Consider the following 144179-nt stretch of genomic DNA (forward strand, 5'->3'; position numbering starts at 1 on the left):
TTGGCTGGCGTCCAATTCTAGTATTTATCAGTGTATTTATCAATGTTGTGGAGGGGTAAGAGGTATAGAAAGTAATCTATCCACAACGTAAATCTTAGTATACAGTAAAGCAGGAAATGTTAGTTCAATACAACCTGACAAATAAATAGCACTGATGGAATGAGACAGACTTCTCAATTTGTCTCCAACAAAGAAGGGAAGTCGAAAAATAACAACATAGTGTTATTCTCCATATAATGGGTGAAGATCACAAGAGTGGACATAATAAGAAGGAACAGTATAAATGGAACAGAAGACATGGGAGAAAACTAGTAGACTTCATCTCTACAGGCCCGTCATCCACACAAATTTCCTCTATTGAGACTGGATTTATACAATTTCAGAAGAACAATGCGGTCAACCGACCAGCCATATTTTAGAAATGGTTCAGTTGGTTGTTGGACCATATTGATCCCTATCGGGGGTTTATACACAGGTAGAAAGAGGAGCAGATTCTGACCTATTAACCCCTTTACAGCTTTTTGTGAGTTTGTGAATGAGGGTGAGCGACAAATAGTTTTGTTTCCATTGAAACAAAATAAGAATTTCATCCCAAAATGAACAGACCAAAAACTAAACAAAAACATTTGCCTGGTAGGTGTCATTTTCTGTATTTGATTTCTTATTTTTAAACATGCTAGCTGGCTTTCCGCCTGGTATCATGCAGATGGACCGGTGCCATAGAAACGGAAACGGCTTCAGTATTGTTTTTATGTGATTATCTTCTCCAGCTACTCCCACCGCGGGGATCGCTTGTTTCAACGTACAAATAATTCTTTACTGATCGTATTATACATCATTAATTTAGTCTTGCTAAAAATGAGACAACATGCACTGGTGAATGATTTTATTGCCATAGCAGGACAAAAAAAAATGTTTTGTTTTTTTTTTCTCTCAACTGGAGTAGAGCACTCCGTGTTTCATCTAGAACCTATAATATACACGTCATTTTGTTTTTTTTTCAGCCCATTCTTTCCAGCTCTGAAGACTCTGCTGGGAGGCTGTTCTTCATGTCTTCCACCCTCTCCGTAAAGTAGATTTTCCTCCCCATATATTTAGACCTCCGATCCTCTAGTTTTAGATCATGACCTCTTGTTCTAACATTTCTCCTCCTTTAAAATAAACTTCCCTCCTGCACTTTGCTAAGCACAGAAATGTCTCACACATTTCATGCAAGATCAGCAAGGCTTAAATCAGAAGACTGTAAAGCAGTACCTCCTACCCAGAAACTGATGACACAAAGTTCTGCCCCATACCAGTAAATGTTTTCTCTGTGGCTCCAGTTTTAATATACGATGTCCATTATCTATCTCTCGTCTGCCTTTTTTCCCCACAGTCGGTTAAGGCAGAACTCTTTCAGAAGAACCGGATAGCAGAAGTTCTAGTAATTGTTTGGCTGAGAAGACTATAACATCTGTCAATGCACATAGGATAAAAAATATAACGCAAATAAAGAGGAACAATAAAATGTGGGGGAATATGGCGTATTCACTATAGCAAGACCGTGAGGAAATTTGAAGGAGAGTTAAGGGGGCACTATGAATCTGAGTTTCCCATTCAAATGATCAGTTTTGTCCCCTTGTAATTGCATTGAGGGATTCAGCAGAACCCCCATGCCTTCTGCCCTGCCTAACAGCTCTGTCTTGCATGAGACACCACATCAGCCATGTTTTCCCATAAAGTGCTGCCCTGCAGTATGGATAATGTAGAACAGGCTAATTGGTTCCCTTCCGTGAGTCTACACATCCCACATAAAGCAGGGCAGAATTTTATCTGGGCTGGTCATCAAACATAGACATTTCCTGGAAAACATGGCTGATGCGGTCACCCTGGCTCGGTGCGATCCTACAGGTAAGGAGTGTGGATTAAAATAAAAGTATTTTAATAAACATTATTTGGTGGTGAGGGACAGTAAACTCTCCTTTAACCCCTTAATGACAAAGCCTGTACATGTACAGGTTCAAAATGCATTGTTTTCAATGGGTTTAGGCACCGCCCATTGTCCTTAAGGGGTTAAATAGTTCAACTACCTGATATTATATCTGAATATATATATGAAAGGCAACCCCAGGGAGTTTCTCTAACAAGAAAGGCCGAGCTGGCCCTTTAATGTGAGAAGATGTTTTGATGTAAGTATGCATTATGCAGGGCCTGCTAAGCTCTTGTTAGAGACGCTCACCGGGGTTCTTTTTGGCCAGTGAAACACTGAATAGTCATGACTGGTGCAATGTCAACGTGGTCATGTTATTGAACATTGTGACAAACTTACTTTAAGCCAAATGGTAATTAAATATATGAATAAACCTAAAACTTAGATGAAACCTTTATTCTGACCTGACACACTGACCTGAACCCTGGGCACTGTATAGACTTGTGTTGAGCCGGACACATCTCCTGCATGGTTGGTGGCATTCCAAAAGCTCAGTAACACAGGTCACCGCATCTCGATATGAGTTACATTAAACACTTTAAAAGGCATACCTTTCCAAAAGCTCACTTTACCGAAGGCATCAATCTCGCTCTGATTTGCATTATCCGTATCCAGTAATGTATGCACGGAACCGTGATGGAAGCAGACAGATCCAAGAGCGAGTGCCAGGGAGGTGAGCTCAGGACAGGTGAGTGAAAGATTAAGCAAAGGAACACACAAGGAATGGCTATTCAGAGGTAAAACTCATACTATTAATACCCTAACCGTCAGGTTATGTATGTGAGAGAAGCTACTTCTGTGCGGTCTTCTTCTAAAGGTGGGTAAGCCAACTTTTTTGTGTCCTAAGCCAAGCTGTCGCCTGAGTCCTGACTTTCGTATCCAGACATGGACTGGCCATCTGGCTGATAATTGTCCATTCTTATCCTTATTACCCTTCCAGGGGCAGAGCTTGAGTGTGGGCACCAGCTAGATACACACAGCCACACACTAGGCGAGTATGAAACCTAACGTGCGGCCAAACTAGTCGGTTGGTGGCAACTGAGGGCCACGTTTCATCCAAAGTCTGGGCCTGCTTCTATCCTAGAAAAATATCAGTTCATGATTATCAATGCAAATTGACTTGGCGGTGCCAAGGTTTGCTTTAGGTTTCAGCGTGTGAGTGTTTCCTTTTCTGCTGTAATTAAGTACGTGATTTACCTTTTGCATCACATAGACTGACAGATCAACAAACGTGATATATTTCTGACACGCTCGCTTGACATTGATTGGTAATTTGGTAATTACCATTTCAGGTTATTTTGATTTAGCGCTGATTTTGAAATGGGCTGTTAATAAATAGCCGAAGTCATTGTCGGCACTAAATTTAGCATTCTATGGTGATTGCTCCAAATGCGCTTATCTAAGATGATGCTGTCAGTTAGGTTAAAGGGTTAATGCGACTGGTTCAGCTCAGCCTAACTGACAGGCAACTTAAATGTATCTCAAGTTGTCACAAATTTACATTTTGGAGTTTGAGTCAACTTTATCAAAAGTGTCTGGTATGTGGCTTTTTTTAAAATAAAAGCTGAATTATTTTTTCGCACGTTCAGCCTTCTAATGTAGCCTAGCTACATGGTTCAGGGTTGTGAACCCTGCTACTTCCTAAAAACTGTCCTGTTATAAGTGTGACAGTCCTGATATCCCATTGCTTATCGGGTTCCGTAGGCAATGGTCATCATGAGCATACCTGGGAACTCTCCGGGTTTGACCCGGAGATTGCCGGGTGAGCGAGGCTCCTCCAGTTCTCCGGGTCAAGACCCGAATCCTCTTGGTCGCGGGGTCTTGACATGCCCGCTCCCCGCCCATTTCCCCTTTAAATGGAGGTGCCGACGTCAGCGAGACGGCCCACCAACATCAGCGGGACCGCCCACCAACGTCAGCGGGACCGCCCACCAATGTCAGTGTGCAGTCCTGGCCGTGTCCCGCAAGGGAAGGCTCCGGGTAGCCGGAGCCAAGAAGTTCCCAGGTATGATCATGAGTGAGTTAGCAAGATCAGCAGATCTCTCCCATCAAGCCAACTGAGCTGTACAATCGATCAAGGTCTGAGCTGAGAAAGCAATCACAGTTCCCAAGCAGTCACCTCATGATCTATTCAAGTGGAGCTCCGAGTTATGATGTCATATTCCATAACTTTTCTTCAAAAGGTTCCGAGGTGGCTGCAAATGCAAAGCTTCAAGTGCTCCCCCTCTGACTCAATGTCACAAAATATTACCAATAGGTCATATACACAACATCGACAACTATATATATATATATATATATATATATATATATATATATATATATAGTATATAAAACATATTGAATAAAAGGTGTCATTTTAAAAATAATAAATGTCAATTTGTTTACCATTTAAAAGCGTAATCCGTACATCACAGTCACTATGTCTCGCCTTAGAATCCATTAGCTGTAAGGAAGATTATATAAAGCTCAGAGAATTTTTTAATCAAATTTGCATGAAAATGATGTTATGGTGGGAGGATGTTTAATTGGAAGTTTCTCCATAAAATCAAATTAGTTTCACTTGATACAACTAACACAGGAATGATTGAGCCCAGTTTGATTCTGTAACTGCCAGCGCCAACCGACTGATAATGGTATCGTTTGCATATGCCTTTTTTTCTGATGCCACACTGAGATACTTAGTTATTTAATCATTTTTACAAAAAAATTGCAAGACTTATAGGGACTTGAGTATATTTTGCATACCCCCCCTATATTTCAGGTATCCGTCATTTGGTAGGCATAGCTAAAGGTGGGGGCCGAAGTAGAATCATTGAGAGAAGTGATGCAGAACAATGCGATATTGTATTATATCGATCTATACAGCTTGGGTGGCCACACGATTCCCACTGTCAGCTAAAATGGGACAATGTCTGAAAATCTGCACTGTTTCATGTAAAATGAGACTTTGGGAGGTAATTATTTTGTGATGATATTTTGTAGAAGAACTTGGCCAGTCAGCTTGGCTCGTTGGTCCAGGAGCATGTTTCATGATTCGCATGGTTTAAATTCCACACAAGGAAAAGGAATTCAATATATATAACTTGGAGGAAAGAAAAGACAAGATCAAGGATTGAGTCTTAGATCAGGAAAAATGGCGACTAGATGGTCTGAGTGGTTCTTTTACGATCCTTATTCAGTCTTTATCCTTTCTTTCGGGCGATGTCTCCCCATCCTGGATAACTACCATGTGGGCAGTGGGGATCATGGATCGGTTGGGAAGATTCTGTGCGGCTGCACAGGGCGCCATGGCAGCAGGGGCGCCTGCCCGGGACTTAAATTAAAACATCTTTTTTTGTTTGTTTTTTTAAACTTTATTTAACATCCTTCATGTTAAATAAAGTTTTAAAAAAACAAAAAACGATGCTTTAATTTAAGTCCCGGGCAGGGGCGCCGAGCGGTTGCTCGTGAAGTTTTCAGCAACCACTCGGCGCCCCTCACTCTCCGTGACTCCGTCACTGTGCCGGCATTTCATGTTGAGCACCAGAATATGACGTCAACATGATGAAATGCCAGCACCGCGGCAGAGCGGGAAGACGGATGCCTCCCGCTCCCACCTCAGGACTCCGACAACAAGGTAAGTGAGGATAATGAGAAGTAGGGAGAGGGAGTAGATAGTTAGAAGGGGCAGGGAGGGGGTAGTGAGAAGGGGTGGGGGGTAGTGAGAAGGGGCGGGGGTAGTGAGAAGGGGGCACCAGAGGAGTAGTCCGCACAGGGCGCCAGAACATTTAAGACCAGCTCTGGGCCCAGGGAGCTGTAAAATCAATGTTGGTCATTACCGAAAAAATATACACATAACCCAACATATACCCAATCAAAACATCCACACATAATGTTACGGTTTGGAAAAAAAATAAATTACATCAATTTGTATAATATACCCAATTTTTCCTTAAATTATAATTTTTCTTGCGGTTACTTTTTTTTTAATCTTTTCTAAAAATTAGGCTCCTTTCTACTAGAAAGGTATATGCGCCATTAAGGAAAAGTACATTTGGGAATATTTGCTGAACAAACAGAAACTCTACTTGATTTGAATAAATCTCTAATGTAGCAGATTTTTTTTATTTTTTTCTGATGATAAAATATAACACATTTTGATAAAAATGACACATTATTCAGCAGTTGTGAAGAAAGTGATAATAAAGTACTTTGAGCGCTGGATTTTCAATTTCAAGGGCAGAAGCTCCCTTATTTCATATGAAAATTACCTCCATTCTGTTCTAATATTCTCAGTGTCTATCCCATGTTATTTACAATGCAAATAAGGCTAAGATCAGTCTGCCGTCAATGCCTTTGTCAGCATCAGTGATCCTGGAATATTATGGAGAAAAAAAACATCTCCATGTGAAGGTAAATTTTAGATATTCCCAAAGACCTTGAAAATCAATCCAGTGTCCTATGTGCATATAGAGGGATATGCATATTAAATAGAACACATATCTACACATTTACATATATCCACATTATCCAAATGATCTTAGTTTTAATTACATTCATGTCTGGTTAGGATCCTTGATGTCGCCTCCAATGATGTAAATGGAGTCTGATTTTTACATAAAGATAAAATATATAAGTGGGCTTCTTATCTTGATATTTTCCTCAGGAACTGGGCATGCATACAAATATATTTACAGGATCAACGATAGACAATTCACCGAATAGGGCAGTATAGCAGAATATGATTTTTTTTTATTATTAATTATTATTATAAATTAATAACGAGTGATTTGAGACCGAGTCCGTCTTAGTGTAAGCCGAGGTGAGGTCTAAAATGAGGCTGTGATGGAAGTGTGAATTGCTACATGCGGAGTAGATGTATAACAGGGTCTGGGAAATATATTGTAGGAATATATTTAGATATATTTAGATGTTAAGCCATCCAAAACATGTGAATAGAAGATATAATAGACGCTAATAGACCAATACAGAGAATGGATGTTCCACATTGCTCTTGGAACAGTATTCTGTGGACAGGTGAGTCCACACTTGAGTCGTTAAGGAACACATAATGCTAAGTGTGGAGAAGAAAAAGGTACACCAACTTCGAAAGCTCATCCCAACTGTAAAGTATAGCGGAGAAGGCATCATGGTTTGGGAAGTCCTGTACAGCTGGTTATTATGAAAGAAAGAAATGAAATCCCAAGTTCAAGACATTAGAAGACTTTAAGGTCATCTGTCCGCCAACTGAAGCTCAACAGAATGATTTCACAAGAAGAAAATACGTCTTCTGGAGTGGCCCAGTGACGACTTCAACCCAGTTGAGATGCTGTGGCATGACCTCAAAAGAGTAAACAAAGAATGTTGTTGAACATTCTTCTGACTGTTGTGCAGGTCTGATCCATAACTACTAAAAACCTTTGGTTGAGTGTTTTGTGTGCCAAAGGGTCAACCAGTTATTAAATCCAAGGGTTAACATACTTTTTCCACCCTGCACTATGTTAACAAACATATAATTGTTTGTGTGTTATTATTTGAAGACCATCTATTGTTATGACTTAGATGATCAGATCAAATTTAGTGACCATTATATGCAGAAATACAGGTAATTCCATGATGTTCAAATACTTTCTCCAGCAGCTGTGGAATGGTGGCCAAGTATCTCAGCGTTGCTCTGTGTTATATCTGGGCATAATGGAATGTATTTGCAGGTGAGGTGAACATTTCAACTGTCTGACTCTACTAATTCTTTTATTACAAAAGAATAACCCCAATGACCTTCTGCTTCAAGATGTGAGGTACTGCTGCATAATGCATACAAAGTATGACATTTCCAAGTGCAACTTTCCCTTATAAAATAAAAAGTTATCTGAACAACAACAAATGAAATAACGAGATACGGCAACATTTTCCAATATGGCTGCCAAGTGGGCAGCATAAGCATGTTCATGCACTGTTCTATAACGCAATGTGCTTGACTCGTGTGCTAGAATGGGAAGCATCATAGATAAAACTGCGTATACTGCCTGAAGTTATGCGTGTCATCTGCATCTTGATTTAAAAGCGAAGATGTGTGTTGATGAGGCTGGAGAGGCACTGCTATGCTGGTATTTTTTGCCACATGGAATAAACAATCCTAGATTTCCCTTTTCGTGCATGTTTTACTGGAAATTTAATGTTCCTTAAGATCAGCCCGAGAACGCTAATAAACTACGTCAATGATTGTACCGGCTTCACAGAGAAGAAACAAGCTTCCAGTATATATCATTTTCATGCTTTGGGTGGCTTTTATCTGCTTTCTCAATTTTTTCCTCTTGCCTTTTGTGCGTCTAATGACCCATATTCTTTCTTACCTAGCCTGCTTTACTCAGTTTTTCAGGCTGCCATCGTTAGAGCTCGGTTATAATATCAGACCAGAATACAGACTTATAATTGTTCGTCCTTTATAATATTCCAAAGCCTTTTTGGCTTTGTGTTTAACCCTTAATGTAGGGCTCAAAATGCATTGTTTTCAATGGGTTTAGGGACCGCCCATTGTCCTTAAGGGGTTAAAGAAAAATGTACATGTTTAAACCGGGAGGCTGAACGAGGATATTCCGTATATTTGATCATTTTATAAAGACTGGTTAGTAGAGGACTGCACTGGGAGGCGGGTCCCGCCAAAAAACTTGCGGGCGCGGGCGGTCTTGCTGGGGCTGCGGGTGGGAGCGGGCGGTCAGGCACTGTACCTGTGGGTCCCGGTAATCCCGCGCAGTCCCGCAAGGCTGCCTTCTTGCTGCTCCCTTACAGTGTCTCCTAGCTTGCTCCGCCCAGGAACAAAACAGAGTCACGTGATGTGACGTCACTTCCCGTGACTCCGCCTTGTTCCTGGGCGGAGGAAGAGAAGAGACGCCGTGAGGGAACAACTCGAGGGCAGCCGCGCGGGACTGCGCGGGAAATCAGGTAAGGAGGCGGGCATGATTGGCCACAAATGTGGCGGGAGCGGGCGGGATTGGCCACAAAAGTGGCGGGAGCGGGCGGGAGCGGAACACCCACATTGCGGGAGCGGGATTAAAAACCGCGGGAGCGGGATTAAAAAACTAGTCCCACGCAGGGCTCTACTGGTTAGCATCAATGTGTTGAGTTGCTATATTAGTTTATCGGTGCTAATGTAGTCTAGGACACTTGATAAAGTCTAGACATTCCCGGATTGAGGCTTCTCAAGCTTCAAGTGCTATTTTTGCCCTGGAAATGTCCCTTAAAACCATGTTAAGCCAAAAAAGTTAATTATATTTTTGTATCATATATTTACGTGATACGCGGTTGGCGGCAAACATACACTATACGGACAAAAGTATTGGGACACCTGACCACTACACCAACAGGGACTTTTATGACATCACATTCTATATACATAGACATTAATATGTTGTTGGTTCCCCTTTGCAGATATAAGAGCTTCCACTCTTCTGGGAAGACTTTCCACAAGATTTTGGAGTGTATTTGTGGAATTTTTGCCCATTCATCCAGTAGAGCATTTGTGAGGTCAGACATTGATGTTGGATGAGAAAGTCTCACAATCTCCTTTCCAGTTCATCCCGAAGGTGTTGGATGGGGTTGAGGTCAGGGCTCTGTGCTACTGGTCAAGTTCTTCCACGCCAAACACATCCAACAATGTGTTAATGGAGCTTGCTTTGTGTGCTGGGGACAGTCATGCTGGAATAGAAAAGGGTCTTCCCCAAACTGTCCCCACAAAGCCGGAAGCATAGCATTGTCCAAAATGTCTTGGTATGCCAAAGCATTAAATCTTTCCTTCGCTGAAAGTAAAGGGCCTGGCCCCAACCCTGACATGCAAACTTTTTATTATTTTCTTTTAAAATACAGTCACATAGTAAACCACAGAGACTTTTAAGTTTTTTCAGATGCTATGTCAACGGTCAATTCCTGGCAAAATTATGAACGTGGTCAAATGTTACATGAATAAAAAAGTTTGGATATTCAACAGTGCAAGGAATGATATTTCTAATGGACTATTTAGTTAGTGTAGGTGGAACGGTACCTTTAAAATATTATATATTTTACTGTAAAATACAATTTATGTATTAAGGATATTTTACATTTTCTATTTATATGTTATTTCTGGTTAGTAGCATTAGACAGCATGCAATGGCTTGATGAGTAATGTGAGGAAAGGTTAACATTTTTAAGGTAAATAATGCATTGTCCAGTAAGGGTTAAACTGTTACTTTACCGCTTAGTTATTTGGTTTAGTAAATTATTATTCACCCGAGTCTACCTTACACTTCATTGTTATAATGTGTTAATATTTTCATTTCTTGGCCACTCCTGTCATCATAATGAATGTGACTTCACTGGTCTGTGTAATACAAGTTACCATGGTAACGGGTAAAAAAAAAAAAAAAAAAAAAAAAAAAAAGTAAGCTTTCTGCGTATACTCCCTCGGACCTTATTTTTTTTTTTTTTAATTTTCACACATATTTTGAGAACTTCAACCAGAAAAGTCCATGTTTTTTTCTGCCTCTCCCATTGAGCTACTTGATGATGATGATTACGACAGGAAGAGCTACAGTAGGTTTTTAGGGTTCCTAGACAAACAACCATAAATAACTTTAGAATTCTTGTGGTAAGACATTTAGTCTAATCAAAGGAAGAAGAAGATGTCTTTGACCGGTCTTGTCTTCTAGCCTTTGATGGGTCCCATTGACCAGTTTGCTTATATGTAGTGCCATGAACGTAGTCTAGAACGTAGTCTAGAACGTAGCAAACAGCAGCCATGTCCCATCTCCCCCGCCGAGATGGTCACATCATGTCCTATAAGCCCACTATAAGTACGCAGCAGGCAGCCACTCTGCCAACCTCAAACACATACACACTGCCAACGTGCATGACTCTTCCTCTTACAAAGATGTTGCGTTGTCATGGAAACAACTGTTATTTTGGAAGTTACTCTTAAGCAATACATGATTGCAGTTTATCATAGATACTATATTTGGATTTATGGATTTAGTCAGGCTTTTATTCAGATTTATCCATGTGCACGGATATATGCATAATGGAACAATGGAAGACTTAAACGGAGCCTCTGCTTAAATACAAAAATAAATAAAAATCATGAAATTCATATCCATATAAGATGAGATTAAAGTCAAGTCACAGGAAAAAAAAAATAAGGATAGAGAAATAGGGGAATAGGGAGTTGATGGCGTAAAGATATTAAGATAAAAGAGAGAAGAGAAAGGTTCAAAGGTAAAAGGAAGGGATGGACGTAGGGAAAGGAAGGTTGATAAAGGAATACAACTTAACCTAGTGGGACTTGGCTTTTCTATGTGAGGAATGGGAAGACGGGGCTTAAGAAGAGATGGTTGAGGCATTCAAGAAAATGGGTGAGAAAACGAGGAAAGAGGGGAATTAAAGAATAAGTGTTACTGGACATGAATATACCAGAGGAGATAGGACGGGGTTAAGAAAGAATGGGTGAGATATTCAAGAAAGTGGGTTAAGGATAGTCAAGGCAAGAAAGACGAGGGAGTGGAATCCCAATCTGGTTTGGAAAGGGGAGGGGTAGAAAGGGAAAGAAAAGGGAGCGAGAAGAAACATGGGAAAACAAAAATTGAGAAATTAGAAAAGAGGAGAAGATTTGATGGAGGTGGAGGTGGGGAGAGGCACAGACAGAGTAGAGATGCATACAGGCTGCTGTGAGAGAAAGAAGTAGAGTGGAAGGTAGAGAGAGAGACAGAGGACTAAAGAGAAGAAAGGAAAACGGGGAGGGAAACGAAGACTGAGGAATCAAGGGTGGAGAGATAGAATAAAGGGGTGGGAGGGAGAGAGGAAGGGACAAAAAACAGAGACAGGAGGGCGGGAGGGAGCAGGAAAGAGGCGGATGTGGAGGGAGTCAGTAGATGAGGGTAGGATCAGCCCTGGGGGTCTGTATAGAGGTGCCAGTAGCCCCCATGTACCCCTCAGTATGCACCTCTTCAGCATGATCTTCCTGCTGTTCATGTTACAGGCCAGGACGGCTCAGGTAAGCACCGGCTCTCTGCTTGCTCTATGGCTGTTCATACACAGTGGTGCTGATGCTGGCCTGTGGGAAGTGGGGGGGGGGGAGAGTGTCTGCTGCTGACATTGACAAAAGAGCCTGGCCAAGGAGAGGATGGACAGGGAGGTGTGTGTGTGTCTGTGTGTGTGTGTGTGTGTGCGCTGCTTTAAAATGTGTGTGTATGGATGCACAGCATGTTCACGTACTGAATATTAAAGGCTGCACATGAAGTTGATATCTGCCATATATATATATATCACAGAAAGTACACGATGTGGATGTGATATATATATATATATGTGTGTGTTTTATGTACATGTATTAATTTTAATTCGTATTTATGATGCATATACTGTAGCGATGCACCTATCTTGCAACCCTTTTGTTTCCAATGTAAATGACACGTATATTCATATTGCATTGTGTAAAAAACCTTAATACATCCCGATGTGCAGAACAATGAGAGATTATTTCGCCCCGGTGTATACATTGTTGGTCTGTGCGTACTGTTTTTTGCATATTGTGTAACGTGTACTGGATGGCTACACTCTGACTTTATTGTATGTATACGTTGCCTGTCCGTGAGGATAAATTTGTCATTGGTTACATACATGCCACGGCGTGTCAGCCAGTGTGCTTGCGTGTATACCCAACACATGTTCTTCTGTACATGACGTCTGGAGTATGTAGAGTACCCCTCCTGTGGGTGTGTGTGTGTTATATCTATACACGGGAACGATACACAACGTGTCAAGGTTGAGCACGCAAGGCACTTGTTAGGGTGTGCATCTTACATACGCGTAATATTGTATGTAATTAACATGCTGATATGCATACTAATAATCACACACATTGTTATTACTGTTAATCCCTTCCCCCCCCCTTTGGTTATTTTTGAACTGGCGATTAAAATTGCAAATTGTATAATGGTGATGGGTATCTGATTAGTGACAATGGACATGCTACATTATGCTATGTTAAGGTGATTGTTATTAATGCAATAATTGACGTTAACTGCTCTTCACCATTTAAAAAAATATATATTTATATATATTTTTATATACATTTTTATAGAAAAATAAGAACACAGCAATTTATATATATATATATATAAATAACTATATATATATATATATATATATATACCGTATATAGATATGCCATATATATATACCGTATATATATACACACACACACACACATATATATATATATATATATATATATATATATATATATATAGTATATTTTCCAGATCTGTTCCCATAGTATAACTGAGGACCCTTAAACCAGATGACCTAAATATTGCACGGTATATGTCATGAGTATCCATACCAAAGCAGCTCAGCATACATCTTGATGGCCGGCCGGGGCTGATGGGAGTTGCAGTCCAGCAGCAGCTGGCGAGAAGCAGATCTCTCAACCCTGAGCAATTTTCAGTTGATGAAATATTGAATAATGATTACTAATAACCGGCAGGAGTAAAACTGCTTATTTGCCTCTTGCATAGACATTAACCTAAATCATAGAGCGTATATGAGATAGATTTTATAGAAGTTATGGTTCTGGCGCCCTGTTTCGTCTGCCTTAGTGTGGTTTTACTACTAAAACTTATTGAGTTCCATTTTATGAGAAATATTATAAAAATCTAGAAATACTTGCCAGCGTTTGATGTTTAAGTACCTGCCGAGTGTTATGACCACAGTGTGGTCAAAGTGCAATGTTACTTGGGCAGGATAATTAACTCCACTGAGAGGGGGGTGGATAAGTGGAACAACCTCCCAGCAGAAGCGGTAGAGGTTAATACAGCGAGAGAATGTAAACATGTATGGGATAGACATACGGCTCCTGAATCTAAGAAGAGACCAACGAGTGATTACGGTCTGAGTCTACTTCTCTTATATAATGATGTATGGATCACAATCGAACACTTTATTACAGCATATGTTTGCTTCCGACATATTCCTTTGAACTTAGACATGTATATATTTACATATAAAACACGCCAGAATACTCAGATCCTAATCAGCCGTTGGTCTCATCTTAGATTCAGAAGCCGTACGCCCATCCCATACATGTTTGAATTCTCTCACTGTATTTGCCCACTTCTGCTGGGAGGCTCTTCCACTTATCCACCACCCTCTCAGTAAAGTAACCCTTCCTTATATCACATGTAAACCTCTGACGCTCTGTTTTGGATCCCTTAAAATGTTTCTATCATATCTCCCCCTCTTTCTTCTTCCTTCCAAGCTACATATATATAGAGAGCGGCTTTACACGTTCCTGATGCAATTAGTAACAGAACGTGATGAATGTGGTACGGATGAGTCCCGGTGCACACGCAGCCGTCTGTGGGTAGCATTCCCGGCTGTGCACTTATAACCCGCGGCCCACGATGTACTTAAGGTCGTGCTGCACAGAAGACAGAAGCCAAGGGGGGCACGTGATCTGTGAGCTTGCGGGCAATTAAAAATAAATCTGAAACAATAATTTGTAAGTATTATTCCAAATGCTGTTCAGATTTCTTTTTAGTTGAACCCGAATTACCTCAAAGGGTCTTACGTTTCTTGGTAAGAAGTTGTAGCCGGAGTCAGATGTTGAGCATCCAAGGTGATAGTTCCCGGGTTCTTCAAACTCATCCCTTAGTGAATAGACATCTATGTTGAGATGAGTGATTGATAATCTCACCTGGTGATCAGGTCTCCCAAAAGTGGCTGTTGCAATCAAGTGAGGCCTCCAAATGATTGACGAGTAGCACCTAACAGTCCAATATTTACCAGGACAGTCCCAAAAACCGGGCTTCTGTGCTGGGCTTGCCAACGGCAAGTTCGGTGTCAGTATTTGCATGCAGGGCCGGCCCTACAATGGAGCCGACTGGGGCAATTGCCCCAGGCGGCACTTTAGAAGGGGCGGCCGTTTTTTTTTTGTTTGTTTTGAAGCGGAGGAGAGAGAGAGGGGCGCCGAGTGGTTTTCGCTTACCCGCTCGGCGCCCCTCTCTCTTTCCTCTGCGGCGAGTCTCCCTGTTCGGTCCCGGTGCCGGCTTGTAATGATGAGCGCCGGAAGTGGCGTCAATTTCCGGCGCTCAGCATTACAAGCCGGCACCGTGGCAGAGCAGGGAGACTCGCCGCAGGACTCTTTAAAGGTAAGCACCGGGGGAGGGGGGGTAAATAATAGCGTCAGCGAAGTTTAAAATGCCGCCCCCTTGCCGCGTCGGCGTCGGCGGTGCGGCATTTTAAACTTCGCCCCAGGCGGCGTTAAGTCTTCGGCCGGCCCTGTTTGCATGCACGCTTTCCAAGCGGGAGAGTGGGTACAGGTGATGTCAGATTGATGATGTGACATCATGACACAGTCCACATATAATGAGTGGAGCTATGCATGACATCACATGCCCTCCAGAGTCCCAAGAGATTATACCGGAAACATGGTAGGCATGTAGATGGAAACATAGGGCTATAAGAAAGGGATACTCTATCACTGTCGCCAACAAGGACAGACATTTTCTTTTTTTCACGATGCTAATTTCTTGCTTCAGTCCACTAAAAGTCAAATTGTAACAAAAACATTTTAATTAAAAAAGCAGTAAAGACAAACTATAAAGTGGTCTATTAAACAGCCCATTGTAAATGTAAGAGGACATTGTCTATAAAATGCGATATACTGGCAGCTACGTGAAGTTTCTATTAACGGCTCCTTTCTTCTTCTAAGTCAGGGCCATTTGGCTGCATTTTATAAAGAAAGGATGACATCAAATCTTAAATCAGGAGAAATGAGCAAGAACATCCCAGTGGTTTTTAAGGTCGTTGCTCCGAATGTATCACTTTGACCGAGAGAAGCTCCAGTTTTGTCCACAAAGCTTCTTGGTTCCTCTTAAAAGCTTTCTAAAAGACTTGTTCGAACCGGAGAGCCTGTTTTCTGGGACACTGTAGCTACTCATCTAACTAGACCAAGTTCTCTAGACCGAGATATCTCACAATATTTTATCGCCCATATGATTTTTCTTTCACCCTGATGAAGTCCTTGCATTGCCTGGAAGTTGGTACATTCCACCATGAAAATGTGACCTTCTTCTTATTGGAGTGTGAATGGTATGGCCCATATATATATGTATTTGCCAGTTGGCCAGAAGATGTGTATTGGGTTCAGTGATAACCCTACGACCATGTCCAGCATTCGCACACGGAAATGTGTGTCTCATGTCTGTAACAAAGTGATCAATATCATAATGTTCATGATCGTGGTAAAGCCATGCCCCGTAGCCATGTTTCTAGCCTTACCCCGTCAAAACCATCCTTACATTTATATAAGCAGCATAGAAAATGTAAGGATGTTTTAGTTTACTGAGAGGAAAGTAGATACGTGGAAAAGCCTTCCAGGAGAAGTGGTAGCGGCTAATGCAGCGAGGTGACTTAAACATGCATGGAATAGACAAATGGCTCCTGAATCTAAGGTGAGACCAACGGCTGATTAAAGTACATCAGGCAAAACGGGCAGACGCCATGGGCCGAATGGGGCCGATTACATTGCATGAGTATCCTAACCTGCCATTGTAGGTTTTTTTAACTACGCTCTCCATCAAGTCATTGTTTAAAGCTGAAAAGACAGCGTTGATGCGGTTCAGACGCATTTCTCGCCGTCCGTTAACCTCTTAAGTCAGCGCTTTCTATAAACCTCAGAGTGCAAAACACGGAGAAAAACTGTCTGCTCGAGAAAATGTCGAAACATCTCTCCTTGACGCTCGCCGAAAGAAACTGGAGAATAATACAGGGCGCCCAAAAGGGCAATTGACTTGTATATTTCCTTTCTCCAATTTAGCTCTAAAAGTCCCGTTCATTATAGTGAAATTCTAGGCTCTTGACAGCTCACTTCGGTGAGGTTACCCAGAATCCTTTGCTGCATCGTTCCGCGACCAGGATACAATGTGTAACGTTCGGATTCTAATCTCTGCTTATCACATTATTTCTTTCTTTATACATTTAACTCGGAGTTTGCCCCTGAATCTCAGGGTTTTTGCCTCAATCTCAGGGTGAAGGGGCAGATTCTCACGGTCAAATAGTCTAGAACTGACTTTTTTTTTCCTATTCTACCCCGCTGTGATCAGATAAAAAAAAGTTGATATCCCTGCTTGAATGCAGGTGACTCAATAAAGTGTATCTTTGAATAATGACAGGTCAAGCCGTTTAGGGAGTCACACATTTGGGCATAGAATCTTCACGCTGGGCTATTAAAGGGTTAATATTCTCAGGGTGGGCTCCTTTAGAAAGTCCCCGGGGGTGCTGTAACTGCCCCGAGGGTCACACTTTATGGTCAATATTACTTCTGATTTAAATTTCTTCTGCTTCTGGTCTTTAGGATGGACGCACGTAGATACCGCCCAACTTCCACCCCGGCGAATCAGGATACGGAGGGGCGGGGCTTGGGAGGTAGAGTGTTTGCGTACGCACACAATTCTGCACATGCTCAGTATGCATTCTCCCAGACAGCAGAGGATAAAATCGGGACTGGCGAAAAGCATATAGGCAGAGCATGGCGGCACTGTGGGATATCGTGGCAAAATCAGGACTGTCATGCACAAAGCAGGACAGTTGGAAGGCATGCATGCGTTCCAGTCCTGCGTTTGCGGGCAGTGGGGATCATGGGCTGGTTGGGGAGATCGTCTGACCTCTCCTGACCTGCCCAGGTAGCTGTAAGATCGATGGAGGTCTGTGCTGTTTCTCAAGTCCTGCAGCTGATGGCCACTAGGTGGCTCTTGGGGTATGTTGGGCTCCCCACCTATAAATGTTGGGGGTATGCATGTATGTGGGGTAAATAAACTCACAGACGTTGCGCTCCAAGCTGGTGGGCGATGGTGGTGCCTCCATCCCGTTCACAGGCAGTTGGGTATTCTGCGGAGCCGAGCGGCATGGCGGGACTATCCGGTTCTGTCTACCTATCCGTCAAGTTGAACGTCCCATCAATCAGTCTAGATAATAGCATCGCGAAGGGGTTGTATGACTGAGCGCTTTGTCGCGTGTGTCCGCGAAGCAGGATTAAGGCTTTAAAGTGTCAGCGCAGCACCGGCTTTAATTAAAGTACCTGCTTAAGTTAAATTGCCCTTGAAAGAAAACATTTGCATGCAGGTCAAAAAAATGAGTCGGAGCGCCGCCGAGCTTCAGTATGCGTGGATCGGCTTGGCTCGTATTTGAACATTCATTGTATAAACCTGTCATGTCCTGCTCGTTTAAAGCATGTCTCTGGGTGGGATGGTGGGTAATTAGCACTTAACTCATTTAAGGCATCAGCGATATATATAAAAAAGGCATATATTAATTAAGCCAAAATTCATTATTTCCACCCGTATTAGTATAGAAGATGATAAATATATGTACGGAAATCCTAAGTGACATCCGTGTCCCTCTAATGTGACCCTTAATAGGGAATGTGTCTTTAAATTTCGTGTTATTATAATGCCATAGCTGACAACTGTTCCCATTTTGCTGGGGCAGTCCCAGCTGCTGAGCTGTTGTACTGGCACACTTCCTGTTTGCTAGGATTGCCAGCGTTAAGGAATCGGGGTGGAAATGGAGGCGTTCCAAGACTTTTCGTGCCGGCGATGTAGTTGGCCGAACACATCTCCTGACACATCACATACTCACTGGAGCTGCAGCTTCTACCTAAGGATTTTTCAAAATAAACCTTTTCAATAATGTATATTAAAGTACTTTGATATGCATTACTCTTTGGAATAGCGCCCTGCGACATCAAACTATCCTTTTAATCATCTCATAACAGTAGACACACAGAATTTGACGGCAGATATGAACCATTTGGCCCATCTAGTCTGCCCATTTTCCTGATGGAAGGGATTCAAACCCCTATCAGTTATTTGTCTGGTCCCACAATGAGGATAGCTTTACGTCTGTCTCATGCCTGTCTGAATCCCCTAACTGTATAAGCGTCCACCACTTCTGCTGGGAGACTGTTCCATTCATCTACTACCCTTCAGTTAAATGACACATCCTAACATTGCAAAGACGAGAAGGGAGAAACTTGCTTCGATTGATTTAACCCACTTTGATAAAGGTCCCTCACCCGTCCGACCAAACGGGAACATCAAAGCGTGAAACAGATAGGACCGGACAGCGTGCAATTTTAGATACCAAGAGGCAAGAACCAAAATCTTTGTGTGGGTATAAAGCTTGGCCTTTTTTAAATCGACGTCCCTAAGCATAAATCAGCAAAAAGCATCTCAATCCGCCTGACGTGTTTCATGATAATTCCTATTTTTCAAACGACTTACCATGTTTGTAGATCTCCTCTGATCTTTCTCCAATGTGTCAATATCCTTCTGGACATGGGGTCTCCAGAACTGTCCCCAGTACTCTAGGTGAGGTCTGACCAGAGATCTGTCTCGGCGTGGGATTGTGTAAAGTATGTAATGCTGTAAGACTTGGCCAGAAAAGAAAAAAATATATTTGAAAATGAAAGGAATTGGTGATTGCTTTTTTTTTTAAGACTACTTTATTCAGAAGTAATCCGACAAACTGTCCCCAAGTGTGTTTCGGTTATTAAAGTGTCTAAACATTAATCTGTACCCGTTTCCACGGCAGCTTTATGTTAATCAATAGAAAATAAACGCAGCCATAAGCTGTTGACACGTTTAACAATGGCTGAGAAGTTTTGAAGGTATTTTTAGGCACACACTTCATCTTACCCATACCGTCAAATATTTAAAATGGCTAAAAATGGGGATTCTGACAAATTAAACGCATTAGTTAGAATTACAAAATATAACATGATCCCCACAAGCCCAACTGCTACAACTAGGAACAGACAAGATTCCCGACAGCAGGTGCCATCTTGCATCTTCAGCTCTACACTGCCCTTGAGATTGAGGGGCAAATTTTGATGGGCATACAGCAGAGAGGGCTAATACCTTTTGGCAGGTATAGTTTAGTGGCCCCCTGGTCTGTTGCCCCCCCTTGTAACTAACATGCACACTTTCACACACTTACAAGCTCACCACAACATACACACACATTAACACACTCACTCACATAACACACGCTTACACTAAAACATACCTACTCCATCACACCTCACACTCTTCACACCCCTCACACCCCTAACTGCCAGGGGCCTTGCCTTATGGCTGCAGGCAAACTGTGCTTTTACCACGGGGTCACGTAACTTCACATTATGACACCCCACTGCCCTCCTGCCTCTGCGAGTGGGGCGTTCCAAGCATGACCTTAGTATCGTCAACTTCGGCCCCATTCCCCAATAAGACAAATAGACAACGTGTGTAATTAAAATTGTTTTATTATTCGATTTTGGATAAATTTGGCCACGGTCAAAATTCCAGTATTATCCCTAACCGTGACACTCATTAACATATTTCTTAAACATATAAATCATAATTATAAATCATAATTAACCACAAACAAAGAACCAAAATAAAAAAAGAGAGAGGGAAGGGAGGGTGGGAATTTCGCCTACTTAAAAAACCTACAAGCTCATCTGTGAGTAGGTTCCCAAATTTATTTAGTTGATGCCACCCAGTGCCCTCCCCTTCTTCCTGTTCCTGAACATTCAGAGTGTGGGGGCAAAAGTTCACACAGGGGCCAAGCAGTCACAGAGGATGTATGTATCTAACAAACATTTAACCCCTTGTTAGGTCATGGGGTGCTCCTTGTTCCTTCCCCGGTCATGGTGCCCCTACACCTATTTCTTGCTCCGGGGCTGGTCTAAAGCATCCCTTTTTGAAGAATTTTGGACTGGCCCAGGGGCCAATTGCCCCCTGAATCCATCCTTGGCAAACGCTCATATTGTGCATGCACGCCTTCATACAACTGATGTCAGGCGTCTCTGAAATGACCAAGATGGAAGGCTTAGCCAGAGGCTTCGAGAGAAGAGTCTTATCATTTCTCACCTGCCATGCGCTGCCACTTCTGGTTGGAACACAAGATGAAGTAATCAGTCGCTTTCCCTTTATGTTGATTTCCGTAAAGCCATTTGATTCCAGTTTTACCGTTACATGTGACGTGGGGCATGTTGATATATGTTTATAACTTTGCAATTCAATTTGAAAGTGAACATTTTTTAACATTTTACAATCATTTATAATCACACGTTTTACAGCACATTACTCTAATAATAAATCTGTAAAAATGTGTTTGCAGAATAAAGTCAACAATACTTATGTATCACATACCTACATTATGTTTCTGCAATGGAGGCAGCCATCTTACCTTCCTGTTCACAGTTGTTGCATCATTATTCCTCCCCCATTAATGCTAATTATGTAAATCTTTTTTTTTTTGTGTCCCACTTTAGAGAACCGACAGCATGGGGCAAACATTATCAGTATTTTTAATGTTATTGGGTTTCTGTTCATGTTACCTGACAACTGATCCATGCTCCAGCCATACAGGGGAGGGGCTTGGTGAGGGGTGGTGCTAACCATCTACAAGGGCGGGGCTAGCCCACAAAGTTTGAATCAGTATGGAAGGGGGCGGGGAGCAGGCATGCCTAAATATCGCTCTCACGACTCAGAGGCATAACTGGGAACCTTGCGGGACACGGCCAGGACTGCACATTGACGTTGGTGGGCGGTCCTGCTGACGTTGGTGGGCGGTCCCACTGATGTTGGTGGGCGGTCCCACTGAGGGCAGTGGGAAACACCCCCATTTAAAGGAAAAATGGGCGGGAAGCGGGGCGTGTCAAGACCCTGCTCCCATGACCCGGAGGATTCTGGTCTTGACCCGGAGAACCAGAGGAGCACCGCTCACCCGGCAATCTCCAGGTCAAACCCCAGGTATGCTCAGGGGCAGGACATGTGACCCAGAGAAGTAAAGCAGTGCTTCACCCGGTGAAACCTGAAGAGCTCCCAGGTGTCTCCAGGCCTGTCCACAGGAGCTCTCCACCTACTGCTCTACATGGTCAGGAGGTTGATCTGGCCACACGGGGACAGGCATAACCATATCCCCTAATATTTGAAAAAAGGGGCAGGCATGGAATTAAGCCATGCCAAATGCAGACCCCCTCACCCAGAGATCAAAAGCTGCCCTGGAGGTGGATATTAAGGCACCCAAACCTCTTGGGCATATGCCACGGAATGGGAAAGGGCAATAGGGCAATCTGCACAAAATTAATTGTGAAACTTAATAACAGCGCTTCTGTTTATTCATTTCATAATCCCATTAGATACACAGCGTCTTGGCATTCTGTGAGTATTTGTCAAGCTGCTAACGGATCCCTTGTGCCAATTTAAAGGGGCAGTTATGCCAATTTTTATTTTTTCAAGGATCAATGATTTGTTTGTGGCCATAAGAGCCATTTACCGAACTATAGATCATTTTATGTTAAGGTGCTTATTTAGCAAAATAATAAGGATACAAAGTATTAAGTACAGAGATAACGGTTTCATAATTTCAGCCAATAAGAACCCCCTGAGCTGTGCCAGCGGTGACATACACTACGTACGTCTGTGCTGTTTATACTAAAGGCAGGACTTGTGGGAGCACCAGCCTTTCAATTAGTAAGTGTTTTAATTAGAGTAATCCTATTCCCTTATGTTCCAAATCAATTAAAACAATTCTAATTCTGTTGTGTGGATCTGTTACTTCTAGCCAGAGGAAATATGTAGAAAAAGAGACGTCACAGTAACGATTTTCGGAGTAATAAGAGGTGGAATTGGGTGCAGTTGTATGGGGCAACAGGAGGGCTTGTAGAGAGGGTTATATGGCGTAATAAGAGGACTTATTCGGAGCTATAGAAGAAATTACAAAATGGCACCCCGGGCAAGAATACTAATTGGCGCTCCCATTTTTTTTCTTTTTAGGTTGTCATGTTTTGACTCAATTATCCTCTAGTTACACAAATTGATTCATAGACTCGTTTTAGGGTTTGTCTTGCTGTATTATCTTAAGTTTGTAGTGACTTTTGTTTGCTGTAGAACAATGTGAGACAATCATAACCCACAAACATTCCAAGCTCTCAAAAAGTGGGAACATAGGTGGAGGAAAGAAGGACCGATGGATTAGAACAGCCCCGTAGGGAAAGAATTGGACGGAGGGGCCCCATGAATGAAGTGCCGGACGAGGTACCCCGTGGAAAGCCTAGTGTTAAGGGTTAAGGCATGACTAGGCAAAATTTTAGCACCTAAAGTGTTAAGCCTTTCAGGCACGTGCAAGACCAGACGGGAGGGGGTAATTGCCCTCCCTGAGGGGGTATATAAAGGGGGGGTTTATGCTATAGGGTCAGCATTTTAAAAAATATTTTCCCGCCCATCCCTCCCTGATTTTTGCATTAGCCGGGGGCTCAGGTTTTTACGCTGGTACGGTGCAGGAGTTAACCATCTAGGTGTGGTTACTTGTGGTGCACAGAGGTATAAGTGCAGAACACTCCAGGGGCAGCTGCCCCTGTGAATCGTATGGTCGTGTGACTGCCGCGCTGGGGGACGCCGGCAGTTCCAGCAGGGATACAGGTGGATACGCCCATACCAGCAGGTTACTTCATGGTTATGATTGGTTAGCATTGTGGTTGTTATTTTGACGGTGAAATGTTTATATACTTGGCCAAAATATATTTGGCTATAAAGTTATCAATGTTGTAAACATTTAATAAAGGTTGAGTGTCGCGGTGCTGTGTTATATGCGGTCCGCACCGCGGACAAATAAAATCCATAGTTGACAATTAATAAAGTTTTGAAATAAAGAATTGTCTCTTGTTTTATTTAGAAGGTGGGGGGGGACCGAAACTGGACGCTACTTCATTCATGGGTCCCCATAGGGAGATCTAACTTCCTAAAGCTTCCCATGGACACCAGTGGCATATTCTTCTTAGAGAGACAGATCCGAACTGGTGACAGCCGTTGGGAAGCTTGACAAGGGGCAGATCTACCTATTGAGACCCAATTTCTAATGCCCTTTTTTCCCTGTGCAGGCCTGAGGCCTAGCATGCCTGCTGCAAACACCAACCTTGATTAGGACTAGCATCAGACCCCTCTTGGCCATCTGGCACATATGGCGGATATGCCGCATGCTACGTGATCATAAAATGTGTTGTGTGTATCCAGCTGTAGGCTGCGCTTACATCATTATCAAGGCGCCGCTGGCCTTAAAGTGCCAGGGCCTCCTCGTCGTGTCCAGTCTGGCCCCCCGACTGGCAGCATTAGATACTAAAGCGCTGTATACATCACTAGTCCATGGCTGATAGATGTTGGAATGAAGAATAAAACAGGAGAGCAGTTACCGACGAAATAAAGAAGTTCAGGTGATTTTATGGGAAGCAGTTACACATGAAAAGTAAGGTGGAAGTACATCATACATAAAAAAGAAAATAATCATTACTGGTTACTTTCTTTCTCCTCATTTTTATTGTGTAGAAATCTATATTATTTTTAATAGTCTGCCTCCATTACCCTTATATAAAACCAAATTAAAGTGAAGTATCCTCATCCTTCTTGCTGCTTCCTCCCTCATCTCGGGCCCCAGAGTTATTTAAGCAGGTCTCTAATAAATCAGCGTCAGGATTACACTACTCCACTCGGCAGAACAATTAGGCTGTTATTTCCCTCGCCCGTCAGCTGGAGCCTGTTATTATCCACAAAGTCTGATTCAACCTCTGGACACTATGCAGTGTAATTATAGCTGCACTGTGAAATCAATGCCGGCCGTGGGAAGATGAATGGGATGTGAGGCTTGGTGACACGGACACGCCGTTCAAAGCCTTCAGCATCCTCCTCAAGCTGACACCTGGTACTCAGGCAGTGTCGCAGACACAGACTCTCACTGATGTGCTCTTGTCTTATTGTTAACGTCATGACACATACATGTTAATGAAGACAGAAATGGGTGACGCTCCGTCAACTCCACCTTTTATCTCCTCTTCCACTCCGTAGAACCGATTAGCTTTTTTTCCCCTGTTGCTAGATGTTCTTTATAGCTTTGCACGGGACAGTCACGACTTGTCAAGCTTGGCGGGACAGGAGTTTTGGGGGCTACTATCCAGGGGTCCAGTAGTGCTGTTACCCGATGTTCTGATTCGCCGGGAGTAGAAGTTGGAAGTTATGTGTTACTCTCTTAGTTATTCTCCCTCGGCCAGTCAAGGGCAGATCAAAGGATCTCCCCAACTGCCCCTGATCTCAAGTGCACACTAAAGTGGGACAGTGCCCAAAAATCAGGACTGTCCCAAAGAAAACAGGGCACTTGCAAGGTGTACCATAACGCCTCCTATTACTCAATATAAGCTCTCCCTATAACTCCTTTTATTGCCCATGTAAACTCTCCTTATAAATCCTCCTATTACTCCTATGTATCCCCTCTCTATAATTTCTTATATCACTTTATAGAGAACCCATCCCTATACCTCCAAGTATTATTCAATATAACATCTTTCTTTAACTCCTACTGCTTCCCATTCCTTGTAATCTTCCCCTTTTATCCATATGCAAGTAGGTAGAGTTCCTAATTATGAATGTACAATTGAAACTATCTTTTGATCTATACATATGCTAGGAATGATGGCCAGCGCAAGAATAGAACTCAGTACAAATCAGACCTGTCACCTTTTTTGGCAGACATTACTAATATGCAGTATTCTTTTTTTTTATGACACGCAAGCTCAGTGTCTCACACTTTTTATTATTGCAATATTTCTTCTCTCCAGCCATTCGGAATTGTCTTTTGTACAGAAAATGTTTTATTTCAAGATTAATTGGCTTGATTTGCATTGAGTTTGCTCTGTGAATGTAAAAATATGTCAAACATACCGAAAATAAACTTTTTTTTGGAGAACTGTTTGGAGAGGATATGAGGGGTTGGATTGCTCCCTTTCCATATTTGTTATACCTCGTTGACGTTTCAACCCTCAATTTCCCCATCATTTTTCATTAGCACCCTGATGTATGTGTGGCTCCTGGTAATCATTCATAGCCGAAGCAGAGCTGGCACTGTTTATAGACAATACATGTGTTTGGGTAGAGTAGTGGTAGCTAAAAGGTACATTTCTAGCTTTTGTTGAACTATAACCCTATGATCCTCAGCTAACCTTATTTTGGGGAAGAATTAAAAAAGACACAGGTCCTGGACAAAGCAGTCATAAATGACAAACTTCCCAAGTGTCCTTGTTTAGTATGAACAGTCCTTCTTTGGAACCCAGTCCTTCTGTCTCCCTTCTCCCTCCCATGGTTGCTAGGTATGAGGGTATCACATGGTCCTACACCCCCCCAAAAAACACAATAATGTGTATGGAAACAGGACAATTTTAAATATATATATTTTTGATATTTCGGGGGGACATGTCTAGTAAAGCTGTCTCTACAAGTATATGGCATTTTTGACCTTGGAGGTGCTTCTAGTCTCCCTGATGTGTCACAGGCCCATGCATTGAATGGGGTCCAGATGGTCCCTTTGTGGAGATTTGGTGCTGGTGGCCCCTCTCAGGACTCCCAATGGCCAGCATTGCAAGCATGTAATTAGCAAAATGTAGTTACTCTAGGTTCTCCAGGTCAAAACTTGGTGGGAGGAGGATGTGGTGGGACAGGGCAGGCAGGCCCTTCTTTAGGATGGACCGGTGCCAAGATTTCTGATGGAGGCCCTGGATACATTCATGTAGGATATTTTAGGTCTGTTAGGTTTTATGTTTTAGGCCATAGAGTTATCCTACAGGTAGGTCCCTAGTGAGCTTTAATTTATAGTCCATGGCTATCCATTAGTCTGCACGTAGATTTTGTCAGCATGTCTTTATTTGTGCAGAACAACCACTAATGTGTTTGGTTCTTAGTCTACAAAACTGTATATTTATCTAATGGCTATAGAACTAAATAGATTTATCTACTGGAGAACCTCATGATTCAATCTCTATGGTCTTAACCTTTTGAAGCTGTGTCGTCACATGCATTTTCTTACAATCATTTTTAAATGTCAGTCTAAATCATTAAACTCTGCAAACACCTTGAAATCCAAGTAAATGAATCAAAATTGGTTCGGTTTTGAAAATTAGCATTCTGGGATTCCAAAAATCAGCTAAAGCCTTTTCGACTATTTTTACTTCAATAATACAAAAGTTGAAATCCTTCATTAGCCTTATTTTTGATTTAACGATTATTGGTACTTTTATGTTGCTACGGACAGGCTTTAGGAAGACTTTCTATGTGTCCTCAGTGATCTATTGATAATTATCAATGCGGTTGAGTAACACGATGAAAAGGGAAAATGTATTTTACTTAGTGATAGCAGAAAAGAAATTGGCTTCATTATTTAGAGAAGAAGGGCATGAAGGAGGGAATGACAGGGTGATTTGGGTGCTAAAGGAGGACAGTCTCCTCTAAAAAAGGACACTTGGGAGCTATGTTATGTATATAGCTGGATAGATACTCCACTTATCAACCACACTTGAAGAAGTACTGTACTTTTAATATCACAACTAAACCTTCAATTCTCTTGTTCATTCTTGAATACTTCTTCTCTTTTTAAATATAGTTCCTTTGTATTCTTCTTGGAATCCCTTTATGTTTTAAAGGTTTTTTTACAAAATGTTTGTGGAGTCTGGTAAGGTGGGTGTTACGGACACAGTACATGCTTAGAATTAACTTCTATTTACTTAGTACTTGTGTAATTTGTTTGATAATAATGCCAGTGTTGCATGACGGATAGGAGGTGTCTGAAGATATGACATCATACACCAACATGTGGGTTTTAGGGATGTGTGGCACCAAGATTGCTATGGAGGCTGGGCCAGCTAGGTACAATCCGCCATGCTGTATATTACATTAGAGATTTCTGATCCCTCTAACCAGCCAGTTGAGCAGTGGCCCCGCCCATTTCCCCTTCAAATGGGGATGTTTCCTCCCTGATGTCAGCAGGAACTCCCCCTATGTCGACAGCCAGCACACTGACATCAGCGGGACCCCCCCACCGGCGTCAGCAGGACCGCCCACCGACATCAGCGGGACCACCTACCACAGTCCTGGCCGGAACCCAGAAGTTCCCAGATATGATTATGGTTCAAGAAAGCTTACTAATGCGCCAAGGGGCTTTTAGGGCCCTGGGATTTGTAGGACCCACCGCACTCTGGGTCTGCATTATGCCCCTTGCTATATACATAATGCAAACCCAAACAGCTTGTTGTGAATAAATTGCTCCAGGTGTTTGACGTGCCACCACGTGAATCCACAATTGCCAAGGGAGTCGCATTAATCTTCCATTTTCCTTTCTAATGCAGATTTCCCAGCAGATCTTTAATGTCATTTACGTGCTGTTTATAATATAGTAAATCAGCTGCTTTTAGTTTTCTCCAGCACCAGGTACATAAACTGTCAAGTGCATTAAAACTATGACAACACTATCAATAACAGAGCAGTGAATAATCTTGTTATTTCTTAGCGAGAGGGCAATAAAATGCACAACAACAGGATTTGTCACCTTAAGTAAAGATTGGGCAGAGAAACTATTACTTATCTTTTAAGGCATGGCAAACTCTAGGAGGGAACCCGCTAAACTTGATTTTTTTTAACAAAAATAAAAACATCCGAGCAGCAAAGACCTTAACCCCTTAATGACAAAGCCCGTACATGTACAGGCTCAAAATGCATTGTTTTCAATGGGTTTAGGGACCGCCCATTGTCCTTAAGGGGTTAAACCTTGCTCTCGTCTTAGATTTAGGGTGGGCACATATCGACTAATAAATCCTTAATTATTTTTGATCTTTAGAGATTCTTTGAGTTCGGGTATAGTGCCAATAGACTGGCGGAATGCAGATGTGCCCATATTTAAGAATGGGTTAAAAAATCTCACCAGGCAACTACAAGCAAGGGTTGCTAGAGGCATACATTCAAGAACACATCTTCAATCAGAATATAGTTTGTAGAAGCCAGCGTGGTTTTGTGAAAGACAGTAAAAATATAGAGCTATGTGTGGCAGTCGATGTGATCTTTTGGATTTTGCTAAGGCATTTGTTTTACGGTTTCACCCCAAAAGGTTGCTGTACAAAACTTCAGACATAGGCTTAGGGGCAAATGTTTGTACTTGGATTGAACATTTGCTAAAAGTTAGAATGCAAAGAGTTGTTGGACCAATGTATTAATTTAGAGGTCCGCCCCTGGTCCTGTTCTTTTTAATTTGTCTATTTATGATCTCCCATATTGCATCGAGAGCCATGTCTCAGTGTTTGCTGATGACACAGCATCATCAACTGGACAGGCAAGTAGCAAATGAAGACAAATGTACAGTTATGCATCATGGGAAAATTATAACAACCCAAGGGAAAAACTACTAAGGAGAAGGACTTAAGAATAATTGTAGACAACAGACTTATCAGTAGTGCTCAATGCCAGTCAGCAGCTGCAAAAGCCAATAAGGTATTGGCATGTATAAAATGGGGTATTGATTCACCGGAAGAGGATATCATCTTGCCTCTTTATTCAATGGTAAGACCTCACCTTGAATATGCAGTGCAGTTATTGTCACCGGTCTTTAAAAAGGACATTATGGAACAAGAAAAATTGCAAAGGAGGGCCACAAAAATGAATAAGGGGATTGGAAGAACAGAGACTAAAAGTTGTATCTATGTAAATGACATCTCAGAGGGATATTGTAACATTGCATAAATATTTGTGAGACTGATATAAAGATTCCTCCAGATACCTGTTCATTAACAGAAATGTACAAGGAACTCAGTCCTCTGAGACTGGAAGAGTGGACATTAAAGTTAAAGAATTCACTGCAGAGAGAGGTGGTTCTATCAAATACAATGAATGCCTTCAGAAAGGATATGGATATGGGTTTTTTGTTTATTTTTTAGAAAAGCAGAACATACAGGGCTATAAATAACAGAATTAATATTTTAGAGCAGATTTCAGAAGAAATTTTACTGTTTAGAGCCATGAAGGATCCCCCCCCTACGTGGCAGAATAAAAAAAACAATAGCTTAATTGAGAATTGTTATGCCTTCTTTTAGATCAAAACCAGAATGGGTAGGTAGAAGGATCACACTTGATGGGCGTAGGTCTTTTTTCAACCTAAATTACTATGTTAGTATGTATTAATATCTACCACTTCTACTGGAAAGTGTTTTCACTTATCTACCACTCGTTCAGTAAAGTAATACTTCCTTACATTACATCTAAGCTTTTCACTTTCTACTTTCAGACTATGACCTCTTGTCCCCTGTGGTTGAACAAAACTGTGAATTGTTGTCTAGCTGTACCAACCAAGTATTCCATTGAGGAGACCCTCTGATGTTCCCTTACTGGTCCATTGAGCTGTGAAATAGTTCAAGTTCTGTGATGTTGCATGATGCCATGCCTTGGCTTCAGTAGATCCCTACATGCCTCTTGTAGTGCCCTGTAGCCCGGTAACCCCCTTAAGGTGTAAAAAATAGCTCTGGTCCAGAAGGTTTAAACACTTAAAGGGAAACAAACATACCATTAAAGGGGCTGCTCAACACAAAAGTACGACGGTGGCAAATGCTTTAGTTCCCAGGCAAGCTGTAAGCATTTACATTTTTGGAGGATGAGCAAACATTACTGAAAAGGTTCCCGTTGAGAGCAGAATGTTCTAACATATAACCCATTGCTGCTTGGGAAAGGATAATTTAATTGTAGCGAGGGCGATGTGGAGAAGTCAGTGGCCTGGAGATCTCTTCCTGATGAAAAGTACTCTCGAGAAATCTTTTCACTGATCTTGATTACATTAGTGTATGTATCTCTTAAAGATGTCTTGCCTCTTTAAAAATGGGATATATATATATATATTTAGTAAAAAAGAAAGGAGAAGGTGGCGATCTGTCCATCTATTTCCTAAAATATTTCCATCATATAAAAACCATAGAATTGTATTTAGCAACCCTTTAGCCTTCTCATTCTTGTCCCCTGGCAAAAATTATTGTGAATGCTCAGTAACTTTGAGACACAGATTCTTCCCAAAAGAGTTGAATAAGCAGATTTTATTGCTCGTGCACACGAGGGAGTGTCATCAGCCAGACTACTCTCTCTCCATGAAAACAACACATGTCTTATATACCTTTACAAACAAGACCGCTACGTGCTAAGATCTGTCTACGTAGCAAGTGTCCTGAAATATACATACAGAAAGATACAGAAAACCATTCATCCTATTATGGTCAGTTTATGGCAAAGACCATGTTTGCAGCTGAGATGATCAATCACTTCTGACCCCCCTCATTGTGGTCCTTGAATAGACTTGGTCAGTTTCTTTTAACTTACTTGGAGCAAGAAATAGCCAAACAGCTGTCCACTCTTAACCTTTCATTGCACATAGAGTCACACAGAAAAGGACACTCAGGGTTAACATAAAAATGTCTGCTGAGAAGCTGAAGGCACATATTCAATATTCACAGTCCTCCCTTTTTATTCTTAACAGATCCTGTTAAGTAATCAATAATTTGTTTTTGGACGAGATGGAGCTCGTTGCATAGCGAACCATGCGTCCATTAATTCCATTTCATGTGGATCATCATACAATGTGTCATCCAGAGTTTCCAGATCTTTAAAATTGGGGGAATTCTTCACCTTCCAACAAAGGCATTGCGTGGCTAGTGCCAGTACACTTTACACTCAGCGACTTAATTAGTAGAAAGAAAACATACGCACATACAATAACAAACAAAGCCACAATCATACCAGTCACCAGTTTTGCTCCAAGTGAACCGAGCCATTTTTCAAGGCCAAATGGATCCCATTCCTCATTGGTTTATAAAACTAAACCCATTACCTAGTTCCCGTGAAACCCCTGACCTGCCACAGGGACACCCAACACAGGGAGCACCCGCAGCATGTGGAACAAACCCACACACCCAACATGACTGATCACACCCGAAGCTCCACAAAACATTCTGCCTATGTCAATATACAAACCATCCCTCTCCTATGGTACTCTAATATCCTCCCTTTGTATCTGACAATAGAGTTGACCATTTCTTATTAGACTGATAAAGAGAATTCTACCAACATGCACAATCCCATAAAAATCTAACAAGACATGCAAAAAAAAACATTTAGATCTTTCTTTCGGCTTTTCCAATATTTTGCTGCATGGTTTCACGAGTGGCCTCTTGGCCTTTCTCGGCTTTCCCACGTAGGTTAGTCAGCTAGGGTTATTGTGCCTGTTGGAGGACTAACGTGTTGATTTCCTTGGAGTTGGAAAAAGCTTTATATGGCTGCAATGAATACAAGAAGCAATCTCAGCTACCTTTACAGCTCTGTTAGTTACAAGCAGACATGATATGGGAATTTCCAGCAAAGTTGAAGAACTTTCTTTCTTTTAAAAACTCTTGACCAATACGTATTCTCCTGGTTGGATTTGGTGAATTGGTTTGTCGTCCTGTGTCCGTGCGCACTGCTTGCACCTGTGATTTGAGAGACTTAAAGGACTTCATTAGAGTCTTACAATACACGCTAATTGTGTCATCTATCATAGCATGATCATGCACTAATACTTCTAGTGAATTAGCTGCTAGCATAGGACGTCCCATTATGAGCTCGTGAGGTGTAACCTTTATGGCTGCATGAACTGAGTTTCGCATAGACATTAATGCTAAGGGTAAAGCTTCTGGCCAGAGCATATGGGTTTCTGCGCATATCTTGCTAATCTTATTTTTTTAAGACTCCATTAGGTCTTTCTACTTTTCCTGCACTCTGAGGGTGATATGGACAATGGAGATGGTACACAATACCTAAAACTTTAGCAAGATCCTGTACTATATTAGCAGTAAAGAGCATTCCTTGATCTAAAAAGATGTGCAGAGGTATACCATATCTAAGAATAAATTCCTGTAGTAATTTCTTTTCTACTGTTCTTGCCTCTGCACGTTGGCATGGGTAGGCTTCTATCCAGCGGGAATATGTACATACTATAACAAGGACATATTTATAATGCAAAGATCTTGGCATTTCAATAAAGTCAATTTGCAAACTTCTAAAGGGTCCCATGGGACACGGAGTCTTCCCATGCTCTTGTATGTGTACTCGCTTACCCACATTGTGATGTTGACAAATAACACATTGTAAACAATATTCTTTAACAAGGGGCCGTACACCTGTGGCCCACCAATCAGCTAGTATAGCTTTAATCATTGCTTCACTAGACACATGACTCAGGCCATGCGCTAGTCTGATAATATAGGGAGCCAAATCAGGAGGTAAAACTGGTAAAAAAAATTTGAAGGCCATGCCAAAAACCAAAAAAACATTTTCTTCCACTCCTCCCTTTTGTTCCCAATATTGCTGAGTTTTCTCATCAATTTGGGAATAAAATTTCTTTAAATCAAATGGGAATTGTTAGTGAGGTGGGGTCTGCATTAGCAGCTCCTTGAAAAAGTTATGTGAAGGCAAGCCTGCCGCTTCTTTAGCAGATTTATCAGCTAACTCATTGCCTTTTGATTCTGCATCAGTGCCCTTGGTATGAGCTGCAATTTTAATTACAGCTATTGCACTAAGCATCATGAGAGCATCTAACAATGCTTTTACATGTGTATGGTTAAAAATAGGAGAACCTGATGAAGTAAGGTAACCTCGAAATCGCCAGATGGCACCAACATCAAAGGCATATCCAGAATCACTATATATGTTCACTTTCTTTCCTGTAGCTAATATACATGCTCTAGTGAGAGCCACCAACTCTGCCACCTGTGCTGAAAAATTAGCAAGTAAAGGTCCTAACTCAATCACCGGAAAACAGTCAACAACAGCGTAGCCAGTCCTTCTTTTGTCCTTTTGGGTCAATGAAGGATGAGCCATCTACAAACAAAATTTATATCAGCATCTGTAAAAGATATCCACTGTCTACAGTATCCTGCCATTCCCAGAAAAGCACGTAACTGTTTCTTTGTACGGGGCACTGGACAATTGATAATAGGGGTCAACCTATCAGGATAGATCTATAACCATGGGAAATAAGCTGTCCTAAGTATTTAACTTCAGGGAGACACCACTGCAATTTCAGTTTGTTCACTTTAAGTCCTTTCCTAGCCAGCTCCTGCAACAGATGAAAGGAATCTGCAACACACACTTCTTCAGTAGGGGATGTGACAAGTAAATCATCCACATTATAAATGCAAATAGTTACTGACTGTCTTTATGCAAAGGTATGCTAAAGAAAGCAGAACTTAGATCAATTACAGTGAAATATTTGGCCTCTGAAGGGATAGAGGACAGGATAGTAGTAGGGTTAGGAACAACAGGAAAAATGGGCTGAACAACTGCATTTCTTAAATCATAGGGGTGTTTAACATCAATAGAAGGAGGAGGGGAAATTGGATGCAGAGCAGGAGGGGAAGCAGTAGATTGGGATAAGGTTGATAGAGATGAAAAGGGTGTCGGGACAGAATGGGGAGGGGTGTGAACAGGTTCAGGAATGAGAACAGGAGCATCAGCTCCAGGGGCAACATGATTATAAGGGGGAGGATTAAATATCAAATCATCAATAGTCATATCATTGTTAGTAAGCAATGGAGGATATAACTTATCAACAAGTACAACATTCTGAGATTCTTTCTGCAGTTTTTTATCAGTTTCCTCCTTCCTAACAGGATAAAGGGAACTGGCGGCCGCCTGAGGGTGTTGGGAGTTTTCAAGTGGAGCAGACTCATTATGCTTTCTCCAGATTTTGAAACCTTCCCTAAACCACATACAAAACACTCTCCATTCATTTTTGGAGACATGTGACATGTCTTTCTTTAAAGTCATACGGAGTCCTTTTAAGGATTCCATATTTAAAGATCCCTGTGAGGACCAACAATAAAAATTATCCTCATCTGATTCTGAGGCCAATTTCCATTTATACATATATTTCCCATCTCTTTGCCATGCTTCTTAATCATGGTTTCTAGAGGGGACCCCGGGGTAACTCTGGAGAAAAGATTTCCCATCTTATTCTCCTCTACACAAAACACAAATCTACAATAGCGGGTTAGGCTATGTACTTCTACAATAGCGGGTTAGGCTATGTACTTCTACAATAGCGGGTTAGGCTATGTACTTCTACAACAGCGGGTTAGGCTTTGCACTTCTACAACAGCGGGTTAGGCTATGCACTTCTACAATAGCGGGTTAGGCTATGCACTTCTACAATACCATACAATACAATAACTTACTTCTTATAAACATACAAAATAGAATAACATGCATGCATCTTACTTACTCAACTCTTATGGATCCCGTCATTCAGATAGGTACCCAGTGGCCGACCCCCGTATCCTCTACCCAATACTTTACACTAAAGGCTTTCTTTTAAAAGAGGTGCCTCTTACCTTTTTTTAGATGAGCTCAATGTTGGGTAAAGGATCGTGAGTCTGCACCGTCTGGATCCTGAGTCCGAAATGTGGGATCCCGGACGAGCCCCCAACTGTGAATGCTCAGTAACTTTGAGACACAGATTCTTCCCAAAAGAGTTGAATAAGCAGATTTTATTGCTCGTGCACACGAGGGAGTGTCATCAGCCAGACTACTCTCTCTCCATGAAAACAACACATGTCTTATATACCTTTACAAACAAGACCGCTACGTGCTAAGATCTGTCTACGTAGCAAGTGTCCTGAAATATACATACAGAAAGATACAGAAAACCATTCATCCTATTATGGTCAGTTTATGGCAAAGACCATGTTTGCAGCTGAGATGATCAATCACTTCTGACCCCCCTCATTGTGGTCCTTGAATAGACTTGGTCAGTTTCTTTTAACTTACTTGGAGCAAGAAATAGCCAAACAGCTGTCCACTCTTAACCTTTCATTGCACATAGAGTCACACAGAAAAGGACACTCAGGGTTAACATAAAAATGTCTGCTGAGAAGCTGAAGGCACATATTCAATATTCACATTATGAATGAAGCAAAATTTTAATTGAGATAATACAATTTTAATACAAGAATGATTTCTTGTATGAGTTTGGGTATTCAATAGCATTGGGAAAGTTCTTACTAATGCCTTTGGTGTTAGCAAGGCACGCCACCCAGGGCCGGACTGGGGACAAAAAGGCCCTGGCACTTGACAAATTGACATTAGTGCGGCTGACGTATGGATATGAGCGGTCGTACGTTATGTTTCTCTCCTCGTGCTGCTCAACATTTGGGCTTCAGGAGAAAAAAAATGAAGACAGAGTGGATCTGTAGAAAACTCTAATTATATAACTAAATTGATGAAAGCCAATGTGGTTTTCATTTGTCAGAATTGATATAAATCATCCACAACTTTAAAAACCACCGGAAAATAAAGTAAAACCTCTATGGCATTTGCAGTCCATGACTTAATCCATTACCATCTTAAAGCATTAGCATAACCCATACTATTTATCCTGCAATCCGATCATAATTAAGCTCCTCCAATGTGAACCATCTTAAAAACCTAATACATATCAAGCCACAAAATATTGAGACTGTCCTTTCAACCAAAATCTACCCCCTTAATGTGCCGAAGTGATACATTACAAAAAAATTTATAATGGTACCAGGACGGAATTTCACCGGTTTCTAATCTCATAAAACCAACCAACGGATACATGTTAATGAGTTTGCTGAATCCATTTATAGTAAGTCTATATGTGTCTGAGCTCTGAACAGCTATTGACCCAAAAAGTGTACTTTTCCGTGGCAGGGAGAGATATCATAGCTGCCAACATTCCTGAATGTACTGGGGAAAGCCTGACAACAAGCATGATGTCACAAATGTTGGACTTATGATAGTTCAAACTAGTTTGCAAAGTGCAACAAGGGCCAGCAGCCCCATGAACTTTTTTTTGTAATAGCCCTTTTGTCCTATTACTTTAAATTCTAAGTCCTCAAAGCATTTAACATAACCAAAAACTATTCGGACAAATCTTAAGTATTGTTTTTGGTCCAAACTTATTTTGTTCCCTGCCCTTTCGGTTCGGACGAAATTCTGAGGGCTTTCTTGTACGGTGATGACATTCATTGTCACCCAGTCTCGTTCGCACATTCTCGCTCTCTTTCATCTCTCAATGTCTCCATATGTTATCTGACAACTACGTCTGTGTCTCTGTTTCTATGTCTCCTTATCTACAGCTCCTCTTCTTGTTCTCCTCCTTTTTCTTCTCCTGGCTCTTCGCTGCTACCGGCTCTCCCCTGTATTATCCTGGCCTTTTCCACGTACCTCCACAATGGGGCAGAGCCTCCGCGCATACCATCTCCCCCAACTAGAGGTATGTGGGAGCCGTTGTCCCCATGGTGCGGAGGCTCCATCTTCTTGCGGAAGTAGTCTAAGAGGCTAGATTGATCCAGGGAAAAAAGAGAAGTGTTTATGAAGAGGAGAAGAACAAGTGGCGGAGCTGAACAAGAAGTGAAGACATGGAAGCGTTTGTCGGACCAGGGAGGTAGACCTTGAAAGAGAGAGTAAGAGAGAGTGGAAGAGGAAACAAAAAGAAATTCAATAAAAATTCTGAGCTTTTTCCTTAATTTTCGTTTGTTTCGCTGGGGCTCATTTTCACACATTTGTATGAATGAATGAAATTGGCAAATTTTGGTAACTTTAAATGGTTGGTTTGAATCTGAATACAAAAGTCTAACTATTGGTTCTTGTATGGACAAATGAGAACAAATATATAACGAATATCCAGAGTCTACTAAATACCTACTCAGGGGATATGTGTCATTCAATGGAAACCACTGTGATTCCTCCAATTAATTGTAGATGTATTTTTATCAAAACCTAATTCAGAAACATTAGGACATCTCTATGCCCTTCAATTTGCCCCGCATATAAATCAGCATTTAATTATTCAAATAATACTGAAGGCTGCAGATAAACTAAAAATAAATCACGAGAGGATGTTTGGAGAAATAATGAATATTTTAAATATTAAAAGCATTACACTGTGAAGTAGATTGTTTTTGTTGGTTTTAGAAGATCGGGTAAGAGGTTGGAAATTTTATGAAGGTTAATCATCCCCATGTGACGATCCATTTTATTTTAAAGATTGTCCCATTTTGGTTTTACTTTGCATTTCAAAGTTAATTTAGTGCCCTTTGTTAGGCTCCCTGATTCCTTCCATACCTCCTGGATCAGACAATCAGACTATAGTAAAAGGATGAGTGGACCAGGGACAGACAGAGGATGACTAAGTGGGCCTGGCAGCCAGGAACCCTCAATATGAAAAAGACCCAGTAGCAACATATGATGTTATTCTGTATTGATTAGAGCGTAATAGCCATGACTGTGGTAGCCTCGATTTTCCAGGCTAGGCCTAACCCCCCATTAACCTCAATAATGACACCACACACCATTGAATATGGATAAGAAAAGGCCACAGCCAATTTTATTTATTAGAGTCATTGTCAGGCCAAAACCTGAAACCATAAACATAGGTGCGTTAACAAGGACAATGACTCAAAACACAAACATGTAAATATATACAATAAACACAATGGACACACCAAGCTTGCCAAGTAATCCAGGTACCATAACCAAATACCACTTAAGGAAGGGACTTACCCGGATGGACAGCCAAGAACCTCCCACCAGTTGTTACCAACAATTCATTAACCACCACATTAACCCCCTGGATACCTGGCAAGCTGCCGCCCCACAGACTGTGACAAAAGAACACACACCAAAAATACAAATATAAAGGGAGGGAGGGTGGGACACGCAACCAGGTAAGATGACCACAAGAATGCAGCCACTTAAATAATCTACCCCTAACTCCACCCCCAAATTTCCCGCCAAAAAGCCTACCCCTCCTCTGCACAACAGTCAGGGCCCACTATAGCCCATGTTGGCCCCCCTGTGGGCATCTGATCACCCACTAGAATGCACCATCTTTCCTTTTGGTCTGTCTTTGTATTTGATAAATAGGGCATAATCCTGTCTTTACCGACCAGAGTAAGACACCACTAACAACTGGTTTTCCTGTTTACTAAATAAGACAGCTTTTTAATGTTTCTTTTCAGCAAACCTAAAATCAACCCATACCATAGAGTAACAGAAAACAGAATTCATTTGTGTTTTCAAGACCCTTGAATTTTATGTTGTAGAAATCAAAATCCATACTTTTAAGCTTGACATTGCTGCTTAGCAATACCATCCATATTAATAGTTTCAATTTTTATATTGTATGTGTCAATCATTCTTAATTTTATTCAGTGTTGTTACTTCTAACAACCTGTCTCTATGTGTAACTTAAGGAAGGAACCATCTGTATTTTATCGTGTTATTTTATTCTCTGATACATTTTGTGACAGGTCTTGCTGCTACAGTTTAGCAGATAAACCCCCTTTTGTACTGCTGCTTCCTGTATTATGCAAAGCTGAAGGTATAACAGCCCCCCGCTGGGCAGAAAAAATTCTTGGCAAAAAATCATATAGATTTATCTATGGAGGCCGACAGTGCATCTCTATGGGTTTTCTTTTATGTTTTCTGACTGTGACTGCAGGAAAGTAAGACTACTTTCCAACTTCCTGAAGCGGAACAAAATTAACAAAGCAAAGTACTGCTTTGTTAACCCCTTGATGACAGATGACATGCCAGACACGTCGCGAAAACGTTAAGTTAACGAGAATTGACGTGCCTGGGTGAAGAAATCAATCTACAATTGATTTCTTCACCCAAGCAGTGTTACTGTAATGCCTCGATGTCGAGGCATTAAGCAACACCGAGATCGGCGGCAGGGGCCCCATGAGGCCCCTCCTCCAAACGTCAAAGTCCACCATATATTGTATGGCAGCGGACACCTGGTTTAAAAGAGCTTAGGAGGCGATGAATCACAAGTGAAGGTACAGGGTGAGGTGAGAGGACGAGAGAATCTCAGAAACGTTGAAGCACCGTTGTCACAAAGGGTACAAAAAATAAAATCAGCCATTATTACGATAGGGTAAAGAAAATAATGACATGATTTCCCCTTTAAATAACCAAATAAGCAGTCACATATTCAGGCTTGGGCGACTAGGGCTGGGCCTAGGAGGTGCAGGTCCGGGGGGGGGGCTTCAGCAGTCCCCCTGCTGCAAAACCTTGAGGTAGATCGCCCAATAATCTGGGCCGGCACAGCCTTCGTAGACTGTTTATATCCATTCCCGTACAATTATTGAGTTTATGAAAGTAAATGATGATAACAATTTACACGAAGAACCCAATTATTGTTTTTTTGTTCCTGTGCCAGGGATATCCCAAAACTGTGAAGTAAAATACACGCAACAAATGAGCACATTCCCAAATGTTGTGATTTATTGAAAATAAATAAGAACAAGAAGAAAGCGTCGGAATTGAAAATCAGAAATTACAATTAGTCTCCCTCTTAGTAACACATTTGAAACATGTGGTAAACGCTTCCAATATGTGCACACCCCATTAGCAAACATCTGTTAAAATAAAAATAACCTTGGAATGGGAATCCAAACACAAAACACAATCTGGACAGATTAGGATGGGTGTTAACGCTGCCTCACTGCCCGTCAGTTTAGCTTGTGGATCGGAAAAGAATGAAACATATTTGTATACTCAAACGGTTATGGTCTCTGGTTTTAACGCAGTCTGCATTTGATTCCCTCTGTGAATGGGTTATATGAGCAAGGAGACAGCATGAGGAACGGACATGCCTAATGGTCCATAAAGACTTTTCAAAGTCCTTCAGACTCGGAAACAAAGTATTTATGGTAACATTGGTGGGAAAAAAAAGTTAATATTAGAGATTCTGAAATGCTGGTATAATTACAGTACTTGGCCATCCACAAAGTCCAATCCCAGAAATACGGTGAGGAACAATAGCAAGGGAGGTTCCAACCAAACTTCCATATCTTGAAGTACGTATTTGGTGGCAGAGAGCGTAAACTGGAGAGGCTACCCTACGGGAGAAGCTGCCCTCAATCTGTAAAGTACCATCTGATAAGAATCTGGAATGATACAGTTCCAAGTCCCAACCATGATGTCCTCTCTTTAAACCGGCCTGCCTGCACTATTATGAGTTTTGTCTCCACCAGTTAACCGTCTTCTGAAAACAGCAAGCGCGTCGTCGATTTCCTTTGGCAATTGAGCACTCAAGTTTAGATCGAAAAAAATGTGAAGCCACTTTCAATGGACTTTTTCATTTTGAAGAGCACTTGCTTGCCTAACCCTTTAAACTGTCCACTTGTATACGGCAGTAGAAGTGATTAGAATTTGCATGGCTCCTTTGAGAGGTCATTAAGTATACTCTGTTTCCAATGACACGCGCAATCAGTGCCTCTTTAAGGAGCCTGTCATTTTGAAATCATTATGTTTCTCCTACATCTCCTACGGGAAGTCTATGTCCCTGTCTCGGTGACACAAACACCTTGTTACTGGTTATTCCATTCCGTTGGAACTTGGCTCTCTCAACTATCATCAAATAATACATTTTTCCACAAAATAATGTCAGGTTACATTGATTGAATATCCACGTTTCTTCATCCTACATTCTTCCTTACATCTTTACTGCATAGTACAATCCCAACAAATTTAACTCTTTCAGAGTATATTGACCCTACAATGGAGCCGACTGGGGCGTTTTTTTTGGTTGTTTGTTTTGAAGCGGAGGAGAGAGAGAGGGGCACCGAGTGGTTTTCGCTTACCCGCTCGGCGCCCCTCTCTCTCTCCTCTGCGGCGCGTCTCCCTGTTCAGTCTCGGTGCTGGCTTGTAATGATGAGCGCCGGAAGTGGCGTCAATTTCCGGCGCTCAGCATTACAAACCGGCACCGTGGCAGAGCAGGGAGACTCGCCGGAGGGACTCTTTAAAGGTAAGTACCGGGGGGGGGAATAATGGCGTCAGCGAAGTTTAAAATGCCGCCGGCGCCCGCGTCGGCGGGGGGGGGCGGCATTTTAAACTTCGCCCCAGGCGGCGTTAAGTCTTCGGCCGGCCCTGCTGACACCCCTTCAATGGGGAGTTAGCCTGACTAGCTGATCGCCTATGTATTTTTTTTTTACTACTTACCTCCTAAATAACACCCCCGGTGATGGGGTTTTAGGAGAGGGTGTCCTTACATTTTAAGAAAAATAAACCATAACAATTCTGTCCTTTTATTCTTTCCGCTGAAAATGTAATCGCATAAAAAAATAACGCAGGAGACATTTAAGAAGCCTTTTCAGTTTCTTTGGCAACAACATATCGGGGCTGCTTTTGTCACATGCCATTTAAGCGTTCCCTAAAGAAGACACATTTTTACATGATTAGATTATCATCAAAAACAACTCAGCAATAGGGAAAAGATAACTTAATGGGGAGAAATAATCATGCAGATCTTGAAAACAGGATGTCAACACATAAATATCACTTAGTTTAATCTGTAACCCGTCACATAGGTTTATTTAGTAAATGCATGTAAAATTTTGTGTAATTACAGTTTTTATGATTTATTGATCACATTTTTTTTCAGATGATAGGTCTGTTTTAAGACAAATATATTAAAATCTCTCTCTCTATATATATTTCTTATATATGGGTTAGTGGCTAATTTTCTATCCCTTTAAAAGTCTTCCATCTGCCTTTATCGTAAGTAAAGACAATTGAGCTTTTTTTGTTTTAGGAAAGTTGGCTTAAAATCGTAGTATTTTTCTTTTTATTGTTGTATTCTTGGAATCAATTTATCAGTTGTTTGCCACTTGATGTGTTACTTTCCTTGGTACGATAATAAATCTCTCGTTACCATTGTTTTTTTTTTTGGTTCCGAGACAGAAGATGTGGTTGTTGTGAAATCCGTGAATTCTCTTCTAGTTGTTAAATTTTAGGATTCAAAGAAAAAAAAATACAGCTAGAATAAAAAAGATTTCTGTATACAAATGGAATGGTTTATAACCATTTCTAATTATACATATCAAAGTTATTATACCTTGACAGAATGTAAAATATTTCCAATGTCGAGTCGAGAGGAGCATATTAGTGCGTGTTTCATTATTTGGTATTCTTGTATGCATTCTGCTGTTTAAGACCGTGGGGGGGAGGGGAATTTGCTCCCCTAGCTACAGAACAAGAAAATGCAAAATGACCGATGTTTAAAGCTATAGCCAAGCTATAAAAATGTGTTTCAAAATGCATATTAAAGCATTTCCCTGATGTAGAAGCTGCAGCTCTGCAGCTGTAGCTACACTCTTACTCCATGGTCCAAGGATTCTTGCCACCGATTGACTGCTTGAAGCAGCCATTCAACGGCTGGAAATTACTCTCATTGAAATCAATGGGAATGCTTTCCAGACATGCACATGGGGGTCTGAATAGACCTCCGCCCACAGCGGCCCCTGAGCCGGTACTGGAGCTGACTAGCAGTAGGTATATGTTGTACATTGAGATTTGTTCAGACGAACGAATAGCTGGGGGGCAGAGAAGGGGACAAATGTGTGTTGGGGGATTCTGCAGAATCCCCCCATGCATTTGCAAGGGGGGGTCACATAAATTTAAAGAGACCTCTCAGCTTTCATATGTATTAAAGTGCATATGATAGCTGGAGTGTCCCTTTAACTGCTCGGTATAGCTTATATGTAGAAAATATATAGCGGAGCCCAGTACTTCCCATCATATTTAGTAGGTGCGTACCATAGTTCACTCTCAGGCTGGACCATATTCTTTATTATTTATTGATTTATATAGCACCACCATATTCTGCAGTGTTGTATATTGAGTAAACAGGCCACAACAAGCAGTGCATCACATAATCATTTGGATTTAGAGAAAGAAAAGATAAAGAGACCTCTGCTCAATAATTTTATAATCCAGATAAAACCAAATCTGTATTAAACTATTAAAACCACCCGTGGCAATCCATATCCCACAGAATCCTTAATCTGCAAATGACCGAGGACATATATATATGACGGCGCGTTTTGACATATTAACTAAACTAATGATTAAATCCTGTATAATGTATAGAATATTCAGTCGCTGAACCATTGAAACAGCATATTTCAGAAAACATCAGTGAACTAGTTGTCTCCTGTAGTTAACATGACTTCAACTTGACGGCCAAGTCATTAAGGGGTTATTGAAGGGTTAATTTGCTAATGTAGAGTCGCAGTTTTAACACACTGGCTTGAATATGCAGTATGGAGGGACAGATATAGACAGCTTCTTCTGCAAGAGAAGAGTTGTTGTAAAGTTAAATCGGGGATATGTTTTGATTCTCATTCTCATCTATGCAGTATGCAGGGTCTGCTAACCCCTTATTATAAAGGAGTAGGTTTCCAGAGGTCGACACATAGAAGTTAAAATGCAGATCAGACCTATTCAGCCCATTTAGTCTCCTCGTTTGTCCCGATGTAAACACTCAGGCCCCTTAATCGTTGGTCTCATCTTAGAATGAGGAGTCATATGCCTATCCCATGCATGTTTATCTCGGATTTCTGGGTGTAATTGTCACATTCCAGAAAATTCATTCACAAAATCTTTTATACATTGCCTCAATCAGTTATTTGTATTTAATCTCAGTTTTTGCTCCTGTGATACCTTTATAAATCTCCAGTATCTAATATTTGCCTGTGTGTCTATATGTTAATCTATGGCGGTATAAAGGTGTTGGAATGGGTTTATACATGTGAACTAAATCAGGCAGAGAAGAAGCTTCATTCCCACCGATTTGTACTCTCATAATTTGGCCTTTTGTCCATAGTACAGCCAACTGTAGATTATGGTAGAGATCTGAAATCTGATAAACACACCTACAAACTGTCCTTTTTCTGGGGGGAGCAGCTTTATAAAAGGGTAAGGCTAGCCAGAGATTACACCTAGGGCGGCAGGTCCAGGGGGCAGCAGTCCCCCTGCCTCAAAACCAGGAGGCAGATAGCCTTCTTGGATGACCTGCTCCTCCGCTGTGCCGCTGCTCAATGGGATCTCTGCAACCAGCCCAATAACTAAGCACAGCCTAAATAGACTGCTTTAAAAGGCGAGGCTTTGCTTTAAGTCACAAAGGCCCAGGGTATGACATCACAACCCGGTGCTCTGCTCTGAGGATGGTGGTGGCTGGGGGCGCTGCCCTGGGTCAGGCCTAGTACCAAAGGTAAATACACCTCACCAGCAAGCCGCACTTTGTGGCAAAGCTGGCTGCATTTTGGGGTAGGAGTAGCTCCATACAGCATTAAGTGGATGGGGTGTGGGAAGGAAGTGGGCGGGGCTTATACAGGAAGTATAAGTTAGTGGGTGTGGCTAAACACTGCCTTGCTGCCAGGAGAAACTGCCAGGAGGACTTCACCCGTAGACCCCTGGGTATGACAATACCAAAAGGGGGATCCAAAAACCGCTACATATTTGCATTTTTATAAACATAGTCTGTAACAGATTTCTTAAATAAATATGGCCGCTGTTTTATTATGGCACAAAAATAATTATTCTTTCTAATGTTCTCATTTTAGGTGCAAACAGCAATCGTGTCCAAATTCACTTCGTTAATAAGTGAGACAATTATTTGCGAGTGATGCATTGATATAACAGAATATCGGGGTTATGTCTAAAAAGTAACCTTATCACTATAGCAACCAACTGAACTATCCACCCGGCAGATGCAGTCCATTGGTTACTATGGTGATCACAGCACCTTTTAAACTTTGAACCAGAGTAATTTTTCATCCATTGTGTGTTCGGCATCCTAAAACTGCTATGGCTAATTACTGCATCCTTTATCATTTTGTATTTTTTTTTTGCATTCAAACTTTAATTTTGGGTGATGCATTTTGGGGGGGTGTTTAGTTGCTAGGCTGTGTTGTATTTGTTGTGTTTTAAACCACGTGACGGATCATTTAACCTGTTGCAGGGACTGTCGCATCCCTGCCCGCTACGAGTATTTAGCCTCTCAGGATATGCTCCGTTTGGTTAGTAAGTGGATGCTTTTATGTCTAATGGAAAGCCTATTTCCAGACAAGGTGTAAGCACTTTACTGCACCACAGCACAGCTATTTCTCGATAGCTTAAGTACCGGCCGCAATCAGCGTCTCTTAATCACCAATGCCTTGCAGAGCTGGTTTAATCCCGAGAGAACCGATAACCGCCACTTGGTCAGTAAAGAAGAATCGAATTAGACTACTGATGAGAACGTGCTGTAGGCATCTATTGAGCTTCCTTAATGACACAATGCAGAATGCGTCTTACCAGCTCCTATAGCTCCCCTTCCTGTTTTTTTCCTACATTGTGTATTCCGACTGCTGTAGTATAATATCTAACACCTATGTAGGGATGTCATTCCCTAAAAACTTATCAGTTTTGGCAGTCTTGTACTTTTTTAGATGAAATGTTAATTCCATCCTAAACGACTGATAAATAGAATGCAAATCGATGTTGATGTTGGTCAAATATGTCTCAGCAAAGATGCCAGATTCCATAAAATTGTAATTTATTTAGTTCTCTTTCCTTTACAAGTTTTGTGTGTTTAGAACTATTTACAACAGAAGGATTCTAATGCTTGAAGATGTTAAACAAAGTACAGGAGGAAAGTTTGTCTGGGAAGAAGAAGGATTGTAAGTCAAGAGGTTGTAGTCTAGCCGGTTTGCCCACCTTTATTACCTTTCACGAAAACGGTACGTTGCGGTACGGGGGGCTTTGAAATTAAGGTTAAGCATGTTGGGAGGTATGGTGCCAAACCATACATTCTTATTATTTTTTTCCACCGTTGCAATAAAGTAATACAAAAAATAAAAACTTGATGTCAGCGGGAAACACCCCCATTTAAAAGTAAAATGGGCAGAGGAGCGGGGCGTGTCAAGACCCCACTCCCGTGACCCGGAGAATTCTGGTCTTGACCGGAGACTCTGAGAAGCGGTGCTTCACCCGGGCAAACCCGGAGAGTTCCCAGGAACCAGGATAGTGACATAAGGACACCAATGAGTATTGAGATAGTAATTTGGAATCTCTCTGTGTCTATGCAAATACCCTTGCTGCAAGAGAGTAACTCAATGCACTAGGTGGGCCACCACATCACCCAACACATCAAACAAAGCGGTTCATATTGTGTAGTGGAGGCAAAGCTATAAATGACACAGCAGTAAGTAATGCCAGCAGTGGCCCTGGGCAAATGGGTCCCCTTCAGCCTCATTTTTAATATTCCCCCATTCTACCAGTTAGGTTCCAAAACCACCTTTACATTGTGTTATATTGGCCAGCTGGGCAGCCACAAAATTATCAGTAATCGGTGCAATGGCTTATCGGCCAGTGGTCCATTGGGTATTTGCATGGTGTGCCCGAAGGACAGTTAACTTGAAAAAGACCTCATTGTGAGGTCGAAACGTTGTTTCTCGTCTCAATAAATCTGCCTGACGTTGGAACTCTTGAGTGCCTGGAGCCTTTATTTATCCGAAGGACAGTCAGGGCCTGTCTTGGGTCCACCCAGGTCACAAAACTTTCCCCTTTTCTGTATCTGGGGATAAATCTACAAAATCTTCTGTATTTTTTTTAGCAGTTTTAAGTTTCTGCATTGTGTTCCACTTTGTTTATTTTCCTCTGATGGGATTTTGACCACAAACAACCTATTGTACAATTCTGTAATATGCCACTTTTCCACATTGTGATAGTTCATTGTACCTTTCTGTGTGGCTAAATAAAACTGTAATTTTAGTACCTTAAGCCTGAATGCGTCTGCACACTGCTCTTCTATTTCTTTCAGTTCTGTTGTTTGGTTCAGCCACCAATGAATGATTTTTGAGTCTATGGTTAACAATTGTTGTTTTTTAGATTTCTGATTTCTTCTTCTTTGAACCCCCCCTCAGCATACCTTCGCTCCTTTATATGAGATATACACACTTTGTATAGTCATGTCTTACATAGTCAAAATATACCCCACCCAACGGAAAAGATTATCGCAAAAGGGTAAAGCAGATTTATCAATTTTGTAAATCTTGCTTTTTACAGTTCATCCCAGCTTCCATTAGATAAAGTAGTCCTTTACTCTGAAGCAAAATACCTTAAAAACAAAACTGATTATATTTGCTAATCAAAAAGCACAAACCAGGTACAAGGGCATTTTGATTCATGAATACTATACTACTATACTATATGAATATTTATATATATATATATATATATATATATATATATATATATATATATATATATATATATACGGTATATATGAATATTTACTGGTTTATAGTTCCCAATATATTGCATATAATTGCTAAAACAGCTGGAATCATCTTATATGACACCAATATTATATATAGTTCTTAGTTCTTGTTCTGGGATTTATTAATATCAGGGCTACAAAGACGTATTAACCACTTACTAAGACAAGCATAAGGAAAGGCAAAGTTTCTAAGGCTGGTTGGGGTGATGGTTTACATGAACACTAAAATTACGTTGTGTCTAGACTAGAGCACAAATATCTCTTGAGTCAGGCCTGTAAAAATTCTCTTGACAAACTAATTGTTTTCCGCCTTTAACATATGTTTTCAGTGGAAGAACATATGCTAGACTGCAGTGGGGATACTCCATTGACGTATGATCATAAATAGTGCGTGAGATCCATACCTGGGGTCTCTCTGGGTTTGGCCCGGATTCTCTGGGTGAATTCCTGCTTCTTTGGGTCCATTTCTTCTTTCTCACAGGAGTGATGTTTGGCCATGCCCATGTTCCAGAAACCTGTTCATTAACAGAAATGTACAAAGAACAAAATGTCTTCCTCTGAGACTGGAAGAGTGAAGATTTCCGAGACAACAAAGAAAGAGATTCTTCGCAGTAAGGATAATAATTGTATAAAAAAGTCACTGCCAAGAGAGCTGGTACCATCAAATACAACAGATGCCTTCAAAAATTCTGTATATTTTTTTAACAAAAGGGCTATAAATAATAGAATAAACATTAATGTTTTAGAGCTTCTTGATCCATGGAGAAATCCAATTGCATTTTGAAGTCATAAAGGAATTTTTCCCAATAAGTGGCTAAAGCAGAAAGGATGGGAAGAAGGGTTGAACTTGATGGACTTAGGTCTTTTTTTCACTTAAATTACTATGTTAACATGGTTACTAGGTTGCTACCCATAGCTCCCTCTCTCCTATTCTTCATAGAAAGTAGGGAGGGTTATGGCTGTGTTGGGGGTGGAGTTCGACTCCTATAGGTGCAGGCCTAGCTCCAGTTATACAGTGAGGGTCAGGAAGTGGGTGCACCCCAGCCCAGACAATAAAGACTTTTATCCGGAGCCCCAGGGAGGCAGGATATTTTTGATTTGTGTGTCAATCACACAATTTGAGATAGTCATACTTAAGTAAGCTGTAATCAATGTATCCTCGAAAGTGGAAGTGAATGAAGTGAAAAAGAAGTAAGAAGAAGAAGACGAGAAAAGAACAAGCAGAGGAAGAAGGTGCTAAAGGTGAAGCAGCGCTGCAAAACACTAAAACGGAAGTTAGGGAGACTTTCAGAAAACATGTGAGGGAGAGAAATAGAGAAAGAGGGGGAGAGAGAGAGGGAATGAGGGCGTGAGAAAGCGCATGAGAGTACAAGAGAGTGAGTGATAGTGAATGTGGGTGCCACAACAAATTTCATTTCATGAATAGGCCAAAAACAAACCTAAAAATCTTTCTAATCATTTTTGGCCAATTTGTACATGTCTATCATTCATATCATTATACTTGTATTGAAATCTATATTCGTCATTCATTTTATGTAGTATTTCACCTTTGTGGTTTATTTCTAAAGGAAAGAGGCTTAAGGAAAAAACTATTTGTAAAACACAGGAACCTGGTTGAAATGCAAGTTTGTTTGTGTACGTTGTGTAAGCACATCATTATGTGATTAATGTGAAGTGTTCTTGTGTAGTAAAAGCTGGAGAAAAAAAAATATAACTGGAATCATAAAAAAAACCTTTAATTATGGCTCTTATACGAAACAGACCTGGACACGGACAGAAGAGCAACAGGATATCTAACGCTAGAAATTAACCCATTCATGACAAAACCTGTACATGTACGGGCTAACAATACATTGTTTTTAATGGCATTAAGGACAACCCGTTGTCCTTAAGGGGTTAAATAAAAGACTCCATAAAATCTTTGCAGGGCTCTCGAATGAAAGCCCGGAGCAGTAAAACGATGAAACATCTATTGTGATCTTAATGTAATACAGACAGAGCCAATGAATATATCTTCTATTTTTGTACTTTTTTTTAACTCTAGATAAATGTGGATAAAAAGGAGCATGAGCCCATGAATTGTAATGAAACGAAGATTATCCAACAGATAAAAGAAGTACTTTACTGTTAGTCATTTTTAAGTTTACAAATGATCTCGTTTTTCAGGATTAGAAATTGCTCCTCCAAGACAACAGGCGCTCTGTGATTTTTGGATTTTTATTATTCATTGCAATTGTATGCTTATACGAAAAGAAAAATATATATATACATGTTACTGTTCTATAGCAACTCGCTTGTTCTCCGTTCTTATTTTATGTTTTCTTATGTTTCCTATGTTTCAGTATTAGGCAAGGGAGGATTAACGATAGCGCAAAGGGGGCAGTTGTTCTGGGTCATGTGACTTTGTTACTCCGATGTAGGCACTTGGCAGACACCCTAAACATTGTGGCCAGTTAAACGGCTTATTCTGTGTCCCAGCCAGCCTCAACAACAAATAACACCAATTAAAGTACTTTTTTAAAAAAAAAAAAAATATTTAATACGCATTTACTAAAGCTGTGAAGCTGCAGCTCCAGAGCTGATGTTTAATGGCACTTATTGGCTACCTGAAGCAACCAAACAATGGCAGGGAAGCGTTCCCGTTGAAGAACATGGGATGCGCATTGCAGGTTCTCGCAATGGAGCAGAAGGGCGGTTAGTATATGGCGTGGCCAAACACATCTCCTGTGAAAGGGGTAAATGTTTGGGGGGGTTTCCAGAATCCCTCCATACAGCTGCAAAAGAGTGTGCAAAAGAATAGGGTTGCCATATCAGCCAATTTTCCCACGACACATAAATATTCACAAAGCGCTGCCCTGCAATATGCGGGAGACATAGTTGAGTAGTAAATACCCTTCTTTTGGTTTATAATGTATGAAATTGTATAGATGCCCTGGAAAAAAACGCCAATATTGTGAGCCGGGCAAAGACACATTCACTTACTGGAGAGTGCCACCTGTACCTATCACAACGGTCCAGGAGAAATCAATTTGCTTCTACGGTTGTTGGGCTATGACTCAGACATACAATTAGTATGCATGATTTATGCAAAATTATTCTGACCTTCCCCACAAATCGTTGCATGGATTTTCTATAGCAGCTGGGTGCATAGCATGGGGAAATAAACAGTTAATGGTTATGGCTTATGGCATCAGTGCATTCAGATGTATAAAGAAGAAGCCTAGCTTTCTGCTAGAATCTGCTGTGCGGGGATCATTACTGTGTAACCGCTCAAACGGCAGGGAGATAAAAATGTGCAGTCTGCGTAATGAATGGTTATGGAACTTGTACCCCTCAAAATCCTCTATCTTCTCCATTAAGCTTTATAAGAAGCCACCATAATACAAAGCAAGAAAAATATGTCCCGAGTTTCTTTTGATGCTAACATAACCGTAACCGACTTTTTTCCGCTACTGCAACCCATAATGTATTTTGTGTATGTCTTAAAATGCGCCGGCAAAAAAACTGAAGGGCTTAAAGGGATACTCCATTATCCCACGCATCTCCACCAAAGGAGAAAGCATTTTAAAGCACTTGTTAGTAACAACATTCATATACATGCTTCAACATGTTAAAAAACTAAAATAAAAATATAGAGCTTATCTTTAGGAGAAGCTGCAGCTTCAGAGCTGCTGCACAATGCCCCCTGTCTGAAGACCCCCAGACGTTACTTGCTGGTTTACTGCAGTGGTCATCAAGGTGTTCATGCATGGACACCTGTGTCCACCACAAAAGGGTTCCTGTGTCGGCCACAAAGAATTCTGGTGGAGTAGGACCCTGGATGACCCAGGAGGCTGCAAGTGCCGATGGTGGGTTTTTCTGGGGAGAGGGTGGTCTTGTTAGTTAAAGGAAGAAAAGTGTTAATATTTAATTAAAACTTAACTTTTTAATCATTTCCCCTTTTTGACTTTTTGATTTCTGTAGGTAGAACAATGCAAAAAAAGTGGCAAGGACGAGCAACCCTATAGAATAATCAGATTCTCTTCCTTGACACATTTTGCATTTTTCTACTTACAGAATTCATAACACTCTTATGTAAAATAATTAAAAGTTAGGTTTTAATGAAATATTAACGATTTCCTTTAACTAACCCCACTCTCTTCCGAGAAACACCTACCATCTGTACTTACGCCCTTTTTTTCGGTTGCTAGAATTTATTTTTTGATAGGATTTGGTTCCAAATTAATTGGTGGTTCATCTGCCTTATACTCATGCAAGATCAAGGGGAAAAAGAGACAGCAAACATTTCTTTGCAGTCCGTTTTCCCTTTGATCTCCCCTTTTCTGTCTCTTTTAATGACTTATGTCCCTCTCCCCCTTTTCTCTATATTTTTTTCTTGCCTACTTCTTGCAGTCCCTTTTCCCTTTGATCTCACTTTCCGTCTCTTTGATTCCTGTACAAGAATAAGGCCAAAAAAAGAGGACAACAGGAGAAAAACTCAGAAAAAAAGAGGAAAATAAGTCAGCCGCAGAAATAGAGACTAAGCAAAAGAAATTATACAAGAGTCAAAGAGACAGAAAGAGAGATCAAATTGAAAAGGGACTGCAAGAAACGCCCTAAAGAGACACTAAAGGGAGAGAAAGATGTTAGAAAAAGGAGGGAGAAGATTTTGTAAAACACAGAAAAGCTCCTTATATTGGCACTTTTTCAAGCATGAGAAATTTCCTAATTCCAAGGAGGAGGCGTTTGTTGAGCGGGGTCACCATGTGTTGCGTGTCCTTTGCAGTAGTAGTAGTGCGGCAGCTCGCACGGCAAACTGCATTAAGGACAGGCTGAAGCTTCATAGTTTTTATTAGTTGTGTCTGTCATACTTGGGAACTCTCCTGGTTTGGCCAACAATTGAATTCCCTTGGGTTGCGGGGTCCTGACACGCCCACTCCCCACCCATTTCCCCTTTAAATGGGAGTGTTCTCTGCGATGTTAGTGGGTGACACCACCCACTGACATCAGTGGGCAGCCCTGGTTATGTTGCCAGTGTCTTGGTGGGTATGTGTTAGTGTGAGCGTCTGTGTGTCTGGGCATGTCAGTGTGTATCTGGATATGTTAGTGTGTGTATGTTAGCGTTGAGTGCCTGGTTGAGTTGGTGTGAGTGAGTGGTTGTGTTAGTGTGAGTCTCTGGATGAGTGTGTTAGTGTGAATATGTGTGTACATGTTAGCGTGAGTCTGGGTGTATGCATTAAAGGCTACTGATGCCTTTATATTAAAAAATATATATTTAAAAAGGTTAATATATAAGGCTTGATTGTCCTTCCTTTTGTTGCTGTAAAGAACCCTTGTATTTTATAGAAATAGAATTAATATAGCAGAAAGGCAATATAAAGACTAAACATAATCTTTTATTTAAGGGCGCTGTTCTGTGCTGCGGAATTTAACACTTCTGGTACTGTGCAACGTTCAAACCCTTCCCAGAAATTCTTCTTCAATCGTCTTTATTTCCTTCAACGTAAGCAGGTCACAAGGGCAAGCTTTTAAAACACTGATGACCTATTTGGCTACCATTTTGCCCTTAAAGATGACCCTGCTAGACAAACTGCTAGATAAATAGAATTTTGATACACATTGTTTGATGTGCATCTTGTTGAAACTTACACCTGGGACTGAGCCGTGTGGCAAAAAGTTTGAAATTGGCTGCAACTTTCCCCTGAGCTCAGTTGCAATGGGAGTTAAAGCGCTTACTAGCGAGTATGGTTTGAGCAATCGTATAGAAGTCAGTAGCCCGGAGATCTCGATGGTGGGGAGAACAGATGGTTTCCTTTCATAAAGCACGTTGTGGGCATTCGGCGGATAGATTGTATGATTCTCTGAATGGGTGAGTTTTTTGTGAGCGTTTAAAGTTAACATACAATAGTGATGTAAAACAATATACCAAGGGTTGAGGACGGAATACATATAAGGTAGGAAAGGCAGATGAATGGACCTCTTCTTCACACAGTGTTTGCAGCGCAGGCATCAGAAATACATATGGGAGAGAAAAATATACAGAAAAATAGTAAAAAAACAAAATAAAAAATAAAAAAGATCGACCCTTGCCTGGTGTGGAAGCAACACTTTGCTCCTAAAGTTGTGAAGAGTCAGCCTACAATCAATGTAAATAACAATGCGCAGGAGAGCATAAAGAGGAGAGAGGGAGAAGGACAAAAGGTTAAAATATAATAAATAAAACAACAGTATCCGCTTACATGTATAATAAATAGCTCAGTCTCTGGAGTTCAGTACTTGTCTTCATCCAGTGGTAGTGTCTGCATGCATGCTTGTTCCAGGGTCTTCCTTTTTTAAACGGAATTGTTCTTATACAACAAAGTAAAATAAAAACCTCTTATGTAAATATTTCTAATAATATTGATTGTGTGAAAGTAAAATCCTTACAGTATAAAATGTACTCCATTAGGTATATTTTATGATTAAATCTCCTACACTATCCCACACAAACACTTACACGTCTATGCTCACACATATGCTTATACATACACATCCATGCTCACGGACACGTACACATACACAGTTATACATAGACATTCATGCTCTCACACACTTACACATAAACATCCATGCTTATATATACTTATACATAGACACCCATGCCCAGATAGCCTTGTACGTAGACATTCATGCTCACATACACTTATACACACACATATTGTTTAGAAAGGTTCAAAATAGTTTGGAAATGGCCCTTTCTGAACAGTTTTGAAACGGCACAGGTGGACATGAACAAGCGGTCGCAGAGGTCGCTCAGACCCCTGTAGTTATGCCACTGCGGATTCACACATGTTGCATCTCTCATAAAGATTTTTTTAACATATTTTTGGTACAAAATATCTCTTTTGGATATATACCATGTGTGCACACCTTTTTAGGAGAAGCATATGGAAACAATTTCACTTTCCTTTAAAAGTTTAGAGACACGGGGTAGCGTGCAACTGTTTGTATGAGGGATATTATTCCATTTATTTTGGGTTATAATTTCCCTGTGAAAGTTTTCAGATTACAGTTTTTTGCCAGCAGCCTCGAGGAAGCAATTTACCTTTGCGACATCATTTGTCCTAATATATCCTCAGAAAATTCTTCAAAATGGAGGAAAAGGGAAACTATTTTTATTCTCAATATCTCAATTATTCGCATACTTGAACAACTTATTTTCAAGCTACAATTTACTTTTGTACTTTCCATAGGGACTTTGTGCATGTCAAATTATTTTGTTTCCTGGCAACATTACTAGGGTATGGGTGAGGTCCTTCCATCTGTCCAGTGACCCCCTTTCCAGCCAATTGACATCTTTATTCAAATACCCAAGAAAAAAAACAGAACACCGTTATTTGGATAGCAATGGCCACAGCTTTATTAATACCATGTAAAGTGCAGAGTTCTTATTGGCTTTCATATTAATGAATTTACATTAGACAGCTGGGCCTTTGCAGAGTCAACGCCCTTTACCTACAGACTGTATTACTGGTGACTGGCGCATCGCCACCATTAACATTTTCACTAGAACCAACTGGGATTGCTTACAGACCCCCGTGACCCATCCCTAAAACTATAACATGAAGCATTTGCCAAACTAAAAATGGGAAAAGTGCCTCATCATGATTGGGAAAGGAGGAAACCCCATCTCACTGATCTTTAACCAGCCCTTAATCTCACCTTTCCAGCTAGCTAATGCGTCCACCCCTACCTAAACGTAACCCTTAGTGGCTTCCCCCTCCCAACCAAGTCACGCAGCCCTGTCTTGAAAGTGCCTGCAATTCCCCATTTTTCACCCGTATCCCATTCTGGGAGATTTAGCAATGGCTTAACAGATCAAAGTGCAGACAATACTGATAATTCACTTCTCTTTGGTAGGGTCAGGGCCTACATGGTCTTCTGTGCTTGCTTTAAAAATATAGTAAAAGGTTTTGTAAGTGGTCAATTCTTAAAATGGATGAGGTATAAAGGAAAAAAAGAGCAAAGCATAACAAATGCTTAATCTGCCTGAAGACAAATGCTTAATCTGCCTCACAATAAATCTGACCCTGGCTGGCACACCTGGGAACTCTCTGGGTTTGACCCGGAGTCTCTGAGTGAAGTTCTGCTTCCTTGGGTCTCAGGCCCACTTTCCTCTCTCTCCAGGGAGAGGAGAAGCGGTTGGCCATGCCCACTACCCCCGTCCTATTCAAGGCTAACTGGTGCTAGCCACATCTCCAAGTGGCTAGCCCTACCTCTGTTTATGACTAGCCCTTCCCATCATGCGATTAGCCCTGGCTCCACACGAAGCACATGAAGAGCTTTGTATAGTCTAGCTTGGAAAGTTCTGGTTGGGATGATAGCTACTGTTTCCGGGTGCGTGTCCCTTTTCACATAACCACCATACAGGAGGCTCAAATACCTCTTGCATTGTTGTCTAACCTTCAGAAAGACATAGAATAATTTTACAAAACAAATCGCAAGTGAATGAAGGACAATATTGTCTTAAAAATGCATTTTCGTAGCTACTCTTTGCGTTTTCCATTAATTGTAACTAGTGCTCATTAAGAAAAGAGTGGCGGTTTCTCTGTGTGGGCAGATAATGTCAATTACGTATTACTAAGGCCTACTGGTTATTTTTTGTATATCCTCAGCTTGGATTTCCATCCAGGTAATTCGTTCTTCTTTGCTTGTTAAAATTGGGATTAAGTAGACATATTGGGCTAGATGCAATAAAGGGTGAGAATGTTAAAACCGTGTGGTGACTGATATGCTCAGTGTTACAAAGGCCAATCAATACCGTATTCATGATATCAATACACGGGGTGGCTGAAAGTCACCCCATAATAACCCCCGATCAGCATGTATAGGCTCTTATTTTAATTAAAATGCCTAGAGATTGTGGTAGAGTCTCGTTATTATTCCGTTGGGTATTTTACCTTTCTACAATGCGTAGAATTTGTTTTGATGTGTCTAAAGATTTAAAGTATTTGAAGGTCTAGAGTGAACGTGTGAGAATGAATCGATTTTATACACGCTAATAATGCCCCTCTCCTTCTCGATGATGGAACCCCTCCTGTATAACACCACGTTTTACCCAGCATGGTTTGTAAAATGTGCCCATTATCCTCTGCCCCTTACTGTTTAATGTCGTTTAGCAAACCATTCCATTCCTCCGCTCGTTAGCATTCGATTACCTGTGTATGCATACATAATTGGCTCATTTGTACTTCAGATTGCTTGTTTTCATATGCTAATTGGAGGCTTGAATCACGCTTGGAGTTATGACGGAGAATGTTGGGAGCTATGGCGATATGGCCAGTGATGTATTTACCTTTGGGGCCACCGTAGGCCTGACTTAGGGCAGCGCCCTGAGCCTTCACCCTCTGCGGTCACCAATGGCGTCTATGGAGGATGTGCTGAGCTTGCACAGGTTCCGTAGCATGCATTTACTGGTTGGGGAGAGCTCCCTTGTGACCGGTCCATTAAGGGTCTAGTCGGCCTAGACCAGGATGCCTCGCTGGTGGTGACCCGGAGAAGTAAGAGCTTCCAGGTATGGGGATGATGGAGGCTCTGGACCTTATTTTTGTATACATGTTAAGGGGAATGGGGGACAGACTTGTCACCTTGCATCCTGAATCTGTTGCTTGCTTGTTTCAGCTCAGCTCTTGTGCAGTTGAGTTTAGGGAATGGTGTGTGATTTTTTATTTTTTGAGATTGTGTTTTTTTTGTTTTTTTTTGTGTAGGACTTTTGTCCGACTTGTGCTAGTTTGCTGTAAACCTTAGCCGAATCACACGCAATCTCCATTTAGTGAATAGATCCCTGTTCAGCACAAAACGTAAATATCGTTCATGGTCATTGTCATCTGTTTACCACATCCGGAAGCATTCCCTCTCTGGACGAGTTGAATTCTGCAAACATCAGAGTCATATGTTGACATAAATAAAGTATAAAAAAGAAAACCTCATAAAAAGTCAATGTATAATACTAAGGAGTGTTTTCATAACCTCATAAAAATGAAAACCAAAGAGAATCTATGTTGAGTCTAAACACAATATGTTCTGTGATGCAACAAATCAAACCTCATTTCAAACGATGCCAAACCTGTATAATACATATAGTTATGATTTTTATGTATATAGTCATTGTGTCTTTCATGGCATTTGATGTACAAACTCTTTTCACTAATCCTCCGCGTTTACAACCTCAATTAACCAACATCATTCAGTGACTTAAATACCCATAAATATTGTGTAGTAGATGTGGAACAATAGCTCCCTCTGGTGTCTATATGATGAAACTGCATTGTGAATTTTAGTATGTTACATTACATTATGGTGCATATTAACCCTGTGCATTCGCTTAAATCTGAGATTAATAAACAAACTCATTAGGACCAAAATACGTAAATATAAAAACATAACATAGGATCCTTATGTCCGATGGATCATATATGAACATAAAATCATCTTCATTATGTTTTAAATAATGTAGGATTAGACCTGTAATCCCCATGCTCAGCATAGAATTGAGCAGCTGTCTGGCCACCGAGATGTGGTAAACGCTCATTCAGGACCATGGGAATACCATGATTTTGTTGCCCCCTCTCCTGCATGCCTTTGTTTTCTTGTATAGGAGAGAATTTGTTGGATGCGCCACCGTCAGATTAACAGCCCAAGTCTGTTAGTGAGCGGATCCGCACCTATTTAAAGGTTAAGGAGATCATTTCTTTAGTTTTGTTTTGTTTGTCGTTGACACTCTGTGGAAATGTTTTGTCTGGCGCTGTCGTTGTGAAGGAAGGTAGACAAAAAAAAGGAGAAGGATAAGACATGTCACAGAGATTGATGAAAGAAGCATGATCGGATTAGAGACCTCTGGAGTGGGTAGGAATATTGTAAAAATCAATCATATATTAAACTCTGTTTTATGGGTGTACACGTTGCAATCGTGGATCAGGTTCCAGTGTCAGCGTGCGTTGTCGTGTTATAGCCGGGATCAGACTGTGTCACCCTGATCTGTTCTGTTATGAGGCGGTAGAGAACAAATTAACCCAGTCCATGCTGTTATATCACCTCTGGGATCTGATTATAGAGGCAGCCTGCCCCGTTCTGTTATAACGCAGTTGAGATTAAAGTGTTATCTTGATCTAACCGTATCTCCAGAAGAATATAGATACTTTGGAGAAAGTTCAGAGAAGGGCTACTAACCAGGTTCATGGATTACAGGATAAAATGTATCAGGAAAGGTTAAAGTGTCCTAACATAAATAGCCTGAATAAAAAAAGCCAACAGAGGGGAGATATGATAGAAACATTTCAATAGATAAAGGGACTCAACCTGATAAAGGAAGAGAGTTTATTAAAAAAACAAATACTACCACAACAAGAGGACATATCCTTAAGCTAGAGGGGCAAATGTTTAAAAGCAACATCAGGAAACATGACTCTACTGAAAGGGTAGTGGATGCATGGAATAGCCTTCCAGCAGAAGTGGTAGAGATTAATACAGTGAAGGCGTTTCAGCAAGCATGGGATAGACATATCGCTAAGATAAGGCCAGGGACTAAAGAAAGTATTCAAAGGTTGGGCAGACTAGATGGGGCGAATGGCTCTTATCTGCCATTACTTTTATACATTTCTATTTTATCGCCAATGGGATCTGATTATTGTGTCAACCTTCTATGTTATGTTTTAGTTCTGCAGGGATCAGATTAGAGTGTCGATCTGCCATCTTATCTGCCATATCAGACCTTTAAAATCCTGGCACCAAAGTCGGTGCTGCGGTTTTTTACCGTGTTAACCCCTTATTAACCCCTGCTAAAAAAAACGACAAAAAAATGAAAAGAAAGAAAAAAAACGAACACGAAGGACGGACACGAATATTCGCCAGAAAAGAACGGGCGAATATTCATGGAATTCGAAGGTTTTTTTTTTTTACACGAAGACTTGGCTGGCACCCAAGTCTTGTTATTAGTAAGATGGGATAAGATAAGACTGGTCAGTTCAGAAAAGCCCGGCCCTTCTGTTATAGCGCCACTAGGATCTGATGAAACCATCATCCTGCTCTGTTCTAACGCAGATGACAAGGTCAGGCTTGTTCATTCTGTGATAGCGCGACTGAGATCAGATTACAGCTTCAGTCAGCGGAGATCGATACTCTTATAACACTGCCGGAGATCCATTGTCATTTTTATTACATTCCATTCAAATGTGTTGGAAGCCTGCTGAGATCCTGCAACAATGTGAGGGCATCAGTCATAACCACGCAGGATATCAGACTGCATTATCTGTATTCTGGTTTTCTGATTCCGGTTCCAAAATAAAATGCCAAAAAAAATGGGTTTGTTGCTTTATGAAGAGAACTATGTGCTGAATGTGGGTACGTAGGATATATTTCTATGTTTCTCTAGAGCGGTGACCTACTCCGAGCAGGAGGAAATCTCTGGCGTAAAGTGAGTTAGCATATCCTTCCTTTTAGGATTCAACAGGTCAGAGAGAAAAAAAAGATGATTATTACTATCCTTGTGTTGTTTTTCAGAGAATCGATTCATATCCACAATTCTCGAATTCCTTCCTGAGCGCTGTCGATCAGTTCCTGTTTTTCTGCTTTTTTTCTGTGTTTGGGGAAGGTGCCAGCCTTGGCCATTATTAATAACCCCAATTAGTTAGGATCTTCTCCTTGTCTGTTACATGGAATTAAAAGTCCGGGCATCACAAACGGCCATTTTACGAATGTTTCACAGTTGCTTTCTACAATTCTAGAATTTGTTATTCACACTATAGAGACAATCAGGAAGGGATTCTTTACAGTGAGGACAATAAAGGTACGGAATTCACTGCCAAGGGAGGTGGTGTTATCCAATATATATGCCTTCAAAAGGGGTCTGGATATGTTTTTTGAAAGGCATGACATACAGGGATATAAATAGAATAACATTAATATTTTAGACCTTCTTGATCCAAGGAGAAATCCGATGGCCTCTTGGGGTCAAGAAGGATTTTTTTTCCCCTGATGGCAGAATCCGAAGTAGCTTAATTAGGGTTTTTTTTGCCTTCTTTTGGATCAAGAATAGGAATGTTAGGTAGAAGGGTTGAACTTGATGGACTTAGGTCTTTTTTCAACCTTATTTACTATGTAACTATGTAACTGCACCATCTGGCTTGGGATTGAAAAGCCCACCCCCAGAAAATCATATGTAAGGGGACAGGAAAGGGACACAAGCCTGTATAGAAGTTAAAACAGCTAACTGAATGTCCAAGCGCAACCAAGTGTCCATGACCATGGAAGCAGAGATGCTGCTTCCTTCGGTGGGTGCTATACACCTGTGCATAGACACAGTGGTGGATTTTGGCTTGGCTTTGCCCTATGCTCGACCCAGGGCAGCGCCCCCCAGCTGGCCCCATCAAACACCAGCAGAATAAAGAAACTTTCCCAGAGACCCAGGGAAGCCGGACATCACCAGGAGACCCCGGGTCAAACCCAGAGAGTTCCTAGGTATGCCAATCACTGGAGCTGTTACTGAATGGCCCCCGTTGTGTTTGAGACGTTTAGAATGAAAGCCTGGACTTAAATCAACTCTGCTTGACTGTTGTGAGCTTAATGCTGATTAATTGTTTATTATTTCATGAATCTTAGTCTTTCATGTGTCTCGGAAGGAAGGTTGAATTTATTCTTGGGGACGGTGTAATTGCTGGTCTATTTTCAGCTGCACATCCTTTTGATACATTTTTAGCCTCTGTCTGATAACGTTTCCCCAGCTCGGTTTCTCAGCATTGTAATTATTGTGCATGCCGAACAACCTTGAGTCTGGTGTAATTATTTTCGGGAACTTTTGGGATTAGAGTCTTGTGTTTCTGTTCATTCCTTTTCATGCTCATGCATTTATGAGTGAATATCGCATCTTGTCGAACTAAAACACTGCCATAGGAACCTCTTAAGCGCGGGGTGATCACTGGAAACTGGGTTCATTATGGCTCCGAAATGGGGCAGTGTTCAGGCGGCCAGTGGAATGATTCATACATATAAAATATAACTAAAAATAATATAAATAAATTGTAATAAATAATATAAAATATTCATTCATATTTCTGCATTTAGCATAAAAAATACATTAAATTGCATGCAAGTTGGTGTTTACATATTGACATTAGAAAATAAGATTAATCTCATTAAGTGAAACCAGGAAACATACTTAAAATGCTTTCTGCGCATGTCCTGTAGTAGCAGCAGCCAATCGCATGCATGCTTGATTCTTCCATTGAATTAAATTGGACCACATTTTTTTTAATTACAACTGGACAGCAACCTTCATTAAAAAAAACCAAGACAGGTCATCTTGTGTAAAATTACACACATGGTTTAAAAAAATAACCCCCCCTCCCCCCCGATAAGAGCATCATGGAACATCTTCTTGTCTGGCTCCCCTCTTAACAGCAACATAAAAATTGACTATAATATTGACACATGTTGAGAACTACTGGTACAGAAGGAGAAGAGGACCCTGCCCTTGGGACCATCCAATCTATTGGGAGGTTGAGGGTAAATTAGAAGAAAGAAGGTGCTGGGGAAAGGATGATTTGATTGTCGTGAGACAATGTCGTGTCATTATTTCCCTCCTTGGCCTCCAGTAGATTGGATCCAAAAGAGGGACTCTTGGGAGGAAAGTACACACAATTCTGTGTACTTACCTCCCACTTAAAATGCTGAACCCGTTTGTCGGGAAATCCTATTTAGTAGACCAACGTGGAGATCTGTATAATGGGGATGAAAGACTGTGTACCGGGGAAATGGATGTGGACTTTGACTGCTGATGTCACCAGGTTCTCAGAAGGTCTTCATCCAATGACTGTTTGACGTAGATTGGAGCCACAAAATAATGCGTTTCTCATGGAAATGTTGCTAGAAACATCAGACATTAAACCGAAGCAAATCATGATCACAAAGAAGAATAGGGTTTTTCTGCCAACATTCTACTCGTTCCCAAGTTGTTCCCCGACACAAATGTGTAATTCAGCGCTTGCATTAGGTGTTTGTAAAAGCTCATCACTGCTGTTTTGAGAATTTGCATTAATAAGATAGTGTAAGATTTTTTTTTTATTACCTCCCATACAAGTCGTATCTTAGAAACAGAACGTTACCTGCCTGCATGGGCAAAAATACTGAGATTTCCGATTACTCTGGAGAAAGAACCGTTACTGGATCCGCTTTTCTAGAGGTTAAGGCAAGATGAAGCTGTTTTACATGCAAGGAGTAGAGGACGGAGCAAAAGGGAAGATAACTTTCTGGCAAGACATTTTAGTAACAAGATTAAAAGAGAAAAAAGTTTGGGCTAGAGGTGACATTGAACAGGAGACAGGGAACTCTTACAAAGCTGAACACGAAATAAGGGACAATAGGCACATATTGGAAAATCAATTTGGTAACAGAGTAATAGACCAGGTGTGGAGACGCATTAACGTGGAGTATCAGTTGAGCCGGAACCAGAATAGGTTAGCGGTTTGGAAGGAAATTGAAAGACATATGTGGTCAGAAAACTAGATATAGCTCGTATTGAAATCGCCCCTAAATTGTCCAGTGAAACTTACGTCGAGCATTTTCATCGTAATTGTCATAGAAGTCTTACGTTTTCTAGCAATTTGAGCTATATAAAAACATAGAAAAATTATTTGATGGCAGATAAGTACCATTGAGACCTTTTAGTCCATATGCCCTGTTTGGCTATATTGTTTTAGGGTTCCTTTTGTACATTTTTGTATGTGTAAATACTATAATATGGTATTTCTATTCTTTTGGTCTCTCATCTGTATTTGGTAACAAACCCCAACACTCTAGGAATCCCAGAAATTAATTTCTGTGAATTCATTCTGTTTGTCATTCATTAGTCATGGGAAAGTAATTAATTATTCATTAGTTTTAATGACCCATTATTTCTAATTACCAAATTTCAGATTGCCTACAAAAAAAATCTTCTTTGTTCAGACAAAAGTGCAGATATGCAGAGTTACCACTAGATGGCAGCAGACCCCCACACACAGTCAGCTCTCTGTGGTTGCCTGTCTAGGTCTTCTAGTTGCTCAGCCATAAAGTTTTTAGGTGTCTTCTACAAAAGGTAGACCTCCCAAGTGTCCCTCTTTTGGGCAATCCCTTTGTCATATTACAACACATGGATTTCCATCATGGATTTAGGTTTTATTACTAGGCTTTAATTGGATAGTTTAAAGCTGGATACTTAAATATGTAATATTGAAGAAAAATCTAGTAACAAGAAATTAGAATACTGTTTTAAATTGGAAACAATTACCGTATTAAAATAAGGCTTCCTGATGACGAATATATAGAATATTACTTAATTCATTTTAATTTAAAATGATGCCACCCAACCACTTAGCACTATGTTTGTTCGGGGAAATGAACCAAGAGATATTCTATATTTTGTTTGAACAGTTAAAAATTACACAAAATGTGTTGGTTTTTTTTACAAGTTCATTAAGTATTTTCTGTTACATCCCAGTGTTACGTACTATATATCAATAGAGGCAAAATAAAATGGTTGTGATAACCTGCGGGGTAATCTGGCCTAGGCCGACTAAGCCTAGGGCAGCAGGTCAGGTGAGGTGGCAGCCCATCTGCAGCATCATAGCCATTCAATTGGGCAATCAGGCTCCCTGTAGAGTCACCGATCTCCCCAACCAGACCATTAACGCTATGGATTTATGGACTCATCAAAGTCCTCCATAGCTTCCTTCCTCTCATGCCGTCCTTAAAAAGTGGAGTGCTGGGATATCCTGACACCCAGCAGTGATGATGGCGGCATGGAGGAGGCAGTTGATGGCTCTTCCTTGAGTTAGACTGATGGGTTAGGAAAAGAGGGCCCTGCTCTCAAGCTTACATTAGAATCCCCTCACTTTCCATAACCCAACCGTCCAGCGATGTGCATTGAAGGAGATGTGTTTGGTCCAACTTATCTCCTGGGCTGCTTCAAGCTAGAGTTCCAGGAGGTTTAATGAGAACTCCCATGCTCATGCGCAGCAAGCTCTCCCATTGATTTCAGTGCCTTAAGCAGCTGGAACTGGCTTGAAATGCAGACACCAGGGGGGGGTATTTCACCAGAGCTCTCGGGCTGCAACATCTTCACCGTGTAATGTTTTATTATGTTTATTATATTTTTTACAGGTAAAGAATGCCTACAATGCATTTTAGTATGAATTCTTCGTTGGTAGAGCTATATGAGGCATCAGACGGCCCCTTTAAAAAAAGACTAGTCGTAAAAAAAAGGGCGAAAATAAATAAAACGGGGATATTATACATGATTTAATTACCACCTAGGAAATTTTCAATTGCCCTGCGGCGAGTGTCCAATAATAGACAAAAGATGGGTGCCACAGCTGGTAACTCTTCCACATCTCCTGACAGCTGCTCTGGGTAATTTAATATTTCTTTATTAAAACTGGCTTTTTTTTTATAGTTGTGTTTGCGGATCATATTGATAAACAGAAAAAAAAATGGGAGAAATGGGATGTAAGAGACGGGGAGAGCAGAAAGGGAGAACATAAAGGACAGACAGAAATAAGCAGATATATTATTATATTATATATTATTCTATATTATTATTATTATTATTATTATGTTACAGGTGGATAATAAAAATTGAAAGTCAGGACCAAACTCATACATATTTCATAATGCTCTATCTCGTTCTCTCTCTATATATATATATATTTATGGCTATTGCCCCTTTTAACTGAGTTACTCTCAAAGGATCCGTGTATAAAGTGGATATAGAGGCAGAAGGTGATCATTTGTATTTATGTATATATAAATGGACAGACAGACAATGGATAGAAAGGTTGACATACATCAATAGATAGATAAATGGAAATCTGATGGACGGGTAGATGGATAAATAGGTAGACAGACAATGAATGGATAGAATGAAATAGATAAAGAAACAGTGGATGAATAGATTTGTATAGATGGATGGATGGATAAATGGATAGATAGATAGATAGATAGATAGATAGATAGATAGATAGATAGATAGATAGATAGATAGATTGATAGATAGATATTCACATAGCCCTGTCTGGCTGGCTGAGCCCACACAGCCGTGTGGCTTCTCAGGCAGGATGGATGGATGCGGGGAGGGGGAGAGGAAGGCAGAGAAAGGGAGGGGATGAATCGCTCTTCCTTCTGCTCTCATCCTCCTTTCACTCTGTGCCCAGGTCTGACACAGGCAGGAGCTGCAGTGCAGCCGTGCTCGCCCCCTCCAGGGCATCCTCCGTGCCTGCCTGAGCTTGGCACACACACACACACACACACGCAGGCAGGGAGACCGGGGACAGGACAGTGGCTGGCGATGAAGATGCCAACCCTATGAGCATGGTGGCCCCGGTGGCACAATGACGGTCCCCTTACTGAAAATCGGGGCCGTGCTCAGCACTATGGCAATGGTCACCAACTGGATGTCCCAGACACTGCCATCACTTGTGGGTCTCAATGGCACCAGAGGTGGCACCTCCGAGAAAATTGTGAGTTAACACCGGCAGCTTTCATTTGGGTTTTAAAACTGCTATTTCAAAGTTGGAAAAACCTGTTCCATGTACTATACATGATCAGGAGACTCTCCCACACGAGACACCTGTTACTGTCATACATGGGGGATTTTTTTACATACATATATATATATTATATATATTATATATATACATACGTATAGATTGTGCTCATAGATATATCTGTTTGTGATTGTGTGGTTGTGCGTTCATGTAATAAATATATTTGTTGTTTACCTTTATTACATTTTTGTATAAGCTTCTCAGTTTTAGTAAGTGGAAATGTTTTTATCGTCCTATATTTTGTCCTATGTTTTTACGTATATAGGAAGATGCAAACATTATTCGATACTATATATATATATATATATGTGTGTGTGTGTGTATAATTATTAGTAATTTAATTGTGGTAGGCATGTTATAGAAAATCCTTGCATACTTCTTTTTGTTCTAAGGATATGTATTGCATTGTATTGCTTTCTTTTCTTTTATGGCCGTGTTCATTTTATACATTAATACATATATAAATACAGTATATATATATATATACCCGGGAACTCTCAGGGTTTGCTCCTGAGTCTCGGGGTTTCTGCCCCAGTCTCGGGGTCTCCGAGTCTAGATCTGACTCCTTCCGATTCTCCCCTGCTCGGATCATATCCCACTTGGTGCTTTTGCTACCAGTATGTTATGGTTGATATCCCTGCTTGAATGCAGGTGACTGGATTAAGCCTATCTTTAAATAACGACAAGTCAAGGTTTCCATTTGGCGAGTCATTTGCCGCTCGTTTAAATATTAACCAGCGCGAGCGCTCTACACGTGTATAATAACAAGGATAACGCGGAGTCCGTATGGGGCTGATGTGGAAGCCCCGCTCCTTTCGGCTCGTTTACTGCGTAGAACTCAGGGGATCTCGGGACCTTTCTAAGGATGAACGCGAAGCTCGGTAATATTATTATTGCGAGTTATGAGGATTACTGATGGATAATGTTTGGGGGCGAGAGGGGGGGGCCATGACATTTACAGCACACGTCTGTATAGCAGATTACATTCAATTCTTTAATCTCCGCACCTCGTTTCTCGATATTAAACTGAGCCAAACGGTCTACCTGTCTTTTTGCCGTGCGCGTAATAAACAGGTAAAGCTGATATTGAATTTTTTTTATATATATCGAGTGTTAGTGGCTCTGAGAATTGACAGCTCTATTTAACTATCTGTGCCCTGCGTTATATTGAAGCGTAAGCTCTGCAGGTTAGGTTCTCTTTCGTCGGCACCAGCGAACCTCTGAATTGTATTCATAATACCCCGATGCATGGTAACTTACTCATTGAAAAAATCAGATTACCGTTAACGCTAAAAAGCGTTAACCCTTTCTAATATCACAAGGATTCTCTCTTCCAAATGACTCCTCTTCTCCCTGTATTCTAGCGATGTCTGTTCTTAGGATAGAGTTTTAACTCTTTGGTACAAGGATGGTCCTTTCTTCTCATTCCCCTCCCGTCCTTATGATACACACCTGGCGGGTTTCTATATAACAGTTTACCCTTCATAAGACAGCCCCCCAGTGTCTCCGAAGTGCATCCAAGTCCAGACATGGAACCTTTACAGCCCAGACAGTGTTTTTCAGCGACTGTCTCTGCTAGCACTGAGATTTCTCATTCCCGTGATTATAAACACTGGGATCTAGGATTATCCTTTTCCTTCTGCTCCTCCAGCCACGGTTGTGTTAGATTGTAAGCTCTGCAGGATAGACCCCCCCCCTTCCCTGTAGAGTTCCCATTCATCCTGTTTTTTATCTGTGTAAAGCCTACCTTAATATAATTCTAGTTATATTTAATGTTATATAAAGTATCTCACAGCTCTCTGACAACACCTTCCTGAGAGCCCATGTTCTGCAAATGACTCTCGCACTCCTATCACACCTTGTGTGTTGCCCCCCCGTTTTTCACACTCGGTTATATTCCGTCCTATTTAACGCACAGCCCTTTATTTGTCTTCTATCTCATTGACGTCATTATACCCCCTCCCATCTCACTCACCTCCTCTTATATACTCCATATTTCTCTCATATTCTCTTATATTCCATCTCTTAATATCATTGCCCATTTTTAGAGCTCTTCTAGATATTTTAGCCATTCTATATTGTCTCTCTTACTTCCCACATTTTTGTTATATCCGCCATGTCGGATACATCACAGCGGTGGGATTTTCACAAGGGCTGCACCGGGGACCACAAACAATAATTCTTGTTGCTTCTCAACACAGCATCGCTGACACTTGTCTGTACACCTCCACGCTTCACGCATGCACACCGCTTATAACATGATGTTCCGCAGCAACCAAATGCTGCCATTTTGGGACAGGAAGGTGGACCAGTAGTACTCACATGCAAAGGTTACCATTTCCTTCACTTTAATCCAGGATTGACTGCCGAAGGTGGCACTTAGAACGCTCACCGGCATAGACTGCTGAGGGTGACACTTAGAACACCCAACGGCATAGACTGCTGAGGGTGACCATTAGAACACCCACCGACATAGACTGTTTAGGGTGGCACTTAAAACGCTCTTCACATGGGGGGAAAGACGCTGCATGAAGGTGTCAGTGAAGGAAAGTGGCTATAGTTTGAATGTCATATTCCTGACACACTCAGGACAGTTGGCAATTATAGCTTTCCCTCACCCTCTCGAATCCCCTGGTATCTGTTTGATGTTGCAATCTCTGACCTTATCCATCGCTCCATAGCTTTAAGTCTTGGTTAACTTTGTCCGTGGCGCCTAGCAGGAGCCCGAAGCGCTGTGGGGAAGCCTAGCAGTCACTGGCATCTATCTGAGCGAGAACTAAGCCAGCTCTATAAATAACCTTGGCTGCCATCCCTGTCTCCACACTTACCCCGATCTGTGGGAGGGCGTCTCCTCTCATTAACCTTTTCATGGCCACCCTTGCCTTCCGTATCGACTTGACAAGGATATCGTGACCACGTTAACCGAACGGACGAGCTTAACGTTAAACAAAAATAAAAAACACCAAAACACTTGCTTATTGGCTTACAATTCAGATGCCGAAGTTGTTCAATCATAAACACTCCAAGACAATAAGTGTATGGTGTGCTGTTGCCTGCCAATCAGCGAGATGAAAGTGAATATCTTTTGTTCAGTGTCGATAAGCGAGAGAGACCTGGATTAGATAATGTGCAGTAGGAAGACGACAGCATCAAACTATAATTTTAAACCATTTTGGCTGACAATTTCTACGATAATCATATCTCACCTTGCGATGGAAAATAAAAACTGGACTAAAATCATTTAGATTTTGCTGTCCTGGAGAATCATTTTTTTGTGACATCCAATTTAAAGGGGGCTATATAGCTATCCGGCAAATAAGGGCTGTGTGAACATTATATTATGTTTAAGAAAATGAGTGTTTCTGGTTACAGAGTGATCTTATTACCATATCAAATGGTTCAACAGTCAACATCTGATTCGCTGCGCAAATTGGACACCACAGAACTACTACAGGTTAAAGCAGCCATAGAAGCAGATCCCTGGGCAAGGCTCCCCTAGTGCGCCACCCCAGCCGAGATGTACCTGCTGCTGCAATCGATTGACATTTATAGCTGGTGGTACAATGTGATGGACATAAAGGTCACTGCAGCCACCGGCACAGATGTCTCCACTTACAATTATTCCTTGGACCTCTCTGGGTTTGACCCAGAGTCTCTGGAGGAAGCCCTGCTTCCCCGGGTCTGCAGGTCAGTTTTCTTCTGTCTCCGGACTCTGGAGAAGCGTTTAACTACTCCCTCTCACTTCCCCTCACAATTCACACCTACTAATGGCTATCTGGGGCTAACCCTGCCCTTTTACATGACTAGTTCACCCCTACAGGTGACGTAGAGCTCCAGGTAGGCTATTTTAGGAGGTTTCCAGATATGCTAGAAATTCACCATGTTCTGTGTGCTACCTGATGATGGGCTCAGGGTATGCTGATGCTCTGACCACCAAGGAGTGCTCTTGGAGAGCCCATCCATGGCTTTCATGGTGGCCCAAGGAACAGCGGCAATAGACCCCTAAGGTAATGTGGATCCAGGGCAGCTGCTCCTTTTCCCGTCATCAACAGGATAATGCTATCACCATCTCAAAAATACAGTAATAACAACACAGTACATTAAACTGCGCACCTATGACCAGCAGGTTAAATCATAAGTAGAGTGATCACTACTGATTGATAATCGATTTGGCTTATTGACATTCCAATAAATAATAATAGAGTTAAAAGACCTTGTAGCGAGGCAAATGGGTGCGACGGAGACCCTAAAAAAACTGTTGATTCATCTGACGTTAATATCATGGAAGTGGTGGTATGGAACATTTTGTTTTCATCCCATTTTATTAATCCCTCTGTAACTGATTGTAAAGCACGGTGATTTTCAGTATTTTAGTAGCCAGAAACAGAAATCCATATATAACGGCAGAAAAAGTTAGGAGCCAGTTCTATAAATCTAGGAGCCGTGGTTCGTAAGGGGGAAGCAAGGTCTAAATCAACAGTGTCTGGACGATACCTATTTCTGGGAACTATTATTATTATTTAATATTTCGTATTTTCATCTTTTTTTTTTTTATTTAGCCTGTAGCTTCATCCATTGTGTCAAAAATCAAAACTCTTCTGTTTTTTTTACATCAGCGAGTAGGCGATCAAGTGGTCTTTAAGACTCTTGACTTCTTGGATCAAGTACTAGAAGGATTGAGACATTATTGAGCCACTAATCACCCAGAAGTGAATAAGTATCTGCATGTTGATCTGTAACTAGGAACTTGTGTTTGAAGAACCTCAACAATAGGATGTTCCTTCTTAACGATCAATTGCAGGAAGAAAAACATCAAGCTTTTGGAAAGTGAGATCTAATAACCCCTTATCAGACGCAGGCACGGTAATTATTACTGGTCCGGTAATTGTGTGAACCATTGTGACCTCAGTGTCATGATGTTAGCTTGGCCATAGGCCCATTTTACTCAGAGGAGTAGAAACATAACCTACATGGTAGGTGTCTACAGGGGCAGTAGACATTGATCACTCTTCCGTGTACTATTTGTTTTCGACAGGAACATGGAAAGAGAAGCAGGATCTTGGTCAATAGTGACCCGCAATCTACTGCGGTTTGGTACAAAGTTTAATAATATTGATTAAACAAGACGTCTTTCATATATTTAATTACCAGCACCCTAATAGAATGCACGGCATAAAAAAATTGTAAGAAGCATATACTGTATTTATTGTATATGAATATGTTTTCTATGATTGCGATTAAGGATGCCCTTTAACAGAGGCAGTTACATGTATCCAATATCAGTCCATATGAAAACCTGTCCATATGTCACCTGTATTCAAGCAGGGATTTCACCTTTGATATTCCAGTTAGAACAGCATGGGTTAGATACCATTAAATCGGAAAAAGTTAGCTATAAAAGAGCAGAATTGTTCATTCTTACCCTCCCCTATTGGACAATCTGCTAATAAAATGTAATGTAAAAAAAACACTTTACTCCGTGTGACCCTAAGAATATGCCTGTTCAATGGGAGCACATTTCTCCTACAAATTGGCCGCTTCCAGCTCCAGAGCTGCAGCTTCTCCCAAAGGTACTTTACATATTCACAGTGAGGTTTCACCCTTCATCCATTCCCATGTGGGAGCTAAGAAATGGCAGAACTAGGCCAGAATCGGGTTAGCTATATGGAATAAAAGTAAATCATCCTCACGCACTACATAAAAAAATCACTAATTGCTTCATATACGGAGGATTTTTTTATTATTTTTCTTTTCCAGTGTCTTCCATTATAGTGGTTTAGAATGAATGACAGAAAGCCGACCTTTCTTTATGACATACTATTGCATTGTTCGTTTACCGGAATGGCAGCATCTCTCTCTCTCTCAGACGCTGTCACTTTTAATTCATTCAGAGAAAACATAATTCCATTAAGTGTGCTGCGTCTCTCCGATATTCTTCTGTTGGACGTTATTTAATGTGAGTCTAATCAAAGATTATCCACGTGTCTGGGGTCAGAATAAATATATCCATCGCTTGTTTGAGTTACTATTTTTTTTGTTATATTGTTATTGTTCGGCATTTGCAATCTTGCGCAGTTTGCATTGTACTCTGGGGTGCTGGTCATTGCTCAAAGGAGATGTAAACATAAGGAGTGCATAGCCCCCAGCATTTCAAGTGTCCAGTTCGGGACACCTATGTTGGGGGGGTGGCAAGAGGTAGGTGAGACTGACCCAGAGACAGGCAGGGTGGTCACGTAACCACCAGCTTTACCTGAGTAGCCACCTGGCGACGCTACCATTGTGAGGATGCCAAGTTGGAGCTCCATTGGAGGTCTGTGCTCCAACAGCAAAGACCTCCATAGAATTCCTTTCATCTCCCTGGCCAGGTCATGGGAGTCCAACCAGTCCATGCTCCCCACTGTCTGTAAAAGTGGGAGAGTGGGCCAGCAGGCCAGGGGAGGGTGACTGTGCCCAAAAATTGAATTTTAATTAGCTTTAAGAACAAACTATGGCGTCAGATTCGAATGACTTAGCATATAGTAATGTATGGTGATGTCTCACAAGGGCCAGGAGAAAACGGACTTAAATTCAGTTCCACGGTTTTCTTCTGCTACTACAAAGTATAAATTGCTCTTTTGTTGTGACTCAGTAAACATATTTAAAGGTGCAGAAAAAATACAGTTAACAGGCAGCAAACAAAGGCAATTTATTTTTTATATTGATTTTCTGAATTCCTCTGGAGAACCTTTAGCAAGGTTCCACTGAAATCGTTACTTTCAAAATTAGATAACACACCTATACAACATAAAAACAAAAGTTTGCATCAGATGTCCATTGCAGTTGATTTAAAACCATTATTTTAAACATGTTACGGAATATGATGCCATGATTGGTCTCAAATTCCGTAGAATCTACGTTATGAATCATATGGACAGATCATGTGGTTCAAACCTTCATGGGATAGAGATTTATCTCGATTTGGTCTCCGAAGAAGGTCCCATCCCTCCTCAACAGGGATGCTTAGGAAGTATGTTGTCAATACAGAGCAAGGTTTCTCTTTTTGGTCCAAATGTACTGTATCATCAAACTTTTCTGGTTTTCGGCTTCTCATAGATATGAGTAGCACAGTTTCTTATATATCTGGTGTCTCCCCAGATGAGCACATGTGGATCAGAGTTTTCTTTCAGTCTCCATTACTAAAGTTACCTGGTGCTCACTTGGGGAAACACTGAACGCCTGCACCATTCAGGGTACTCTAGAACCAATGTTGGGAATCTCACTTCTAGAGGAAGTATCACTGGATGAAAGATGGAGATGACAAACACAACTGTTGCCTGTAGTAACTGTTTTCTAAAACATGTGTTCTATAAGAATCCAATTACGTCCATTATGTTCCTTTATACTTTACAGCTAATTTACTGGGCTCAATGTGTACCTTGGAAAATGGCCTAAATCAAAGAAAATCTGTTCTCCTTTTCATAAGAAGGAAAAAGTAAAGGTATGAAGAGTAAACTTAATGAAAGCAGGTAAATAAAGGGAGACAGCGATAGGAGAGATATCTGAAGCTACAGGAGAGAAACTTGTTAAGAAATGCTTGAGATGTTGGACAGTCAGCTGTAAGAAGAAGAAAAGGCAAAACGACAGCATAACGATGAGATGCCTGTTCCTGCCACTATCACCCACATGTAGAACAATGGAACAAGTCCCGATCTGCCAGCGGCAGGCTCCCAGCAGCTGTCTGACTTCACATCCTATTAGACTCAAACTCCCAGAGTATTCCACCCCTCTGCTCTTCTTCATTAAAGTGTCAAAGAAGAAGCAGCAAGTCAGAGGGATGGGAGTCTACTTGGAAAGTGGGGCATTTCTTCTAAACACTTAGGATATACAGGGAGTGGTCATGTGAAGTAGTCGGAAAAAATCTAGGAAGAGATTATAGGGAAGAATATTTTTCAGACCACATATGAAGAGGTGGTGCTAATTAATCTTCAGAAGTAGATTAGGGTCCCTGTTGATCTACAAGCAGATTGCATGGAGAGGATGGATAACATAATTACTTCCGGCAGCATATTGTATGGTCCAGTGGGGCAGCAGACAGTCTGTAGCAAAGCAAGGGCTAGATTGAAACCCCCCCAGTGGACCTCTGCTCAATGGACCAGTTACAAGGACGATCTCAGATCTTCCCAACCTTCCCCATATAGATGACGGGATAGACAGAACGCTGGGAAATGACATCATATGCATCATATACAGGTCATCATTAGCAAGGATTGAGGCTACAGAGGGGTTGATACCCTTGGTCAGGCTTATGGGAGTGCCAAAGGTGAATAAGTCTCTCTGTACTGTCAGCCTTAGTTAGTTTATGATTAAATATGTTACTTGCAATACAAATGAACCCTACAGAGGCTGTATGGAGCAATAGGAGGTATTATATGGAGGAGCTATATGGAATAATAGGGGTAGTTATAGCAAGGGGTTATATGGAGTTATACGGGTTAAGAGAGGTTGCGTATGGATCTATAGGAAGGGTTCTAGATTGGGGCCATATTAAGTAATAGAGTGTATTTTTGTAGGTCTTATTTTTAGCAGTACAAGGATATTAGGAAGAGTTATATATTTAGAAATAATTATCGGATCCATGTTATATAGCGCTTTCAGACTAATGGGACGTGTATAAAAGCAGCGCCTTAGAAGCAGGACATGATATAGGGCTGGTATATGAAACAAGTCCTCCTACTCTTGGTAATAACTGCCGAGCGCTGCCATGATGGATGAGTTGCCGGGTGAGGAGGAGAGACGCTGTGAAGCACCCATTGCGATTCCAAACTCGCTATCTCATTAGAAGTTAAATCTTCCTCGGGCTGTAGCGCTGAATTCATCAGCTGTTCTCATTAGGAGTGAAACATTTATCATTGGGAGGGAGAGCAGCAGACAGATAGCTATGTGTGTGTCACGATGATAGATAGCTGTGTGTGTGTTACACTGAGAGGAGTAGACAGATAGTTGTGTGTACATGGTACAGTGATAAATAGCCATGCACGTTAGACATTTGGGAACAGATAGCTATATGTGCCATGGAGAGGCATAACCGTGTGTGTCAGATAGCTGTGACTGTCATAGAGACAGATAACTGTACTTGTTACACCGAGAATAACAGATCGGCGTGTGTGTCATGCCGACTACTATGTGTGTCGGGGAGATGAATACTTGTGTGGCCCATGTAGACAGATAGCTGTGCGCGTCACGGAGACAGATAGCTGTGCGCGTCACGGAGACAGATAGCTGTGCGCGTCACGGAGACAGATAGCTGTGCGCGTCACGGAGACAGATAGCTGTGCGCGTCACGGAGACAGATAACCGTGTACGTCATGGAGACAGATAACTGCACAGTGGAGACAGCAGAGCTGAACTAACTGACTTAAAGTTCTCTGTGTATGTTTGTGTCTCATGGCTGTGTAGAGATGTTTGTAATGGATCAAACTGCTGCATTGTGTGTCAGGTTGTTAAGGATGGCCAAGTTCCATGAACTGTGATAGAGAGCTGTATATAATGTAAAGAGGCAGGTATAGTGGCAGATGGCTCCATCACCTCGTACTCACCCAGTCTACCGGTTCAGCAGCATGCAGCCACTGGCTGGATATGTCCGGCTACGTAAGAAGAAAAAAGTACTATCGGCAGTCCTTTCCTGGCTATGTATGATATAAAGACGGAGATATAGTGCCAGTTTGCTGTATATAACATAAGGAAGGAGTTTTAGTAATAGGCCGCACTTTGTGTCAGTGATAGTGGTGTACGACAAAAGGAGGGTAAAGTGCCAGATAGCTGTGTATGATATAACGCGGAGGAGCAGTGATAGTCTTGTATGACAGGGGCACCCTGAGGATTTGCAGGACCTGGACAAGAAGAATTTGCAGGGGACCTAATATGGGACAAGAGGTTTCCACTCTCTCCCTCATCCCTGTGGTCCCCGGGAAGTGGCGTGCCGGGAAATGACATTGTACGTTCTCCTCAAGCGCGTTCCTTCTTCTGTGGTATCAGCGGGTTTGATGATTTTGGTTTGGGATTTGTTTTTTAATGAAATGTCACGGTCAGGACTACTTGCCAAGCCGTGACTGTGTGGAGGGCATGGGCATGAAGGGGTTAATAGCACCAGGCCTCTGGATTTACTAACTTCACCCCTTAACAAGGCATAAGCTATACCAAATTAACCCCCAAATCCTGCCTGTATCCCCCCAGGTAGTCTGCCACCACTCACGATTTTGATACCGGATTCGTGAGAAATCCGAATTAGAACCTTTATCTCTATATATATATCCTGTAGAACTCAATAACAATACGGTAACGTGTTATCCTCTCTTAGGGTTCGTGGATATCGATACTAGAGCCCAAAGACAGACTTGGATTATGAATATTTTAATAACAAAAAGACAAAGATTACACAGTGCCAGAATTACAAAAAAACAAGACATACAAAAGAAAAATAAAACAACAAACAGTTCTTAAAAACAAAAGGACTTAAACACAGGACCCTCACTCACGAGTTTCTCCAATAAGTAGGCCTGTGGGAACTCCTTAAGTCCAGACGGTTCTTACGATGTTGTTCCGATCAGAGTATATCATGGAGTTCTCTTTTGAGGTCGCTGCATTGTCCCTAAATCAGACTTTTTCAAGCAAACGCCCCTCTGACCACATGACTGATTTTATGACACCATCCCCAAGAATCGGGTCCCATCTTTGATGTGCCAATAAGTTATGGTGGGGTAAAGGTGATGGAAACCCCTCCACTTAAGATAGGAATGGAATTCCTATGACTAAGGATCCTTATCAGTTAGGCCATGAATCACCACAGGGGTCCTTTGGGAAGATGACACCTCTAGCCAGAACAGATACAGAGGGCATTCACAAAGAAACACATTAAATCAACCTCAGATTAACTCATTGGATGTTTAAACAAAGAAACTAACCACCTCTGCTGGGTTACCCTTCCATGCATCCACTCCATTATATGAGTTAATCATGACATGAAATACTACTTGTTTGTCTCTTCTTTAAAGGAGGGCCGTCGCTTTGTTACATTCTCCACTTCCCCCTACCTGAGGATGTATTTGGTTTATGATATAATGAGCGAGGTGTAGTGCGCGATAGTTGTGTATTATATGATGATAGCTGCGTATGAGCGAGATGCTCTAGTAATAGCTATATCCTGAAGCAGCATGATCTGCTATTGTTTAATAAACTGTGTCAACATGAGCATTTCTCTCAAGTCATGCAGAAACCTGTGATTTTTTTTAAAGTATATGTTGGCCCAGTTACACCTACCTTACCACCTCCTCCATTTTCCTGCTTTCATCTCATTTTCCAGGGTTTTACGTCTGATTTTATCAGTCTCTGGCTCTCGCTATTCTGTATTTCTCGGTTCCCTTCTCTTTGGAATCTATGACCTGGGCTCTTAGAACAGAGTCATATCCCTGGCACTATGTACAGAAAACACTTGCTGTACATTTCATCATCAAGGTCCATACCTGCTTAGTGTTTTAAGACAGGCAATCCATCTTTGAGACAAAATTGTAACCGAGGGCTGGCACTCCTTCAAAGAAGAAACGAACAGGTGATATCATTAAAACTTGAGGTTTGATCATTTATTCGGGTGCGTAGTCCTGTAGTAACAAATTATTTATCAAACACAAAATAATAAACATACCAGCCAAGAGAACCGGTCAATATCACAGCAAGAAAAGCCTGCTTAAGGTTTGTCTTTTCTTTGAAGGAGTGCCAGCGCTTGGTTCCAATTTCGTTTCGTTGTTGGAGTGGGGTGCTCCACATTTTATGCTTGACCCACCTGGGAATGATTATATCACATGATTCTTGAAGTCACAGTCTTTATGCTTAGGGCCCCATGGCTAGTTCTAATGGTAAGATAATCACTCATAGGTACCCAGCAGTCATCTGGAGCTAGACTTGCTAGACTATGACTGGCGCGTCAAGGAGGACACGTGTTAGCTGCAGCTTTGGGTTTGGTGAGCAGAGCTGAGGTCTGGTTTTGCCCTTACACAGTTTAGTGGTGCTATGGCTGGTTTGATCACCATCTTTGGAGTCAAATATAAGGAACGTTCCACTGTTGAGTTGACGTATATCCTTGCATGCATGGCCTTACTGTAAAGAGAAGGATCCATTAAGTGGATGCTTCTGAGAGAACCTTATCGCTTTTTAGTCTTGAGCCTTTTTTTGTTTTTTGAGCCTTGTGTCCAAATAACATTATTAAAAATACAAGGAAATATGTTGAAGGGATGCTTGAGAAAATAAGAAACACAAAAACAGTTCTGTTAGGTATGGCCAGACCTCACCTAGAATATCGTATACCATTCTGAAGACCCCATCTCCAGATGGATAATAAGACTAGAGGTTTTAAAGAAGGGCTGCTAAAATGGTAAATGGTTTGCAGGATAAAAAGTATCAGGAAAGACTAAGGGATCTCAATATGTAAAGCTTGGAGGGAAAGAAGAGAGTGGAGATATGAAAGAAAGATTTAAATACTTAAAGGGATTTAACAAAGTACAGGAGGGGAGTTTATTTCAAAGAAGGAGAAATGTTAGAACGAGAGGTCATGATCTAAAACTAGAGCGTCAGAGGTTTAGATGTAATGTAAAGGAGGTTTTCCTTTACGGAGAGGGTGTATAGGTGGAAAAGTCTCCAAGCTGAGGTAGTCAACGCTAATACAGTGAGGGAATTTGGATAAGCATATGTATATCCTGAATATAAAATGAGTACTGGGCAGACTAGATGGGCCAAACGATTTTTATCTTCCATCATATTCTGTGTTTCTAAACTACAAAACCATTGTTCTATTGTTCTACTGAGACAACCATCTCCATTTCTGACCATATATATATATATATATATATTGACATGTGTACAATCTGACAGCTTAGTTTTGTAAGAAAAACATGGAAACTGAAGGCCTTAATGAACTCTCCTGTACTGAATGCATTTCTCACATCATCCCTTCTTATTCTGCCATACTATGCTGATATCTTGCGTCAGTCTCACTGTCTGTCTCCCCCCGTGGTCCTTCTCTTCCTGTCTCCATGGTTACACTCTCACACTCTGTGGAGACGCTCTCTCAAACGCTGTTAAAGGTCAGCGAGTAGAGTAGACGTGGGGGGAACCCCCAGGGGAGACAGGTGTGTGAGAGAGAGAGAGCAGGAGGAGAGGCAGTGAATAGGAGAGGTGAGGAGAGACGGGGCAGTGACAGATGGACAGATAAATGCAAAAAAGATATTAGAGAGATTAAGCAACACAGATACGACCAACAGGATGCAGAAGACAAAGTATTCTAAAAAGAAAGCAAGACTGCTATAAATAGCGATAATGAAAGAAAAACATGGTTTTATTAAAAAAAGCTAGGATTTGGACAAGCTGAAGAGCAAAAAGCCTCCGTGCATCCACAGAGAATGAGGGACACACTAAAGATATTATGGATAGCATGGAAGGGCTGACGACATTCAGCCTGGTTGGGGGCTAGTCAAGCCAAGTGACATGTCCAAGTATCAAAACGCAAAAACATAGATCTGGCAGACAACACTATAAAAGTTTAACACGAAGGATCCAGTAATCATGTAAATGCTGTCTGACTACCCCTGCTGGCTGAATATGGAATTGCATGTAAAAAAAAAAGCTTTAGGTGGTAGCCCAAAAGGAAATTCAGCCCTTGCTAGTCATGCCCTGAGGGAGAGATAATAAATACATCCTATAATAAAAAATAAAATTCAGTAAACGAAGAAAACTAACGAGGCCACTTCTGACTAGGAATCTGGGAAACATTTTAAATCTGTAGAGAAAGATGGGTGGATAGGGGACACGAACCTACACGCTCATGCTAACACACAATCCCTCGAACACACATGGAAACACATAAACAGTTGCACATACACACTTACACATACACACTCATGCCAATACATAGACACACATACAAGATCATGCTAACACTTACACACTCATGCTAACACACAAACACTCATGCTAACACACACACGCTCACTCTTACATATATTCACACTTAAATACTCACTTATGCACTCCCTCTCTATCTCCCGTTCACTATTTCACTCTCTTACAGACCCCATCACTCCTTTAACCCCTCACTCTCTTACCTAAGCCTTCTTTCCAGTGGCTTGCACACACACTGCACGATCACCCCCGTCTTTACAAGATGATATATATATATATATATAAATGCAGGTAGATAGATAGATAGAGTTCCACAGATCTAAAGAGCAGGTTACATAGAGCAATACCTGGAGTTTGCTATTTGCTTTATACCTTTGCAGTGATTTTGTGCAGTCGGTTACAACTCTTCCTTATTACGTTTGTAGGATCGATGATTTAAAACCTTTCAAGTAACCTATAAAAATTGTACTTTCCCAGAGTTGGCTGAAGCCGTAATTCTTGCTAACTTCGGATTTTACTGGGCTCCCTCTTGTTTTCCAATCCTGTTAATGGAAGAGGGAATATTGCAAACTCAGCTCTCCACATGGCGAGCGGATTGGGGCTGTTTGAAAAATGGATGGCTCAGATTCTTACAGCCGGCTGCTGGCGCATCCGAAAAAAAAGCAGGAGTAAATCACAATTAGCTTTTGGGTGAACCTTTACGAACAGAAGCAAATAAGGATTAAAGCCGAGTATATTTTGTTCTTTGCGCCGGTAGAGGAAATTGAACGTTACTGGTCAATGGGATTTTAAGAACGGATATTTATCTACGACCCTCGCGGTTCCTTTACAGAGAGCGTGGTGGATAAATGGAGCAGCCTCTCATTAGAAGTGGTAGATGCTAATACAGTGAGGGAATTAACACATGCATGGTACAGGCATATTGATATTCTGAATATAAGATAAGACCAAGGACTGATTAAGGAAAAGACTAGATGGGCTGCACAGATCTTATCTGCCACCAAATTACATGTTTCTGTATATTTTAGGTTGGTTGTTGAAGTACGTAACCGCCTGGCTTCGCCTCCTTTTAGGATGGCTTCGCTTTTCTTCTTCTCCCAAGTGCTGCTACCATATATAACATCCAATATTCTGTCGTCAGCTGCCCTTTGCCATGACATTGCGCGGATTTATACTACAAACATTATTAATAATACTCAGAGTGTTTGCGAGTGAATGGGTACCTTTTTTTTTCAAACATGGCCTGTTGACCTTGGACCATCCCTGTATATGAATGAACGCTCAGCGTGCCTGTATGTAGACAAGGGTGGAATGTGCTGCAAAGGCTGGCTGAATGTAATGGGAGTTGCAGCCAGCATTAACAGGAGTGTCTGTTATCTATTTGGGATAATCAGCTCACATTCTTGATGTCTCCGTACCTCCGATTCCGGCAGCCCTTCCAGATTTTCCATTTCCAATAGCATCAATAAAGCCAGACTCGGAGGAAACCCTTTGATTAAGTTAGAAAGTCAATAACTGTCCGGGGCTCAGGTCTATATAGACCGAGTTTTTTTATTATTTTGTTAGTCTGGAGGAAATGCTCGTACGGCGGAACGGGATTGTTTATCGGAAGCATAATACTTTCCCACCCTGTTCAATTTTCCACTATGTGCTTTTCAAAAGCAATGTGTTCTGTGTAGGATTTAAAAGCATACATTAATTTCTATAAGCAGCTCTGTATGTCTTCCGTGCGTGCGCAGAGCAGCTTAAAGGATTAGCCGAGCATAGGATCAACACGGAAAATGGATTAATAACTTTGATTCAATGGCGTCTGGAATTGCTGCTCAAATTCTGAACAATGGACCATGATCTGAAGGTACTTCAGCACAAGTCAGAGCGGCGCGGTCACAACGCTGTCCTGGTATTGCTGGAAAAAGCCAAGAATGGAGCCACTTCCAAAATCGGCCCCATAATTATATGATGCCTGGTTGTTGCTGCAATTAAAACTCTACAGAACCAAAGATAAAGTTCACTTACAGGTCTTCTTATCCATACATGAAGTTGAGTGAGCTGCTGACATGTGTGCACACTTTAGATCATACGGAGATTGACCAATGGACTTGACATTTGTAGACATCAGAGAAAGTTTTCAGATTCAAACTGATGTTGTAGCAGACCTAAAATATATAGAATTATTCTCTATTTTGATCCATACCTATCATGCATAGGTATGGATCAAAATAGAGAATAATTCTTTATATTTTAGGTCTGCTACAACATCAGTTTGAACACTTATTTTACTTTCGCACTGACCGAATATAGATGTGCTGTTTACCGTGGACATCAAAAAGTGTCTCCATGATCTAATATTCGATCTAACCACGCCATAATCAAACCAGGATTGGGGACATTAGAATGTAACGCTTAAAGGGTCCTAGCGAAAGCGAAGTGTAACGATTCTAAGAGTTAGTCTTGCTACGAGGAGGAGAGACTTCATGTCATTGATATGGCCTCTTCCACAGCGTCTTAATAATAATGGTTATTAAGAGATTAAAAAAAGATTGAACGCAGCTGGACTGATGAAACTGTTAACTGCATCTTAATTAAATGTGTCATGAGAATGTACTTAAGTATATGTTATTTCTCTACTGAGACATGATTTTCGGGGAAGGCTTTGAGCTAACCGGCCTACATCTCGGTGATTAAACTACCGAAAGACCCCAGAGTGGACATGGTATCCCAAAGAGTGCGGTCAGGGATTTATATGTTCATCAAAGTCAATTTCTGAGAATGTTTTGTCTGCTTTGTCCACTTTACATTGGTATTTTTGAGGAAAGAGAAAAATGGGAGATGTGATTTAAACTCCTAAAGGCATTTAACAAAGTACAGGACGGAGGTTTACTTCAAAGGAGGAGAAATGTTAGAACGAGAGTTCCAGAGGCTTCGATGCAATGTGAGGAAATTGTAATTTACAGAGAGAGTGGTAGATAAATGGAACAACCTCCCAGCAGAAGTGTTAGAGGCTAATACAGTGAGGGAATTTAAACATACAAGGGGTTGGCATATGGAGCCCGGATCTAAGATGAGGTCAAAAAATATTGGACAGACTAGACGGGCCGAATGGTTCTTATCTGACACCCAATTACATGTTTTGATACCAGTTTCAGTTACAATTTAAGAAATATGTGTAATTATTATAACTATTGCAATTACTTTATAAGCACGTGTTATGTAAATATAAGACATATTCATGATGTTATGACATCATAGGCAGAGTCACCTAAATAGAAATGAAGAAACTGGCAGCTTCATCATAGTACTTGACTTTTTGACACTGTTTCAGCCTCGTAAAGTTTTCTTGTTGCTATCAAACGTATTATATTGTAGTGTGCTGTTCCACAAAATGTTAACCGAGCTCTCTAGCTTTATTATCTCTGTCATTCTTTTCTTTGCTTTGAAGCTTTTATAATATAAAGCAACACTTTTCGTCGGAAGAAGAGACCTCTGAGGTCCCAAAATCTTATGTGACTACATTTTCTTTTTAATGTAGGCCCAAGGCATCACCTTCCACCGAAGACTCCATTCTCTCTTTTCCTTTTTTCAGTTTCTATGGTAACAGCCCATCAATGCCTACTTTGGTGTCATATGACAGTTAACCATTTCCTAGAAACTTACAAAACTATTTAGGGAACGTTTCAACATTTAGTAGTACTGGGAATGCTTTCAAATTGAATTTACTTATAAAAGTGTAATTAGAAATTTACCTTATATTTTAATTATATTTTTACTGCCCAAATCGGGTACATAGAAAAAAACATTATTTTTTTTCTCTAATTGTTCTTTCCTTTTTTTCACTTTACAGACACTTTTCCCCAGCCCTGAAGATGGGTGGCAAATCTACACCTCGGCACAAGCCCCAGACGGCAAATGTATCTGCACAGTGGTGGCTCCGGCTCAGACCTCCTGTTCCAGGGACCCTCGGAGTCGACAGCTAAGGCAGCTGATGGAAAAGGTAAAAATACAAATGGTCCGTTTTAATATGAGGTGGCCTGATTTGTTGTGGCTTCATGATTGGGCCATTAAAATGTCTGACTGGGTTCAAACTTATTTTTCTCAGTCCTACCCCCAAGTACCAAGCCTTTTTCAGCACTCCTGTTAGTGTGAAAAACCTGAACAGAAAAGTACATGAAGGGTCCTTTTTTTGGGGATAGATTGTATCCTACAAAGAAGAGGCCACCTTTAAGGCTGGAGGAAAAGTGATTCAAAGTTTTCACAATCTTCCAAAGTTTCCACAGTCTTCCACAGCGGGGTACAACTCCATTAAGGCAATGGCCTAGTAGGGGACCAAATGGCAAATCAGCCTAGTATCCAATTATAGGGGTTACTCTATATAATATCAGCCTTGGTTCAGTGTCGTGTCAGGAAATATTTCATATTGTTCAGTAGTCTCATCAAATACTGACAATATCTTCAGTAGGATCATAGCCACACTATCAATGTATGCGCAAGCATAGAGGGGTGCCTTTGATATGGTGGGTGTCAGCGATATGTATTATGTAGTAGCTCAAATTTCCATAGCTCTTCAGGGCATTGCCTCGGTCTTACAGGGAGCAAACAGCCACATAATTACTATATGTGGCTCAGTATAAAATGTAGTTGTTTTACCCCAATAGTGCTGAAATTAACGTACCTGACAACAGTGCCACATTTGTCACAACAGTCCTAGCAACTGAGTTTATAGCACGACTGTTGACTTTCCCTGCTTATTGAGACGGCAATCCCATTGGGTGGTAGAGTTCTGTTGATGGACCCTGCATGTGGTATAAAGGGCCATCCAGGTAATGTGGGCAGAGGGTGCTGTGACGCCACAGGGCCATCCACATGTGGTGGGCAGAGTTTTGTATTATATCAGTGTGAAATTTTAATGCATGCTTACCAACTTTCAGTGGTCCCATGGTGGAACACAATTCCACAATTTGAAAAACAGAGAAGGTACTAGACTTCATGACCTCCACGGGATTCTATAAGAAATCAGCGATGGAATAATCCTGAAACGTGTATTCCTTTTTTAAGAAAGAAATGTAAATTCGGAAATAATGTAATCAGCATCGTTTTATCATTTAAATTCCAATGGAGTCAAAACGTCCAGGTTATTAAATTAGAAGACTGTCTGCAGGAACTATTTAAGGAGACTCGGAGAATAATACAACATCTTTTTTTATTTTTCTGGCATGGCACCTATCAGTCTGGCTCCAAACATTCTCTTATTAAATTCAATTGAAGGTATTTTTCAGTAGACACTACTAGAGGAGAGGACCAGGAAATCAACAGCAGATGATCATAGTAATTGTGAAACTCTACATAATGCTGAAGACCTTAAAATTTTGGTCTATTAAGTCAAAATGATTTGAGTTGATAGACCTTCGTTTCATGGATTAGAGCTGTGAGTGCCACTGGAATTCTATTGCACTGACCTGTAAGCTGTTTATTAGTCTATTAACAAAGGTCTGTGTTGCGTTGAGCTGAGAGTGGACTTACTAGACTGAGTGTAATTAACCTATGTATTATTAATTATGTTACATTGTATTTAAAGAGCGTCAGCAGATTCCATAGCACTATTACAATAGGGGGGGTTAACGACAACCTTAAAATTCACAATGTAGACAATTGGTGATTAACACAAGTTAAGACATGCTGGTATGGAACGAGGAAAGAGTCCCTGCTCTTGGGAGCTTACAATCTTGTAGGAGGTTGAAGGGGCACTAAAGTGATCCGAAAGTTGACTTGAGTCAGCTGTTCTTAAAGTTGGAAAAATCACATTGATTCTATCAGGAGGAGAACTCCATTAAACTCAAAAGGACCGCCTAACCCGGCAACGGACTCCACTGCTGGAGTAATTAATCTTATTATCAGATTTGGGAATCAACTCAAACTCTTTTTGTCGAGTTGACTGTTAATGAACCTCTGCCTCGTGCTCACTTAGTCTTTTTTCCAGACACAACCAAATTATTTTATTTTTTGGTTAAAAAAAAAAAGAGGCCTTAATGAAAGCTCATTCTACTTCTAGTTTCTAACTGCCTGTATAGCGAATTCCAACATGGCAGCAACCAGCAGCTGCTAAGTTTCATCAAACTGCGTTTGAATTGAATTTCCCATTTAATAAAGATTAAGCCTGGCTGGCTGTGCTGGTTCCTGTAATAAGGATGAAGTTAATGCACTCAGCTAACCGGTTGTCGCCGCCAGCTCCCCAGACATACATTTTTGGAGGCCTTTCCATGTTGATCCACACTTTCCAAATAGTTGTTCTCTTTGGCCGGCTCGAAGCTCTATGTGAGCCTATATTCTAAATGGCACGTCTGAGTTGGGCCTCTTAATGGCTTTTCAGGCCTCTAAGTGGATGAATGCTTTGTAATCCTTTCTGAATTTACTTTCCTGATAACAGTTTTTTCCCCCTATATTACCGGTATTTTATTTTGTCAACTCTGCCTTTTTTTAATCCCATTCCCCCATTTGAGTATCGGGACGTTCATTACATTGATGATGGCACTTGGAACAGGAAAGGGGAAGCCTGCCAGACCCGTAATGGTCCATCACACACTCTTCGTACACTCCCAATGCATTTAGCATTCAGAACATCATCCTAATCACTTCTGAATGCATATACCCCGTCCTGATATATTTTATGGTCAGGTCACACTACTATGTATCGCGCCAGACTAATTCTAGCCTTTATTTCTAAGCTACAATGACAAGGCATTGATAGGTTTAAATAGTTTGTTGCCGTAGCAGTGTTTAAAAATTGAGGATTTTTAAAAGTTTTAAAGATTCTCAGATTTAGCAGCTGAAAATTAAAAAAAAAACCTCTGACTTGATCGATCGTAAGGGAAAAACTACATGTAGCAGGCCTGGACTGGCAATCTGGCACACGGGACGTTTGCCCGGTGGCCATTGGCACCAGTCACTTGCCTTTATTACGGCATGTACGGCTGCTGGGCTTAAAATACCAGAGCGCATTGTATTCCCCAGTCTGGCTCTGACCTATATGATTTTTTTTTTTTTTTTGCTTTAGTTTTTTATTGACACTTGGATCAACTTGTACAGCGCTACGGAATTTGATGGCGCTATATAAAACAATAAATAATAATTCTAATAATAATACTATGTGTTGAATTCAGATAGATGGATTTTTCTCCTAATTAAAGTAATTGTTTTTTTTTTTAACATATAAACCAAAGCAACAATTATTTCCCGATACTTTTATGTGACCGGTCATCAAAAAAAAAATTATAAAAAAATAATACAACTTTGAAAATGGAATTTATGTTACATTTTAAAAGTTGATGAACATTTTTTTCAAATATTATAGTTCAACCTATCCTGTTATGGAGTTCCTCATAATTATATGCTAATGCGTATGTGTGTTGGGTCACACGGCGCATGGCCTAAATGAAAATGTGGTTATAGGTACACAAGGATATAGAGATATTCAGCGTAATGATATGATGCGGTATGTTTGGTACAGCAGGATGGAAATGTTTTCAGACAGTTATAATTGCCAGGTTGACATCTGTAATTCTGCTAATTAAGCCCTGCAAACAGATTTATTTAATGTGGGCTTAATGAACTCCCACCAGACATATCCCATGAAAATATAATGCAGGAGAACGGCACGGTTTGTTCCTTCGTTACGCCGAGTGCTGGAAGCCGTTTACAGCCTCTTCAAAACAACGGTGTGGATGCGTAGGAATGATGGTATCCACATTTAACCCCTTAATGACAATGGGCGGTCCCTAAACCCACTGGAAAACAATGCATTTTGAGCCCGTACATGTACGGGCTTTGTCATTAAGGGGTTAAATTCTGGTCTCAAAGCCTGCAATATAAATAGATTTCTGGAAGAGGTGAGAAATAATGGCATTTTCCTGAAATTTGCACTATATTGATATTTTAATATATTTATTTGTAATATATATATATATATATATATATATATATACAGTATTTATATTTATGTCTATATATTAAGCTCATTGTGGCTGTTTTCATAAGGTCAGAAAATGGGATTTGTTAGAGTCACATTCTGAAACTGAAAGGTTTTTAATAATGAGAGATGTATTAATCAATGAAACGTGTTAATCATAGTCCTTTGTTGTATCCAAGACAGTCAGGCCTCTTCATTAATGCCTGACTCGTCGACGGAGATCTCAACAGCTCTTAATGAACCAAAATCAAAACCCATCATCTGTTGGTCTAGCTTTTGGGTTCGTAATTTTGCGCGTCCCATCAACTTGCAATTAACAGCGGCTGAGTTAACAGTCAAGATGGTAGTTGAGGGAATCAATCTGTCTAATTTAAAGATAGTATGGCACCAAAGCATGGAGCGTGAGGGGACGTGGAGTTGATTGCACCATTGACATTGAGGGAAACTGATGAGGGAACGCACGCATTGGAGGAGGGGGAGATGAGGAATTTGGTTGTGGAGAGATTTAGTTTTGGGAATCGTGCAGACATCCAGTTATAGACAGAGACAGGGAGAGAGATCAGGAGGGGAGAGGTAGATCTGGGTGTCATTGGTATTCAGGTGGTATTAAAAGCCAAAGGATGAGATTAGTTTGCCAAGTGAGGCAAAGAAAGAACAGAAGGGGTCCTAGAACTGAGCCTTGGGGTACCCCAACAGTTACTGGAGAGGGAGATGCTGAAGGTGCGACCAGAAGGTAGGATGTGGACCAGGAGAGAGCAGTGTCACAGAGACCAAGGTTGTGTGACATATGATACACATGTAATCGGGAGATCCTGGCTCCTGACGTTTATACATGCAATATTTATAGGGACGGGAGCAATTACACACTCGGTTATTTTGAACAAGCAATAACAACGCAACATTTTTCATTCCACTTCTATTCAAGGCTCTCCGGCAACACAAGGGAGCAATGAGAAGAAAATACAGTATGTAGGGATAAAAGCTGTCTCTCTCCATCACTTATGGGAATCTAAAAGGAATCTAAAAGCGTGTGTCCTTGTTCTTTGTTGATATTCAGAGAGACGTATACCGCAATGTGTATCATTAGCACTGAAGATGGTAAAAGTGTATTTAATACCTTACCTTGTGTCGGGTAGGAGTATTTGTGTTAAATCAAAGCAGAAAGCTGACAACATTTACAAGTGTTGTGTATTAATGACAAGAATGTGAAGAATTCAAGCAGTAATCTGAGACTATTGAAAGCGGAGGTAATGAATCTAATCATGGACATGAGATAACCTTACAGCCAATATGACTCTGGCCAACCCTGGCCACAATGTTAAAATATCTGGCAAAAATGGTCTAAGAATGGCTGCTATACACTAATAGGTACACTCGGGAGGTCTGTTTCCACCGGGCAGACATCTGTTCTTAGGGTTTTGTCTGTCGTAACGAAGATAGATTTGGAGTAGAGAAGGCATTGTGTCCTTAGTCATAGAAACCTAGAGTTTGACGGCAGATAAAAACCATTTGGCCGGTCTTGTCTGCCCATCTTTCCTGATGTAAAGACTCAAACCATAATCAGTCCATAGTTTTGTCTTAGATTCTGGAGCCACATGCCTGTCCCATCCATGTTTAAATTATCTCGCTGTATTAACCTCTACCTCCCTCTCTGTAAGCATGGCCACCTTCCATAAGGATGGGACATTGAGTAGATGCCCAACCACAAATGAGGATCAAAAGCTGCCCCGGACGCTTGGACTATCTATGGATTTGACGGTTTTGGAAACATGATGCACGGTTGCTTAACGGACTAAAAACACTGATTCTCCATTTATTTGTCTGATAGACAGATATGAGGAACAGAATTACAGTAACTCCATGCAGAGCAGGTTCTTCCATAAAGTACAAATGTCTCTGTTTGACAGAGATGGGTTTGTGCAGAGTCAATATATATTTTTTATTACATCGCCAGTGCATAATAAAATGCCGTGGCCCTTTCTTCATAACTCGATGTATTCTGATCTATGACTACGTTATGATAATTTAAGCTTTGCCTACAATGAAAAAGTATAACAGTAAAAAAAAAAAAGAACATTATTCATTCAGAAAATAGAAAAGACAAAGGAAAATGGAATTAACAATTGTATTGCAACAAACAGAAATATAAAAAGCAATACAGTTTCTTTGGGGGGAAAAAAGGGACAGAATATGTTATAAAAAGGTCAGAGGACCACCATGACGCATTTGGAATGTCATAAAAATATTCTTAAATGACCGTAGTCTGTGGTCTACCATTGAGAAGGCTTTTTCTCATTATAACCTAGTTATTATTTGTTGTTCTTTTTCACAGGTCCAGAATATTTCCCAATCCATGGAGGTCCTGGATTTACGGACGTTTAGAGATCTGCAGTATGTACGGAACACAGAGTCCTTAATGAAAGTTCTCGACACTAAACTGAGAGCCCCCGACAGCCAGAAAAATATTAACGCTAAAAGCTTTCAGGTAAATGGTGTTTTCCTTCCCAAAAGCGTATTGCACATTTGTTAAAAAAAACTGGCACTGCTCCGTGCATTTGGAGGAACACCTGGCTTTGTAGTTTGCATCGGTGTCAATGGTAGTTAACAGAATTTAAAAGATCATATACGTTGTAAAGAAATATAATGAAGATATGTTTCATGGAATATTTGCCTTGCCCTCCTATTAGGGTTCTTCTATTTAATACCCAATAATTAAAGGGACACTCCAGCCATCATATGCATTTTAATGCATTTGATTGCTGAGTATTCCCTTTGTTTTCTCCACCTCGCAAATGCATGAGCGAATGTGCAAAATGCCCCTTCTACAAGTTTGCCCTACACCCCACCCCCGACGCCTAAGTTGCATGGCAAATTCACTGCCAGTCAGCTCCAGCGCACAAGAGCTTCAGGAGGTCTAATGAGATCCCCCCATGCTCTCCTATTGATTCTAGTGGGAGCACGTTCCTCCCACTGATTGGTTGCTTGGTGCTGCCAGAAGGGGTCCGAAAATGGGATCACTGATGGGGCAGTGCACTGCAGCTCTGGAGCTGCAGCTTCTCCCAAAGCCAAGTGACTTTTTTCACCAACAGCTTTAGGAAGGTACATACAATGTAATATGCACTGTTCATTGGTGGGGCTACATGGGATTCATTTTATTCAAGTCCATCTTCTTTGCCAACATCCACATCCTCGCTTGTCTGTACTGCAAGATAGGATGCCAACATTGTGTCCAGAAGTGTAAGGATTAAATGTGCTGGTTATAGAAGCATGGGTCTCAGGACACATTGCAGGCCTTGCGCATGGCCACCAGACAACTGAGATGTTGGTTGAGACAGCCAGACAGCAGGACAGTTGGCAGAAATGTTACAGGTGTACAGACTGGTGGCAAAAAACAGAAGCCTGGACAATGTAAGCGTGATCCCAGTACCTGCTAGCAGGCAAGTTCCACAAAGACATGTCACCTCAACAATGCTGATGGTGAGTAATGGCGGCACTGATGTATACACTCCACAACCATCAGCCTCACACTATTTTCTAAGATAAAACGTACTAGATTACCTAGTTTTGGGTCACCACTTAGCTTGGCAAAGGGTCAGGGTTGCTTGAGTTTCCGAGAATGATGCCCTTTAATGTCCTTCAACGGAATCCCTTGCAAGACTGTCCCTAAAATGGGTGGTCAACCTGGCATCGACCTTCTGAAAACCAGCCCTGCATTTTTGTGTATTTCCTTCTTCTGTCTTTGAGCAGGGTTCGTTTTTTTTCGGAAAAACAGATCTGCAGAACTTTGCACTGTCCTCGGCGTGTCCCTACGCCCACTCAGCTGAGATACTTAATCAATTTTCAGGATTATTAAATTTGTGCAGCTCCAGCAAGACTGTATCTGGCTCCATTTCATGATTTAGAGTAAGGAAGCAGCTGGCGGCTCAGGATCTGGAATGCTTAATGTGCAGCAGGGAGCCTACAAAGAAAGGATACAAATAGGACATATTAACTTGTGCGTTTAAGTGGATGTATTTATAAATTCGCTGCATATTTACTGCATGGCCGTTTACATGGATAGCCTCGAGATGCAGGCAATCTGCCTGCCTGGATGCAAATAAAAACATAGAGAGGGTTAAACGAACACTCCAGCTGCTTGCAAACCTCATCATGCTAAGTCAGTTATGGCGCACTTGAGTTGGCTAAGCATGTTGGAATTTGTCCACCGCAAGTGAAATGCATTCTTGTTCTACTTAATGCACGAGAACGTTGGTTGGTTGAACCTTTTAAAATATTCAGGAGTGGAGCTGACCCCCTCGTTTAATTAGACTGGCGCCTTAGCCATCGGGTTCACGGAGTAACCAAGCTGTGTGAACCCTGGGTTGCTGATGTCAGCAGAAAGCCATTGGGTAAGCGCTTTTTCTCATTGACAAACTGCTCAGAATCCACTAAAAGATTAGAGAAGTGAACCGTTTCTTTGAACACTAAAATGCTAATAAAATGTGTGCCTCTGGAACTGTCTAATGCGTTAAATATTCTCTCGCTTGTAAATATTCTTGTGAAGAACGCTTTGCGCACATAAACTTTTAGGGATACGTGCACCGCAGCTTTAGTTTCATGGTAAATACATACTGTCTATGTTTACTTTACTTATAGGAACTGGAAAATGAGATGTTTGTTAGTTTCCCCTCCCCCTGGCTCCCTGTACTGAAAACAGGAAGCATACTTAAGTATGCTTCCTTCACACCTGCTGGATCTCTGGAATCAGTGGGAGTAGCAGCAGACAGTCATATGGCATTTTAGCCAATCAGGAAATAGTATGACAGGTGAAAAAGACAAGGCAAAAATAATCTTCTGCAAAATGTCGCAATTAAAGTTCCAAAATATTTACATACTTTATATTTCTGAACCATCTGTCCATGGTGCTGATTGGAACATTAGAAGCTGAAATCATACGAACAAATTTATTCTCCAAAAAGTGAGTTTGCAAGAAAGTCGCCATTTCATGATGATGTGACTATACGGGTCCAACCAACCCTTTATTGCAGGAGAAGCTCATTTGTGTCGTCTAATGCATAATGAAGCCAAACTGCAAGCTCCTTAGTGAATAAACCCCTGCTAATCCTCGAAACTGTGAACTCATTTCCAATTAGCAACTTCACAATGCATTATGAAGGCAGAAGTTCTCCAGTAAGAAGGGCTGAGATGGTCCTCCAGGATGGACAATTAATTAAGTCATGTGAGATTCCAAAAAAAAAATCTCCTCCTTTAAATTTTTAAGATTAAAATACTTCCAGACTGTTAAAGAGAAAGAATCACCGCTAAATTACTTTCCCAGCAAAAACTGTCAGAAGATAGGCAACATTTGCACCAAAAGGCATAGCGAAAAGACTTATATATTATTTATTATATTATTATTATATTATTTATATATATATTATTATATATTAGCTATATATTAACTAATATATAATATAATACCTAATGGGTAACTATAGTATATGTTTATTCAATAAGTATAAATAGAATATTTATTTAAAAGTAGATTATTATTCTATTTATTTGAAACTGTTACTATGAGGCCTTTTTTTATAAAAATCTATGGCTATACATGTAGTCTTTGAGGTCTCCTCTTTCTTTGTAGCCTAAAAAGGAAAAATATCTGTTACGTTAACGGTAAAGGCATCTGGACCGCACCAGCAAATTTACCGTCGGTTATATTTTTGTTCAGTACCATTCAAGGATTTATTCTCGTACCTTGGGATATCGAACAGACGGAGGTGATTCTAGGTCTATTTGATATCCGGTGCTCTTATTCTCAGGGCTCCTGTTGCTTATTGATTTTGGCATCGGTTTAATTGTTTTTCTTATTTCCGTCTTCCTGTTAAAAAAAGTTACTTTTTCCTGAGATTGCTTTTTGATGTCAGAGGGGTTAAGGATGCGACTGTAGGGGGAAGATCCGATCACAATGTGCTGTTGGGTAATTGTATAGAATATGACTCTAATTACCCTCAGCGGGTTAAGGGAGGACTAACGCCAATGTATATTAACAAAACTCTTTTTTTTGTCTTAAGTGTTTACTATAGATAAAAATTCCCTAACCTCTAATGAAATTTACGCAATTGTGAGATCTCTTCGGATGGCGTCATGCTGTCCAAAGAACATTAATTCTGATTATCTTCAGCCACCTCTTGCTGGATCTGCCCGGCTCGCCAAGCTCTCCCCAGGTCCATTAAAAATTCCACCTGTTTATTCTCTTCACAAGCCGTACAAACTCTACCTTCCCATGTCCTGCCCAAAACCCAATATCTCATCGGCAAAGGTTCATCAAATTGTCCAGTGTCACCGGCACACCAATGTCTACAATAGTGGTGCTAAAACCAGGCCAATATCTGATATGAGACTTGGTCTTCAGATCCCTGTATAGGTTATCATGACTGCTTATCTACTCTATTTGATGTCATTTTTTATTAGAATTAATGGTAAAGTCATCATAAAACCTTAACTTTAAGGAAAACACAAATCCAATAATAATTTTCTCTTTCTTCAATTTGGGGAACGCCTCAATTTGTCAGGCAAGCTTGAGAACCCCAAGTTTTCACTTATGTTTTATGTTTTTCTACTCCTATAATATACAGGTCACGTCTTCCGTCTAAAGTAAATAACAGCCCATGTTTTTAGAATACTTGATGCCTGTGGACAGGCAAATTGATTGGCCGATCAATTATTTTGATTGGCGCACAAGTGTCAGGGCTTACCAGGTGAAATCCATTAAGTAGGGTTTTAAATTAGAATCTTTTTCACCCATCTATTTTAAAAGTGGTGTGGAAGCGTCACAAAGACCTGGAAAAATAAATAAAATAGTGTAAAATGATGCAGCTCCATTTAACCCCTTTGTGTTTACCAAGGACAGAGCTATAATGTCAGATCGTCTAACGGCAAGATCCACCACAGTAGAACCAGAACTCCAAGCAGAAGGTCCGCGCATTGATTTCTTCTAGCATCTGATAGGTTTCTAGGTAACTGTGGATGATGTAGCAGTCTTCAATCCCAAACAGACTGGGCCAGTTGGGAAAAAAACAAGGGAGAAGCTGATCTGGAACCTTGGAAGGATGCCTTCTGGAGAAGATGACTGTAGATACTTGCTTACCTCTGACTAAGTCTACAAGATACGTAGATGAGGTTGGATCAAAAAAGCAAAAGCCAGAACCCACAATGGTCTATCCAGGGCTGGTTCTTGCCTATATCAAGTATAATCAGGCATTTTGGCCAACGATGCCAACCCTATACATTGTGTCCCTGTCTAGAGGCTCCAGGATGGCTACTCAATGCGCATGTTCTATCATAAGTTCTTCTAACGCTGGCAATGCCTTAAATACAGTTGTGATGGAGAAAAATAAAAGCCAAAACGGCATGCATGCTGTTCCGTTTTGTAATTATCTTAACGATTAATTATTAGTAACCATATTCCGTATTGGAGCACGCATGGAAAATGAATGTCATGGGTTGCATTAAGATCATTGCTGTCTGCATAATGCATTTTAATGCGTCCTATTTAATAGGGCCTTTTGGCTTCTCAGTTGAACATGCAGACTGGTGTATGTTGTTAAACCTATTTAAGACAAGCACTTTTTTAACGCTGCAAATCCCATTACAAGCCTTATGAATTCTTATTATTTATTGTTTTATACAGCGCCATCAAATTCCGTAGCGCTGTACAATGGGTAGACAGGACATAACAAGTAGTATGTAACATAACAAATTGACTAACAGAGACAACAGTTGAGGAGGGCCCGGCTCAAACGAGCTTACAGTCTAGAGGTCTCATTAATGTGCTATTATGAGCTGTCGACGGAACGCATAGACCAAATTTTTCCAACGGTGGATTTTGCAGTTAATAGGCAGACATGGGTGTTAAAATAACACTTTGATGCTGTTCTATATAAAAGTAGCAAATGTATTCCAATTAATATGCCATACCACTCAAACATTTCAACAAGGGTCAGAAAGTGTGCTGGGTATGAGTCACCTTGTTCTAGATCCCTACAACGTCACATTATTTTTTTATGTAAAAAGGAGCAAGTGAAACTGGATAAATGGAACATATTTTCTTCTAAGTGCCCTACTTAGCTACATAAATAGCTATCAATATGTTGCAAAGTCACATAAAACCTAAATAAATCCCTGCAATAGCCGCACCACTTACAATCAACAATGGTCTTCCTTTGAGATTGTGGCATCTGTGTAGACGATGGGTCCATTAGCGGTCCATGGCCGCTTCTTGCCCCACCAAATCCTTAGCAATCATGCTGGAAAATATCACGGGACCAATGGTCCTACGCAACAGATACATGTAGAAAAAGAACAATATTACGTCATTAAAATATTTAAAAAAAACCTACCATTTTCAGTGCATCATTTAGAACGCGCTCATGCTTTTGAAGGTAATGAATTGTGTTTATAGGTAGTAAACCCATTTCAGACTATGATGTTTTACCCTGAACGTCGCTGCACTTACATTAAGTTGACGTCGGTTTAAGTTAAATTAATTAAAAAATTGGTTTATTACATAAAAAATAAACAGAATAATAACGATTTTATTATATTTATTGAAACATTAAAAAAGTAAGGCTATGCATGTAGTAACATTTTAGCAACGCGAGTGCTGCCTGATGTTCTCCAGCTTGCAGTCGCAGACAGTCTCTCAGGGTGATCAAAAAGCTTTTAGGGAATCCTCGGAACTGTAGCCCAAAAAGCATCTGTTCTCTGTATGAGACTCACTATTTTACCCGGTTGAAGGGAATCTTGTATCGGAACAAGCACGTGTTTGGAATACCTACGTTCGGTGATAAGGGTATCCTAAGAAAAGGCAGATCCACAATAATTATTTGAGATATTCATTAAATATATAAGTTCTATATAAATGTCAAGCTCACGTTCTAGGTCCATCAAGGCTCAAAGACCACAAAGACCTCTTAACCCTCTGAAAGAACCCTTTGTATTTCGTGGTGCCCCTGAAACATATCTCTCCTTTACCCAGCGAGGAGTATGGATAATCTGGCCCCCGTTACATCACACGGGCAGAGTAGCTGAGCTGAATTGTTCTCATCTGACCTCAAATTATATTTTTCTAGGTTCACTTGAAAGTCTAATGTGTAGTTAAAGGTGCTGGTAGGGGACAGGGCTTTACGGGGACTTTATACGGCCTACATAAGTTGATTATTGTAATTGTGCAAGACGTTTAGAAGTAGAATAATGTATTCTAAATAATGAAAAATAAAGTGTATAGAATAATAAAGTATATAAAGTATATAAAGTATATATAAAGTATAAAAAGTCTATAAATAAAGTATATAGAATACATTATATATATATATATATATACATTATATATATATATATATATATATATATATATATATATATATATATATATATATATATAATGTGTTCTATATACTTTATTTTAAATGTAATCTTTACTTGGTTCCCTTTTCTCTGGTCTGTAAATTATTTGTCCCGTTCATGTCAGGAGGGTCCTGTGGAGTTCAGATCTTAGATGGTCTGCCCAGGACATCCAACGTAACTCATGCTGATGGATTCTATATACACAATATAACTTCTAAACACATTTTATGCTCTTGATATACGCCATATGTCTTTTTCAAGATGTAGAACAGCGTGGTGCACTTATACGTAGCAAGCATTCTTCAAAACGGGGATTTGGATGGACTGTCTCTCCTAAAGAGGGACACTGGGGAGGTACTCTTCATGGCTTTGGATCAAGTAGTATCAGCGGTTTGAAGCTGAAAATCATGACTTACTTTAGTGCTGTGAGCGCGGTTGGCTTTTTGGGATATATTTATACCCTAGGTGCAGCCCGACTACAAAATGTAGAAAATTCTTAAAAAAAAAAGCAAAAAGTTGTATCCGGAATATAAGATGCAGTCAAATATTTTTTCCTCCTCAAAAAGTCTTCTACTACCGTACACTGAATGTTACCCAGACTATGGGGGGGGGTGCATATGACATTTTCACAAGCAGGAGCAGCTGATCACATACAGAGTTCATATTGAATACACTGATAGATTGGAAGCAATGGTTTAACCCTTTAGGTTTAACCCTTTAGGGCAGTAAGAGCAAGTAGCCAAGTGTGGGTCTCACAACCCCCTGGCAACCTGAAGTGCATGAAGGTTGACGCATCGAACGGGGCTCCATTATGGATTTATACGATAAATCAAGCTTCACACCCGGGAGATCATTGTCATCAGCCGGACTCTTTTGGCATAATCTGCATTGATAACATTAGAGTCACAAGCCGTTGGTTTTGTAATACAGGGAAATGTGGATTTTCCTTTTATTGCCCAGAACGCTGCACATTACCAGCCGTTAGGCTAATAGTGTCATATACCATCCCTTTATTAGCTTGTCTCTTTACGTTGTGCCTTTAGTGCCACCAAGCCGTGTACATTTGGAGCTGGAACGAGCCGAATAGATTTCACTCTTTGCAGAATCTGCTCGTTGTTACGTGGACTAGTTGGGTATTTAAAGCGCGTGAATGCATTGGTGCGAGACGGAATTAGACTAGAAACATGAACATCACGTGAAAACTAGTGAAAAAAATCATATGAAGGTAAAATTATTCTCCAAAATAACATAATAGATTGCAAGCTTTCAAGACTATCTTGTTCTCTTCTTCAGAAGAAACCTAGATGTAATTAAGTTAGACAAAAAAGGTATCATTTTTACCAAAAGCCATCTTTTTTTTCTTCTTTTACAGTTCACCGGTACAACTTTATAACCTTTATGAGATAGAGAAGGACGCTGGGTCACTGTCTCATTGAGCTTGCAATCTGTGAATGGTTTGGCCCAAATATAATGCTGATCCATAATCGATGAATCATTACAACACCATAGGGCAATATTTCTTGAGCTGTTGCGCATGTACCCATTCTGGTACTTGTGATCACACCGAGGGAACGTCGGTCAGTTTAATGTTATCGGGTAGAATACATTGTATCATATAGTCTATCGGCTAAGGAAACCATGGTTACTAAAGGCACTGGGTTCAAATATGTTCAGATGAGATGGACCATTATATATATTATTATATATATAATTTTCATGCTGGCATCACGCTAAGGTACAAGAGTTATTTTTATAATATGCAGAATATCTTTAATCACACCGTTATCTGTTATCTACCACCATGCAGTGGCGGACCTCAGATACATAATGGCCACAGATAACGTTTGTCCAGTCAAGCAAATCTTAAAAGATTCTGCCGCTGAGGTTTTCAGTCTAACAAATTAAAATGTCAGCAACTGACAATATAAGAAACAGACAAAGGGGACAAGTTGTCCTCCTAGGGGTATTTTTCATTACTTTGATGATAGATAATAAAACCCTTGTGCCGCGTCTTGCGTGATATACCCGTGTCTTTATTCTCATTATCTGCTCGCCTCGTCCAGTATGCTCATGAGCCAACCTTGTCTTCTCCTTAGGAGTTAAAGGATAAAATGAAGCAGCTCATGCCTCTCATACCCGTTCTTGACCAATACAAATCAGACACCAAGATGATTGTCCAGCTGAAAGAGGAGGTGAGAAACCTCTCCAATGTCCTCCAACTGATTCAAGAGGAAATGGGAGCGTATGACTACGAGGAGCTTCAACAGCGCGTGATGATCCTGGAGGCCAGGTTACATGCATGTATGCAGAAATTAGGTATGTCTGTTATCCACGCCATTAATAACGTATAATGTATTGACTGCTCTCCAGATCATTTATCTCCAAGGGTTTCTTTTTCTTTGACGCGTTCAAGGTAGAGTCACTAAGTCTTTAAGACAAACACAATGGCCAATATTCTTCACCATTTGCTCCTTTATGAGCCCAATCGACGCCAGACAATCTTTTTATAGCTGAGAGTCATGGACATTATAGTCCAATAGTAGCACATTGCTGGGGTACGTCAATACTTTGTAGCCACCAAATGTGGTTGAAATATTATGTTTTGGTTAATATGACAAAGTAAAATATGTGTGGTTTAAAGTCATTACATTATAGTTGTATTTCATTTTTCTGCGTCCTTACCAGGATCATCCATTTGACATTTTGAAGATCCTTCCCTTTAAAAAAAGGTGGAAAAATAACCTTCAAATGATCCAGTATATACTGTGATTAATGTTAAACGTTAGAACTTTATGGCAACTGCTAGCAAAGCTACAATTATTTAATTTATAAATAATTACTTTTATTAAATGTTATTTTTATTTTTTCAACACACTATGTCCACCGATAACACATCTGTTGCAACATTAAAACACTTTAATATTATAATGGTTCCAGGGCGGAAGCCGTCAGCATTCAGCATTGGGTAGGGGAGACCAGCCATGTGGCCCAGTAATATAGCAGTCTAAAATACATTTGGAAGGACGTGCTTATTATGCACCAGGGTGTCCTCTCCAAACCACACTTACGGAAAGGGGGGGCTTAGGAAAAAGGATCACAGAAAGGATCTAGTCATCGTGTAAACGTTATCTGTTATACTAGAAATCCCTAGTGGCTGTTCTGTGTTATTGCAAGGAAAACAACAAAGTCTTCAACCAGTCGGGGCACCCCAGAGGGACAGTTCCCCCTCTCCTCTTACAAGCTCTCCATTCCGTAGTATTTTATTATCATAAAAATGGAGTGGCTCAGATTTTTTTTTGATGATCAGAGATTATCTTGATCTTATTATAAATTAAGATCAATATATATATTTATATACTTCCACGCTCTCAGCTATAATTCAAACAAAGAAACGTAATTTATGCTTCTTCAAGCCTTTTCTGCAGGCAATTTAAACTTGGAGAATCATCAAATATTAAGATGTTAAAAGTAGATTATATTTGTATAGTCTACCCAGCTGGAAATGCAGCAGCTACGACGAACCGCCAGCGAAATAGGAGGCAGAAAATCAAAGAATAGGATTCCGGGAATGATAACTTCTTTACTGTATTTCTGTTTTTTTTTAATTCAGGAGACTCTTACTCCCAGCATCCGCCTCCAGCATTTCAATAGCAACGAGCGCAGGGCTTCTTTGTGAATTTGTTCTGCAGCATATCCTTGTACTATTTAATAGGAAAAACCAGCATAGCAAATGCATTTTTCATGCTCTCTCCCATCTAGTGGTTTAAACAGCAGGGATCTGACTAACTATGGCCATTAAGCGTCGGCTTGAAGAGAAATGTGTCAGAATGCGCTGAATGACTTAGGAACGAAATACTGAAAACGTTTTCTTTTGTGTAAAAACATAGGCTTCTTCTTGCATCGTACAATACGTTAAGAAGCAGTTATGAGCTGTATGAGTGCAATATGCATAGCTTAGAGGAAAGAGGAGAGAGGGGAGACGTGGTAGAAATATGGAAATGTTTAAAGGGATTTGGCAACGCACAGGAGGGAAGTTTATTTCAAAGGAGGATAAAGAACATGAGGCCAAAATCTAAAACTAGAGGGTCAGAGGTGAAGATGTAATCAAGACATTACGCTACATCGGTCTGAGGATGCAATGCTGCCCCCCGCAACCACGCCTGCATCCATTATGCTATATCATGAGTAATAACTTATATCTCTCACTCTCTCACACTCTCATTCACGCTCTCATTCATGCTCTCACACTCTCTCAGTGATGTTGTCCTACCTTCTCCACCGACTGCTTCATTGTGTCTGCTTCTTCTCTTACCTGTTCATGTGTCTTCTTTCTTGTGGTTTTTTTCTTTGTTCGCTTATTTGTGAACCTGGTTTTCCAGATCCTATATTTGGCACCCCCCTTGCCCCCACCAGTAACTCACATACCCACACACACTGGCATATATTTTTATACACACACACTCAGGCCAACACGCATACTCCCTCTCATACACACTTAAACACGTTAATGCTTACACATATACTTTCATGCTCAAACCCACACACATAAACATCCATGCTTACGCACACAAATACACATCCATGCTCACGCACACACATACACATCCATGCTCACGCACACACATACACATCCATGCTCAGGCATACACATCTATGCTCAGACATAGGCATCTACTCTCGCACACAAATCACGATATGAGTTAATGTTCATGTAAGTATGAGGTGTACATATTAATACATATGTATACAGTAACGAGTAATTCACATTTCTCTTGGGTCTCTTGCATTCTAGGTTGTGGAAAACTCACAGGCGTCAGTAACCCAATCACAATACGTGCCTCGGGGTCCAGGTTTGGATCATGGATGACTGATACCATGGCCCCAAGTGCCGATAACAGGGTGAGTAACTAATGGGTGGTTTATTGATTTAGCTTTGTTCTTCTAATCATTGAGCTGTCAAAGCCAGCTGACGTTAAGGAAGTTAACCTGAAATTGCTGTTAAAAAGATAAAAGGAATATTGCGGCACATGAGAAGCTAAGGATAAGAAAAAAAGAACTCTGCAGATCAAATGGAAACTTTTATATTATATTTGGAGGCAAAATAATATTTTAGGGGGTTGCTTATTTAATTTTTAGTGTCACAGTTATACATAGCAATCTGCTATTGCCCAGACTATGGGAATGGATCCACTGATTTCTAGGAGCAATACAAAGGTAAATATGGAGATTGATATGAGATCGACTCTTTCTGCTGGAAAACTCTTATAAATTGGCTTCAAACTAAAGAAAGAGTAAAGCTAAGGCTTTGCAGCCAGCCTAACAATTTGGACTGGCGACCACCATAGAACCTAACAATATATACCAAATCAGAGTGACCGTGCCGCTACTCCAAACTGCCAAGTATGTAACGTAAAAATCACCCCTGTCGATGCATTCAGTGTATTAACTAAAAACCAGCGGGGGTCACAGAGTGTTCAGTAACTGGAGCAGAATAACATCTTAATTGAAGGACGAAATTCATTAGCCCGTGTGCTGCAAGCAAGTCTATGCGGCACATGGCAATGCTCGGTAGCATTCCTTTACATAGACCCTCATTCATAAAAGTTAGAAAGAATAGTACTATATAATGTGTGTATATATATATATATTTATAATGATAAGCTCATACATAAATATTGTTTTATCTAATCATTAAATATTATTATTTAATAATATTATGAACTCATTATTTAGAATAACTGAATATGTTTTCCTATAAGTTCTATAAAGTCACATTCTGGCGCATTCTGGGATTTAATGGGAAAGTGAGTGAATTTACGCATTTGGTACATACAAATAAACGCTTTGTTCAAATAGTCAGTTTCATTTTGTGACTTGAACCATTAAATAAGATGGATGTGAGAAGTGTAGGCAATGAAGTTTGCTAGTAACTTAATATGATAAATGAAAAAAACTGCTGTACTTTAAAGTTCTTTTTTTTTTTTTTTGTAAATGGTTCTATTCGCATATTATCCCATTCCGTGTCTTGTTATTTTTCTCTGCCTTACTCTGTTGAATGTCGTTTTATGTCTTGCAAGATGTCATAAATGTCCAAACACTGATGTTTAGAAAGAAACTCACATTTTTAATAAAACTAAAAATTTTTGTGAATAATTGATTTGAGTACAGACGGGAAAAAAAAACATTTAATGAAACTCTAGAATTGAATTCTACATAAATCGGATTTGTTTATCTTAGAAACTAAGTACTTCTGATAAAGCCATGTAAATGAGGACGGGATGCAGAGATTTCCGTCCTCGGAATGAGGCTACTGCTTGAGCTAACACTGTTCTCGTACAACTTAAAAAACATAAAACGCATACAGCTTTATGGGATGTTTACTAAAACATGTGATGAGTGATGTTTAGATTAGAAGAAGAAAAAAAAATAATAGTTCCACAAAGAAGCATTTGTTGGTAATTGGCTCACATAAAATACTACCAACCAGTTTTATGTCTTTTGAAATGTTGATCATGTTCCATCAATCATTAATTTGCCATGTACCCAGGATTGTGTGCTGAACCCAAGGGAGTGCTGACGAGGGGAGCAATTGCTCTAATTTGAACATCCTGGGCCAGTACCTCCATGTTTGGTTTTAGTTCTGCAGTAAGGTTTTATACAGTGTTTATACCATGCCTGGAACCTTTCTATGCTTCTATTAATATACCCCTATTCTGCGCTGGCCCCCCCTCCATTTGTGTGTATTCATGTTGGACGGCACTGAACACCGTGAGTTGTGTCTTAAATATGTTCTGATCCGCCATGTTGATGGACCACATGGCTTGGTCTTCTCCCAGGCCAAGTTGTGCCAGCCATCCAGTGACTGACTGAAGCATTTTGGGCAATCATCGCCACCTCCACCAAATACTAGGTTGAGTACCACCAGGGCCGGCCCTACAATGGAGCCGAGTGGGGCAAGCGCTTTTTTTTTTAAGCGGAGGAGGGGCGCCGAGTGGTTTTCGCTTACCCGCTCGGCGCCCCTCTCTCTCTCTTCTGCGGCGAGTCTCCCTGTTCGGTCTCGGTGCCGGTTTGTAATGCTGAGCGCCGGAAGTGACGTCAATTTCCGGCGCTCAGCATTACAAGCCGGCACCGTGGCAGAGCAGGGAGACTCGCCGCAGGACTGTTTAAAGGTAAGTAAAAAAGGGGGGGTGTTAGGGTAGATAATGGCGTCGGCGAAGTTTAAAATGCCGCCCCCCCGGCGTCGGCGGGGGGGGGCGGCATTTTAAACTTTGCCCCAGGCGGCATTAAGTCTTGGGCCGGCCCTGAGTACCACTCATCATCAGTGTAATGGATATACAGTAATATATTTTCTACCGAATGAGACCCGGCACAGGTTTTATCTCACGAAAGCACAACCTTTATAGAGAGCAAGATGGAAAAGGTGAGTGGGCACTGAATGATTTAACCAATAAGAAACAGGAAAGAGATTTAAAGTGGCCAATCGGGGACCAGGGGGTTGTTTAAGAGTGTTTAGCTGGGTGCTGTGAACCGGTAAAACTCCATTAAAATACAATGCCTGATGGCAAAAGTATAACCCCCGCTCATCACACAAGTGTTTTCCGGCCCAATCATATTTTAAACTCTGCTTCATTTAGATGTGAAAACGCAGCACACTCAGAACTTTCTGGCTGCTTTTACTTAATCTGCTTTTATCCCCCGTGGAACAAGTCGGGCAGAGCTAATGAAATTAAAGGATTTAGATCAAGTCAAAACAGCATGACAGATGAAATATCTCCGAGAATATATTAGTTTTACTACAGCGGTGCGCACGACAAAGAGACCTGAGAGGCCTGGGAAAGCTCTCTGTATATTGAAGAGGAGGTGTAAGGCTTAAAAAAAGGCTTCATTCGTGATTATGGGATTTGGTAAAGCCATGTGCATGAAAGGAAAGGTTGGGAAAGTCATCACCGAGGTTTACCAGTCATGAGAAAAAAAATTATTAGTCACAACTGGAAGAGCTACTGGTCAGGGAGATAACGTTAAACCGCCGTAGTAATTGGATTGGAATAAGAAGACGTTATGGGACAGGCTCCATAAAATTTACACTCCTTGACTATCCTAGGTATCGAATTTAAAAAAAAAAAAGCACTTTACTCCCCTTTTTTATTTTCCATTTGAAAACCATAAAAATACTCTAATGTGTTCTTCAACCAGCTTACGGCTGCAAATGCATTTCCATTTTACCATCAACGCATGTAATTGATGTTATAACTTACTTACAATTTTGGCCTGTAATAACTTAGGGCACAGGAATAGGGAAGCCATCGACTCACTATTAGTGGGTCTCAGGTGGATGTGTTTTTTTTTTTTTTTTACTTTCTGTTCTTGCCATTATTTATCTTAAAATTATCGATTTTATATTTTTTCTTATTTCTTGCATATATTGGAGAGATGTGGTTTTTAAAGAGGAATTGGGTGGGGGGGATAAAAAAAACAGCGCGATGTTGGAAATTTGTAGGTAACTTAATAACCTTTGAAGAAATATTTATTATTGGGGATGTAACTTTAAAAAAAACACATATTTAATAGTATAAGTCATCACTGGTCTAATAAGATCAGCTGATGTCTGTATATAAAGCTCTTAGGGTAGTGCAATTCTACCCGAAGCTGTGTATAAACTAGAAGGTGTATGTCAACAAGTAAAGCTCTGATGATAACGGGTAAGGATTAAAATGGTGTCTTTATTGTAAAAAATAAAGACAAGAAAACAAATAATATTGATGCAGAAATAAGTTGAAAATTTGTAAAAAAAAAAATAATAATAAAAAAAAATAAAATAAAGAATACAACATTATTAATATAATTTATATATTTATATGAACAAAAAATAGTTAAAATTGTTGGGCTTAACGGAAAAAGAAGAGTCACTGGAAGGGTCACAAATAGGGGACAAATAGGTAGTTTTTAAGCAACTATCTAACCAACTATGTAACATCCAACCAATATTAGGACATTGCTATATAACACAAGTTAATCAATACATTTATTATAGACATCAGTTTATATCATTTTGTATAAACTGCACCCCTTATCTTTTGAAAGATAAATGATTGTTGTCATTACTAGAGCGTGACACTGAAACATGATAATTAAATGTGAATGGATTCCTCAGCAGTTTAGAACTAGTGGCAACGAGGTCCTACCAAGATCATTGACTCACAGATAAACCGATCCTTAATGTTTGTTTTTTTATTCCACAAAGGTCTATTCGAATAGAAACTTGTCTTTCAAAACTAAAATGAATCTCTCTACACATACACTCTTGGTCAATAAACTTAAATCAATCAGCCATGATGAGAGACTATTTTCTTGTAATTGAAATACGTATATTTCTTTTTATTTGGATTTTGTAACGCATGTAACACATAACAAAATGGGAACACACGAGTATATTCCAATAAGATAAAGTCTTGTGGGATCAACAATAAAATATGTTGCAACCCAAAACGGGTCGAACTGCTGTGATGAGTTACTTGGCATGTATTGTCCTTGGGTCGCTACCGCAGTTAAATAATATACCAGCTGATCAAGGTGGTCATCCTTCCGTGAGACTCATCTGAGTGCGATGGTAACCTTTGCCAACCAAGAACATAACCCCCCTCAATTGTCCCACCACCTCCTCAACCACGTCAACAGACTAGCTCTTCCATTGTCTCAATCCATTGTCACCTAGTCTACTTGAGGTCTGTCAAAGGTTTAGATGAATTTTATCAGCGATCATCCACTCAACTGTTGTGTGCAGTATATTGGAGTGTGTGTTTATCCCATGCTTTTGTGGAATTGTCTCAGGTATCAATGAATGGTTGCCATGTCATAATGAATTTTCAGGCGCCATGTTCCTTTTCTAGTGTGGTGTCTTTCCAGTCCATGCAAAACAGATGTAGTAGTTTTTCTATGGAAAAGTGACATGGATGGGGGTTCTGAGTATTTCCATTGCTGTAGAATAGACTGCAGTCTACTTGTTGTAAAGTTTGCTGGTTGGTTTGCTGGTTGGTGATGTTTACGATCGGTATCAGGTTTTCTAACCTATGTATTCGACCAGGTCTCATATGGTGCCCAGGCCTCCCCATGTTGGAATGTAGGGTGTGAATATTGCCATTGCCCCCCAAACACAGTCTGATCACCATCCATAATGATGGAGTAGAATAGCGGATTGTGTAATTATGTCTCCGGGAGTAGTTTAGCTGATGTGTGTATTAATGCTTGCAGGACCATCACTACGTTGCTGATCTAAGTTAGAGTGTATGTATATTACCGAGTGCGATACCTAATCATAAGAGCCTAACGATACAGTGCCGCCAGATTATAGTCTTTAATTTTGGGGAGACTGAGGGTAAGATTTTATTTTTTATTTTTTATTATATATGATTTTACTGCAAACCTTATTCCGCTGGCATGCGAGTGTAAGCATCGAGATTGTTGCTGGTAGATAAAAGACAGTTACGTACGACGGATAGGCACTGTGTTTGTAAAGCAGTATAGCCATGGGGACCCTGGTGGCCTAAAGAGCCGTCTAAGTATACAAAGGGCCAGCGGGTTCTTAAAAGACCCTTTTATTTGAAGGAAAGATCTGTGATGCTTTCATACCGCTGTCCCATGTGAAGGAACCACCTATAGGTTTGTGGAAGCTCTACTCATTCGGAAGTTTCTTGTGATAAAATAAAATATGAATCACGTTTGAAATCTACTATTTTTTTTTCTAGGAACCGACTGGTACTGCAACATAAAAAAGATATATTATCTGTTTGCAAAGGCTTTTCGGTTAAAATAAGTGACACGTGGGGTTTGGAGAGCTCTATAAACCAGAAAAGACCTGTGAGGTTTCCAAATCCCTCAAACAGCTTTAAAAAGGAGAACAGTACGGTGCCCGTTATTTTAGGTTCGCTTGTTCAAGCGCTCTGTGTTTCCAAGGTTGCTTGATAAATAATGTAAAAGTGTTCTATTTAACCAGATTATTGCAGTCTTCTACTTAAGATATTATAACACGTACAAGAAATAATTGGGAACATTAAATTACCAACTGTCAAGATCTATGTCACGCGTATTTCGTGGAGAGTCGAAGGCCTCTCTCTCAAAACGTGTCCCTCCTCGGTTATGAGAATGAGGAGGGAATGGTTACCCAACTGTGCCCAGATAAGTCAAAAGTATTGTCACAAGGGGTCTGCACACCCAACGTTTTAAGGTGAACACTTGAATGCAGGGCTTGACAAATTTGTTGTGAATCTAGGCGCCAGGTAAAAAAGTTAGGAGCCAGGATTTTTTTAAACTAACAGTTGGTCAGGAGGGATCCGATCATCATCAGCCCACTTACTAAACTCACAGCGTTTGACCTGGAAGCACCCTGGACTTTCAGGTCAGTGCTGTTTGTTTTTTTTTTTTAAATACATTTTTTCATTTTTTTAACTCTTTCGATGCTGATGTTCCATTGGAGCACAGCATTGACAGATATTTAGTCCCCACAAGCTTGTGGGGACAAATGTTAACCCCTACAATGCCACGAATGTGTCATACACAATTGTGGCATTGAAGGGGTTAACGCTGCACCATCGCTCTCATGGAGTGATCAGGCAGCAGGGGGGTGTTGGGGCTGCTCTCCACACTCATGTGGAGACCAAAGAACCCTCTCACCCTGTCCCTGAAGCTGCCTCTGGCAGCTGGGAAGCAATTGCTGGTCTATAGACCAGCTATTGCAGGGGGGAGTCTATGATGACTGCTGTAGGCTTCTATGCCTACAGGAATCATCAAAGGGCTTGTGGGGGCTCGTTTTTTTGCTGTTGCTGGTCTGCCTGGGCTTCCAGGCAGACCACCGGCAGCAGAGCCCCTTACAAAACGGGAGTTAACCCCTAAAACGCCGCAATCGCGGCATTGAAGGGGTTAACACTGCACTGTCGCTGTCAGGGAGCGATCAGGCAGCGGGGGGGGGGTGTTGGGGCAGGTCTCCACACTCATGTGGAGACCGAAGAACCCTCTCCCCTGTCCCTGAAGCTGCCTGTGGCAGCTGGGACTCAATTGCTGGTCTATGGACCAGCCATTGCAGGGGGGAGTCTCTGATGACTGCTGTAGGCTTCCATACCTACAGGAGTCATCAAAGGGCTTGTGGGGGCTCGTTTTTGCTGTTGCTGGTCTGCCTGGGCTTCCAGGCAGACCACCAGCAGCAAGGCCCCCAAAAGGGAATTAACCCCTAAATGCCGCCATCGCGGCATTGAAGGGGTTAACGCTGCGCTGTCGCTCCCATGGAGCGATCAGGCAGCTGGGGGGTGTTGGGTGAGGTCCCCAGACTTGTGTGGGGACCCAATCAACACACAAACCCCTTCCCTGAGGCTGCCTGTGGCAGCTGAAAACACGAGTGCTGCTTTTCCAGCAACCGCGTTTTCAGCCTACAGGCTCACTCCGTGGGAGTGGTCTCAGGCTCGGGGGCGGGCTCGGAGTGGCTGTGCTGTCTGCCTAGACTTCTGGGCAGACAGCAACAGCGCCCCCGTGTGGTGACTCAGCCTCTTACATCCACAATTTTTTCTGGATGTAAGAGGCTGACAAAACCTAGGCGCCAGGACAAAATTCTCTGTCGCCATGGCGACCTGGCGCCTGGGATTTGTCGAGCCCTGCTTGAACATTTTATTGTCTACTGTCTACACTTATATATATATAGAGGAGCCACTTCCTATGGCCACGAAATCCATCATGAAGAAACGTCTAGAGGTGGAAACCTCAAACAGGGCCGGTGGGCAGATCAATAGTTACATATCCATATAACATTTCCACCTCTATCTTCAGTGGGTGCGATGTGGTCAATATTGTGTTGCAAGATACACCATTTGGGTCCAAATGGAAAATGAAAGTAGTCATTTTCTAACCATCCACAGTATATATCTCATAAAAATAAGTATGGCCCGTCCATCAATGTCCACACATCTTCACCTTCAAGTTCTACTTATTTTCTTTGCAATATATTTCTGCATCCTGCCCCCATGTGCATCGTGTGTTTAATTATTCTTATTCTAAGGCAGTTACAGACAGACTCAGGGGATTCTTCATCCTTCTTTCTCTTTTATGCGATGTATTTGTTAATAAGGGTGTTACACGGCTGAGTGCTTCCACTTGCCTTCACCTTCCCGTACACATTTCTTCACCTTGAAATAATAATGCGCTTGCGGAAAAAAAAAAATAATAAAAAAAAAAAAAATCCATTGGTGGACTTGGGCCAGAATGCATTTAAAATTGAGTTTGCTATCGCAAGAAAGCCATTATTTCTCACAGGAGATGGAACACTACAGACAGATCGGTAAACTATGATGGAGGACAGCTAAAATATATACAAACACGGGCCATCTTGGCCAATTATTATTATTGATTGACTTATATAGAGCCGTCGTATTTGACAATTCAGTACGTTGGACAAATGGGACAAAACAAGAAGGTAAACCATTTAATAATTTGGATTTACAGACATATGTAGACATGTTAATATTGGGGTATATGGGGTGCACAGTGTCATAGGTATACAGGCATCATGAGAAGGTATACAGACGTTACAGTAGAACAGATATGTTGGTGGCATCAGGGTCCCTGCCCCATGGATTGTACAGTTTAGACCCACTTTTCAGTCACATTTCATGATAAATTGATGAAAAAGATTATTATTTATTGTTTTATATGACACCATCATATTCTGTAGCGGTGTACAATGGGTAAAGAGGACGGAAAAAAAGTGGGCTTTGAAAGCGGGTAGGGTCTGCGCATGAGAACTAGAACATCACCAAAAAATGTTTACCTCATCAGCATACCTGGGAACTTCCAAGTGAAGATCGGTTCTCCAGGTCAAGACCCGAATCCTACGGGTCAGGGGAACGGGGTCTTGATACTCCCCGCTCCCTGCCCATTTTCCCTATAGATGGGGGAACTCCCACCGACGTCAGCAGGAACTCCCACCGACGTCAGCGGGAACTCCCACCGACGTCAGTCCAGCAAGGGAAGAAGTTCCCAGGTATGCTCATCCGTCCTTGTGGTTATATACAACATATTTCTCCAAGACTGCAAATTGCACAAGCTCAAGGTTCCCATTGTGGGGCCCCTGGAATGATGGGATGGATGCACGCTATCTCCTCAATAATAAAATGCCAACAATAAGATGTCTGCTGAAGAAAAGACCTCTGAGGTCCCAAATGCCTATGTGGCTCTATATCTTCTTTATGCTGACTCAATGAAAGGTATCCCCTTCAAATAAAGACTCCATAATCTCTTTGACCAATATGGTTAATATTCTAGTTACTCCTGTGGGAGCTCTTCAATGTAATCCACACCTCTAGAATTGGTTGCATGAGGGTTCCAGCACTCTCATTCATTTCAACGATAGCACTTGGCAGGTTCTTGCAGCCAAAACCGGTCAAAAATACGAGACAGAACATCTAGAAAGCCTATTACTGCCTTCGTTGGTAAGGCTACACGCAGCATTAGGCTGTCTGTTTAATAATGGTTTCCACTGGTATTCACTGGGAAAAAGAGACTAAATCATTGAAAGGAGGACTACCGAGAACCTAAAGCCGCATGGTTAAAATATAGCCCACAGCTCTTGAAAAGTCACGCTTTGTGTGTTATGTCATGACTTGCTATGTTGAGACATTTGCGTTATACTGTACAGCTTAACCCAAGCCCAAAAAGCAGCGGTCTAACCCCATTGACCAATTTAACCCTATGCGCACTAACACTTTGACAGCCGCAGAGTTAAAGTCTCAGACGGCTTCATTGCCGACCTTGGTTTGTCATTGAGTGTAGTTTTATTTCCGTCCGGTCATTTATAACTCCTCACGGTACAAACTCTCTCCACGTCTGATCCGTTATTATTATTCCTACTGCCCGGTTTCACCCGCAAAACACATCACTGTCAGCCAGCCGCTTCAACGCTTCCCGACTGTGACCTTGTATCCCATTAACCCTTCGTCTCCGCTCAGATCTCAGATAGCAATTAGCCCTTTTTAATCGGAGAGCTAATACCCTTGCTGCAAAGTACCAGTGTAATTCTATTGACTTTTACCAGTAACCCAATCCATTCTGAGTGAAGGCACAATCACTTCTCAAAGGTACCACTATTGATTGCCACTTGTAATACAATTCATTCTGGGGCATAATGTCATCAGTCCGGAGTGCAAGTGTAACAGTATCGATCCCAAACTGCTAAGTCCTGCATTGTAATTGATAGCCGTATTGAATATTGGTGGAAACCCCATTAATGCTAAGTGCAATATTGTTTGGAGCATTGCTCATTCCAAGCGGCTCGGCAATAAATCCTCCGTGACAAAGCAGCGGCTATTAAGTGGTATTAATATTCTTGCTACACTGGGTACTTAATGTTATCCTTTTTTTCCCCCATTGATCTGAAACCACAATTTCATTTTAGAGCTATTTTCACAGAAATTAGGATTGCGGAGAGGAGTGCTGTGAATAATTTGAGAAAAATTGAAAATCTCAATGAAGCTATTCTGATTGATATATGAGAATATGTATTTTTCCAAGTGGCAAGAGTGTGTTTAGATACATGCCTGATAACATGCGCTACCGTTCAAAGGTTTGGGGTCATTTCTTAAATCTCCTCGGTTTTTTTTTTGTTGAAAGAAAAGCAAATTTTGTCCATTAAAATAGACTGAAATGGAGCGCAGACGGTGTTAATGTTGTAAATGACTATTGTAGCCGGAAACAGCTGATTTTTAATGGAATATCTTAATAGGCATACAGAGGCCTTTATCACTCCCATCACTCTTTTATCACTTCCATCACTACTGTGTTCCAATGGCCCTTTATCACACCCATCACTACTGTTTTCCAATGGCCCTTTATCACACCCATCACTACTGTGTTCCAATGGCCCTTTATCACTCCCATCACTCCTGTGTTCCAATGGCCCTTTATCACACCCATCACTACTGTGTTCCAATGGCCCTTTATCACACCCATCACTCCTGTGTTCCAATGGCCCTTTATCACTCCCATCACTCCTGTGTTCCAATGGCCCTTTATCACACCCATCACTACTGTGTTCCAATGGCCCTTTATCACACCCATCACTACTGTGTTCCAATGGCCCTTTATCACACCCATCACTACTGTGTTCCAATGGCACGTTGTGTTCGCTGATACGTTTAAAAGCCTAATTGATCTTTAGAAAACCTCTTTGCAATTATGTTACAGCTAGAAATGTCCTGGTTTTCTGTGAAAACAGCTAAGTGACCCCAAACTTTGGAACGGTATTTCCGGGTATTTCCAGCCTCTGGCTGCTTGCTGCAGCACCTGATCTGCCGTCAGCCAGTTGCCCACCAGGCATTTGCTGTGCCAGTCTAGTAACACTGAACAGTAAGAAGAAAGGTCTCTGGTTAATACATTAATTATGGATTATGAAGAGTGAACCTCTTTGACATCTCACGGTTTAAAGGCACCAAGTATGACGTTTCATTATACATAAATCATATGCAGATTGCTTTTTTTCTTAATTAGTCAAATGTGAGGCACCTTCCTACGAAAAAAAAAAGGCTGAATGTCCACTTTAAGTTCTTTATTAGCCAGATTCAACCTTTTTTCTTTTTTATTTGTTTAAGGTTGTAAAAAAATATATCCTACCTTTAAAAAGAACTTTACAACCATTCCATTTAATTCTCCCTACTGCCACATTACATTATCATTACTGCTCCTGTATGACTCCGTTAACTGTAATGTTCTTATCTGCATAATACCCCTATATATCACCAGTACAACATCATGCAATTTTAACATCTTACTTTCCTTTGCCAGGAAAATTCGAATAGATTCCTTCTTTTCAGTTTTTAAATACTCTGCTCCTTCGCTGTAGTATTTATTAAGGAAAAAAGCAAAATAAATAAGGGATCGATACAGAGAAAAGTCCTTTTTACTAACATCTCACCTATTCAATTTCAGGTTTGGTACATGGATGGCTACTACAAGGGACGCAGAGTCCTGGAATATCGAAGTCTCAACGACTTCATCAAAGGTCAAAACTTTGTCCAGCATCTTCTTCCTCACCCATGGGCAGGTACAGGTCACGTGGTTTACAATGGGTCTCTTTACTATAACAAATACCAGAGCAACATAGTAGTGAAGTACCACTTTAGATCAAGAAGTGTCTCTGTGCAAAGGAGCCTTGGCAACGCTGGCTACAACAACACCTTCCCTTACTCCTGGGGTGGATTCTCCGACATTGACTTCATGGTCGATGAGAACGGCCTCTGGGCAGTCTACACAACCAATCAGAATGCAGGAAACATTGTCGTTAGCAAGATTGATCCCCAAACCTTGGAGATCCTCAAGACCTGGGACACAGGATACCCGAAACGTAGTGCTGGCGAGTCCTTTATGATATGTGGCACCCTCTATGTAACCAATTCCCATTTGGCAGGAGCTAAGATCTACTTTGCATACTACACAAATTCATCCACATATGAGTACACAGATATCCCATTTCATAATCAGTATTCACACATATCCATGCTGGACTACAACCCGCGAGAGAGAGTCCTGTACACCTGGAATAATGGTCATCAAGTTCTCTACAATGTCACTCTGTTCCATGTGATAAAGACTTCTGGGGAATAATGCTGACTGTATGGGACAATCATCTCACCTGCTTATGTTCTTTCTGGGTTTCCTTCTTTTTACAGTATGATAATTTCTGTTATTTCTATAAAATTCACAGAACACAAAAGACTTTCACATGGTGGAGTGAGCATGGTATCAAATATACTTTTTTCCGGTGGCAAATAAAGACAGTATTTGACATTGACGGTTTGATCTGTATTTATTTTAAATTATTTATTTATTAATAAGTAGGGTTTTTTTTATCTTTACAGAATAAAGTTGTACCATGTATACTTCATAAGTTCCCAGGTATGTTGCTACATATACAAATCACCATCAACAGAAGACCATGTACATAATAGGTCACAAACCATTCATCTGTACCAAAAAATCTACACTTTGTTGTATAGGAAATCCCTTCTTCTAAGGATCTAAGGGCCACATGTGTCTTCACTCTTTCTATGCTTCTAATCATTGACAGATATGGATACTGGTTATGATATATGCTATATCTACCTATAACTCTATAACTAGGAACCAGCAGGGTTTGACAGGAATCTCACACATTTCAGACCACTCTCAGTCTAGAGCAAACTCCTTCATATTCTGCTCTGCTTTAATGATATCTCAACGTTTCAGCTGGTGGTTTTCTCATAGGTATTTTATAGGTAAAGTCACTGATTGAACTTTGGAAGCCTAATTCAGAATATCTTTACCTCCTGACAAAATGCGTTTATCAAATCCATTTATTTGTCCCTATTAGCAGGTGACTTCAACAGAATCTTTGTGAAGGACTATTAAAAGGTTAGCATGCAGAAGAATTTCAGAGTAAACTCATGTAGTAAAGTCACTGGGTCATGCAAGACCTTGGGCTTGAGTTCAGCAGAACACAAACAAAAGTGCACTATCCATACACTTTATCTATAACACTTTATCTTATTTGCGGCTTCAGGCAATAGTAACACTTCTGGAGTTATAGCTCTTTATATCTTACTAATGGTGACCAACAAGAGTTGTTTGTGTAACTCCTAAATTATATAACAACCATAGGCACGGGAACCCCAAACAGGTAGACCTGAGGTTGACCATAGCATTATATGAATGTATGTGTGAGAGAGTGTGTGTGTGTTTGTATGCCTCATTTTACTACTTGTTTTTTTTACTGTCCACTCCTATCTAAATCGGTTTTCCTGAGCTAGAGGGGGCTACTGATCTGAGTAGACTGCTCCCTTGTGACCTCTATGTGCCCTAACGAGGTGGAGGGTGGGGATATAATGTCATATCCTGGGCCTCTCACTCTAAAGATCCCAATGAGAGCTAGAAGTCAAGTAATGGACTGTAGGCTATCGTCTCATAGCTTCAAAGCTTTCACTGATACTGATGGTCTTTTGAAAAACATGCTAATTTATTAAAAACATACAAAAAATAGTGGTAATGTTTTGCCAAACCTCACAGACTTCGTCACCATATAAATTACAGATCACAATCTGTATTTACCATGTGACTCTGTCTGACCTCTGTCAGTGGACCATACCTTGACTGTTGCATTTTGCAGTATCTTTATATCAACTCAGGGTTCCTCATCAGGGTCTTGCTGCAATCAGCCACGTCAGCTATTGGTACAAATATATTTTATACATGTTCATTGTTTCAAGAATAGATAGTTACCCGTAGCCAATTATATCTAGTTACTATATGCTTGACTCCCAAATGATCCCATCTAGGAGAGTGAGGAACCAAATCACTCTGTCATTCTGTTCTCCACAACCTCCCTCTTTCCAGGAAGTTTAGAAATTTTTATGTTCTACAGAGAACATAAAAGGTCAAAGTCACAAGAAAAGTCATGGTGTAGCCCTGTCCATAACGATGCCTACTAAAACAAAAAGCATCCCTCTTTGGTCATTTGAAACTTTGGCACGTACGCGTCTCCTACTTTCAACTCCTAAAATCTCACTCAATTGCCGGTTAAAGCATTGGTAGCCAAGAGTCAAACTTCAACCTGATAGCCCACCTACCTTGTAGCCCAGAATAAGTTATCATTAAGCTGACCTTCTCTCCGAAGTAATAGACTTATCTCAAGAATACATTTTAAATTTGGTCAGCAGATGTATCATTTCTGTCCTAAACACATGGACTAAAATCTTCCACTGATTTACTGTTATCATTTACTATTGAACAATGTCAACTCGTGAATCCTATGTAGGATTTCAGCATCTAGTACCTTTCTTATTAGAGGAGTGGTAATGCATTACGAGTCATGTATAATTTCCCAGGGCAGCGCTGTAGATTACAATATAATTGAGGTTGTCATTTACAGAGAGAAAGCTCCTCGTACGTGCCTAGAATCCATTTCATCCGAAAGGCTAGAGGGAGGCAGCATCTGTCTGTCACACTGTGAAATAGTATTACTTTGAACATCAATAGCCTTAAATTAATTTCATTTGAAAGAAAATGTTTACAATCTTTTGACTGCTTACGCCAAAATGTGCGTACGAATGGACAATTAATTTTTGTCAGATTTGGGAGCTATCGGTGGATCATGGCATCGGTGGAAAAATGACCATCACAAGACTATGTACAATGCTGGCTGGTCCACTATCAGAAAGCCGTCTACCAGTCTTAATTTGAAATAAAACGAAACCCTGGCACTAACTACTGAGTTCTCAACACAATCACCAGAAAATAAGACTGCACGCTAATAAAGATTACTTGTGTACACGCTAATACACCTTCTGTTAAGCCATTTAACTCAATCCATAATATCTCCCTGTTTCTCGCAGAAGCCAAGGCTTTCTTACAGAGCAAATTCATCCAATTCCTTTTTGACAATGCCAGACACTCTTAATGCGGCTCCAGATTCTATTATTAACAAAATTTATTCATGCGTCGCCTTCTTATTCCGTGATTCTGGCCAATGGGTAGTGTGGCAATGCATTTTTTTTCATCCAGAACTGATCTTCAATTTCAATTAGGGTCCCATATCTGGATTAGGCTCATTTTATCATAATAAGAAATAGCCGCATAATTATGTTTTTTTTTTTTATTGTTGCTCTGTAACCTGCAGATGTAAATGAACATACACATTTGTAAAAGGTTAAGAGATGGGAACACAGGTCTCGTTAAGAGCCCCCCTGGCAATGAGATTACAGTCTAGCTTGGTTTTTGGATACAGCTCAAGACAAAATATCTACTACAATATATGGGAGAAGACAGGAACAAGGGGTATCTGTAGTGCCCATGACTAATTTTCAGGTTACATGTGCTTATTAGTGATTATCGTCTATCATAATTTATAGGGTTATGTTTAAAAAATAATTTGATGTGAAGTTTGGAAAGTGTTCTTCACACTAGAGCAGCCAATGGAATGGTGCAATTGCAGAAGAATTTTGTTGGATGGAATGGAGATTAAGGCCGCTTCACCTTGCAACAGAATAACTGCCCACCCACCATTGGTTACACTCTAAATTGTTAGAGGAAACTAACTATATTTTTAATAGAAATTTGGACTATGGAACGCTCAATAAAATCTCAGAACTCTCTTGTATTCTCCATGTATATATTATGGGAACTAATCACTAAACCAGGAATTTGCAGCCGAGAAGAATTGTTCATCTAAATTCATTATGCATTATGAACAACGGACACCAGTGACATTCTGCTGGCCCCACATAATATAACAATAACATTTTGTGAAGGTCAATTCATGAAACTATTTAACTACTATTTTATTCATTTGACAGGGCCAGTTCAGCCCTTCAGCCCTTCTTGCAGGTTTGGGAATATATCCTTCAGTAAGAATTGGAGCTAAGAGAGTTCTCAAAATGTTAGGAACATGATGCAGACTATTATTATTTATTATTTATTGTTTTATATAGCGCCATCAAATTCCGTAGCGCTGTACAATGGGTGGACAGGACATAACAAGTAGCATGTAACATAACAAATTGACTTACAGAGACAACAGGTGAGGAGGGCCCGGCTCAAACGAGCTTACAGTCTAGAGGCTACAAAATTATGGTTTTGATTCTGTAGGAAAGAGTTGAGGCTCTGTTTGTGATGATCCAGGCTGATCCAAGCATCAGTAATCCAGGTCATAAGGATTCAGGACACATCCGCCGATGACTCAAAATCACCTTTACACAATTTGCAAACCACTTACATCGCCAGCAGCTGAAAACTACAGACCCATTAAACACTCCGGCAATCATTTGTCAAATGTATATTATTACAAAATTATTAAAGGAGCAAAAAGGAGAGTAGCACTTGGAAGAGTTTTAACATACCATTAAAAGTTGTAATTAGTAAGTTTACACAGTTTCAGTGACTTACAATTCATCTGTGATGTGAATGGAATGTCAAGCAACTTGGTTGTCCATTCCCTCTTACATACATACTGTATGATATGCTATTATCTTTAAAAATTATAAAATATAAAAAAATGTATAATATAAAAGCGTTACATTAAAAATATAAAAATACAAGAACATTACCCTTATAAACAAACTATAAAATGATTTCATATGTTGTGTTAAGACTTAAAAAGGTCAGAAGGACTGTTAATATTTTAACACAAAATATTAAAACCATCTATCATGGAGTCTAACTCAAGATTTGATCGTATCTTTCCAGGTGGGTAGCTATAAGACACATACAATCTGCTACTGCACAAATTCTGGGAACCCTGGCTGGAGGTTGGTAGGTAGCCTTCAAGATGGCACCAGATATGAATGTCAAAATGTTATTAGTTTCAATACCTACAACAAGAGGGAAGATACTATCTTGTATGTTTCATCAGACACTTACTCATAGTTCACCTTGATTTTTCTTCTATTTTTGGGACAGGTCTCACAATAGAGAGGCATATTAACATCTTACTCCTAAAGTAGACTATCTGATATCACTTTACTCTGCTGCCTACAGAGCACTTCATTCTTGCACCTCAACATTCATGGCTTCCCCTTAGTCCTAGTCTACATCAACGAGGTTCAGCTGCAATACTTTTAGCAGAAGAACAACTACAGCACTTAATCTTTCCTTAACTTTACTATACTACATTACTATGCATCACAGCAAACACTAATGACATCACACGTTGTTACAATATATTTGGAATATTAGCTACTCCATTACAATGCTCCACTAATCCAGACGTAGTTCTTCGGAAACCTGCAGGGCCCTAATAATACGTTCCTTGGATTTTTCTGCACGCAATAACAATCTCTAATTCGGGAAGGCTAAGGGAGCCACTTAACATCTGCTTTTGTTAAAAAAAAAGGTGATTTGGCTGTATTTATATTGTGGAAGGGAATAATAAGCATCAAGGGAAGAAAAAATTTGGTGTATGAAAAAGTAAAATGTTCTTTCAGAAGAATGAATATGCCAAGTATTTTACTCTTCCCTTTCTAAAACCCACAGTTACTCTTCGTGGTTCCAGATGTGGGACAGTCTTGTATTTGTGGGCGACTTATCCAGTTTCCAAAATCCATGAAAAAATCACAACGTTACGATTCCCAGAGCAAGCAGGGATGTATAAGGAGCCTTCTCGTACTAGAATCTTACCATGAAACGCTAACCCCATCTGACCATAAAGTGCGAATGTAAACAAGTTGGGTGTAATATTTACCACAAACCATGTAAAAAAATGAACGTACATCCTATAAGAATCTTACTGCATCAACAGCATAAGAGTCAAAACATCAGAATGCAAAACATTGGTGGGATCTAGTGAGGTGATCGGTGTCTCTACTAATATTTAGTAGATCATGTTGTTAAAAATCCAGATACAAGTCAGTCGGTAACGTGGAAATTAATAAACAAAATGATAGAAGTCAGACACTCTTAGATTTAATGTTCTTAAACTGGAGAAACCAGTGATAATAACTCTGAATTATGTATTATCACTATCAAATATGAGGGAACTGTAATTTCCCCTCTTCTTCTAAATGTTATTACAGGCTGTACAAAAGTTATATATCAGCCAATGCCATCTTCTGCCGCTCCCCCTCTACCTTCTAACGCATTGAAGGTGGAAAGCAGAACAGCCTCTGGCTTGCGATCGTGCTTAGGCCTCGTTGCCATGGAAACACAGCCTCCCTAAGCTTATTCATGCCCATCTGTTCCATGCAAATGCCGGAAAGGCAGTTTGAAGAAAAAAAAAAAGTTCTTATTAATTTTATTCTTCGCCAATCTTGGCTGCAGACCCGTCCCCACAATTTAATGGATTATCGCTGACAAACGTAATCGCATTTACATTAAATGTCTATTATATTGGTGTACGCCACCACGACCCTTAAATCTCACTCAAATTAACAGAGTATTTTAATTGCATGTAATGTGAATAATTAAAATCTTCAGTTAATCATTTCCATAGTTTCACTCGGAAACGCTTTGATCTTGGTTTCTCTTTCTGTAACCATAGGACGGCATAAAAATCTTCATTATTTCTCTCCTGTTAGTGTCTAGCTATTATATCCCCTAATACAGGGTGTTTGTGAAAAATCTCCCCAGGGGGTTGTATTGTTTTAATTGCTGTAGGATAGTTTTAATTTTCCATTATTTACTTAAATATCCATTTGCGCTCTGTGGGTATGCCTTGGAGACTCCAGTAGTTGAAGTAATCATGGCGTCTCGGGATATATTGGTCGTTGTCTGGCCAGGTTTTATCCATTACGTGTAAGCCACTGCGCATGCTACCCTCAAACTAGCCTTCTTCTCGCTCTCCTCTGTTGCTATGGTTACTGTTACTTTACCTTAAGGACTTTCGAAAACTAAGTTATAGTCAACAATAATCCGATGGTAGGAAAAGATTGGATGGTATTTTTATTTGCTTATTGCCTGAACAAACCTACCAGTGGTGACATCATTACAAGAAAGAATCAGGGACATGGTGTCAGAGGTGGAAATACAAATCTGAATAACTTCAAAATAGTATCCTACATGATGATAATAACACAAGCTAGATGGTTTACATGTATGGAGTGGCATTCAATTATACATTTATGCTGAAAACGTTTGTATTTGAAGTATGTAGTCATCTCCGATGTCCTAAGCTGAGCTCTGAAGGATAGGATGAACGAAAGAAACCACAAATCTCCCATGCTTAAACAAACAATATAACACCAACCTGTACAAGCCATCTGGCAAACGCTCGGTGGGCCAGTGCTAGATGGGGTTGGTCAGTTACCTTTTCCGCTATTCGAACCGATTCAGTCATGTTCTAGAGTGTATAGTTCATAGTGTGTGGATGTACATACATCATTTAAAGTGCCAGGGGGGGATTTAAATCCCCATTCCAGCCCTGATTCCTATTACCCCATTTAACCCTATGCCTATAACACCACCTACTACTCTATATAACAACCCAATATAACTTTGCCATTGCCCTAAACTCTATAACTCCTACTATTACTTTAATATAACCCTTCCCCATATTACTCCATATAACGTCTTTAATCATCTCCTCCTATTGCGTAATGACTCTACAAAACATACCCAATTGCTCCATATACCTTTCCCAGTAACCATATCCTTCCTACTGTTCTGTAGCCACTGTAGGTAAACAAGTGATCAACTAAGTATTAATGATGTCATACATCAAGCATATACAATAACTTAATCCCATTTTAAACCCCCTGATTCCATACAACATCGTCCTCCTGTGGCACATTTCTGAGTGGCTTCTGTCACTAAATCGTATTATGTTAACCTATATAATCCATCATTTAAGGTCAGATACTATAAAATATTCTAGAAATCGTATTAATCCCCTTTCCTTGCTGAAATCATCCACAGTAGCAAAGAGAATTAAACAGATGGAGTAGTTCATTAAACCACCGTACACACCACAGGAAAAAGGCTTTGATTTATTGTATTTTTAGCGAATCAAGGCTGCCGAATAAATTATTTAAATGTGAGAGTAAAATCAGCATGTGGTGTTATTGTATGCAAGGTTTTTTAACCCTTTTATTAACACAGTCCCCAAAAAGAATGGGAAGACTAGCCAAAGTTTCAAGTCCTTTGATTTGACTCCATGATGGGAACCAGCGTGTATTATTGAACACTTTTATGGCTCGTGCCTCTTGGTTCCCATCTTCTAGAAATCACACCAACGGTTGTTGGCTCTTTGGCTGTGTACACCTCGCCAGTGACCTTATGAGTCTAGGGTAGGGCAAGCGAAGAAGAAGTGAACCTGGAAAAACGCAGTGACAAATACAATCAAAAAGTGATGAACAATCAAGGGGAGAACAAAGGCAGGGTAAAGGAAAAGTCACTTAGGATATCTTGAACAATAGGGACCAATGGCTTGATTTAATATCAATTAACCCATTCATAATGTCTAAGTTACCTTTGTAACTTTGGTCTTGGTCTTGTGATCATGACCTTTACACGCTCTACACGCCTCTTCAACGCAAATAATCAATCAACAGCCATCAGCAACTTCACAACTGGAACGAGATAACCTAACGGCGAGGAAGAATCATATCAGATCCTGAGAACGCTCACTTATTTTCATGTGCGGCCATATTACATAGATTTACTTAGTACACTGAACATTAAAAAGTAGCGTTTGGAGAAAAAAGTGACAGATCAACTTTAATGATCTTTGAAACCCCAATCTGTTGCTAGTAGTTCACAGCTGAAATCCCAGCTGGAATACGGTTGACTCCATTAAAGACGCCTTTAAGCTGTTGCGTTCTAGATCTTCTATGGAGAACAGTATTGGAAGTATTTGGTTCCTGCAGCTTGGACGTTGCTACATTTTATGCTACATTAAGGGTTTTTTTTTTATATAATCAGTTCATTTAATCTGCAGAAAATTGCCTACATTTGTAGGCCTCTGGCAATGAAAGGATTAAATGCTTTTTCTCCATTACTTCTCTGTACCTCCTATCCGAAAATTAGATTACTAGCTCTTCAAATCAGGAAGCAATTGTGTCTGCGAGAATTGATATGCAATATTGCTTATGTCAAACTGAGCGTAAGAAAAAGCTATGATTTATTATGATGCGAGCGCACAGTGTGTATATGCCGGGATGTATGTTTTATTCTCCTATAACCTACTGGATATTGTGGGGAGTTTGGAAATTGGATTTACTACAGACCTCTCACGTAGTCTATTCTGTCGCATTCATATGCATTTTTAATTTCTTCTTCTAATATTTTTCCAAGCAGACAATGATAAAATGCCTGTTTCAAGATGGTATAAACAATATCATTTATTACGGTATTTCAGCTTTACTCTCTGCTTGAAAAAAAAATACCCCCCCTACACCCCACTGATCTTTCCCTTAATTATCTCCATATTTTAGGGGGCTATAGATCAAAATAAATAGGACTGCGTCAAGAAGAATTTCAATAAAATAAACGATAGTTAAAAAAGTCTTGGCTTATTGTTTAATTTTATTTTTTTTCTGCTTTATCCCAAACAGACGTGACTAAATTACAGCTCATTGTAATTTTTTTTGGACCATAATTGCAGCGTTCTTCTGCTTCATAATTTATGAGGACACCTGACGAGGAGGATATTACCAAAATATAGCAAAATTTATACATTTTTAAAATCCTTTTATTGGTGGGTCGGTCGGGTAAAAAAAAAACAAGGGAGAAGCTGAGCTGGAACCTTGGAACGATGCCTTCTGGAGAAGATGTCCCATTTACTGTAGATACTTGCTTAACTCTGTCTAACTCTGTCTACAAAATTCATAGATGAGGTTGGATCATCATCTGAGCCGTTCCGGCTCCCGGTTCCCCACAATGGTCTTCCCAGGGCTAGTTCTTGCCTATATCAACTATAATCAGGCATTTTGGCCAAAGATGCCAACCCTATACATTGTGTCCCTGTCTAGAGGACCCAGGATGGCTACTCAATGCGCATGTTTTATCATAAGTGCTTCTAACGCTGGCAATGCCTTACATACACTTGTGATGGAGCAAAATAAAAGCCAAAACTGCATGCATGCTGCTCCGTTTTGTAATTATCTTAATGATTAATTATTAGTAACCATATTCCGTATTGGAGCACGCATGGAAAATGAATGTCATGGGTTGCATTAAGATCACTGCTGCCTGCATAATGCATTTTAATGTGTCCTATTTAATAGGGCCTTTTGGCTTCTCAAGGGACATTTTTGTGATGAAACTTTACCGAAAGATTGATGTGACTTCATGATCTATTGAAGAACAATGACTACTGTTTAAAACGTTTAGTTTTTATACACATTTTCTGTTGTTAATTTCCACGTTATAGAGACTTAAAATGATGTGGAACACTGTGATATACTCGTATCCAGCTAACATTATGAGAAAAGTACAACAAGATTTGTGTCCTTAAGAGGAACTGTCCCTTCCTGTGAGGAATACTTGAGAGGTATGAAATAGCATAATGAGTAATAAGGGCCAAAATGGGTCTTATTAGTAGTGTGCTTGTTTTCAAACAGGGTCCATGCCACATATTGCAGGGAATAAGCCCTGATTAGCCCCAGGAAGAAGCAGAAATGTATTTTGGATCCCTGGGGGGGAGCTTTTGGAGAGAAGGGTGAGCCAGTCCTCCACTCCACATTTTCATTCATGCTCATAAATGGCGGACGAGAATTCCAGACCAGGAGTAGCCAAACCCTCCGATTTCACTCAGCTGCATCTCATAAGAAAGGAGCGAGGTAGAGATATTGATTTCGTTCCCTGATTCGAAAAACACCTGTGTATAAAGTGTCTCTGTACCCCAGAGGATTGTGTGTTTAAGGTAGTCCTGGGACATACTGTATTTAGCAAAATACATAAATGGACAAAATGTTATTTTCTTTCAAAAACAAGAACATTTCTATGTTACCCCAAACCTTTGAATGTCAGCTTAAATATAGACATATGTATATATATTTCCAGGACACGCATCAGTATGGAGGATGTATAACTAATATGACTATTTGGTTCCTTTTCATAAGTGTATAAATCCCACATACTGCAGGGCCACAATTTTTTTCCTGGAAAACATGGCTGATGTGGTTACCCTAACTGATATCCATAAGGATCATTGGTGGTGTGATGGGGTGTATGGCACAGTGATTGAAAGGAGGTTTGTAGTCTCTACCCTCTCATACACCCCTCACAGGTGAGCTTAATTAGTAGGCCTTAAAGCCCAGCCTAGAGTAGCACAGCTAGAGAGTGTTTTGAACTTGCTGAGAGCAGAACAGAGAACAAAGAGGTTGGTCAATTTATAAACATTTTTGCCTACTGACTAGTCAGATGGATTCCTATAAAGTTGGTGCTGCGATCGAGCTAGGTTTTGGTTTGTAGTTTTTTTTTTGTTTAATTACCAACCTCAGTATCTGTGTCGCATTAAAAATAAAATCTGCAGACTTTTACTCAAAATTTCGTCTTCTGCTAATTTAGTGCCCTAGAGGACCGTGCTGTCAGCCTTAGAAAGGTAGCCCGCTATGATGGCTATAAAAAATTTGCTGAAGTACAAACATATTTCAGGACAGATTTAGGAGGTGTGATGGGAGTGGAAGGGTTGATGCCCAACAAGAGAAGTGCCATCCCATGGATCGGTGTTTGGTGGCCACACATAATATAGATTGAGCCATGGAGATGGCTGGCGCGATTGTTACTGGTCGCCCTTCCCTATAGAATAACATGGAGGATGTAGAAGCTTCTCAGGTTGGTCTTCCTATAAACCACCTTATCCCTGCCCTAAGGGTGTGTGATAGCCTGCCTCATCTGAGTGACTGCTTTGTGGAAATACCCCTGTTGCCCTGTTCACTGTTTTGTCTATTCTGATGCGTAATTTAAATCTTTATCTGCGGTTTTAACTCCTTTCCATTGTTCTGCAATGTATAAACGGCAGGTTTTGTAACTAATGAAACAGGATTTGATTGGCTGCATTCGATAGAAGTAGTTGTCAACGTTACTGGATATGGAAAAAGTTGATGTCAAGTCACTCAAATGAGCTCTAGCTGTTTTATATACCTGAAGACTCAATGCTCCTGCCTGGGAGCTTCATCCCCAAAGGACCTGAGAAGGACATCAACACAACAAGGCCAGGAATCCATGTCAAAATACATAGTTAACAGGATTTAATTATTTTATTCACTAATTTTAAAAAGCCTTCATAACATTGCATTTATTTGTAGAGCACCAGGAGAGTCCGTAGCGATATCAAAATAAGGAGAGAACATGAATAAGGAGAGAACAAGAAGAGGACCCTATGTTTGCAAGCTGAAAATGTACGAGAGTCCCATCTCTATTTATTCCATTTTGGTTTAAACGGTTCCCTGCCTCCAGGTTTGAATGCAAGCGTACAGCTGTTTAAAACATTAAACTTGTAAACATGTATTTTTTTTTTTGCATTTTATTTTACAACCCACATATGGCACTTCAAATAACCTAAACCACGCTTTATATCTGATGTTTACATACCCACATTTATCTCTTATGTATGCATTTCAAAGTTAATTATTGTTGTTTTGAAGATATGTTTTTCAGATTCAAACCTAATTAATTTGATTATATTCCTATGAGTTATAAAAGCACTTATTTATAGATGGGAAGGAGAGACATCTCAGTGCCGTCCTCAATATTTGATGTGACCACCCTTTGCCTTCCAAAAAGGCATCAATTCTTCATGGCACACTTGCACACAACGTTTATGTAACTCGGCAGGTAGGTTGGAGACGTAACCACGGTTCTTCTGTGGATTTAGGCGGCCTCAGTAACTTTTCTCTCCTCTGTAATTCCAGACAGGCTTGATGATGTTCAGATCAGGGCTCTGCGGGGGTCAAACCATCCCGTCTAACACTCCTTGTTCTTCTTTATGCTGAAGATAGTTCTTAATGACTTTGGCTGTATGTACGGGGTCGTTGTCATGCTGCAGAATAAATGCAGGGCAATCAGACGCCTTTTGCTCAGTACTGTATATAATAAGATGGATATATGAAATGTCTTGCACATACATAATAACCAAGATCTGAAAAGAACAGTCAGTACACAGGATGTATTAGACAACTAACAACTAAGCTTATATAATATTAACTTGAATAACATTTTTTTGGGGTGATACTGACTAATAAGAATAAGAATAAATCCCTAGAATAGTCAATGTTTCTAACTGTTGACAGTTCTTTTACTGTAACAGTGAAATGGGAGTTTTTGATGAGACTACTATGAGATTCCCCAGGGGTAGATACTGTATTTGTCATATTCTTATGCCAGAAACTAGTGATGGGAAGTTCGGATCATTAAAGTGAATCAGATCATTTCGACTCGTTCATTGAAATGATCCGATTTATAATCCGAATCTTCGGATCACTCAGTGTGACTCACAGGAGTTACTGTTTCCCAGTCCCTCCGTGCAGGCACACTAACGATTGGCCCCGCCCCTTTCATTACAGTCAATGGACCCTCCTGCCTGCCTACTCTAGTGATGTCACTGAAGGCAGAGAATCGTTCAAAGATTCGAATCTTACAGGGATTCAGATCTTACAGAGATTCGAATCATTCAGAGAATATCACTGACACCATACTTTTATAAATAAATACATTAATAATCTTCACTGCCCCCAGGATTTAGATTCCCCTTAGTTTGCCCCCCTTTACCTCTAACTGCACCTTAAGTTAACTTTCTTAAATTAATTAAATCAATACTCAGCCCTCAGCATTAAATTAACCGGACATCACTGCCAGAAACACTACTGAGTTCTACCAAAAGCCATAATTACATATACTGTACCTACTCCTACCATGCCTTCAAGATTTTTTTAGGAAAACATGTTTTCTGTTACTCCAGTGGGCTTACGCCTGAATAATCTTTAGATATGAGAACCTGGGGCAATTATGTGTGTCATTGGAACTATAAAAGATATTGTGCTGTTTGGGATGGAGTGGCTGCGCTATGGCAGTCTTACAGTTTAGTTTATAAGACTTTTTTTTTTTTTTTTTAGAAATATTGATAATTTCCTAAAGAAATAATGTATACGTAATTTGTATATCAATGTTTAGCGCCTCTCAAAATCATCTTTAAAAAATATATTTTAGCCAAGGAGGTCTAGGCTTCTGAAAACATATTGTCCATTTCTCTTTTTTCCCCTGAAATCAATCAATATGTCATATGGTATGGCTAATCTAGAACCTAATGGATTGTGAAAAGTGAAAAAAAAAATAAGATACAACTACTTGTATTAGAAACCAGTCAGGGATCATTTACTAAAACAATTGGTTCAATGTTTTGCTATTTTGGGTTGGGGTTTTAAGGCCTTAATACCTAATGTATGCTGCGTAGAGCACTGGAATCACTGTCCGGGTTACATTGAAGTCAATTATCTGCATCCATTCCAGGTTGTCTGAAAAAAAACAACTAGATTGTCTGTCTGTGAAAGTAAACGGGTTGCCAACCTGCTGAAAAATCAGCCCTGAAACCAGCTCCATGAGCCATGGAGTGTTTGCATATTTGAGATATTCCATTGTAGATGATAGAAGTCTTCAATGGTCTAGGTTAGAGCTCGTCGGTTCTTGAATAAATTACTAAAACCACCTAAATTCCTAGTTTTTAAAGCGTGATCAACCCAGACTTCCCATTACTTTTCTGGGGTTTATTCACTAAAAGGAGAGTTTGCTGGATAGTTGTGTTTTAGCGCCTTCACTTTACTATTCACTGTGCCTGGTTCAGCATACTGCGTAGTTAACTCGGTGAGACTCATCCAAAGCCGCCACATCAATTAAATTATGCAGTATGCAGGGTCGGCTCAGCCCCTCATGCTGGAGAAACTTGCTAGTGTTGGCCCTTGATAATTAAAAGGGACATGAGAGAATTAAAACCACAACTCTACTGTAAACTCCAACTTTAGCGAATAATGAAATCCCAATGAATAAAATATTTAGTAACATATTAACATAACTCGGATTTATTTTCTCCTGTAGTCGATTGGAACTGTGTGACAAATATGGCTGACAATACGGCCTAAATATGATGGGCTATGGAGGGGACAAAGCCCATCGGTAAAATGCCCCAACTTTGATATTTTTAAAACTTCCCGATATATATTTTTTCATCCTGTTTGTTACGGATCCATAAAAATTGCCTATATCGCCACATCACTGGGGAAAGAAATCCTACCTGAAACCATTTCCAAAATAAATATACATTTTCATTGGTCCTGTGCGCAAGGTTGAGCTTCCTTATAGTTATTACCCCCTTTTTTTGCTAACGCTGCAGCGACGGTAAATCCTCAAAGGAGTGTGTGATTAATCCTCTTCGCAGCCTTGACTTTAAACCTAGACTCGAAAAAGCAGCTGGGGTATAAATTTTTAATCACTGGTAAGTAAAAGTGTCAAAAGAAGCATTGATTAAAGGGGATTCTATTTCAGGTGCTCAGAACAAGTAATAGGAGACATGGAATAGCGTGAATCTTACGAGATGTGTTGCAAACACGGCATGTGGGCTACATCACGCAACATCTCTATTTGACAGGGCGCAGGGAATAAAAAAAAGAACGGGCCATTTTAATGGTTTGACCTAAAGTCTTCTTGTGCATTTAGGGTCAGAGATAAAAATAATACACCAGGAAAAACGACATTCCCAACACAAACCCAGACAGAAATATAATCATCTTTAATTGGCCCATTAGGAGACTCAAAATAATTATAGTTAACCCCTTAATGACAAAGCCCGTACATGTACGGGCTCAAAATGCATTGTTTTCAATGGGTTTAGGGACCGCCCATTGTCCTTAAGGGGTTAAAAAAAAACAGGGGTCACGGCAGCACAATCATAAGCATGACAAAGGCAGTCCACACTTCATAACGGAATCGTTAATGGGGATTAAAATGTTGAGTGGTTTTGTGTTACTTTTTTAATCTTGCAACATCCAAAATTAACCTGAAAGACGAAAATCCAGGAAATGGAAATGTCCTATGGTTGGAATTATTCATTTTGAATTCCTGTGAATCAGTGCTCGTTGGATTTCGAGAAAATAAAACCACTTCACTTTTCTGGCGTAAACATTTTTTACGTGGAGGAAGATATACACCATGGTGTTCATTATATTCAATATAAATTATTTAATATATTTGTCTAAGCAGATCAAAGCACACCGTTGGGCAGTCAATTGAGATTTAACTAAGCTAAACAAGCCGTACGTATGTCCGGATACTCTTGACACCAACTGAAAATAATGCAAAAAAAAACCCAAAAAAACAGTGTGTAAATTATATATTAAATTTAATGTACTAATATAAATTTAGTATAACCATAATAGCAAAAAAAAAAATAAAAAAAAATCTGAATAAATAAAATAGGGGGATTTAGGCACACAAGGGCAAATTTGGAAAATGAATTGCTTACATCAAATTAAACATAAGTTTCAAAACAATATTGGTTTTCCCTTTAAAATAATTGCAATTTTGCAAAATATGTTTTCAGGCAGCTGTACGTCAGCCTGATTTATGTGTTTTAGCGCTTACTGTCTGTGGTAAACAACGGAATGGCTTAGTTCCAATCACCCAGCCGGACACAGTGGTGTTTGAGCAGGGATAGTCCCCCAAAATATCACGGCTGACAACAATGGCGGCCTCCAGGTCTGCAGATAAAGGGAGTTTATTGGGGCAAAATGAGACAAAACCAGGCTTTTGTCAATGCCGACGACCTACAGTACTGTATACAGCGCTGGGGTATATTGTCTAGTCCCGGAAATGCAGATTGGAAACATTCAGAAATATTTTAGTTTCATATTTAGTAGTTATGTAGCGTTTGTTTAGTCTGTATATTATTCATTAACCCCTTAAGGACAATGGGCGGTCCCTAAACCCATTGAAAACAATGCATTTTGAGCCCGTACATGTACGGGCTTTGTCATTAAGGGGTTAAAGAATAGAGACCAACATTGCCAAAGGTTTTTAGTTTTGTTTTTTTTTATCCTATGGTAGCAAGAGTTATTTTTAAAAACCCTTTTATTGTGTTAGGGTTTTTTTTCTTCATTGTCTGACTGGCTTCATGCCATCTGAATTCTGTCAATCTTCATTCTTCTCTAACTTCACTTTGTAACAAATTGAGCAATAAAATGATTTCCGTGTGGCTTTCGCTAACGAAGAAGGACAGAAACCTGTGGGTGTGACGCCCAAAAGACAAATCAGAAAAGACCCTCTTAGCTGACGTGGTTAACAATAATTGCAACGCCGCCACAGAATAAACAGTAGTTGATAAATAACCTTTTAGCTTTAGACAGGTCACTGAATCGGATTCGCTAATTGAAGTCTCTAATATATTACAAAAATGAATCACATGACAATTACGTGTTCCTGCCAAAGATTATAAACGAGGCAACATTTTTCATGATTAAAGTATTATTTCCGTGAAAGGTTTGGGCATTAAAGTACTAAGGATGACGTCTATAAAGCCACATTTAGTAGGCGGAATATCACCCTTAAAACAGATGAGGTTGGGTTTTATTTGGGAAATTGAGTAAAAAAAAGTATATTTACCTCACATAAATGTATGTGGTGATATATTATGGTTGGACGTTTAAATAAGCCTATTCATTAAAGGATGGAGGACAACATTTGCAGATTCACTACTGACCACGGCTATTTACACTTGCATCAAACCATCAAGAAGAAGCAAGACAAAATGCGAGTCAGATCCTCTCCCGCATGAAACTAATATTTTTTAAAGAATTTAATTAATAAGGGAGGCCCCGAGATACCCTAATAACAAAAGAAAGGGATTATCAGTGTCCCCTTTTCTTCTCTCGCTCTGTGTGCAGTGGGACGGGTTAATAAATTGCCCTAATGGGACTACAGAATCCAGTACCGGTGGAATGGAGGAGGTTGAAGATAACTATTTGTAAAGATAAGTGTCCAGGGCCGTCTTTCTCTGTAGGTCTGACTGCAGCATTTTGGCCTCTTGGAGTACTTCTACAATAGAGTGGAGCCATGGTGCGCCCTACCGGGACAACCTCTTCACCATTCCTCCAGTGTCCATCACTGCATAAAAACAGAAAAAATATATATATTGCCTTCTTCGACTGCCTTGAATTGGACTTTAAAACTAGGGTCAAAGTTGCTAATATTGATACCTTCATGTTTGTACCCATGCAACCATGAACAATATAGTAAGTGTATTTTGGAAGAAACATTATAAAAAAAAAAATAACAATAAATTGGACAGGGAATAGTTTAGGACCAAACATTGGAGGTTCAAATGTTTTTTTTATATTCTCAACCGTTCACTGTATTTGTTTGCAATCCGGGGAAAGTAGTCATGGCAATAAGAAGAACCAAGAACAAAAGACTCCTGATTTTTGTCTACACAAATATCTGTTGGAGTGAACAATGTGGTCCGTCATCCTAGTTATCTAGTATACATGGTATAATATGCCTAAACAAAAGACCTAATTAGTCAAAAAAAAGCTTGCAATCTAATGCAATTCATTTAGCCCATAAAGGTATCATCTTTACCTAATTTTCTCATTATGCTCCTATTCATCGATGTAAAATCTATTATGTGATAAACACGATTTATGCGTACGGTATATCCATAAGGAATAAAGTATCATGTCATATATACCAAAGCTCATGTGTTCATTGTGCATAATAAATAAACACATTTAATTGCTTATCAGATGTACAGAAGGCCAGCTTCTAGGGCTCCAAGAGTTCAAGGCGATTTATACCACCAGTGTTCACCATCGGCATGCACTTGCCTTCGAAGAGAGGGTAATCAGAACGAAAAGGCATAAATATAAAGCAAAAATAATGTAAAACCTTTAAATCTCCACAATAGTAAGTCGCCCAAAGGTTCACATACATTAATAATGATTAGAAAAGTTGATTGGAATCGTTGACTCAACCACCTGTGAAAGAATTAACAGACAAGACTCAAGAAGCGAAGCATGTAATGGAAGGCCATACCCGATTTAAAATAAATAATAAGATGTGTAATAAATCACCTCACCACGGTGCTATAAACCGTCTCTCGGACGATGTTCAGAACTCATGGGCGTACTCACGGCATCGTACCTTGTAAAACCTTCAGCCGACATGTTCCGGCGGACGGCGTTCAGTAGCACCTGGAGTCATATTTGAAATCATATTTTAAATTATAAAACCAAAGAATCCAAGTACTCCATTAAATACAGTCTACTAGTAGTCATATTATCTGCGGCTGGTAATGCGACCCATTTCCAATAAAGTCTTCCAACAAAAATATGGAGTGGCTGTGGATAACGAAATTTTCATATAAACAAAAAATGGAAGCGCCGTGACTACCGATAATGGCCAGTACATGCCTTGTACATGTAGGTAAGGAGGGAGAGAGAAACTGAGCCCAAAAACATAAGACCTCTCACCATACATTTAAATTTTGGTGTCTCATTTTTCACATATGTTATAGATATTTGTCTATTTTAGGTAGAAAAAGTGCCTATATATATATATATATATATATATATATATATATATTGTGACAGTGTGACCCCCAGGGAGATGATTAGCATGGCATCTGGGTACAGCTGCTATGCAGATTATACATATGGGTCCCTGGGGTGGAGCAATTGGAGAGCAGGGTGGGCCAATGCTCCATTTCCCCATTCTGTGGAAACTCCATGCCGGGTTTTCCAGGAGGCAAGAAATCTGCAGGATCCGGTCCGGGATTTCTATGAGGCCGGCGTCAGGCCCAGGTGCTGGGCATTAAAAACCCCTGGAGCCTGATACTCAGAGAGACTGTTGGGGGAAGAGGAAGTTCCCTGTGCTCCCAGGGCAAGGAGAGGCTCTGAAGAAGACCATCCCTGAGCCAAGTGAGGCAATACCTGCCTGGACATTGTGTGTGCTGTCTGGGGGAGGTTTTCCAGAGCCTGGTGTAGCTGGGTCTGGCTGGGAGGTTGAGATAGTGGGTGATTAGGCTGGTCAGTCTAGACCAGCGTAGTTTAGTTAGAGAGGGCTCCAATTGGGAGCTAGGTTTTCTTTTTATTATTTGTTTTTTGGGGTTTGAGCGATTAAAAATAAAGCGCTATTTTGTTCAAAGCTGCTGTTCCTGACTCTGATTGCCCTAGAGGACTGTGCTTAGGACCCCTAAAAAGTGACATGTGTGGCCCTCATGCTATAGGGTTTGTCACATATGGTGGAGAATGCGGGCAAAGCACTGCTATGGTCTGTGGGCAGAAAGCAGGAACCAAGTGAACAACTGAGTGGATGCTGGTGACGAGCGCAACACCGGATCCAGGAACCCCAAGTGTTGTGCGGCCTGAAGCTACCAAGCTGCAGTGGATGTGCCAGAAGTGATTACAGCTTAACCAGGAGGATTGAGTGGAAACTCTGCAAAGACTGTTGCATGGTATGTGCCCTTGTGTATTGCTGGCTCAAATACATATGCTTATGGAGGATGGCCTTGATGATCCGGACGTGAAGTTTCTATTTGCTGGATAAAAGTATTGTGTATCTGTGAAACCTGCAAAAGAAAAGCATTTTGTCGCTATGACCTGCTGGTAATTACTTGATTACATACTGCAGAGGGAGCGATTAAAGACTCTGGGATTTGTGTATTGCACTGACTGTTGGTCTAATGCAAGATGGGAAAAGGACAGCAAAGCAGAAATAAAATGTCCTTTCCATGTTTCACTCGCCAGCCAACCTGCAGTGGATATGTGGAACCACTGAAACTGGCACAAAAGGCATATATAAAGTGTGCAGGGTCCTGTGTTGAGGCTCAGGAGTTAAAGGAGGAAATTGAATCCTTAAAGTGGCTGCACCAGGGTGAAGTCTCTGATTTGAACTTGCAGCTGAAAGAAGTAACCGATAAACTAGATGCTATCAAACAGAGAGACTATGAAATTAAGAGACTGACAGAGTTGAATGTTTGCTATGAAAAACTGAGTCGTGGTGAATGTAACAATGTGGCATGGACTACCAAGCTCAGGAAAGTGGAAGCTATGCCAAGAGATGAGCTGAATCAGTATGTGATTGAGCAGTCAGAGTATGTTGGAAAACCTAGCTCCCAATTGGAGCCCTCTCTAACTAAACTACGTTGGTCCAGACTGACCAGCCTAATCACCCACTATCTCAACCTCCCAGCCAGACCCAGCTACGCCAGGCTCTGGAAAACCTCCCCCAGACAGCACACACAATGTCCAGGCAGGTATTGCCTCACTTGGCTCAGGGATGGTCTTCTTCAGAGCCTCTCCTTGCCCTGGGAGCACAGGGAACTTCCTCTTCCCCCAACAGTCTCTCTGAGTATCAGGCTCCAGGGGTTTTTAATGCCCAGCACCTGGGCCTGACGCCGGCCTCATAGAAATCCAGGACCGGATCCTGCAGATTTCTTGCCTCCTGGAAAACCCGGCATGGAGTTTCCACAGAATGGGGAAATGGAGCATTGGCCCACCCTGCTCTCCAATTGCTCCACACTGTCACAAAATATATATATAGAATGTAAGACAACCCCCCAAAAAAGTTAAATTACAAATTGTTCAAAGTGACGACGACATACTTTCATGTCTATTTATATAAGTTATAAGGAAATGGTTTCCAGTTTAATACTTTTAAAAATAAAGTGAACAATTAGTTCAGCAGATGAACAATACCCTAACAACCAAAATCCCCTGAGATGCAAACTATAACAAGAAACCTGCGGTGAGTGAGATAAAATATTCATTAAAATGAAGTGTTAGCACAATATTCAGCGGATCCAAAAAAAAAAATGTAATTATTTATAAAAGAGAAGAGAAAGAAGAGATTTGAAGATGTGAAAATATAGCATTTAAACAATAAAAAAAAGATAATGGAAAAAAATATTAAAAAAAAAATCACCATGAGTTAGCAAGATACATTGCAAAGATTAGTTGGATTCATTGGTATAAAATGTATAAATAATTAATACTTCAAATTAAAATTCAAGTCAATATAGTTAAATTCAATATCGTGTTAACGCTTAAGCACAATGCAGAAAGGCTCAGTGTTATGACACCATACTGACCAGAGGAGAAGACAATAGGGCCGAGCTATTGGGAAGCACCAGATATATAACATTAGGGGATCGATGTGATGTGTTGGTATGTCTGGAGGTCATTTCATGTCGGTCCGGCATAAATGACTCAATAGGTACCACTGGACTGAGAATGGTGGATACGGAGCGGTTACCATGTCAGTGACAGATTATTATGAATTATAGAGACCAGAATGCATTAAGGCTTGCAGTACTGAACAACAGAGTACTTTAGGAATGACATTTAGATTCTGTGAAACATGCTGGATGGAAAAGGTTGTGACTAATTTCGAGAAAAGGCTTTAGGATGCACCCAACGGAACCAGATGTCATAGAACAATATATTCCCAGGAAACGCAGAATACGCGGCCAAACGTTCTTGTCGGCAAACTGGCCGTTTGCCCAGTGCTAGTCTTTATATGATGCACCCAACATATATCACTGATCTCCAACAGGTAGCTTGCCAACTACCACCGAGGAGCTTGCTCTTCACCACCACTGCCTTGCCAGAGTCATATGTCCAGAGGAGAAGAGATTCCAACTAAAGTTAAAAATACATTAAAAACATAATAAGAAAGAAATGCTTAAAACTGCCATTTTTATTCCATACATTTCCATAGTTGCTCACAAACGTTTTACATTAATCACAAGTATCTCTCATTTGCACACGTCATGCTCTTGGATATTTTGCTATGCATGGATAGTATTTAAATACCTTTAAGGGGAGAAATAGTTGTGCAGATCCTTGAGGGCTAGAAATTAAGATGGCGGCTCTCATGGCTAATGCATAAGAAGGGCTTCCAATACATATAGCTATTGCTGAACTTGTCACCCGGGTTGTCAGCCCTCCCCTGCTGGCATGTATACAGTAAAATGGCCACAACACAATCGATTTGAGAATATAGGACAGAGTTATGATGATGAATGATTTAAATGGGCAAAGCAAGAGTCCTGACAGCGTGTTTATGTATGAATATTTAAGTACATATATATCTTCGAGTATACAAACAACACATGTGAAGTGGTGTGTGTGTATCACAGGGAACAAACAGTGGTGAAATAGCAAGTGGTGATTCAGAAGGCCGTCTGTTCCCTCATTATGTCCAAAGATAGATGCCGAGCCAGCTGCAATCCATTTTAATGACGGCAGACTGACAAAGCAAATCAAGACGGGCAGTTTTAAGCCTCTTTTCGATTGAAAGCCTTCTTACAGAAAAAAAAAACATTTTCAAATGGAAAAGGGATTAGGAAGCGGGCTGAAATCACTAATGCAATAAGTCGGCAGGGGCTGAATCTAGTCCCCTCACATGAGCGCCACGAGAGAGATGTCTCGTAAAATCAAACATGTCTCAAGCAGCAAAACAACAGAAGCGTCCAAATATTTTAGAAGCAAGGGTTCTGTTCCATTGGTAGCATTTGGTTTGCAGAAGACCATTGCTACTCATGAGAGACATTCATGTGAGAGATGACAACTCATGGGTTGGGTTGGCATACTTAACCAAATGAGCCATTGGTAGCAGTAGCCCAAAACACTTTTTTGTAGACCAAACACTTAGTTTGTGCCATGCACCCTGCATTACTTCTGAACTCACGTTGAGTTTATAACCACACATTAAGCTAAAGGTTTTCTACCACAATGGTTTCAACCAATGCCTACTAGTGATTAAGCCCCTAAAATTACTGATTTACCATGGGGCTAGATACCAGTGGCTATGCAAACGTGTTAGGTTGATACACATTAGATTAACCAGGAATGAGGTCTAGCTATGTATCAATGGACGTGGCACAGAATAGCCAGATGTTGAAGCCTTTGTGTCCGAAGCATGGACACGGTATAGAATTCTATAGGGCTATATCATACCTTCCAAAATTCCAAATGACCAAAGAGGGAGACATTTGTAAAGCCCAATACATCTCTAACCTCTTCCTCTAAAACAAAGACATTTTATGTGGCTTTGTGACCTCTAGATAGTTGTTTATGTAGCCAACTAAGGCATTTATCAGAAGAAGAATGTATTTTAGTTATACAATGTAATCTATAAACACATGTTCTGCTGTTTATATACACATTATTGTAACCCTTAAGGCTAAATGATATCAACAATTGTTTCTATATGACAGGGGTGTCCAACCTGCAGCCCTTCGGCAGCTGCAGGACTACATGTCCCATCCTCCTCAGCCAGCCCCTTAGCTGAAAGAGCATTATGGGAGATGTAGTCCTGCAGCAGCTGGAGGGCCGCAGGTTGGACGCCCCTGCTATATGATCACCATTTGTGATTTTAATAGTTAAATCCAAAAATATCAGATTATCCACTGAGGTCAATTTTAAATTAAATGGCACTATTGTTCAATTTCTCCGCAAGTTTATTTATACAATCCTGCCTATCCTGCCTATATGAGAAAAATGTCATCGATAGATCAAAAATCAGGAGTAATAACAGAAATGATTAGTATAACTAGGGGGAACAGCATGTGCCCATTGCTATGACCCTTTTTTGTTTAAAAAAAATGCCCATTAAATAAAATAAAACTCCAGTAGTAGCATTAAAAAAAATCAATATACCCAGAAGTTAAATTACCATCTGTCTCCAGAAAATAACAGGTCTGAATCCCAAATACTGTGGAATATTACTATATAAGCATTTTAACTATGTAAACTTGCATCGTTCGGTACCAGTATTCCCTTCAACTTATCAATTGTATCCTTTGTGTCTTGTATGTAAGCCGGTCATTATTTTACCAGAAGTTTTATTATCACACCAATAAAAACACTGATGTTCTGGGTAAGACCTTAAATGAATTATTTTTAATTGTAATTTCACCTTCCTTTCAACGCTGTTTTTCTATTCAGCCGAATTTCTCACTACTAAAATAAAACTGTTAGACATAGTTGAAATAAATTTCATACTTTGTGCTAGGAAAATTACAAGTAATATACGTGTTACAAGATCAAAAGCGTTAAAGTATGAGTTGTAAGTTGGGATCTAATGCAAAGGTTAGCCCAACACTAGATATGGCTTCCTTGTTGCTGAACATGTCTAATCATATAAAGGAAGATAAGTATTTAAAAAAGAAAAAATGAAAATAATTGGCAACCTTCTGTCTAATACCTCCTGATTTGCCAGCGATATAGTCAGCAGGATATCACATCATGGTCTTCCCATATTACATGTTAGCACCATGGTGTCCGCCATGTCCATCCAGCTGCACATCCTTGCCCATTGTTGTCCTTATAGTTAGTTGCTGTCCCCGTTTTGTTTAATTACTTTGGTCTTTTCTTTAGCGTTGCTGGTTTGCTGCCTGTCCTAACCCTTTGGTCGAGTTAGGCTTGTTCTTAGGATCTCTTTGATCAAGAAAAGCAGCTAAGTGCTGGTGGCTACGGTAGTTGAAGCCTCAACCGAAAGAAAACGTGTTACAAGGAAAAAACCTTCTCTCTCTTAAGGTTTCCCCAGTCATCTTTGACCAAGGATCCTTACAGTGACGCAATTTTGTTAACCTGATTTTCCACCAGTGTATAAATCAAAAGTATCATGCTGTATATATTGCGTGACAAGTAATGATGTTACAACAAGGGTCAATACCACACGAGATGTTGTATGTTTCAGTACATACATTGGATAGATGCATGCGTATGAAAGATTAGAGGGTTACACATAATACAGCTAGTCTTACATCTAATCAAATTAGTTTAATGGCTAGTTTGATCATCCCTGTATTTTTCATACTGGTGAGAAGATGATGAGGTCCAGGCTCAAACAATGCTTGCGAATGTAGGGATCAAATATTTCATTTTATTAAAAAAGCTATTAAAATTCACCTTAAGAACACAATTCCGTACCTTTTTGTCCCCTCTTCCTGTCCAGGGGCACAGAGTTACAATAACAAGTTCGTTATAAACATCTCATTAACGTATAAGCCCAAATGCCGTAATTATGCCATTAGCCTGAATGTCGCATTGTTTCCATAACAACCCGTTCTTTACAGGAGATCAGAAGAAATTCTGGAAACCAGTTTTACACGTCAACACGTCTAAAACTTCATGACATTTATTAATGTTTCTATGAAATTAACTTAAATTATCACTATTTGACATTTAGCAATCTGAAATATCTTTTCTTTAGCTTTTTAAATTAGTGACCTACATGATTAAATACAAAAATGTATGCAAGCCAAAGCCCCAAAATTGTGTTTTTCAAGGAAAATTTAGCATGATGATCTTTATGTTTATATGTGAACAGGTCTGAGTTAAGCAAATCTGTCACATTTCCTACATCCTACATTTTATAGTTCTGTACACCAAATAAACCTAAAATAAGTAACACACAAGGGTTGGATAGCAGTAGTGTATTCTCGCCAAGGCCGACTAGGCCTAAGGTGGCAGTTCCATGATTGCTGCAACCCCTCTGCTTGCATAACGGTGTGTTTGATTGCCCAAATTGGTTATCAGCCACCCTGGTGCACCCCTCGAACTCTGGTCCCTACCTCCAGGAGGGTCTCTTCTTCTGTGCTGAGATATGAAATCATATGCCTGCATTCTGCCTCAGAAGGACCTGCAAGGGAAGGGATGCGATGGAGGCTGTGTTGGCTAGGCACAGACTTCCATTATGTAAGTGAGCCAGTCCTCCAACATTTTTGTCCAAATATGGGCACCTGGGGGTGTGGCAAGAGGTAGAGATTGGCGGGCCAGCGCCATAAGTGAGTACGGCGCACAGCATGTAAAGCCCCCCCATACCCAGAGGCCACATGGGGGCTCCCTGGGCCAATCAAGGGAGATCAGAGGATCTCTGTAATCTGCCCAGGCTCCCATCGTCTCCCCAGTAAGGCAGCTACCCAGAAAAACGACACAGTGCGGAAAGATAGGGACAGTCCCTCCAAAAACCGAGATATTTGGAAGTATGTAATCTGCCCTAGAATATGCTGCTGGTTACTGTTTTGGGGTCTCCTGTTTCTTGGTACAATCTGATGCATACACATTGCTAATGATAAGGCTAATGCTAGGCACCCTGAGCCCCTATCAGTAGGAGGCGCTGCTAAGCCAAGTTTCTCCCCACTTTCTCCAGTATCCAGTAGTACCGAACACCTGTAAATACCATGGAACAGTTAGCTTCTCCCATAGAAATAACACATCTTACACATTTTCGATAAATATATTTTTTTCTGGTATTAAAATACAGAATGGACTGTCTGTTTATAGCCTCTAACATAATACATTGTACTTTGATTTGCGATTCAGATGATATCCTGGACATTTACTGAAAAATAATGTGACAAAATATCCATATTTATTTAATATCTAAAAAGCAGACGGGATTGTGTTCTTCATCCACCGAGAACTTTTACATGCGAAGCTTTTAATCATCATTTTCTCGCAGAACAGCCAGTACACGGGGATTATCATGACCGAAAGCTGTTTTAGTTCGGCTAGAATAACTTAATCAGCCAAATACTCTGCATGACTCCCACTCCACGCATCCACCCCTACGTCTACTCATTTTAAAGAGCATAAGAGATATCTCACTGTTTTCTTCATTATTTCTTAGCTTTTGGCCAGACAAACGAAAATAGCAGACCTTCATGCCAAAGGCTGAGAAATAATGGATGTACCCTTTAAAGCAAAGCTATAACTGGATTGTAAATCAATTCTACACAAAAAGATATTTTCTAGCACTAAAAAAAATTAGTATTTTTCTACGTGAAGCCAATACACTTGTGCACACCCATGGCGATCGTCGGGGTTATGGGAAGCCACGGGGCACTTTGGCATCATTAATATGTCCTCTAAAATTCAATGGAGCTGTGGGATCCTGTCTCTGGACTAGAGCTGCTTACCTCGCAGCTACCTACATGGAGCAGCATTTGGTCACAACCACTCTCCACTCAAGTTCTGTCCGCTCTGACCTACTCCCTACCCACTCCATGTCCCTTTGAAGGCTAACTGAGGCTAACCTCAGAATTTTACGGCAGATAAGAACAGGCCCATTTAGCCTGTCCGTTTTTCCTGATGTAAGAACTCCGTTCTTAATCGGTTCTTGACCTACTCTTAGATGCAGGGTAGCTTAATGCATGTCCCATGCAAGTTTAATTCCCACCTCAGATGGGAGGCCATTCCACTTATCTGACACCCTTTCTGTAAAGTAAAACGTCCTTACATTACATCTAAGCCTCTGACCCTCTAGTTTTAGATTATGACATCTGTGTTCATCTGAAATATAATAACATATAATAATCTACATAACGGGACCACGTGATAATGGTATATGTGGCTAGCCCTGCTCCCTTATTGTAGTCACATCCCCAGTAAAGGCAGACATACTGTTATCTGGTTAATTTTTTAGACTGGATTGATATTAGGACATGCCTACACATCATTCCCTAAGAATCTGCCCCTTTACCCTGAGATTGGGGCAAAACCCTCAGACTCCGGGTCAAATCCCGGTATGCTCAAGAGATGAAACATTCAGCTCCGAGAGGTATATGTTAACACTGGACTGGAATACAAAAATAGGTATTCACTAAAAGGTTAAAAAAAAATACAAGCATTTTCTATAGAATTCCTCTACAGATTTTCCGTCATCACAGGAGTGATGGGAGTGATAAAGGGCCTCTATACACCTATGAAGATACTCCATTAAAAATCTGCCGTTTCCAGCTACAATAGTCATTTACAGCATTAACCCCGTCTGCGCTGGATTTGTAATTATGTTTCATGTTATTTTAATGGACAAAATGTACTTTCCTGTTGAAAACAAGGACATTTCT

General features: G+C 40.5%; 1 protein-coding gene and 2 long non-coding RNA genes across 4 annotated transcripts; 2 read left to right on the top strand and 1 right to left on the bottom strand.

Moving 5' to 3' along the window:
- Positions 1 to 11819: 11819 nt before the first annotated feature.
- Positions 11820 to 115667, top strand: OLFM2 (olfactomedin 2). Of its 2 annotated transcripts, none has more exons than XM_053464984.1 (6): positions 11820 to 11972; positions 84341 to 84490; positions 90792 to 90944; positions 99943 to 100162; positions 102639 to 102745; positions 114806 to 115667. In XM_053464984.1, the coding sequence occupies exons 1-6, from the start codon at positions 11832 to 11834 to the stop codon at positions 115478 to 115480; spliced, it is 1446 nt and encodes a 481-aa protein (XP_053320959.1). In that variant the 5' UTR covers positions 11820 to 11831; the 3' UTR covers positions 115481 to 115667. The 2 variants fall into 2 exon arrangements, with proteins under 2 accessions (XP_053320959.1, XP_053320961.1); XM_053464986.1 differs by lacking the exon at positions 11820 to 11972 and adding an exon at positions 66166 to 66486.
- On the bottom strand, positions 32239 to 35743 carry LOC128492438 (uncharacterized). Its single transcript, XR_008354094.1, has 2 exons — positions 35235 to 35743; positions 32239 to 32348 (listed from the first exon to the last, which is right to left on the bottom strand). It is a non-coding gene; the product is annotated as an uncharacterized LOC128492438 (long non-coding RNA).
- Positions 115668 to 134946: 19279 nt separating the features above from the next.
- On the top strand, positions 134947 to 135618 carry LOC128492437 (uncharacterized). The gene is made up of 2 exons (XR_008354093.1): positions 134947 to 135528; positions 135570 to 135618. It is a non-coding gene; the product is annotated as an uncharacterized LOC128492437 (long non-coding RNA).
- Positions 135619 to 144179: the final 8561 nt, after the last annotated feature.

The sequence above is a fragment of the Spea bombifrons genome, chromosome 4 (assembly GCF_027358695.1).
Source record: "Spea bombifrons isolate aSpeBom1 chromosome 4, aSpeBom1.2.pri, whole genome shotgun sequence".
NCBI classification, from domain to species: Eukaryota; Metazoa; Chordata; class Amphibia; order Anura; family Pelobatidae; genus Spea; species Spea bombifrons.

What these genes read in the sequence shown, in the direction of transcription:
- OLFM2 (XM_053464984.1), top strand. Translation starts at nt 11,832, where the DNA reads ATGTGGAGGGAGTCAGTAGATGAGGGTAGGATCAGCCCTGGGGGTCTG. An exon ending in TACAGGCCAGGACGGCTCAG is followed by an intron (nt 11,973 to 84,340) that starts GTAAGCACCGGC and finishes TTCACTTTACAG; the next exon opens with ACACTTTTCCCCAGCCCTGA. An exon ending in TTAACGCTAAAAGCTTTCAG is followed by an intron (nt 90,945 to 99,942) that starts GTAAATGGTGTT and finishes TCTTCTCCTTAG; the next exon opens with GAGTTAAAGGATAAAATGAA.